The sequence below is a fragment of the Sceloporus occidentalis genome, unplaced genomic scaffold (genome assembly GCF_023333645.1).
Source record: "Sceloporus occidentalis isolate IW3139 unplaced genomic scaffold, rSceOcc1.0.p SCAF_1, whole genome shotgun sequence".
Classification (NCBI taxonomy): domain Eukaryota; kingdom Metazoa; phylum Chordata; class Lepidosauria; order Squamata; family Phrynosomatidae; genus Sceloporus; species Sceloporus occidentalis.
In genome coordinates, this window is record NW_028316981.1 from 24,507,779 (window position 1) to 24,651,957 (window position 144,179).

The 144,179-nt window shown below is 43.0% G+C and overlaps 2 protein-coding genes across 6 annotated transcripts in view; one reads left to right on the forward strand and one right to left on the reverse strand.

Annotated features, from left to right (window-relative positions):
- Positions 1-455, reverse strand: part of LHFPL4 (LHFPL tetraspan subfamily member 4) — a 100,446-nt gene extending 99,991 nt beyond the window's left edge. For both annotated transcript variants that reach the window (XM_089517585.1, XM_089517575.1), the window contains exon 1: positions 1-455. This exon is cut by the window's left edge and continues 440 nt beyond it. The gene's annotated coding sequence lies outside the window, so the exon portion shown is untranslated.
- A 17,157-nt stretch (positions 456-17,612) lies between these two features.
- On the forward strand, positions 17,613-105,256 carry MTMR14 (myotubularin related protein 14). Of its 4 annotated transcripts, none has more exons than XM_089517598.1 (19): positions 17,613-17,906; positions 21,963-22,111; positions 35,251-35,362; positions 35,952-36,027; positions 36,813-36,873; positions 38,624-38,746; positions 40,735-40,808; positions 43,796-43,866; positions 47,922-47,996; positions 56,146-56,212; positions 59,556-59,641; positions 61,002-61,078; positions 62,574-62,610; positions 63,999-64,069; positions 66,230-66,276; positions 70,506-70,644; positions 75,510-75,686; positions 93,294-93,437; positions 104,445-105,256. In XM_089517598.1, the coding sequence occupies exons 1-19, from the start codon at positions 17,613-17,615 to the stop codon at positions 104,620-104,622; spliced, it is 2,058 nt and encodes a 685-aa protein (XP_089373724.1). In that variant the 3' UTR covers positions 104,623-105,256. The 4 variants fall into 4 exon arrangements, with proteins under 4 accessions (XP_089373724.1, XP_089373733.1, XP_089373741.1 ...); XM_089517607.1 differs by having other exon boundaries at positions 35,254-35,362; XM_089517615.1 differs by lacking the exon at positions 93,294-93,437 and having other exon boundaries at positions 17,639-17,906.
- Positions 105,257-144,179: the final 38,923 nt, after the last annotated feature.

Below are 144,179 nucleotides of genomic sequence, written 5' to 3' on the forward strand. Positions count from 1 at the left end.
CAGGGAGGGAGGAAGGGGGCCGGGGAGGAGAGCAGGGCAATGGCCACCACACACCACCACCAGAGCCTCCTCCTTCTTGCCCCCCAAAGGAGCCCCAGTCAACCCAAAGGGGGCCTGGGGGGAAGGAAGGCCATGGGGCACAGAGGGGTGGGTACCAAGCTGAGTAGGGGGCTGCAATGGGCAGGGTCCCCCTTGCCTTCCCCCTGCTAGATAAGCTTGCTTGCTCCTTGCAGATCCAGCCTGGACTCCATCTTGGCTGCTGATGCTTGCTGCTTGCTGCTTGCTAATGCTGCTGCAACCTCTTTGCTTTGCTTTGCTTTGCTTTACCTCCCTTGCAAAAGCCTTGCAAGCTTGGTGCCCGGGCAGCGCGCGCCCCAGAGCCTGGGAATGAGAGACAGAGAGCGCGCGCGCCCTTTGGAACCAGGAGGGGAGGGGGCAAGGAGGAGGAGGAGGAGGAGAGGCAGAGCGCGGGAGAAAAGGAATCCAGAGCAGCAGCAGCAGCAGCAGCAGCCTTAGGAAGGTTCCAAAAAGGGAAAGTTTGGGGGGAGTGGGAGTGGGATGGGAACGCGCATGCGCCCAGGCAAGCAGGTCAAGCTAGAAGTGGACTCGCCCAAGGCTTCCAAGGCTACGCATGCGCCTGAGGACACCTGATTTTCCCTCTTGGTGACCAATGGTCCTCTTTTTTCCAGGACCTCTATTCTCCATCTCAGCCTTTTCAGTCCAGGGAGACACATTCCATATATATATATATATATATTCCATTTGGAGCATGGTGACTAAGACTGGGGACTGCAGTCAGGAAAGCAGAGGGATTTTATTTGTTTGTTTGTTTGTTTATTATTTTATGTTTTATCCCACCTTTTCCCCAAAGTGGGACCCAAGTTGGAAGAGACCACCAAAGCAACCCAGTTCAACCCCATCCTGCCCTGCAAGAAGCCACCATCAAAGCATCCCTGGTTATGGGGTTACTGGGTATGTGGCTTTTGGAGGTGGGGAATCACAGAATCTCAGCCTTTTCTGTCCAGGGAGGTATATTACCCCCCAAAAGTACTCCATTATTATTGCAGCATTATGATTATTTGGAGCATGCTGACTAAGACTGGGGTGTCTAGGTTCTCTCCATCACCATTGGACCCTATATCTGAAAATGACAGCAACAAAATAATGGGCCTGTTTAAGAAATTATTATTATTATTATTATTATTATTATTTATATCCCGCTTCTCCAATTGAAGCAGCTTACACACTAAAAATATCCATACAATACAATAATACCATAATGTTTCATTATATCCCAAACCCTCCCTAACCCAAAAATAATAGGGAGTATTCAAAGACATTTTACAAATATCCTAAATCATTAACAGAATGATGGTATGCAGTAGGTAGGTCGGTGTCCAAGGATTTGTGTTGTTACATTTTGGATGAAAAGGTTTTGGACCTCTAAACATCTGTCCTTGCCTTGCCCCCCCCAAAAAAAAAATATCAAAGGGAGGTTTAGGGTGGGTCTACACTGACCAGAGTAGCTGAGGCTGTGCTTGGAGTATTCTAGTCCTGAAACTGCCCCCAGATTCCCTCTGTTACCCCTGCACTCTGTAGCAACTCTGGGTGGCTGTCTGCACACACGCATCCGGCTATGCCATTCAGTGCCACTGCCACTGCCACTAGCACAGGCTGCTCCCTCTGAGGTCAAAAACAAGACACCGAGTGTCAATCAGTGTCAATATTTCTGGAAAATCTAGAGCAAAAAGGTCAGTCTTTTTAATAATTTAAGGCAGAGGAGGTGGTCTGGATTCACATCATGAAGACCTTCTAGAGTCAAATTGGGGCTTTGGCCCTGCATTGTGAAGACAAGCTGTAGTGAGAGAGGGGGGAAACTGGCTCATTTGGCCCATGTAGGCATGCCCTTAGTTTCAGAAATGCTACAGGGTTCATTTATAAACATTATGAAAGAACTAGAAAAGATCCTAAAATGCAAAGAGATACAACTCAGGACAGAAGTCAGAATCATACAAGCCATCGTATTCCCTGTTACCATGTATGGATGTGAGAGATGGACAGTCAAGAAAGAAGATAGGAGGAAAATCCATTCATTTGAGATGAGGTGCTGGAGAAGAGTGCTGAGGATCCCATGGACAGCTAAAAGGACAAACAAATGGGTCCTGGAACAGATCAAACCAGAAATCTCCCTAGAAGCCAAGATGACAAGACTTAGACTGTCATACTTTGGACACATCAGGAGAAGGCATGAATTGCTGGAAAAGACAGGAAGTCTTGAAGATGCCTCATCCATTGGGTTGCCATGGTTCAAGATCAATTCAAAGGTGGATAACAACAAAAAGGAAGCATGAATATATATTTATAGGAATGCTTTACACTTTTATTTGGCCATGACCATTTTTTCCTTTAAGGTTCTAAATTTTGTGGTGCCTTGTTCTCCTTTGCAGTGAAGACATCTGGTCGCCCTGGCTCTGGTACCTCACCAAACTACAGATCCTAGGGTTCTATAGGCTGGAGTCAATGGCAGTTAAAGTGGTGTCAAACTGTTTTACTTCTGCAGTATGGATACATCCCCAGTTTCCCAGCCCTGGTCTGTCAAAGAGCTCTCTGGTCAGGGTGACCAGGCATCCTCCTTTTCCAAGACCTGCCCTCCATTTCAACCTTCTGTCCAGGGAAGCATTCCAAAATTTCCTCCATTTTAAGCATGACTAAGAAGCAGGAATTTACATTCATATTAGTGTTTTTGAGCTTTTATTTTTGTAATATCCTTGTTTTTTCCCTTGAATGTCCTAAATTTGGTGGTGCCTTGTCCTCCTTTGGCGATAGGACATCTGGTCACGCTGGGGTTGATGGCACTAGGTTGACCAGATGTCATAAAGTCCTTCCAGGAGGAACAGGCACCTCAAATGTAGGATAGTCAAGGAAAAAATGTAAGACAGGACCAAATAAAAGCTGCAAACACTCATGTAACTATAAATTCATTTCATAGGGTTTATTTATAGCTCTATTTGTTGATGTTGTTGTGTGCCTTCAAGTCCTTTCTGACTTATGGTGACCCCATGGCAAACCTATCATAGGGATTTCTTGGCAAGATTTGTTCAGAGGAGGCTTGCCATGGTCTTCTCCTGAGGCTGAGATCCTCTGCCAGTGCCACTCTCCACTACTGCTGCTGTTTGGCCCATTTAGTCTGGCTCCTGAGCAAAAGCCTGTCTTAGAGACCCTACCAGCAGCACTGGTCATCATAGCCTCCTGCCTCATAGAAGCATGCAATCTCAGTGCCATGATGAGTCCCAATACAAATGAATAAATCATCATCATCAATGGCTTTCTCCATTGTCTTTCTTATGAGCTTCTTAAAGGCAATTGTCTGGTCACTGCTGATTAGTGATTGTTGGTAGATTCCAAGCAAGTGAGGTGGTGAATTGGCTCCAGGGTTTAGTCTCCAGGTTTGAATGAACTATCCAAGAAGCTTAATCTGCTTGAATATAGAGTTCAGTACCCTGTACAGCTCCTTTAGGTGAGAGGGCAAATTGGCTTCCAGGTGTAAACTGAGGTTTAAATGAGCTATGTGCTGAACATATTGTGCAGGCTGGGGTTTAGCATCTTAGCTAGCTCCTTTAAAGTTTGCATTACAAGCTGAAGGGGATTCACTGTCCCATTGCATTTGGGGAGTGGGAAATCATAGAGCCACCAGGTACCAGGGGTGCTGGGGTGGGGTAGGGGGACTTGGCCTGAGACTGAAGTTGTATGTACTCACATATGCCTGAAAGCAAGCCATAACAAGCTGCTTCCTATCAGGTCAGACCACTGGTCCACCTAGGCTAGTGGTACTCAAATTGTTTATCCTTGGGACCCCCCTTTGCATCCACACATGGATGTTATACACACGCCCTACTCAATGTAGTATATGAATGCAAATATTTTGTTTGTTTAGTGTGCATATTTTCATTCCCACATTCATGCATGTTCATATGTTAACTTTTTATAAGGAAAGACTATCATTTCAATTAGAACAGTTTTATTCAAGTAAATTCAATAAATTTTATGCATTAAAAAGTTTGGGGAGAAGAAGAAGGGGAGGAGGAGAGATCAGAGCCTCCAAGACTTGTGCCCCCTTTGAGCAACTCTCACATCTCCCTGGGGAGTCCCACCCCACCATTTTGAGAACCACTGATCTAGTCAATATCATCTACTCTGACTGGGAATCTTTCACATTAATGCTAAGGTCTGTGACCTCCTAAATACAAAGCAGGTGTCTATCCATGAGTTACAGCTCCTATTCCATGTCCCATAAGGGCTGGCCCTGGCTTGAGGTGGAGGGAGGTGTCAAATCTGGGGTACCATGAAAGAACACCCAAATTGCTAGTTAATAATTTATTACAGTGGGTCTTTCTTATCTGTGGGCTTGCCATCCACAGATTTAAGCATCCACAGAATATGGCCACATAGCCCAAAAAACCCACAAAAACCCATCCACAGATGGCAAGCCCCCTTTGCCCCCAATGGTGGCGCATGCATGCAGCTGCACTAGCAACCATGCACACATTGCACTGCCATTAGGGAGAATGGAACTTGAGGTCCCACGTTTTTTGGTATCTGTGAAGTGGTCCAGAACAGATCCCTCAGGGATACCAAGGTTTGACTGGATTATCATTTTGCCATGGAAATGGAGAGATATGGGACATTTATCACATGAAGCCTGTTTTCACCACGATCATGCTAGTAATAGGAACCAGGTACATACTGGTTTGGAAGCATTCCCTCTCACACATCTTTGCAATAGCACAACTGCGATCTCATGCTCTCCTCCACATTCTCCTTAACTGCTCCTTCCTGACCTATGCCCTACCCAGCATATCTTTGGGTTTTTTATTTTTGTTTTTTAATGCAATTCTAGAGGTATGCTAAAACAAATTTTTAAGAAGAAAAGAAAAGAAAAAGAAAGGATTTTTTTTAAAAAAAAGAAAAGGAAAAAGCTTGCTTGGGAAAAGTGAGGGGGAGAGAAGGAGACACTGACAACATGTGACTACCAATATTATAACTGCCGCAGGAAGAACTTCACACTCGAGGACTAATGGAACAGCAGGGCATTTGGGAGCTTATTGACAGGTTTTCCTATCAATTACAAGGAGCACTCTAATAATGCTTAGAGAGTAAGGCAGCAACGGAGACGGTGTTGTGTAATAAGTATCATCAAAGGTGCCATTTTCAAACTTTAATGGCAGTTTAAACACTGCATGTGATAAAACCCTTGCTCTGCCTCAAATGCTAAAATAAATAGTTCAGACTTTGGATTTCAGGGAATGGACAACCATTTGCTCTCCTGCCTCAGGCAGCGAAATGATTTCAGCCACCCTGGAATCACTTTAAATTCTGTAGTACTTCACACAGTTCTGAGTAAGGAGACATACGACTGCGCTTGCATTGGACTTTCAGCCAGACCCCATAATGCAATCTTTATTATAATAAAGTCTCAGAATAATTCTTTTTTAAAAGAAAAGAACAAAGAGACAAATGTAATTTTTGCATTAGCTATTTCCATCTCCTGTTCTGAAAGGGAAAGATAAGATGGTTCAGGATTAACATATGTACACAAGAAAGGGGGGGGAGAGTATTTAATTTATTAATCAATTATAATTTTTATCCCACTTTCTAGAGGAAAAAAATGCCTCCCAAAGAGGCTCACAACAATTAGAATTCAATACACAAAGCAAGCAGCAGACGCTATACATAACTGGGTGGAGGGGAGACACAAGCCTTGCCCTCAGCCTTACAAAATGAATGACAAGATACGTAAGGGTAGGCAAAAGAGCAAAGCAAAAGGAGGAGGAAGATCAGTCTGACAAACCCAAACTAAAGAGATTAGTTGTCAAATGACATCACATTTGCATCCTACTCTTCCCTTGAGGAGTTCAAAATGGTTTTATTTCGTTTACACCCATGACCCCATCTGTATTTTATTTTCACAATAAATGCACAGTGCACTGTTTTTGCTGGTTTTAGGGGGAAAGTTCCTCCAAGCACTAACTCTCTGTAGGACTATACAGGATGAAGATTTTAAAACTGGACAATTAACCAGTTACTCCAAATGATGTAAATGAACAAGCTGCTTTTGCAGCAAAAATAATTTCTTTATTATAAAGACAGACAAAAGAGAGCAGTAGAACTCAACAGCTGCATGCCATTGGACAGCATGAGGCAGTTGCTCTGGTGGCTGATCCTGGCAGTGTGTTGGAGAAGATTGCTGTATGACTGCCCAGCGCTTTTAGGTGTGGGAGTGCAGGACAGCGTTCAGGTGTGCTTTTTCAGAATGATTCAACTGCCAGCCCAGTTGGCTTCTGCGCATGAAAGATTGGGGGATGCCATCTTGTTCTTTCCCCCAGACAGCAACATGTTTTAGGTTGGCCACAGGCAGTTGTAGCAGTGTTATTTCTGGTGGGGAGCAGGGAAGGCAGCTCATTTCCTACTCTCTTGCCAATGGTTTTACTGAACCATTTCCTGTATTGCTATGTATTTTATATGTATCATCCTATTATTTCTTAGATTGTATGCCATAGGCAGGTTTGCTCTTATCTATTTATTGTTTGTATGTACAGCCCTGTGCAAGTCTACAGTGCTATATCAATAATAATAATAATTATTATTATTATTATTATTATTATTATTATTCAATGGAAGTTACTTCTGAGCCAATATGCACTGTTAAACATCCTTCAACTAGTGTGATTCCTGCAGTTGTAGCCCAAAAAGTTTAGCTTTTGTATACTGCACTCTTCAACCCAGTGATGTGCAGAAGTGCCCCTCCCAATTACCCTAAAGGAAGACATTTCACCTCCCACTGCCAAACACCCTAATCAAGATAAAGCATGTTCAGTGGCCTTGTAGAACAACAGGATATTGGGAAAGGGGAACCTAAGTTCACAATTATGCAATACCTTTATGTTATTGTTGTTTTTAGCTGCCCTCAAGTCAATCTTGACTCATGGCAACCCTATGTATGAGACGTCTCCAAGCCCCTCTGTCTTCCACTGCTCTGCTCAGGTCTTGTAGATTCAGGCCCATGGCCTCCCTGATTGAGTCTAGCCATCTGGTATGTGGTCTTCCTTTCTTTCCGCTGCCTTCTACCTTCCCTAGTATTATTGTCTTTTCTAATGAGTCACATCCTCTCATGATGTGACCAAAGTATGGCAGCATCAGTTTAATAATCTTGACTTTCTCAGAAAGTTCTGGCTTTGATCTGTTCAAGGTCCCATTTGTTTGTCTTTTTGTCTGTCCACTGTATCCTCAGCACTCTTCTCCAGCCTTTATGAGGACCTTTATGAGGACCAGTCAAAAGAAAAGAAAAGAAAAGTGCACTAGCTTTCAAGATCTCCAGAATTCTTTTATGGGCTACATGGCACACACAAAAAGAGCAGAGATTGAAGGAAAGAAACAGAAAAAAAACCCCAAATTTGGCCAGATGTTTTGGCCATGAGTTCATTACTTTTAGATTCAGTCCCAATAATGGGATTGCAGACTGAATAGTGACCCACTGGTGGATCTGAGCAGACTTAGCAACTCTCTATGGGATAGGAAAACAGTTGCTGAGATCCATTTCTCAAAACTTTAAACTTGGGACTGTAACTCAATAGTAGCAGCAGTACAATATAAATTTTGAACATCACCTCTAGTTGCAGCTGCTGCTCAGATCTGTCTCTTGCTTTGGGTAAAAGGCAGAGGTTTCTGACTCAGCCAAGAGCAAAAATACCCTAAAACATAACTATGTGTTCATTAGCAAACTGGAAAAGGAAAGCAGAAAATCAGGGAAGGAGAGAATGAATTAACCTATTAGAATTCTGTCTTATTTATAATATTCTGGCTGCCCCTTTCCATATATAGTGTGGCTTCAAGAGGAATACACCTGGTAGGAAACAGGGATACACTGCAACGTTTTGTTGCAATTCCCACTTATGAGCCATAACAATCCATTTCATTACTAAAATGAACAAATAATCAAAACTAACAAAATCACAAGAAAAACAATGTTAACAATCAACATTTGAGTCCCAATAATTCATTATGCCAAACAGAACAACAACAATTAACCATTAGTCATCATTCATTTACCCAGTCTAGCATTCTAAATAGTTTAGACCAATATACTCAAACTCCCTAAGCATTCAGCGCTTAATGCCACCACTCAGCAATAAACGTTCGGAAACGATTACAAATTTGGCCCCAGCAAACATTCACATCTGATTAATTCATATTTGCTTGAAGTACAAACACAGGTAGTTATTAGGATGCACAAAGATGAGTGCAAATAGTTGCTTGGCGTTTGTTAGGTTGAGGGCAAACAGCTATATGATTCAGTGCTCAACAATACACTCAGGTTCTTAAAAAAACAGCTGGTGGCATAAGTTAGGAAGAATTTACAGTTCTCTCCTGCTTCCTTCAGTGTACTTTAGAAGAGACATCTTTCACCTTGAGACATGTAATAGAAGAACACAATGAGGCTAATACATTCAGTGTTGGCTCCAGCTTTTAGGACCCTTGAGCAAGGATGCATCTACACTGTAGAAATAATGCAATTTGCTATCCCACAAAACTACAAATTCCAGGATTCTGTAGGATGGAGCCATGGCAGTAAAGTGGTGAGCCAGCATCATGTAATAGTTTGAGCACATGGAAATATGACTCTGGAAACCTTAGTCTGAATCCCGGCTCAGCCACGTAAACCCCCTGAGTGACCTTGGGCAAGTCACACTCTCTCAGCCTCAAACGTTGGCAATGGCAAACCAACTCTGAAGAAACTTGCCAAGAAAAGCCCATTTTAATAACCTTTAGGTTTGTCATAAGTTGGAAATGTCTTGAAAACACACAGCAACAACAACAACAACAGACTGCATTATTTTAAACAGTGCACATGTGTCTCCAAACTGCTGACGCAAATTTTGACAAGATCTAGAAATATAATGCTATAAACTGGCATGGTCTAAAATTAGGGTTGCCATTAGTCCGGACCTCCAAACCGGGACAAATGTAGGACAAAATTTTCAAATGTAGGACTTTTTTTTTTTTTTTTTTTTTTTTGGTCCTACATTTGAAAAAGAGCCTTGCTGAGGGGAGGATTCCTTCTCTGCCTGGGCTCCATTGGAAGCAGCCCAGGCGGAGAAGGAATCCGCCCCCAGGGAGGCTTTCTTTCCCCCCTGGGCTCCGTTTTTGCCAACGGAGCCCAGGGGGAAAAGAATCCTCGCTGAGGGGAGGATTCCTTCTCTGCTTGGGCTCCATTCTCACCAAGGACGGAGCCCAGGCAAAGAAGGAATCCTCCCCTCAGGGAGGCTTTTTTCCCCCCGCCTGGGCTCCGTTTTTGCCGGCGGAGCTCAGGCAGGGAAAGAAGTCTGGCCTCGGCAGGCGAGGCTTCTTTCCCTCCCTCAGCTCCAGTGGAGCCAAAGAGGGGAGGGAAGCCCCCCGCCAAAGGAGAGAGGCCTACAGAGGCCTCTCTCTCTTTCCCCCGCCACCGCTGTTGCACACTTTGCAACAAAGCCCGGGGGCGGGGGAAATCCCGGGGGCAGGGCCAACCCGGGGCGGGACCGTGCAGACCCTCCCAAAACCGGGAAAGTCCCACCTACAGGCAGGATATGGCAAGCCTATCTAAAATCCATCACCAATATACCCAGGTGAAGGTATGACTCAGTCAGTGTGGTACAGTGGTTTGGAGGTCACAGTTCAAGTCCCCACTTTGCCTGGAGACCCTTGAGACCACACTCTCTCAGCCTCAGAAGAAAGCAATGGCAAACCTGAACAAATCTGGCCAAGAAAAGCTTGTGGTAAGTTTTCTTCACCATAAAGTGAACCTTATCAATGCCATAAGTCAGAAATGACTTGAAAGCACAACAACAAGCCATGACTAAGAGATTGAATTGTACTAATCCTGCAAAGTAGTGTAGGTTTTCCCCCAATACTAATTACAATACTCTGTGGTACATGTTAGTTAAGACGTTGGTGGTAATTATATAGAGTGAAGGTGATTTGGGGTGGGAATGAGGTATCAGCTGCCAGTGGCAATACGTATTTTGAACAACAGGCCAAGGCACTGGGAAAGAATAAGGAAGCAATTCTAAGCATTCTGGGGGTGTTAAAGTGTATGGTTTTTAAGGGCTTTTCTCTTTTTTAATTGTATTCTGTTTTTATACAAATTGTATGTTTTAATATTGTAATAGCTTAATTCCATTTTAATTGTCACTTTTCTAAGTTTTTAATTGTACTGTGTTTTTAGACTCTAAGCCACTTTGAGTCTCAAATTTGAGGGGAAAGTGGGGTAATAATAATAATAATAATAATAATAATAATAATAATATAGAGTTCTCACAGACCAGGTCTTCTTATTTTGGTGGCCAACTACCAGGATCTACCAGAAATGATAGCCTTATATTCTCTAAAACTATTAGGGCTTCTTTTCATATGCAAAATGTGCACAGAGAACATCTCTATACAGTTTAAAAATCAGGCAAAGAAATACTACTACTACTACTACTGCTAATAATAATAATAATAATAATAATAATAATAATATGATAGCTGATATTAAAAATGGCTGATAACAGTATGAAAAGTAAAACAAGCATCCCGGGGGCCTTTAGAAGCCCTAACTATGATCAAGTATAGTCATTTCTCTCTCTGCACTATCAAATATAATCTCTGCAGAACCCCTGCTATTCTGTAGTAGTCTGTTTACCAGTGTTTCCGAGATGAAAGAAATAATGCTAAATAATTGGATTCTTTTCCCTTACAATCCTTGTGAAATTGTCAGTGTTCAATAAAAGCAACAACACTCCCATATCCTCCAACATTTAATAGATGAAAAAGCAGAGCAAAATCAGAGTATGGTCAAGAAGGCAAGAGTTATTACAGAGGAAGAACAGACAAAGTAGGATAGGCTGCAGCAGCTGGCTTTGGCCTAAACCTACAGGGAAGGGCAAGACTCTGCCTACTCCTTTCCTCTCCCTGCAAACTACTTTATCTCTTTGAACTCACTTTGCAACAACTGAAGTAAGCTGCGGACAAATGGAGAAAGGGGAAGGAGTAGAGACAAACTGGGACATTTTAAATGCAACTGAAAAAGTGGGACAAGAGGAGTAATCGGGATTGCCTCTATCAAATCAGGATAGTTGGAGAGTATGCACTCCTCAGTACAGTCTGAGTATCTCTTATCTGAAATGCTTGTTTTGGATTTTTTCCCAGATTTTTGAATATTTGCATATTCATAATGAGATATCTTGGAGATGGGACCCAATTCAAACATCAACTTAATTTATGTTTCACTTTATACACATAACCTGAAGGTAATTTTATACAATGTTTTAAATAATTTTGTGCATCAAATAGACCGCCGCTTTGAGGCGGTCTGCTGCCGCTGCCGTTTGCTCCGTAAGGGAGCCGTCGCAGCTACACTGCGCGGCTCCCTTGCGGAGCAAAAAAGAAGCTCCAAAATGGAGCTTCTTTCTGCGGCGCCTCTGTGACGTCATGAGGTGCCAGGGGCGCATTCGTGACGTCACAGGCGCCGCGACACGTTCGGACGCACAGCGTCCGATACGTAAAGATGGCGCCGGCCATGTGGAACAGCCGGCGCCATATTGTACGGACAGAGTCCGTATTAGACCCAGGGGCGTCTAGAAGAGACGCCCCTTTTTTAAAATGGGACGTCCTGTGGACGTCCCAAGTGCCGGTTTGTAACCGGCCAAAGTTTGTGTACATCGTATGACCTGAAACCAAGGAACTATCTCAGCCACCACGAAAAAAAGTTTAGGTTTTTGGAGTATTTTGGATTTTAGAATTCCACATAAGGGAGACTCAACCAGCACTGTGTTTGTTCATTAGGTTACTCCTTCTCTTTTAACTTCTTTGTTGCTACTCACAGAGCCTGAGGCTGCTAAAAAATCACAGTGGCCCTATCACATCCAGATGTCTAGAAATGAGGGAGGTTCCTTCCTCAGAGCCAGTATTCTGGGATAGATGACCTAGGAGATTGCTTATGTCGCAAAGTAAGGCAGAAGGTAGGTGGCTTCTGGCTTACTCTGGGGAGATTCTCAGAGCTGTTACTCCAGGATCCAGCCCTTGTCACCCCTCATTGATTTAAGTCAAATTAATATCAAAAAGGGATGTTTTAGGCAGATATCACAAAAGGGGGCACCCCAGCACAGTAAACCAGCCATATCATATTAGGAATATGAATGGTTCAGCATGGGAGAAGGCAGGCACTTGACTGTGATGAGATTGCCCAAGATCAGAATCCACATAATGCCTTCACCAAGGAGTGTGATGGTGGGTACTGGACCTGGAAATGGTTTGCATCCTATAGATAAAGGGAGTTTCCTTATGGGAATTAAACTCTTTTTGTTCGAGGACATGCATACCAATTGTCTGGTGGTTCTTGCATATCTCATTCCATTCTTCCCTCCTGGAAAAGTCATTTAACACCTGAAACACTGCTCCAGGACCCATTTCTTGCTATAAATACATGTGCCTAGATATTCGCAATTTAGTCTAGTTTGAAGCTGAACAAAATCTTTCTTCAATTTCAGCTTGACATCTCAGTAGCCAACCAGCTCATGAACTGCAGGCAGTTACTGAGCCATCTTCACTCCAGTAACCTTGGGACTGGAGCTACTCAGGATTGGTACAGTATTGCCTCTTTGCAGCCTTGCAACTCGCTATTTTCTACTGCCTTTGCATCGTTAACTCTTGTGTATATGTGAAAGAGTGTATATACAGTTGGCCCTCCACATTTGCAGCTTTGACTTCTACAGATGTGATTATTTGCAGTTTTGATTCATATGTTCTATCTAGGAATCTCTAGGTCCTCCAGCACAACTTTGCCAGAAGTTGACCATAGAGTTGTGCTGGAGAATCTAGAAATGCCTAGATAAAACATTTCCCTAGGCATTTGTAGGTCCTCCAACATGACTCTATGATCAATCTCAGGTGGATGTTGACCATAGAATTGCACTGGAGGACCTGGAGTTGCCTAGATAGCATGCATATATAATGCACATTTTCCCACATTCAGGGGGTCCTTCACCCCTAATCCCAGCAAATATGGAATGACCATTGTAGTGTGTGTGTGTTGATTCCCCTATTTATAAATAAACTAAAACTAATTTAGAACCTGCTTCTTGAATTCTTTGGGTTCGGAAATGGTACACAAAGGCCTAAGATTCCAGCAAAATTGGGGAGAAGTGGCTATTCCAAGAAGCAGCTTCCAGCCACTCTTCTGTGGAGACAGTAAACAAGCAGTCAGTGGTTTCTACTGCTCCTCTTTTTCACCATTAACCAGTGTCAAGGGCATGGTCCGGATGTAGTCCTGCCAGGCTTAATCGCCATACCTGAGTATATGTTAATGCAGAATGCTGGGGTATGCTATCTTATTGGTGATGCTGAGAAAAGATTGTGTATCTATCCTGATCTGGGATAATGAAGAGATGTGTGGGGTTGGAAGTATGAGCTGCAAACTACCAATGTCATTCTTGTGGGAAGCTGTAGCTTGGGGAGGAGGGAGAAGGAGGAGGGATAGATCTGAGAAGGCAGCATATTTTGAGTTGCGGACAAATGGGATGAAGACTTCTGTAATGGTTGAATTGTTTGTAAACTGCCCAACTGGAAAAATTCTTCAGTCCTGACAACAACCATGTAAAGTGGTCTACTCTGCTTACTCAATAAAGCTTTTCTGAATCTGCTGATGTCAGTAAGATGTCTGCATTTTGTTGTTTCTGCCCTTAGTTAAGATGATATGGGGAGGATACTTTAGCAGGCTGGCCTCTCTTCCTCTGGCCATGTGGCAACTGGGCAAAGTCCAGGAAATTTAAAGTCCACTTGCATCTCAATAAGGACTCCCCTTTTGCAATCCAGTATGTCTCCATTCCTGGGGTAAATAGCTGTGAGACTCTCCCCAGAGAAATGGAGGACAGGAAAAGGAGGAGGACACCTGGTCAGCCTGTCCTAACCACAAATGAGGACAAGGTACAGTCAAATGTAGGACATTCCAGGAAAACGGAGGACATAACCCAATAAAAGCTAACAACACCCCTAGAAATGCTTCTTAGCCATGCTTAAAATAAAGGACCTTTTGGAATTTCTCCTGTACAGAAAACAAAAGCTGAAAACAGTTAATATAAATATAAATTCGTGCTTCTTAGTGATGCTCCAAATGGAGGACCTTTTGGAATTCCTCCTGGACAGAAGGCTGGAATGGAGGACGTGCCCTGGAAAAGGAGGATGCCTGGTGACCCTGCCTGGAGCGTGCACAAGAGGATGCTTTTCGAGTGTGCCAATGAATAGTAGTTTCCAACAGCCTTGCAAAGGAAGAGGGACAGCTAAAGAAGCTCACTGGATGTGCGCCAGGCGATGCCTTTTTCCCTGACCCAGGGAACTGCCTCTGGCTCAGCCTGCCTTGCTGCATCAGCCCTTCCTTCTGCAGCTAAACGCTCCAAGGAAACTATTGACAGAGCTGCGTCTTACAACCAGTAGTAAACCAAGCTTTCTGTTCCTGCCACTTTCTTAATTCTGCTGGGGCCAAGAGGCAAAGCAGGAAGAAAGCGGAGCTCCAGCGCCACCTGGTGGCTGCACAGCCCACAAACTTAGGCTGCAGCCACACTGCAGAAATAAACCAGGTTGACACCATATAGTAAAATCCAATCACATCCAAACAATGATACCTTTATCGGCCCAACCAAAATGCACAATTACCTGTTGCAAGCTTTCAAAGGCACTCTGGCTTCGAAAGCTTGCAACATGCAATTGTGCATTTTGGTCGGTCCAAGAAGGATATTGTTTGGATGTTACAGGTTGACACCTCTTTAACTCGGTGCTATGGGGATGCTGGGATTTGTAGTTTTGTGAGACATTTCACCTTCTCGATCAGAGTGCTCTGGGGCCACAAACAAACTACAAACCCCAGGATCCCATAGCATTGGGCTATGGCAGCTAAAGTGGAATAACACTGGATTATTTCTACAGTGTAGATGCAGACTTGGGTGATTTGCAAAGGGACCTTTGAGACTTGGAGGTCAAAACACACTGCAGAAATAATCCAGTTTGAGACTGCTTTAAGTGCCCTGGCTCAATGCTAGGGAATTCTGGGGACTGTAATTTTGTGAGACATTCAGCCTTCTCTTGTCAGAAAGCTCTGGTGCAACGAACTACAGTTCCCAGGATTCTCTAGCACTGAGCCATGGCAGTTAAAACAGTCTCAAAATAGCTTGTTTTTGCAGTGTGTTTTGGACCTTAGCTCTTGATTTGCCTTGCACTAAGGGCCCCTGGCTAGAACATAAAGTTGGCCAGGCATGAAAAAGGTTGACAAAATGGCTCCTGGTACTCTGCCTCCCTATGGGACCCTCTGGGAAGTTTTCTTGCTGCTAGATAGCCCTTCTGCACGTAGTGAAAAGGAAAAAACAGCTGGAACTGTCAAGTCACTGAGAATGGCTCAAGAGCACAATGTGTCAAAAGCTAGCTGCAGCTACTTGGGGAAGCATTGAGAGCAGCCTGGCACTACAACCACCACCGTGCCAGGCTCAGGCGGTCAGGATAGCAAGGTGTCCCCTGGCTGCTGAGCCCCTTAGCTTGTAAACTGCTCCTTACAAGATGCCCTTTGGTATCAGCCACCAGTGGAGTAAAAGATGAGAAGGCTCTGTGCCAGGGATGGAGACCAGCATCCTTCCAGATATTGCTGAAATCTGGCCCTTGTTGGTCATTCCCTTTGCAAAGACAATGATTGAAGATGTTGGGAGCTGCAGAGCAATATGTCCTCATGTTGCTGAGTCATCTCTTTCCATGCATTCCCAGACCTTCCCTTTGCAGGGACAACTTTTTCAGGAGGAATGAGAGAACGTAAGGAAGAGCAGACAAGGTTAAGCGTGCCTGTTTGGTGGTTATTTGTCTTTCAGCATCAGTCTTGAAAAAGCTGCTTATTTTTTTGGAATGCAACTCCCAGAATCCCCAGTTAGCACAGGCACTGGCCAGGCTGACTGGCAACTGAGTGGTTCTGGGAGTTAGAGCAAACTCTGTTTTTGCCCAGCATGTGATTCAGAGGCACAGGGTGCATTAGCACTGTAGAAATAATGCACTTTGACAGCGCTGACATTACATCCTATGGAATTCTGGGATCTGTAGTTTTACAAACTTCTGACAAAGAGTACTGTTGCCCCACAAAACTACAAATCCCAGGACTCAGTAGGATGGAATCACGGCAGGTCAAGTAGTATCAAACTACATTATTTCTACAGTGTAGATATATCCATAGTGCCTGTGCATCCGTTTTAATGTGTGCCTACCTTGCAGCTCTTCATTAGTTGGTTGTTTATATCTCAAATGTCTGGTTCATTTGCAGCAGGATGGGAAATGTATGGTCTCCAGCTCTCATTAGACTGCAGTTCCCCTCAGCCTGGTCAGTAGAATCTCTGCTGGGGGTGATGGGAACTGCAATATAACCACACATAGAAGCACATCCACGAAAAGCCTCAGGTTTTACAACTTGTTCTGAAACCCATTAGGCTGAGCTAAGCATATCAAGAGCCAATGTGGAATAGTGGTTTGAGCATTGGATGACGATTGTGTCCAGGGTTCAATTTCCATTCAGCCATGAAACCCAGTGGGTGACCCTGGGCAAATCACACACTCCTACACTCAAGGGAAGGCAATTGTAAACCTCCTCTGAACAATTCTTGCAAAGAAAACCTCATGAGTTGGAAACGACTTGAATGTGTGTAACACACAAGCCTATAAAGGGAGTCAGTGAATCCTGCTGTTGCTGGACTGCAAAAACTATGGGATTGTCAGGCACCTGGAAGGTTATCATGCACTGAGCTTGACAAGATGTTACAAATTTTGCAGACCTGCCTACTTGTATCTGGGTTGAGTTGCCTCTTTGGAAGTTGTCAGTGCAGCTGTGCTTTATCAGCAGCATAATGCTGCTCATATGTCATTAGCTCTCTCTCCATGATGTTAACAGTCTCACCTGCTGGTTACTATACTTCAATGTGCTTTTAAAGGCACACCGATGTGGTCAGATGGAAACCCTCTCACTTGGCCATCATCATGGATTTTTGCATGCACTGGGCCCCACTGATTAAACTTTCCCCCTTGTATACCTGTGTCTAGATGTTCATATGTACACACATGCACAGTTCATCTCATGGCGCTGGCAGAATCTTATAATTAAAAAACAAACTTTAAAGTCGTGACAATATTTATTATTATTATTATTATCATCATCATTATCATTATATTTATTATTATCAATTATAACTATGTTTTATGCTTCTTGATAAGCTCATTTTGTCATGGCCTTTGGCTAATACAATAAACGTTAACTTGAACTATTATCAATTACAATTATAGTTTATTATTAATATTACTATTATTTATTGCTCAACAATCCCCTCAGCTTTGCTCAGAGGCTCCTGGCCCCGCCCACACCAGTAGCCCCGCCCACCATCTCTCTCTCTCTCACACAGGCGCCCCCGCCCTCTCCTTTGGCGCATGCGCACTTCCCCATCCTCTTCCCTGCAAAGCCGGGAGGGGTCCCCTCCGGTGGGCGCTGCCTTGGGGAAGGGGTGGAGAAGCCGCGTCGCGCCCTGATGACGACATCGCCCGCCGCCTTTCCCGGAAGCGGAAGGCGCTGGGGATGGCGCTGCTGGGGAAAGCAGTGGAGGGCTCGGGCTTGCCCTGATTCGCGGCGGGCGGGAATGGCGGGCGCCCGGGGCCTCCAAGCAGCCGGCGCTGGGGAGCGGGCTTTGGCGGAGCTGCTGCTGGAGTTCTCCAGGGCCCAGTACCGCGCCAGGGATGGAGGAGGAGGAGGCAGCGGTGCAGGAGGAGGAGGAGGCGGAGGCGGCGTCCCAGGAGGAGGAGGGGGGCCTGGCAGCAACACCAAGGTGAGCCTCAGCCTCTCCCTCTGGGGTTGTTGTTGCTTCCGGCCCTAACAACATTAGAAACCCTGTCATTGGGTTTCCTTGGCCAAGTTTCTTCTTCAGAGGCATTTTGAGGCTGAGAGAGTGTGACTTGCCCAAGGCCACTTAGTGGGTTTACATGGCTGAGCCGGGATTCGAAACCTGGTCCCAAGTCCAATTGAGGCTGTTGTGCTTTGGCCACATCATGAGAAAACAGGACTCATTAGAGAAGTCAGTAATGCTGGGAAAGGTAGAAGGTGGTGGAAAGAGAGGAAGACCACGCGCCAGATGCCTGGACTCCATCAGGGAGGTCATGGGCCCGGATCTACAAGACCTGAGCAGATGGGTGGAAACAGGGAATCCTGGAGATGCCCCACGAATCAGGGATGACTCCAGGGCAGTTAACAGCAGCTCCAGAGTCACAGTGAGAGGGGAATGGCCTTCATCCTGCCTTGGTCATCCCAGCTTTGCTGCACCAGGGAGCTGCCTCTGAGCCCCTATCGCTATCCTTTTGCGCTGCTGCTCTTTTCTTGGTGGGGCCCCTACTGAATAACAGGCACAAGCCAACAAGGGAGGAATGTTTCCCTTGTGGTGTTGTTGTTGTTGTTGTTGTTAGCTGCCTTCAAGTCAACCTCACTTCATGGTGACCCTGTGGATGAGAGATTTCCAAGCCCCCTTATCTTTCGTTGCTCTGCCCAGGTCCTGTAGATTCAGGTCCATGACCTCCCTGATAAGTCTGTCTATCCAGCATGTCCTCTTCCTCTTTTTCTACTGCCTTCCACCTTCCATCACTGTCTTTTCTAATGATTCATTGTAAATTATTTCTGCATGATGTGGCCAAAGCCTCAGTTTACTCATCCTGGATTCCAGGGAGAGTCCAATGGATTCCAAGGACCCACTTGTTTCTTTTTGGCTGTTGATGGTATCCTCAGCCCTCCTCCCCAGCACCACATATCAAATGAGTTTATTTTCTTCTTATCAGCTAATTATTATGTTCCTTTTGTTGACTTTCTTCACTGTTTCACATCTGTACATGGTGATGGGGAATACAGCGGCTTGGATGATTCTAACTTCAGTGTTCTGTTATACATCTTTACTTTTTATGATCTTGTCTATTTCTTTCATACTTACTTTCCCAATTCTAGTCTTTGTATGCCATGCTTTATCATGACAATATGGTTATCCAAGTTAAGTCTTCCTTCTCTGAAATGCTTGGAACCAGGCGTGTTTTTTGGAATACCTGTATTTGCCTGGAACAGAAATCCCTGTAATGAGATATTTTGGAGATGGAACCCAAGCCTATACATGAAATTCATTTCTACACATATTATTTATTACATAGTCCGAAGGTACTTTTATACACAAGATTTAATTTTGTGCATCTGTTTATTTACATTGAACCATCAGAAAGCAAAGGTGTAACTATCTCAGTCACCCATGAAAAAAGTGTTGTGTTCTGAAATATTTCAGGGTTGTGGATGTGGGAAACTCAACCTGTAGTTAAAGGCTGAGACCATCAGAGGGAATGGAGGGGATTGCAGCCAAGTACATCCACCTTGTGCTTAGAAACCCTTATTAGAGTTGTTGGCATGAAAATTGGAGAGGGTTCCTGTAGCTATCATGGTTGTTTAGAAGAAGGTTTCAGCAGGTGCTGCTTTGTTATCTGATGGCCTGACAAGCATCACCTGTTGAAACTCCTTTTTACGCAGCCATTAAAAGTACAAGAGCCCTCTCCAATTATCACTCTAGCAACCCTAACCCAGACTTCCAGCTGAGAATCTAAGCAGGGTTTTGTGTTTCATTAATTGACTTACAGAGGGGAGAGCATGCTGTTAGTCTGTTGTCCTGACACACATGTATACACCCAACAAAAAGAGGCCTGTGGCATCAATGATACATCGCATACACTTTTGCAGACCAGAGTTTGCATTATCAAATGAGCAAAATCTTTTCCTTCGTTGGTGTATAGATTTTGATTGTTGCGAGCGACTTCATCAGTCAGCTTTTGCACAGATAAAGGAATAAAGAATAAGACTGACATCCCTGTTTTCAGTGCTACCGATTATTGCTACTTCTGCAAAACTCCTGTCTTACTCTGGGGCAGTTTTTAAAAAGCTTGTTCTTGTTTTGTACTTGACTGCAAGAGTAGGAACACCAGGGAAGAATAGGGAAGTGGGTTTCAGAAGAGAGGAAGATACATTATTCTGTGAAGAAATAGATATTTTTCTCTAATGTGATCAGAAATACCCAATGAAGACATCCTAGTTCATGGGAAAATTCCAGATGTATCATCTGAGCATCTGCACTGCATAATTAATACAGTTTGACACTGCTTTAATTGCTATGGCCCAATGCTATGGAATTCTAGCATATGGAGTTTTGTGTGATATTTAGCTTTCTCAGTTGGAGGGCACAACAAACTACATTGATTCCATAACATTGAGCCATGACATTTAGAGCGGTGTCACACTGCATTATTTCTGCAGTGCAGACTGGACCTTATGGAGACTGTATAGGATAACGTAATGCTAATGGTAAACACTTCTGGTTATATATCTTTCTTGTACAAAGATTACCAAACAATCAGTATTCAAGAGACGTAGAGCAGAAAATTTTCCAATGCTATATTTTTCCATGGATTTTATTTTCACAGCATGTCTGTCAGTGTGAGTTTGTATTTAGTTCCTAGTTATCTGGGTTGTTGTACTGTAACCAATCCATGTTAGAAAGACTAAATAAGTGACCAGAAGTTCTAATTATTTCTGTAAGGATACAGGCACTGGCAAACCTGCAAAACCCTGAACACACTGCAAAGCTTGTTTCATTTTCACAGTTTGACACTGCTTTAATTGCCATGGCTCAGTGCTATGGAATTCTGGGAACTGTAGTTCATTGTGGCACCAGAGCGCTCTGACAGAGAAAGCTAAATATAACACAAAACTCCTCAGATTTCCATAGCTTTGAGCCATGGCAGTTAAACTGGTGTCAACCTGGATTATTTCTGCAGTACGGATGCAACCTGAGTGAAGCTGAAGGTACTCTCGGCAAAAGAAAGTTAAACAGCTGATATAAGATATATCAAAAGCAATACTCCTTATGTTTGTGAGCTTTTAAAAAGTGTTCTTTCAGGTTTAGTCATTTTTCTTAAATATAAAGGAGGTATATACTATTTACTTCACACTTCTACAAATACCACAATAAACTAATTTCCACATAAAAGTTTTGAATGTGTTTGAATATATTTCCACCAAACATGCTAGATCAGATGACATTTAAAGCCCTGGAAAATGTTCCACTTCTGCTTTTCCTGGAAAACCCATATGACTGCAGTATTCTGACTGATAGCATTTCAAATGTGTGCTAGTCTATCAAATTGTATTAATAGATAGCTATAAGTAGATGCTACTTGCATGGAGTGTTTTGAATTTTTGGCTGGCAAAATTTTCCTTTATTTCAAAAATTTCCATTATTCTCTATAGCTACAACATTAGGAGGAACTTCCTGACAGTAAGGGCTATTCGACAGTGGAACACACTCCCTCGGAGTGTAGTGGAGTCTCCCTCCTTGGAGGTCTTTAAGCAGAGGCTGGATGGGCATCTGTTGGGGATGCTTTGACTGAGAGTTCCTGCATGGCACGGGGTTGGACTGGATGGCCCTTCCAACTCTATGATTCTAAGTTTTTTGTAATGGGAAAATGTATTTTCTGTTTAATGCAAAGAGAGTCTTACTTCTCTGATATTTCTTGGGATTATGTAGTACAGTCTGCCCTCCCCAAATGTGGACTTGCTATTGGCGGATTTGAGCATCAGCGGAAAACAAGCACCAATGCTCTTAATGGCCATGTATGCATGCGGATGCAGCAAAGTGGTCATACATGCATGCCACATTTGAAAACTGCAGGACTTGAGGGTCTGTGGGTTTTTTTCATCTGGGTGGGGGTGGGGGTCCAGAACGGAAACCGTGCAGATAATAAGGGCCGATCGTACTTATGCAAAAGTTCTGTAATAACTGCTGTAGTAACTTTTTTCCTTACACATATAGGTAGAATGCATTGAGAAATGCTGCCTTGAGCTGTTCAGCAGGGACTATTGCTACAGCCTAATCCACAACATGAATGGTGAAATCTGCAGCCACTACCCCCGACTGATTGTCTTCTTAGAATATGAGAGCACTGATCAAGAAAGACACACGTGAGTTGTGATTGTCTTTGAGAGAATCATGTCTGTTTTCTGTTAAACCAGAGGTGTGTGCGTATATGTTCCTTTGAGGGATGCTATTCGCAAGTCATCAGTTAGTTATCTTTTTCTCTTACCTGTATGTGTGTATGTGCCTTCATGGCCTTTGTTGACTTATTGTGACCCCGTGAATTTCATCGAGTTTACTTAGGCACGAAATGTTGACAGTTTCTTCCTCTGAAATATAGCTTACAGTGCCTAAGATCTGTTGGCGATTTCCCATCATAGTACTAACAAGAGCTGACCCTGCTGAGCTTCCAAGATCAGACAGGATCTGGTGCCTTTAGGGTCTACTAACTCTAAAATGTGAATAGTGAATAATAATAGTGAATACTGTTATGTGTGGCCATGATGTTTTCTCAAGACCAAGGCCCCATTCTCACTGGCACTTTTTTACTGGAAGAAACTGGGAAGATTCAGCCCCCCTCCCCCCCGAATGCCTCCGGAAGCAAGTGCCCACTATAAAATACCTCAATCGGGGTATTTGGCCCCGGAAGCCATTGCAGCTCATTAAACCAGTTTAAAAGGAAGATTCCTCTTCTGTCAATCAAATTAATTCTGCTTTCATAAAAGGTGACATTTCTTGCAGCCATTGGCTAAGTGGATGGGGGCTTCCCTCCTCCTTTAAAAAAAAAATCTGGCGTGCAAGGTGCGCAAATGCTGTCAAATTTAAAAACCTCTGGTGTGTGTCTTGTGTGTAGCAAAAGCATTCAGTTATCAAGTATCAATTTCCCAAATTGAAAGGGAAACATTTGTACCATTGGCATTGTAGCATTCGCATTTTAAACAAATAATTCCAGGAGCAAGAAGAAATGAAAGGGAAATGTCTCAGGCGTTGCAGCATCCGCATATAACACTAATAATAATGGTCTTAAATTCCAGGAACAAGAGGAAATGAAAGGGAAATGTAGCACAGCCATTCTAATTGTAGCATCCGCATATAACACTAATAATAATAATAATAATAATAATAATAATGGCTCTTATAAGGTGCTGTTCCAGGAGCAAGGGGTTAATGAAAGTAGCACAAGCACACACACATTCTATGTCACCCAAAAAGTCATGCGCATAGACTGTCAAAAATAAAAAGAGAAACAGGCTCCTTCCTCCTGGCTCCACAGTCCGATTTCCCTTGGCAATCCTCCTCCTCCTCCTTCCTTCTGACCCTCCCTGATGCAAAAACCACTGTCACTCTGATTCCTCTTTTTTGCCTCCTGTCACCCTGATTACCCTTTTTTCAATCCTGAGGCTCCATCCTCCTCCGATGAGGGGAGGGAATGCTCTGCCCTCCCTCTGACCTAAATCCCTCCCCTGAACTTGACCTGATCATGATCAGGGGCAAGTTCATATTTCGCGGAACCTGGGTTTTTTCAAAAGAGACAGCTTTTAACCTGATTCTGAATGCCCCGGGCTAAGGGGCATTTGCCACGAAACCCTTGTGCATGCCTCGAAATGGATTATGACAGATTCGGGGCGAATATGAACTTCATGTGCAAGAATCGATTCCTGATCCGGAGTAAAGTGTAGTCTGAATGGCCCCCAAGAGTGTTCTCTACTATGTATGTGAGCTTTTTCTCCACCTCATTTTCACACGGGGCTAGGTTTGATGAAGCCACATGGAAACATATGAGGTCCATTTCCTGTACAGCATTCAAGAAGAGTAATAGTTTTTCCATTGGTCAACAGAAACACCATAATTAAGTTTTTGAGCAGTTTGATGTTGGACACATGGGCTTGCCCTGTCATACAGTAGTGTGACGTGACCTGCTTCAGATCATGTGGGGGCAAGGTGGATAGCTGAAGACATGGTTTAGTGTCTGAATGATTCAGCAGGACTTCCATAAAAAATAGGGTGTGGTGAGGTGTTATAATTTGGATTTCGCTTCAGGTAGAACAATGTCTTGACCAGCATTGTGAACACTAAAGGGCCACCTCTCATGTCAATAACTTACCACATAATAGTGGATTATTTGTAGGCCACCATGTATACCTTATATATACACATTCACATGAGATAAGCAAATGTGCTTCTTACTGTGTATGCATGTGTCATGAAATCACCAGTGTACACTAAATTACTATTGCATAATTATGTAAAGAATTAGATCTGTTCCTTAAATAAGCCCCCGACATTAACTAGCTAAAATGATTGGCTTCCTGCTACTTATGTCACACTCAGAGCTGAAAGTAAGAGGCTATGCAGACTGCCCCTAAGAGGCAATCTACAGCCGCTTCCAGCTGCGCCAGATAGGAGCTGTGGCAACTGCATGCTGTGGCCCTGATTTGCCCTTTCCAGGACACATAAGGGAGGCACAGTAGCTTTAAGACGCTCCTTTGGCATTGTGTTGTGTAAACTCAGTGCCAGAGGAGCACCATGATGCTGCGCGCCATATGGAGTGGTGCGTGATGTCACACCACCATGGGGGTGGAGTCGGGGTGTGCATCATATGGACACCATGCCTCAACTCCACCCCCAGGCTGGCCTTAATGGCTCCTAAGTGTTTTTCTTATGAATGATAGCTTTTATTTGTTCCTGCCTAGGATAAATTCTTACAATGCAATCCTATGTGAGAGTAATCGTAAGTAACTACCACTGAATTAAACAAAGCTTACTGCTAGGTAAATGGATTGCAGTTTTACTTGTGATCAGGCAAGTAACTCTTCAGTAATTTCAGGCAGACTTAGCACGCATTACATTATCATGTCAATATCAGTATCTATATGCTCCCATTTATGAGAGTGATAGCTTTGTAGAAAATTAGTCAGGTGGTGTTTAACACAGGGTGCTCTGCTGCAGAGATCATTAGATCAAATTTCCTGCCCCTCCACCATTTTTTATGAAACACCTGTGCTTTGAATCTTTTTAGGGATGCTTCATACAGCTTAGTTCTTGTACAGAAGTACCTTCTATATAGAAACTGCACCATATTTGGAATTATTCCTTGATGGCATACATTTACAACCCTTGTTCCATATACTCACTTATGAAATTACAGTTGGCCCTTCTTATACACGGATTTTTTATACACTGATTCAAGCATACATGGTTTGAAAATGTTAAAAAAAGTATAAATTTAAAATATCAAACCTTGATATTCCATTTTTTGTAAGGGACACCATTTGCTATGCCATTATATTTAATAATTGCTATGCCACGGATTTTGTTATACACGGGGGATCTTGGAACCAAACCCCAGCGTATAACAAGGCTCCACTATATGTATGGAATGAGGGCCAATTACACCTATACATCCTAATCTTACAGTGTGCTCACTGATAGCACTAAAGTTCAGCTTCCATGGAAAATCACAGTGATTCAGGTTGTTGACATTAGTGTTTCCCTGTTGAGATGTTGATAGAACACAAATCTGTCCAAGTCAGGATTTGGACCCAAGTTCCTGCTCCATTACTCAGTCCACCTAACTACCAGTACATTTTTCCAGGATTCAATCTGTGTGGGCCTTCTATTTTATCTGACTTCATGCTTCAAATAGTTCTCCTTGTTTTTCATATGTGTCTGGGTGAATGTCAGCTGTATGCCTTTCCCTTCCTTTTTTGCCTTCTGTGAATAAAGCGTTTGTGGATATTCCTGTACAGCAGTGCACAGCTGTGCTTCCTTTTAGTGTGTCTACAAATTGGAAGGTGCTGTTTGTATGCTTTCTGTGCTTGAGCAGTTTTTGTTGATTCTTCTGCTAGATGGAGGAAGAGGAATAAAGCTGGCATTTTCAGCCAGCATTTACAGGTGCCTCCTCTTTGCTTCAGCTTGGAACACAATAATGTTGCGTGGCAGGGGTGTGATGTATGCACTTTATATCAGGTACACAAACACACTCCTGGTGTCACTTGGCTTATGTGTGAAAGGAAGATACACACACTTACAGTTCTCTATCCCTGCTTCTGGGAAATTAGCCAGCTTCAAATAATTTTGTCCTGGCTTCTTTCCCTAAACCTCAGAGCATCCACACAACATATGCAGCACTTCCAATTTATTCCTTGAAAGTAACTAGGGACAGGATAGAGTGCATCATATCTGAACTGAGCTTATGACTTATTCCAGGGTTGGACACAATACAGTATGAAGTTAAAGGCTTTCATGGCTGGCGTCCATATTTTTTTGTGGGGTTTTCGGGCTATGTGGCCATGTTCTAGAAGAGTTTATTCCTGATGTTTGGCAGCATCTGTGGCTGACATCTTCAGAGAAATCTCTGAAGATGCCAGCCACAGATGCTGGTGAAACGGCAGGAATAAACTCTTCTATAACATGGCCACATAACCCAAAAACCCCACAAAAAACTACAGTACAGTATGTTGGCTGCATGTGGTCCTTATACCCCATGTTTGTGGGTCTTGAAGGCCTCCACTAGCTCCCAAAGCCCTCAAATCACCAGATGGATTTTTTAAAATGCCAGAAAATTATACAAAAAAACCCCTCAAACACACTCACAATATTCAGCCAGCATCCTGCACATTTCCAAATACCTTTATTTCCCCCTATATTCCCTCTCTGAATGGAGATAGGAGGTGACAGGATTACACTTCTGATCAGCACTTTGAGAAGGACTACAGAAGAAAATTTAGGTATTTACATTTGTGGCCTGTGGGCATTTTGAAAGGGCGATTGGTCCTTGACTCCTGACAGTTTCCCACCCTGTCTTATTCCAAGTCTGCCTTCTTGTAACCTAAAAAAGTTTGGTTAGCCTGTGTTGTCACAAGGCACAAGAGCTCACTTTATGTCTTCCAGGATTCTGTTGAACATTTTGAAAACTGTTATGGTTTATCTGTAGTGAAAGAAGATGGTAACATTTTAGAAAGGGAATGCTTTGGAAAGTTTTTTTTACACATTCCCCTTTAATGCTTTGCCATCACTTTTCAGCCTTTCCCAGTTTGTGTAGAACTTAATATTGTTCTCCTTGTGGTCCCTTCCAACTCTAAGATTCTATTATGAGTCTATTACACTATTTTTTATTCTGAATTATGTTTCTCTAGTTCATAATGCGGCACGCTTATTACACCTTATGAATATGATCTTCAGATAGTGGTATTTTAATCCATAGCAGTGGAGCTGTAGTTGTATTCGTGTGTTGCAGAAAAAAATGAAGCATCTTGTGGCACGTTAAAGACTAACAAAGTTTATATAGGGGCCCGTACAGACAGGTCAAAATAAAGCTGCTTCAGGTCACTTTGGAGGTATGTTGTTTAAATGACACACACATCTTAAGAGGCCAGAAGCCATGCCAAAGCTGTGTTCCAGTAGACACACTAAACAGCATACCTCCAAAGTGACCCGATGCAGCTTTATTTTGGCCTATCTGTACGGGCCCATAGTACAATATTTTGCAAATTCCAGTCCACTTCATCAGATGCTGCCAAATAAAACCTTCTCATTTTTAAGTTGCACTGAGTTTCTGGCATGTCTAGTGCTTAAGTTAATATAAATTGCAATCCATTAGCTGATGTGCTACAGACTGCTCATTTATCTGCCAAAGCCATTCTTGCACTTGATGTTCACTTGTGTTGTATATAATACAACATCTGTCTTTACTAACTTCAAGGTTATGTTCCCCCCCCCCCTCCAAGTCTTCCTAGCTTTATAGTAGTTAAAGGTTGAAGGTGTTTATATGTGAGTAGCCTGGTGGTGAAAAGGGATGGCTTCCAGTGCTTGCTGCTTTCATCTACAGTGCCTTGTAAAATCAATATTCTCTTCTTGCCAACTGTTATGGGTCCCACTCTCTTTTCCATAACACGGAATTTCTCAAGGAGAAGCGGATGAAAGAATTGCTAGGATGATAATTGTTCCAGACCGACCAAGAAGGATTTCTCTGTGTCTCACTAGGGTTACTGCAGAGATGTTGGGTGAAGGTCACTTTAGTTTGGAGTGGGAGAGAGGACTGAAGTAGGTAGGGCTCTAAGCATAAGGCATTTTACTGATTCGGGTGTGTCAAATTCAGTTTGGCTTCTTTGTTCTCCAAATCTAGATTAAGTGAACTTAAATATTGTCATTGGGCATTGGCAGTCTGACAGCAGACACTTGAAACCATGATCAAACTCCTGACAGGCCTGTGATGGTAGCTTTGTCATTACTGTTCAAGAATTGCAGGCATGGCTGTTTTGAATTCAGAATTGTCCAGGTTGCATAAAAATTAGCTAGTGGATTTCTGCCTTCAAAGCGTCAAATTCTCCTTCAAAGCTGACCAGTTCACTGTCTCATCTAAAATTCCTTTCTGTTATAATAAGCACAGAAGAGTGTATTGAATCCAGAGAGGATGTGGTGAATATGGGATAAGATGGACCTTTGTCTATGCTGGTTAGGGCTTATGGAACTTGCAGTGTGGTAACATTAGTAAGTCTTCATTATTCCCACCTCTAGTGTTTAGGTTTCTGTGAACAAGGCTTTATAATATCACAGTGAAGAGAAAAGCCCTACATTTCTGTATTTACAGATACATTAAATGAATCAGCATAGCCCTCTTCCAAGGCTGACCCCACCATTAGACAGCTGCCTCAGGCAGCAGATGCTGGTGGAGTGGGGGACAGCGTAATGTTAGGGGTTTAGGGCTGCTTCTGCTTTACAACCTGTTCTACATCCCCCAAATTAGCTTGCTGTCCTCAGGTGATGCCATCTTGTTGGCAGCATTGCAATAAAATTCAACTGCCAGTCTGGCTGTATTCTCTGTGTGGAATGAAAATGGTTGACACCATGTTTTGGGCCAGCTGTAAACCCTGTTCTCATGTTCAGTTTGTATGTGTGTGAATTGATATAGGTATGGGGATGCATTAAGTTCTCACTATACTGTTAAAATTGGCCCTGAAGATAGGGATTGCTCCTGTTAGCTCACCGGGTAAAATAACTTCTCACTAGACTGTGTTGCCATGCTGGTTATAAAAAATGCACAGAGACCTAGAATATTCTATGGCAATGGACCTAGCTAACATTACTTGCTCATGTCTCAGATTTTAAAAATGGGAAGTGCTATAACTTGATGTATTTTTCATAAGCAGGGTCTCAGGTTGCCATGACAACCTCTGGGCTTACAAAACCTTTTAAAAGTGCCTAGGAAGTTTAATGGAATTGGTGCAAAATCATTGCACTTCAGGCACGCTTCAGGTTGATAGAATAATGGCAGGCCCCTCTGTGTCTGAGGAAGCCACAGTTGTAAGCTCAAAGTATTAGATTCTCTAGTACCAGTTAGTGCGTGTATCCCTGGGACCCCTTAGCTCTGGTTTGTGGAGACAAGGTTACAAACTGCAGATGCTTTCTGTGAAGTGCTGTGTGCTTGATATTTTTATTTATACTGTATTGACAGCCACATCAATAGAAGGGCACTTGCTTGGCCCAGAACTGCAGTCCTACCATTCTGGGAACAAATTTAACTTGATATCCTGTGCCTTCAACTAATTTCCAACTTAGGAAAAGGGAAAAGTATTCCCCTTCGACAAGGTTGTCAAGTCGTGTCTGTGCTCATCTCCGTTATGAAGCCAAAAAGCCAGTGTTGTCAGAGATACTCTGTGATCATGTGGCCAGTATGATTGCACAGAATGCTGTTTACCTTCCCATCAAAGTCTTACCTATTTATCTACTAGCATTTTTATGCTTTCAAACTGCTAGGTTGGCAGAAGCTGGGACTAGTGATGGGCGCTCACCCCATCATGCATCACCTGGGCCTCGAACTGCCAACTTTCCGATCTTGCAATCAATAGACTCAGTGTCTTAACCACTTCAGCCACAGCATCCCTTTCCAGCTTAGGTGAACCTATAATGGGGTTTTCTTAGCAAGATTTGTTCAGAGAGGGTTTACCATTGCCTTCCTCTGAGAGAGTGTGATTTGCCCAAGATCACCCAATGGGTTTCCATGCCCGAGCAAGGAGTCGGACCCTGTTCGCCAAGTCCAACACTCAAACCACAACAGCACACTTGCTCTCACTCTATACACCTTACATTCTGCCAAATCTGCAGGTGGTTTCTGTGCAGCAACCTATCTGTCCTTTTAGCTGTTAATTCTTTGTTTTCTCACAAAAGAATTAACAGTGAAGAGGATAGTTTGCTTCTGAGATACCGCCTGTGAATTTAGCAGACCATAGGGATGATATGTATAAACCAGCACATATCCTCAGGATATAGAGTGAGAGACAGTGTGGTGTAGTGGATTGAGTGCTGTAAGCTAGGGTTCAAATCCCTGCTTGGCCATGGAAACCCACTGGGTAATATTGGACAAATTACACTCTTTCAACCTCAGAGGATGGAACAAACTTTGCCAAGAAAACCCCATGATAAGTTTGCCACAAGCTGGAAATGACTTGAAGACACCCAACGGATATAGAATTTTGCCAAAGGTTGTATGTGTAAATAGATGGTTTTAAGGATACTCTGAGAGACTGTAGCAGTGTAGCTTATCTGCCAAAAAGCTTTATTTTAGCATGTCAAGGCAGTGTCTGTGCTATTGGAAGGTGATCTGTTTTGAGAAAGGTTGGTTGACATGGAAGTTTTGAGCCAGAAGTGGTGTCTTGGAGATGGATATCTCAACTGAGCTTGGTAGGGATGTTTCTAAGTTCATTTGGGGTTGCAGAAGATAGTGCTTCATATTCCAGTTACTTTTTCAGTTCAGAAGTGCAGCCTATTTAAGTAGAACTAGTGTCAACTTCAGCCTCATTAAGGAAATGAGGATAAGGAGAGCACAGGTGGGGGCAAAACTTCTGATCTGACTTACAGAATAGGTTTGAAACTAGCAAGTACTAATTGGTATCCCTTGGGAATTTGCTATGCCCATCTGTCCTTGCCTCCTATCTCTGAGGCTTCAGATAGCTTCTCTCCTCCAAGCCACCCTATCTTGTTTCTCTTTCCACTTTTCTCTTCCAATTTTGCTTGTCCATTTAAGAAACCTAAGTATTTCCTGAGAGGAGATTTCAAGACTCTCTTGTGTTCTGTCATACAAGCCATGTTCAGGCAGTGATATTTCAGTTAATTAAGCAGAGGGAAGAAAGAACCTTGGGCCCATGCCTCACATATATGCAACCCCATCTCTTCTTCCTTCTCAGCATTCAATTAAACTTAGAAGTCTTCAATTAAGCTGTCAATTGCTTTTTTCCCATCCAAACCAGGCAACTGCCAAGTTTAAAGTCTGCCAGAGTGTTTAACCAACTTCAAGACCCTGTTTAGAATCATAGAGTTGGAAGAGACCAAAAGGGCCATCCAGCCTCTCCTTAAAGATCTCCAAGGAAGGAGACTCCACCACACTCTGAGGGAGTGTGTTCCATTGTCAAACAGATCTTACTGTCAGGAAGTTATTCTTAATGTTGAGATGGAATCTCTTTTCCTATAGCTTGCATCCATTGTTCCGTGTTCTAGTCTCTGGAGCAACAGAAAACAAGCTTGCTCCATCCTCAAATACTTAAACAGGGCTATCATATCACCTCTTAACCGTCTCTTTTCCAGGCTAAGCATCCCCAGCTCCCTAAGTCCTCATAAGGCATGGTTTCCAGGCCCTTCACCGTTTTGGTGGCCCTCGTTTGGATATGCTCCATTTTTTCAAGATCCTTTTTGAATTGTGGGGCCCAGAACTGGACATGGTATTCCAAGTGAGGTCTGACCAAGGCAGAATAGAGTGGCACTATTACTTCCCTTGATCTAGATACAGTATTATACTCTAGTGATGCAGCCTAAAATAGCATTGGCCTTTAAACATTGGTCTTGCTCTGAACTTGGAGACCGCCATTTCCAATGTTTTTGGCTTATGAAGAACCAGAGAAGGATTTGGGGCTTATGGGTGGAGTCTCTGGGGAGAAAAGACTCATTGGTGCGATACAGACCGCCCCCAAAGGGGCAGCCTGCACCCGTCCCGTTTTCCACTGGATTGGGGCCAGGGCAGCCTCACTGGTAGCCTTGTGGCCCCAATCCGGCTTTTTTCAAGGCCAAAGAGAAGCAGCAAAATTTCTCCTCAGGATTATTCCTGCAGCCATGTGGTTGCCGCAGGAACGATCTGCTCCCAGAAAGGAGCTCTGTTTCGGAGCCCCTTTACGCACCATAGCCAAGACACTGTAAAACGTCACGCCCACACTGCGCCATTTGGATGCAGTGCATGCGTTACGCGTCATCATGGCGCCACTGTGTGGACGGGACGCTGCCATGATGCTGCTGCCAGCACGTTTTAGGGTTAGGGACCATGCGGTCCCTAATCCTAAAATTGCTGTCACCACGCCCCTTTTTGCCCATCTGTCTTGGGCCATTATTAAAGTACAATATGGTTGTCTTAATGCATCTTAATTACACTAATTCATATAGTTTCAAATCCACTGCTGCTATCCTATCTGTTTGTTTTCTCTCCACTCTGATTAAATACCTTTTCTGGAATGAAAAGATGTATACATATGGAGCCCTGGTGATGCAGTGGTTAAATGCTGGTACTGCAGCCACAGGGTTGTGAGTTCAATCCCAGGCAAGGATCCAAGGTTAACTTAGTCTCAGTGCCAGGTGTTCTAGGATGTGATAGATTATCCAGATTCATTTCATTCTAGCTTCAGGCATGTTGTGAATTAGAGGCAGCTTTTGTCACATTGGTGGATGATCTACTCTGTGATCTGAAGAGGGGAAGTACACCATTGTTGGTTATGCTTGTCCTGTCTGTAGTCCATTTTATCCTACTTTTAGGGGGAGATTCAGGAGCTATTGGTGGAGACTTCTCATGCCTTGACTGCTAGCCTATGGTGTCTGTCGAGAGTTCCAACTGCTGATAGTTGTCCACTCCTTCTCTAATGCAACCTGGGTTATGAAGGAGAGTCATTCCTGCATCTGCTCTTATTCTCAGAAACAAGGTTGGCCATTCATATGTACTCAAAAAAAGAACATAGGTTTGCATATTTTTATATACAAATTTAAATGTATAAATGCAAACAGAATTTCTGTTATCTAATTCAAACCACTCCACATCTCATACTAGTGGGAAAGACTATAGTCAAATGATATGCCCAGTCTGTTGCCCATGTTCTAATTAATGGCAACCTTACAGTCCCTATTCTCTTTTTCTTATGGGTTTTTCTTTTTTAAATGACTTGGACTGGGCAGTAGAAGACACCTTAAAATAGAGCAGGGGTGGAGAACCTTCATCTCTCCAGTTGTTTTGGGCCAACTCCTAGAAACCCCAGCCAGCATGGCTGAGAAGTAAGGAGTTATTGGAGTTGCACTCTGAAATATATGAAGGACCAGATACTCTTCACCTTTGAAACAGTAGACTGTCCTCTGTAAATTAGGATGCCTATCCACATAGCCTGTTCATCAGAAATATCAACTCAATTTCAAACCTATTTCTGCTCCCTCCCTACTAGAATGCCAAGCTAACTGCTCATCCTGGTTTTTGATCTCATGCTTTTCATAGAGCTAATTGTAATTTGCTTTGCTTTTTCAAATGGGATGGAGCAACATTTAAATATGCTGCTGGTGTCAACATTGCTATCTTAGGCTCTGTTTGCCAGGCACATATGTCAGAATGTATTGAGAAGATGGGGCTGAGACGGTGGTTTCTTTAGCTGGTAAGATCTGTAGGGTTTTTTTCCCCCTTTCATTTAAGGCTTCCAAATGGCCCACCAGATTCTGCAGGAGAAACAAAAGTGTTTTATGCTGTAATGAATGGACATAAAAGCCCTGGACTGAGGTCATGCAAACATTTAGGCCAGACTTCTAGATTCCCATGTTTCAACCATAATCAAAATGTTTGGAATACTTTCTTCATGTGAAACAAAAAAAAATCTTTGTAAGAGAATTGGCTGTATTGTTGTCTATTACAGTAAAAAGTCAATTATCCACAGGGCTTCTAGAAATATGCAAGTTCAGAAGCGAGCAGTGGGTTATAGACAATCACTTCTAGCCCCGAATTTGGAATCTGGTGCAAGAGTCAGAAAATATCTGCTATCTACCACCAGTATTCTTTTACTTAAAAGAAAGATTTCTACACCTTGTGGCAAAATCAGAAAATAGAGCTTATGATAGATACTTAGAACTACTGTAGATGGAAGCTTGGCTGGGAGTGCCATAAGGGGTGAGCATTGCAGTGGTTTATGAATGCTATCAACATACACATCTCGGGGTGGGGGGGAGGGGGCAAGGGGGATCTGTTTATAATCTTACCCACCTATATTGTTTAAGAAAAATAAAATCAGTGCCTATAGACTTGCACATAACTTGTTCTGGGGCTTTTATTACACAGTTTTAAATCCCAAGAGTGTCTGATCTCATTGAACTCATGGGATGATTAGAATTCCCTCTGTGTGTCAGCTCATTACCCTCTGTAAATAACTTGCCTGCTTATACAGCCACCTGCTTAGTTGCTTTGAGGCTATTGATAAATGGGCAAGGTTTTTAAAACCATATGGTACAGGGCTCTTTTGAACAGTTAGATTTTACTTCTGTTTAGATGTATCATTCAAATGGCTTTTTATATTTTTTTTCTTGGGAATTTTTTTTGGGAAAAAATTAATTAATTTTAGGCAATCTGCATAGGTAGAGTAGGCAACCTGATACCCTCCAAATGTCTTAGACAATCAATTACTATCAGACTGGCAGTGTCACACTGGCTGGGGCATCTGGGAGTTGTAATCCAAAATATTTAGGGTATACTGGGTTTTAAGCTGCAATTTTGCCCTTGACATGAACAGTAATCTCCGGAATTGACCACATTCAAGGTCAGAATTGACCATATTCAAGGTCATTCAAGGTCCAAGCTACTGACCCAGCACTGTAAAACATTACATATATTTTGGCAATCTTTGTGGCCTCTAGAGGTCCCAGAAAGAGAAAATTGCCCCCTCCTGAGCAGCTGCAGTTGTCCTCCTCCACCATATGGTCTCCACTTCAGATAAAACCTTGTCAGCAAGAGGTGAGGGACAGCTTTCACAGACCCTAAGTTCACAGAATCAGTCTTTTCTCTCCTTTCCCTCTGCATAGGCTGCTAGCCTCAAAACAAACAGGAGCTTTCTGGCTGCTGTGGGCAGACTGTGCTTTGGCTGTATGCCCAGATGAGAATTTGCAGTCACTTGTAATATCTGGCCAATACCTCCCCGCCATCCTGTTGGTACACATTCAAAATAAGAAATTATTTTGTATCCAGTAGATTTGAGAGTACTGTCCAAGTTGGCAAGCTGCAAGACCTCATCCACCGAAGCAAAATGGCCAGGTGCAGGGGACGGTTTGTCTGCCCTGTTATCCTCTACAAGGGAAAGGTAAGGCTCTTTGTGTGTGCCTTGTGTCTTTCATGGCTTTCATCCTTCCTTGCTTACGGTTCTGTTGGATTTACTACTAGGTGGCTCCAGTCCATGGAAGTGGGAGGAAGGTCATTGGCCATCCTTTCTTGACATTCCAGTAGCATCTGAAGCCATCCTGTAACAGGCGCACACCTCTATAGCTGGTGGCTGGGCCAGGAGATTAGCTGTCCTATGCATACAGACTTATTTTAGCATTACTGCAGAAGTTCTGTTCCTAAGAGTGAAATGCATGAATCAGGAAGCATCCTGCAGGGAGCAGTCTAATCCTCTTCATTAAGTGTTTGGGCATCAAAGAGCATGTTAATGAAACACACAGTTGATATTAGTTTAAAAAGAATTGCAAATAGTGATGTGAAGTGAAAGGGGTTGGGGGAAATGTAGCTGAGTGCTTAGTGTAGCAGCTGGGTAGTAATAAAACCTGACCTGTGCGCCATGCAAATATCCATCTGCAAGTCACAGTGCAAAGCTACTCATTGATTAGGGCTAGGAAAAGACCATGCTGCACTGCTTCCCTGTGTTATTATGACCATTCTTTGTATCTTTTCAGCATATATGCCGATCAGCCACCCTGGCCGGGTGGGGGGAACTTTATGGGCGCACAGGATACAATTACATTTTCTCAGGTAAGTGGGGACAAGAGAGTTTTATTCTGGTTGATAATACTAGTGGAAGGGGAAGACTCATCATTGAGAGCTGGTGTCCACAGCACACTTGAACTTGGATGTTACTTTCAAGATGGCAACCAAGCTTTTGTGCCCAATAGCAATAGCAAGTACATTTCTGTACTGCTTATCAGTGCACTTAAGCGCTCCCTAAGCGGTTTACAACATGTAAACTAATTGCCCCCAACAAACTGTATAACATTTTAGTGACCTCAGAAGGATGCAAGCCTGAGTCAAGCTTGAGCCCTTGGTTGGTATTGAACTCGCAACCTTGCAATTTGTGAGTGAGTGGCTGCAGTACAGGCATTTAACCACTGCAGCACCAGGGCTTGGCCCACAAAAGCTAATCCTGGTGAATTCTGCTGGGAGGAGAATATATTGGGAAAACTACTTTGGGCATACATTGAAAGAATTTTCTGTATGGAAAGCAGGCGCTTCTTGCTTATCCACTGGATAAATTGAAATATCCAAGTGAATGGGGTTCAAGCATAGGCAGAATTCGCCTTACATTGGGGGGGGGGGGGGGTGTTCCGGAACGGATCCTCCACATAAGGCAAGGGTCCACTGTATTACTAAACACATGGTGAGTCTGGAGCCATCGTGTGTAGGAAAGCAAGCCAGGTGCTGACCAGTAGTTGTGGAACTTATCTGTTGTCATTCTGGTCGAGGAAATCAATTGCCACAAAGACCATTCCTGCTAACATGCTCTCCCCACCCCTATATCCATTTTTATCACTTTTCTGCAGGGGGCTCAGATGATGCCTGGGCAGATACAGAGGACCTGTCAGAAGAGGACTCTGCCTTCAGGTCTGTTGTCTTCTGTGTAGGTGCCTGGACAAAAAGTGCTAACAGCTTTCCTTAGAGCAGCGTTTGTAATTGTGTGAACCCCCTCCACAAGGCCATTTTTGTGGCTCCTAAAGTCCCCCCTACCCTCTTTTCCCTCCCCCCCCCTTTTTTTTTTTTTTGGTTGAAAAGAGAAACTACTGTTCCTAAAACCTCCAGGAGCAGCTTCTTTAATCTAGAACAGAATACGGCCCTGTTTTAATCAATTTGTGTATTTTTGCCCCCCCCCCCCCAAAAAAAAAAAAAAAAAAAAACCTCCTGAAAGTGAACTTCAAGTATTTGGGGAGAAAGTGAAAGAATTGGAAGTTGGGAGGGCATGCAACATGTTGGATGCCTAGGACGTAAAACGGACTTCTAGGCCTTCTGAAATCGTCCACTTTTTGGCATGGTAGGGAGAACAGTCAGCACTCCATATCCATGGGCTCTGCATCCACAGATTCAACCAACCACAGCTTGAAAATATATATTTTTTAAATCTAAAAAGCAAATCTTGATTTTGCAATTTTATATAAGTGACCCCATTTTACATACAATGGGACTTGGGCATCCATGAATTTTGATATCCACGGGGGGTCCTGGAACCAAACTCCAACAAATATCAAGGGTCCACTGTAATTTAAGAAGTGTCTTTTCTGCCAGCATTGAGTTCTGCTTCCAGCTTCACTTTTGATTATTTTCTGTTGTGGCAATGTTAATGATACAGGAGTCTGGGGTGAGGAAATAGTTTAATTGTCATGTGGATGAAGTGAGAGACAGAACAGTTCAACCATGTTTATTATATTGCTACTGAGGAAAGAAGATTTGGTGGCTGTGTGGTAACTAAAAGGAAGGCTCCTGTTGAAGATGTATTGAATATGAGGGGAACATGCTTTACCTCTACTAATTTCTCTGTTTATATGCGTTTTTTATTTGAGGAATCTATAACCTTTTGATCTATAAGAAGCAAATCAAAGTGCTTCAGGCCAAAACCTGAAAACCAATAACTGTCCTGAAATAGCACTAAAATTTCAACATTAAAAATTGTCTGTTGAAATAATGCTTTAGGGTGATTGCTGGCAATTTATAATACTGAAATCCATTTTCAGGGGCTTCTTTATTTCTCGCTTATAGAATAATATGGAATATGTCTGCATTGCAAACATTGCAGATTAAATTATTTGTCTTGTCTTATCTTTCAAGTTAATTATAAAGCAGGATTATTATAATTATAAATGCTGATGAACTACTGTTCCCAGCATCTCAATATTGGCCAGGCTAATACGGATTGAGGTCCAACAACATCTGGAGGGCTACAGGTTTCCCATTCCTGCTCTAAGCACTGTAACTTTGGGGAAGTGTTGGAGAACCTGTTAAGCTTCTCAACAGCATCTGCAAAACTTTTCCAGGAAAATAAGTGAATTGTGAAACAACAACATCTGAAACAATTTAAGTGTTCAGAATATGTATGCTTACCAATTCATCTGGAGCTTAATACAACTAACTTCCTGGACAACATTTTCAGATGTTTTTGTTCTTTCTGTTTTTAGGCAAATTTCAGTGAAATGACACTTCTACCATGTGTTTGTGCATGGCTGCTGTAGAGCATTTGGGCTGTTGCATTAGGGTGGGGTTTTGCTTTGGCATATAAAACTTGCTTGTACATTTGAGTCTCTTTGTCAGAACTCTACACTTTTCTTTCTTGGGCAAAGCCTTATAATTGTTTTCCACTTTTCAGAAATGCAGACTCTCAGCTGTTTGACAAGGTCCGTGGTCATGACATCAAATTACTGCGCTATCTGTCGGTTGCATACATCTGTGACTTGATGGTAGAAAACAAGAAAGTGAAGTTTGGCTTGAAGTAAGTACAGATAGATTTGTGGGTTTTATGTAATCTGCTTACTTGAAGCCAAGTTTCAAGTCATGTTCCGACTGTACTATTCTTCTGAGAGTCAGTATGGTGTAGCGGTTACATCAGTCTTCACCAGCCTGATGTTCTCCAGATATGTTGTGGCTACAGTCCCCACTACAATTATGGGAGCTGTACTCCAACTCAACTGGTGGATATCTGATTGGTGGAACACCTGGTTAAAATGTTGGATTTAGAACAGGGATTGCATCCACATCAAATTCCCTTTCCCATAAAGCTCACTAAGGCCTGTTCTGCACAGGCATATAGTATGTGCTCCGCATGTACTAGGGTTAGAAAGGGGCATCACTTCCTGATGCTCCTAACCCTAATACGTGTGGAGTGCGCAAAAAATGGTGGCGCCCATTCCACACGGGCACCACTATCTTGACGTAGCGGGCGCGTTGCATCTGCACGTCATGCAGCGCAAATGACGGCGCGAGTGCGCCATTGGCACCTTGCGACGTCATAAGCGTGCCGCAACAAGAAGCACCATTTGGGGGCTTTTTTTGCAGCGTGGAGGAGCTGCACGTTCTGGGCACTGGGGCTCCTCCGCGCTGCAAATGACAGCAGCGGCAGACCGCCCATTTTGGGTGGTCTGTAACGCGCCCAGGTAACCTAGGGAAAGTCACAGTTAGCCTAACCTACCTTCTGAAGTGCTGTGAGGACAAAGACATGAGAGAACCACACACACTTCCCTGAGCTTTGTGACGGAAAGGAGGGATACAAATGCAATGAAAAAAATGGTGGTTTTTTTTTTTAAGATAACCAGTTTTAACCACTCTCTTGGATGTAGAAACTGGATTCCTTTTAGCTACATTTGATAAATCTTGTGGGGTAGCACATGTCTAGGATTGATTCTTACCTTCCCACTTCTTTTTTCTGGCATGCTACAGCTCCTTTTGAAAAGTCATCTAGAAAGAGAAGAGTAAGTTGTGCCTCCCCTTGTTTTTCACCTAGGTCTGGTTTATCATAGCATAGAGCACGCTGAACCATAGCTGCAGAGAACTTAGCCCTATCCTGTACATGGTACCAAACAAGGAGATAGAATTCTGAATTGTATCCCTTCAGACCACAGGCTACCTTGGAAGTTGACTTTTGTATGGTTTAATTGTATCATTTCAGTTTGTATGCTGCTTGAGTCCCAATCTTGGGGAAACGGTGGGATATAAATTAAGTTGTACGTCATCACCATCATCATCATTTTTTTTGCCTCCTGTAATTGTTTTCTGCATCCAGAGTGTGACTGATGTGAATTGAAACAGCACAGAAATACAACATTTCCCACCTCCTGCAATATTATGGCTTGATTGGTTTTAATACTATGGCATAAGAACATTGCTTAGTTAAGAAGAGTATTTTGTAGAGCACTTTCAGCTTTTGGCAGGAGTTATCCAACCTAGTAACTGTTTCATTTTCAACTTGGCTGACTTCATCAGTGAAATGTGGGTTCTTGGATTATGGCATTCTGTATCCAGTAGGGCACCATTTCTATTCTTCCTATCTTATATACAGTCTTTATTTAAAAGGCACTGCTCAGCTTGGCTAGACCATAAGAGCAATTGGGTAATTTAGCAGGATGCTACTTATAATCTTTAAAAAGAACAGATGCTTGGGATAGCAGGTTTTTTTGGTCAAGATGAGCAGAGAACATTTCACCCTTCAGGCGTTTTGGCCTACCAATCTCACAGTTCCATACAGGGAGCCAAGCTGTGTAGGATTGGCAGGGCTTTTATGCTAAAATTTCTGGGGGGCCAAAGGTTCCCTGCCCTTGGGTTAAAAGATCCTCAGTGTGGAATCATGCTTTAAATTTTAAGCACATTGATGGTGTGGACTATTGTGAGTCAAATTAGAGAGAAAGGTGGACCATGTGAGATTGGCATCTCTTGCCATCTGGTGCCAAAGGGCTCTGTGTGATGTGTTTCTCTTCTTTCCCTCAGTGTAACATCTTCCGAGAAGGTGGATAAAGCACAGCGCTATGCCGACTTCACTCTTCTCTCCATCCCATACCCAGGTATGGAAGGAATGTTATGGGAAGAAATGAAGCAGACCTTGTACTGGGAAAAGTTTAGTAGGGGTGGGCAGAACAGCTTTGGTTGGCTGCTGCTATGACAGGGCTGGGCAGCTGGTATATAATTCATCACACCCTTAGCCAAAGTTAAACCTTGTTTTGAAGGGAAAACCAATCTTGATGCTGCCACAAATTCAGTTGTATTTGTTGATGAGTGGCCACAGTTCTGAGGGTTTGCTAATGAAAGTAGCTTAACTAGTCTTAAAACAAAACAAAATGCAATCCCCAAAAACAAAGGAAGTGAAACTCAAAATGGTATTCTTTGGCCCAGTACAGATGGGCCTTTAAGTACATAATGAATACGTGCTAGGGTTGTTCGGGACGTCGCTTATAGACGCCCCGCAACCCTTGTACGTATTCTGTATGTCAAAATGGCAGCGCCCTGTACGCATGGGTGCTGCCATTTTGATGCGATGGACGCTCAGCGTCCACACGTCGTGGTGCATTTGTGATGTCACGAGTATGCCGTTGGAGCACTCGGGCGTCGCAAGTGCTCCAGAAAAAGAACCCACTTTTTGTGGGTTCTTTTTTTGCTGGCGTGAAACCGCTGTTATTGGCCAGCATGTTCTAGCATTTACTCCCACCTAGTTATGTTTTGAGCATAACATATTATTTATCAGAGACAGAAGTCCCCCCCCCCCCAAAAAAAAAAATATCTTAAAGATTTACCATCAACTGGAAAAGGAGCACTAGCAGGGAGCTTGCTTCCCACTCTATGCCCAAGAAAATCCACTGTTCCAACAGCCGTAGGGACTGGAGAGCAGAATGGAACACTCTCTGGCTTCTGCTATCCTCTCACAGAGCTATGCCCTTTGGGACATTGTTCCCGTTCCTCCAAGGCTGTGGAAGGGTGGGATACAAATGCATACCAAGGGAGAGACCAGCCTGGCCCATCAATCAGCCTAAGAGGAGCAGCTTGCAGGCAGCTCACTTCTTTCTCTATAGTAGGAAGAAAACACAGAAATACAGCAGAAAAAAACCCCACTGGCTCTCATCTATTGACCAAAGGAGTAAGTAAACCATGCTTATTAGGGAGTTGTGGAAGCTATATTCCAAAAAAAGTTAAGCCCTGAGCAAAATGGAAAGAATAGTGTTACTAGAATTGTGTTTCAGTGCCTGCTTACAGGACAACACCTTGTTTAAAGAACCAGTCTCCTTCCTTTACCCCTTTATTCTACTCTGTTTTATATGTTTTCTCTTTTTTGGTTTATCAGCCTGATAGCGCTATTCATTTCTGGTTTTTCAGTTTATGTGAACCAATTTGGGAGGTAGTTTAGTCTAAAAAGAAGAATAAAACAGGACAAATACATAAACACTTAACTTGGGAGTATTGTTCTAAAGATATCCACAAATATTTTTTGGTCTGAGACTTGTGCCACTATCTTTCATCCTTCATTTGTGGGAGCAGAGGCAATACTGTATCATAAGTGGATGATGCTGAAAAAATTGATGTTGCACGCTGGGATAATATGACTGCCGCTACATCATGCTTCTTTGGACTTAACTTGGCTGCTTCCCTGCCATGCTGGGGTTCCTCCTCCTTTCTGTATCTAAACTTTACCTAGCTAAGGTAAAGCACTGCTGAAGGAGCCAAGTGCTGTGAGGAAAACTTTGGCTAGCAGGTGTTGACCTGGAAAGTCCATAAAGTCTTGAAACATTATGGGATGTTCCTTGAGAGGCGTTAAATGGGGATGAAATGAGCACATAAGTACTCAACATCTTCTAATGGATGGGAACCCACAGTGGGAATGTTCTAATTAAAGTTGCATCAAGCTACGGATGAATGTTCACTTCCAGAACATTACTTTGAAATAGTCAAGTGGTCGGCGGGTAGAGGTGGGAGGGTTTTTTTTTTGCACAAGACATCTCCCCACTCTGATACAGTTGAAGCAGATGAGAATTCATTTTAAATTGAATTTGCACCGGGCTATAAATGTGTGCTCAAACCAGCGGGTCCTTCTCTTCCACATTGGGCTTTTCTGTTGCTGTTGGATCTGTGGTGTAGTTCTTCGCGTTCTACCCCATGTGAAAGATAGGACTCTCTCCCCACCAGTCATCCAGAGTGTCCATTTTAAAAATAGGTTAATCTGTTGTATCCAAAAGTATTTATGGTTTCCTGTACAGAGGCATTTTCTTATAGTTACATATGACTCATATGAACTTGTATTCATAAATAAATACTTCAGTTGAATACAACAGTCTGAAAGTATTGGTTTAATTTAATACAAGGTTGTTGTCCTAGTGTCCTCCAAGTGCATTAGCCTGCAAGTCCTACAGCTCCAGCAGTCAGGGAATTATGGGAGTTAAAATTCAGAATGTCTTGAAGTCATGAATGTCTATGCCTGTCTTAAAATATGGGTGAGGCCAATAATATGGCCTGGGTCTTTTATTCTGCTATATGTTCTCTCTTCTGCTACTTGTTTACATCAACAGCATATAGACTGTGGACCTCCACTCATATGCTGTACTCCTGCCAAGAAATCTTGCTTCAGAATATCTTCCTTTTTTGTGCTAGCTTGGGGAGAAATACTGGTGGCTTGGAGAGCATGTGCTGAGCTATGAATGTACTCTTGGGTAGAGTTGAGGACACAGACCCTTAAGCTCTCTGCTGGTTTGGGCTTCTGGTGACAAGCCTTGTCTGTTGGCAAACAAGAATTGCTCATCCTTGCTTGCTTGCTATCAAGCTCTTTTGATGCCTTGCTGCCAGAGGGTGCTGTTGCTGCAGACCAGGCTGATTGCTGCTCTGACACCTAATGACAGCCCAGCTCTGGCCATAACATGCTTTTTCCTTATGGAGGAGGATTTTATTTCTGTGGAGAAAGTATGAGCTGTCTCTGTCTCAAAATGGATGGTTGAGTGGGATTTTGGTTCTGGGTAATCTCTTTCTAGGTTCCCTTATTCCCCACTTCCCTTTCTTCCTCTTTACACAGGCTGTGAATTCTTCAAGGAGTACAAGGAGAGAGATTACACCGCAGAAGGGCTTGTTTTTAACTGGAAGCAGGTACGGAAGACAGTGACACAGAGCATCTGCAATTTGTATTATTTCAAATGTTTCTGTACTAGTAGTTCATAAAAAGCATCATTCTTTTTGTTGAAGGCCTAAGGCTCTTGTGAATTAATCATAGGAACGGATATTCAGTGATGCATCTTGCCAGCCAAATCTTTTTATGGGCTTCTTTTGTGCTACCCTCAGTACTTCTATTTATTTATTTGTTTATTTTCTATGCCACCTTTCTCCCAGGAAGGGAATTTAAAAGACAATTAAAATCAGCTAGCTAAAAACAGTATAAAATTACATACATACAAAAATTAAAAACGCATCTAAAGCACACACCTTGTATAAAAGCCTTCCTGATGCAATTATACATTCTAAGCCTGCTTGAATAAAAAAGCCCGTTGACAAAAGGAAAGCAGGGAAGGGACCAGCCTAGTCTCTGTGGAAGGGACTTCCAGAGGGTGGGAGCAGGCACAGAGAAGGCTCTCTCTTGTGTTTTCACCAAGTGAGCTTGTGATGGTGGTGGGACCAAGAGAAAGCCCCCACCTGAAGATCTGAGGGTGCTGGCAAGTTCTGATGCCTTGTATGGGGAAATAGGATCTTTCAGATAGTTTGGACCGTAACTGTGCAGGGCTTTATAGGTCATGAATTGTGCCTGGAAATGAACTGGTAGCCAATAGAGCTATTTCAACAAGGAAGTTATATGCTCCCTATAGCTGACCCCGAACAGTATTATGGGTGTCACATTTTGAACCCGCTGAAGTTTCTGAACGGTTTCCAAAGGAAGGCCCACATAGAGTGTATTGTAGTAGTTCAAATGGGATGTAATTAAGGCATGTGTCACTGTAGCCAGTTCCAATGTCTCAAGGAATGGGTACAGCTGGTGCACTAGTTTTAACTATGCAAATGCACTCCTGCCCACTGCCGAAACCTGGAAGTTCTCCAGAAGAATACCTACACTGTAAACAGGGACGTAGCCAAGGGGGGGGGGGTTCTTGGGGTCCGGACTCCCCCTTCCATTAGATAATATGAATAGTGCGTGCTGCCGTGCCGCCGCACCCAGGCCCCATTATAATGGTGGCACTTGGTCTGGACCCCCCCTTCCCAAAATCCTGGCTATGTCCCTGCTGATTATGTAGATTTCAGGGAAAGTGTAACAGCATCCAATACAGGCAAAGTCCCCATTCCCTGATCCACCTTATGATTGACCAGGAACACCTCTGTTCTGTTTGGATTAAGTTTCAGTTTGTTTGCTTTCATCTAGTCCATTACTGACAGCAGACATTGGTTCAGCACAGAAGCAGCTTCCATGGAGTCAGATAGAATGGAGAGGTTGAGTTGTGTATCATCCACATAATGGTGGCACCGCAGCCCAAATCTCTGGATGACCTCTCCCAGAAGTTTCATGTAGATGTTAAATAACATGGGGAGACAGAACAGAACCCTAAGGGACACCACAGACCAATGTCCAGGGGGTCAAACAAGAGTCCTCAGCACCTCCAAGAAAGAGTGGATCCACTGCATAACAATGCCCCTAAGTCCCGTCTCAGAGAGGTGGCCATGGTCGATGGTATCAGAAGCTGCCAAAAAATCCAGCAGCACCAACAGGGACACACATCCCCTGTCCAGTTGCCTATGCAGGTCATCCACTGAGGCAACCAAAGCTATCTCCATCCCATAGGCAGCCCTAAAGCCAGATTGAAATGGATCTAAATAATCTGTTTCATCCAAAAACCCTTGGAGCTTGGAGGCCACCACTCATTCCAGAATCTTGCTCAAGAATGGAATATTAAAGACTAGCTGATAGTTATTCAAAATGGTGAGAGGCTTTTTCAGTAACAGCCTCACCACAGCCTCCTTTAGACAGAGTGGAAATCTGCCTTGCTGCAATGATGCATTCACTACTCCCTTTACCACGCTAGCCATTCCCCCTCTAGCTGCTTTCTGGAGCCAGAAGGGCAAGGATCCAGTATGTATGTTGTGTCCCTCATTTCTCCAAGGATCCTGTCTACATCCCCAAGCTGCACAAACTGAAACTTATCCAATAATACAGGACAAGCAGGTGGTGAAATTACATCCACTGGGCATATGTCAACTATAGCATCCAAATCAGAACAGATCTGAGCAATTTTGTCTGCAAAGTACAGTGGAACCTCGGGATACGAAATACCCGGGTTACGAATTTTTCGGGACCCGAAAAAAACCCATAGGAAATTATTGATCCGGGTTACGAAAGTTTTTTCGGGTCCCGAAAAAACTTTTGGTGCTTTTCGGCGCGATTTTACACCAAATCGCGGCTTTTCCCCATTAGCGGCTATGGGGATTCGGCTTGCGAAAGCCGTTCGGGTTACGAAAGCGGCCGCGGAACGAATTAATTTCGTAACCCGAGGCTCTACTGTATCTTGCAGATTCTTCACAGCAAGCTGTCGAGTGATCTTTATTTTCTTCTTGTGGATCAGAGTGTAAAAGGCCCCTGACCACTCAAGACAGCTTTGCTGGATGACACTGTGTAAATGCAACGGCAGCACAGAAGTATAATTTTTTTGCTGCTGCCAAGCTGACCTACCAATGAGGTCTAGCCCATGTTTGGTCAGATCCACTCTGAGTCTTCCACCATTGTTGCTGTAGTCTCCATCCCACTCGTTTCATCACCACCAGCTCCCTGTTAAACTAGCGTGCTTGCTTGGCTCCCCTTCATGGGAGGGGAAGCTTAGAGCCAATAGTGTCCACTGCTCCTGGAATTTTCCTATTCCAGGAATTAGCCAAAGCTTTGACAGGATTACCTACCAAAGCAACTGGAAGCTCTCCAGGAGCCATCGGAAATCCATCTGGATCCATAAATCTGGAGTGGACTGTCTTAATTGGCTCCACACCCCTGCAGATGCTTTCAGTCCCAGTGATTTTAATCTTCAGGTAAGGATCAGTCCATGACAATGGAACTACAGAGAGTTCCTCCATACCCAGATCACTGTCATCCTGCCCAGAACAGAAAACCAGGTCCAGAGTATGTCCTGTAGTATGCGTGGCACCAGATATTACTTGGGACAGCTACATGATTATCATAGCAGACATGAAATCCTGAACTGTTGCCTTGGATTTTGATGTCCCCCGGTACAACAAGTGGAGGGGGCTCCAACACCACTCTGGAGACCAGCTCAGACCAGCTAGTAAGCAAGCACCATGTTCCACAGTATCTTCCTCTGAAGCGAAAGCTCAGGACCAGGGAGAATCTTTTAAAAGCCTCTTCTGGATAAAAAGTTTTGATTTCTGTAGTAGTGGCTAAACTACATTCCCTGGAACCACTTTTAAATATGATTTGGAAACTCCAAATAGGGTAATATTGCATGCCATTCTCATGAGTAGCCAGACTCCATAATAAAGCTGGTGCCATCTAGCCAAAAGGACTTCTCAGTTGTGAAATACATGTACTTGGGCTTATAATTGTATTCTTGCTTCTTGTATGCTGTGTACAGAAACAAGGGGGAGGAGTGTAGCAATGTGTAGAATACTTCATGAGTAAGTGAAAGTGAGCTAACCATTTGGCATGGCTTGATAAGGTCACCAGGGGTTCAGCAAAATTGATCTAGTGTTTTGGCTTCAATAGCCATGTCAGATCAGAAAATTCAGTTCCAGTATTTCTGTTTGAGGTGTACCAATATCACTGCAGAAAAGAAGGTGGCATCATTATTAAGTGGAATGTGTGTTCTGCATGTTCTTTGGTTCAGGACAATAATTGGCATGTTGACAGGACAGAAATAAGGCTGCAAGTAATCTTGGAAGGAAATCCAATTGGCAAGTAAATATGCTAAGGATTTTTAGTTGGAAGACTTGGATTCTCTTTGAAGAAGTGGGTTGAAATGCTCAACAAAAGCTCATGCTGAAATAAATAAGCTTTAGAGATGCTGCTAGATTTCTTCTTTCCCCTCCCAACATCCTTTTTTCCTCTGAAGCTGATATGAACTTTTAGATGCAGGAGCAAAACACTGTCTAATAATTTCTAGGAAATTTGAAGTTTTCCTTTTACACCATCCAGTGAATGATTTTGTGTTATCTGCTTTCAGGATTATGTAGATGCTCCTCTAAGCATCCCAGCCTCTCTCACACGGCCATTAAACATTGACTGGAGCGAGTATCAGGTAAGATGATCAGTTGATATCAACATTAAGTTTCTTCTTTTGCTAGTGGACATGCAGGCTAGGAAGATTCTGGGAACTTTAATAAAGACAAACTTTTCCACATGAGAGACATGAATGGAATAACTCTCCTCATGTTATAACAACAGCTGGTATTCAGAGATATCTAAGTGCACTATTTCAGATGGTTGAGAGACAGAATCATGAAGGCTTATTGCATCAATTTATAACTCATTTTGCAACAAACATTGTCCAGGATGAGTCTGTCTTAGCTGAAATGCTTGGGACCAAAAGTGTTTGGAATTTCAGGTTTTTGGGATTTCGGGATACCTGTATTTGCATATATTTACATAATGAGATATCTTGGAAATGGGACCCAAGTCTAAACACAAAATCCATGTATGTTTCATATACAGACAATAATGCTAGGAAAAGTAATAAAAGGTAGTACAAAGAGAGGAGGCCACATGCCAGATGGATAGACTTGAAGTCATGGGTATGAGTCTGCAAAACGTAAGCAGAGCAGTGGAAGACGGGGGGTCTTGGAGATGTCTCATCCATAGGATTGCTATGTGTTGAGGTTGACTTGACAGTTAACAAACACCTTATACACATAGCCTGAAAGTAATTTCATACAGTATTTTAAATAATTTTGTTCATGAAACAAAGTTTGCGTACACTGAACCATCAGAATGTGATAATCTCACTATCTCTAGTGGCACCACTAGTGGCATCACCCCAAAAGGGGGATGACACCTGGTTAGGCCCACCTCCTGCTGCAGGGCGAGTGAGGCAAGTGTGCTCCTCCTGGCTTCACGGCAACAGCCTTCACACCCCTTCCAAACTTGCTGCCATGACACCGTTCCACTCATGAGGAGAATGAACCCTGGTAACATAGGAGAGGCCTAAGCGCAGCCCTCCCAATCTCTCATGAGTACAGCAATGGCACGGCAGCAGCTAAGAAGGGGCAAACGTACCCCTTTAGCCACCGCCCTCCCCAGAAGTGCTGCCACCACTGGGCCCTCAGAGGCCCCACCCTCCAGCCTGGGTGATACCAGAGGAGGGGACTGTACTAACTATCCCAGCCCTCTATGAAAAAAGTTTTGGCAAATATTTTTTTTTTAATATTTTTGATTTTGGAATTCTGGATAAGGGAGACTCAATCTGTATATCCAAAACACCTTACGGTTTTAAAAATATCCAACATTCACCTTCTCTGAGGTAGAAGAAAAATTTTAGGAAGCAGCCAAGCCATAACAAACCCTTTTAAATATGTAGGATTTCTACCTTTTTTTCTGAATTGAGTTTAGGATACTATGCACTTGGAACCAAAGTGTAAAGTCAGAGAGAGGTGCTTAGGAAGGAGAAGGTAGTTCAGTAGTAGAACCCCTGTTTTGCATGTAGAAAGTCACTCATTCAGTCCCTGACATCACTAAGCACGGTTCCGGGGTTCCTACCTGAAATCCTGGTGAGCTGCTCCCATTCACTGTCTACAGTATTGAGCAACATGGGCTGATAGTCTTGTAGCATCCTGAAGCCTGGGATGCAAGTCCTGCTTTCTGTCTTTTTTAATTATTTTGCCACAGCATCTTTCAGAGCTTGGAAAAGTAATTTTTGGACTACAGTGCCCAGAATCCCTCAGCCCACATGCCCATTGGCTGTAGTGGCTGGGGATTCTGGGAGTTGTAGCTTAATTAGTTTTTTGTGAGTTTTTCAGGCCATGTGGCCATGTTCTAGAAGAGTTTATTCCTGACATTTCACCAGCATCTGTGGCTGGCATTTGTTTCTGAAGATTCCAGCCACAGATGCTGGCAAAACGTCAGGAATAAACTCTTCTAGAACATGGCCACGTAGCCCAAAAAACCCACAAAAAACTATGGATGCCAGCCATGAAAGCCTGCGACTTCACATTGTAGCTTAATTGTCAAGTCTGTGGGATGAAAGAGGAATTCATCTCCACAGAGTATTGTGACTTCTTCCTACATTCTTGAGCAGGAAGACCTTAAAAATTCTCAGCAGGTTTTGCTAATCATTCACTTTCTTTCTGTTTTTTTCTTAAAAGGATTAAAATACCATGTTATCTCATGCTCCTATATGACCATTTACCTTTCACTTAAAACCTCTCCCTACACTTTCTTATTTCTGTGCAGTTTTATTGGGTTGTTTTTTGTTTTGTTTTGTTTTTTGTTTTGTTTTTTGTCACTCAGTTGGAAGTACCACACTTTTTCCAGGCTTCTCCACTTGCCTCCTGTACCTGGACATCCTTTCCAGCTGCCTTTTCTTCTGCCCTAGTCCTTGTCTTTAAAAACCTCTTTCCTTTACTTTGCCAACTCTAGAGTTCCCAAGCTTTACAACAGAAAATTTTAATAGTTCCTCCTTATTTGCTAAGATAGGGGATTGAGCTCCTTTTTGATAATGCCCATTTATCAAAACTACAACCTCTTCTTGAAGGGAATGGGGCCCAGACAGAGGAAAATGCTAGACAGCCTCAGTGCTTGGTGGATGGCGTCCCTGACCATGGATAACCTTTTTTAAAAAGTGTACTATAACATGCAACAATCACAGAATGGTGTTTCCCTATGAAGTACTGGAAATCTATGCTGCTGGTGACAAACGAACGGCCTGTAGCGTTTTGCTGGTGCCCTGCAATTTCACCCCAATTCTGCCAAGCGTAGCATGCTGTTAATTGCATTTTTGAGCACGTCCTTGCCACCAAGAGCTTTGCAGTGGACTGTCAGTCATTTCTTCCGATTCTTCAGCAACGAAGTGATGCTAATACTTGGTGGGGGAGGGAAGATAACCCATTTCTGCCTATGGCACGTCTTACCCTTAAAATGTTCAGATGCTGTAGATGGGATTGAATTAGCATAAACTATCATTGGTTTGAATATATGGCTTGTCATATGAGGCAGGGACTATGCAGAACATGCTAGGAAAAGGAGATGTGATGTGTGGGAAATTGCTCATTTTCTTCTTCATCACTCTGCCCCCCCCCCAAACACACCTGCCCATGTTCTCTTTTATTGTTTTAAAATCAGGTAATATTATTGGTCTGGATTATATTATTTTTTATTCAATTATAATTCACCTCTTCTCCAAAATTGGGAATCAAGGCAGCTCACAAAAGTTGAAATAAATACCGATATGAACAAACAAAATAGATAAAAGTATTCCAAATTATTTTTAAAATGTTTTTTAACCATATATAGAATTAAAACAAAATATATAAATCAATTAAAATGATACACTATTAATAGCTCTTGCAGTCAGTTCCTAAAGGTTTATAGAACCATAGAATCATAGAGTTGGAAGAGACTACAAGGGCCATCCAGTCCAACCCCCTGCCATGAAGGAACTCTCAATCAAAGCATACCTGACAGATGGCCATCCAGCCTCTGCTTAAAGACCTCCAAGGAAGGAGACTCCACTCCAAGGGAGTGTGTTCCACTGTCAAACAGCCCTTACTGTGAGGAAGGTCCTCCTAATGTTGAGGTGGAATCTCTATTCCTGTAGCTTTCATCCATTGTTCTGTGTTCCAGTCTCTGGAGCAGCAGAAAACAAGATTGCTCCCTTAAACAGGGCTATCATATCACCCCTTAACCTTCTCTTTTCCAGGCTAAACATCCCCTGCTCCCTAAATCGTTCCTCATAGGGCATGGTTCCCAGACCCTTCACCATTTTAGTTACCCTCCTTTGGATACTCTCCAGTTTCTCAACATCCTTTCCAAATTGTGGTGCCCAGAACTGGACACAGTATTCCAGGTGAGGCCTGACCAAAGCAGAATAGAGTAGCACTGTTATTTTCCTTGAGACACTATACTTTTATTGATGCAGCCCAAAATCGCATTGGCCTTTTTAGCTGCCGCATTACACTGTTGACTCACGTTCAACTTGTGATCTACTTGGACTCCTAGATCCCTTTCATGTGTAGTCTTGTTCAGCCAGGTATCCCCCATCCTATATATAGTAATAGACATTTTCACCATTTGATGGAAGGAGAGCAAGGAGGGAGCCATCCTAGGCCTTCTAGGAGGGAGTTCCAATGCTTGAGAACAGCCACCAAGAATGCCTCTCTCGAGATCACATCAAATGGGCCTTTGAAAGTGGGGGGATTAAAAGTAGGGTCTTCCTCAGAAATCTTACAGTTTTGGGAGGCTCATATGGAAAGACATAATCCTTCAGATCATATGTTTTATACTGGATAGTTAAATCAACACTTGAAATGCATGAACACATTTTTGAGGGGTGGGGTGGGATGGATAACTTGTACCAAACCCAGTCAGTACACAACCCCCTAAGAAGCTAGAGGCCCTAGTTCTCCACCTGGGCCTATCATTGACCCCATACAGACAGGCCAAAATAAAGCTGCTTTGGGTCACTTTGGAGGTATGCTGTTTAAATGATGCATGCATACTAAAAGTCAGGAAGTTGCACCAAAGCTGCGCTCCAGTCCTTAGGACTGGATCTTGGCTTTGGCACGGATTCCGGACTCTTAGTATGCATGCATCATTTAAACAGCATACCTCCAAAGTGACCCGAAGCAGCTTTATTTTGGCCTGTCTGTATGGGGCCATTGTCACCTTTCCAGAGGCCCCTTTTTATGGTGCTCTGATAAATGGCAGGGAGTGCTTGAATTTAGATACCCCACAGTGGCCCCAAATACTATTGTTTTGGACTGCTCTGAGAAATATAAATAGTGGAAGCTACCTGATGCAAAACAGAGCATGGTAGCCGATGAATTCAGGAGATTGTCATCCAGAAACATTACTTTTCTGTGCTGCAATGCCACAGTAATCAGAGTGCTGCTGTTATTGATTTGCTGGTACCTCCAGGTAGGCCTGAGGCATCAGAAAGTGCTTTGCAGAGGGCCCTGTCAGTCCAAGGCAATAGCTTACATGCTAGGACAAGAAAACATGCAGCAAACAGCCTTCAGCCCTCAAGCACCATGTTGAAAAAATTGCCATCCTAACTCAGCAGTAAGCTTCAGAATGGCTTTTGAAAACAGTTAAATTAGTGGTGGTAATGCCTAGTTCTTCAGATGCCCCAGATAGCCTGGCCAATGATAAGGAATTATGGAGTTTATAATCTATAGTTTCTGGAAGGCCAAAGATTCTAGGGTCCTGAATTAAATGGAAGGAGAAAATGGTGCACAAGATGACAGTCTGTAGGACTGAGAGATGAACCATCCCCTGTGCTTTCTACATCTTCATTCATAAACCTTTTTGTTTCTGGCAGAATTTTACATATGTATGTGTGTGTGTGAGAGAGAGAGAGAGAACTCTCTGCAGTTCTTTGTTTTCTTAGCGTCTCTTTCATCAGAAACATCTCTCCATCTATAAAGCAAATTATGAAATAAACATGAGAGGGAAGGAGGAAAAGGACCTTCTTTGCTCTCTCTGGCTAAAAGAAGTCCCTAGTTCCATGTCTGAGTGTTCCCCACTGTCTCTCTTCCAGTTTTCCTGAGTCACCTTTGAGTAATACAGTTGGGCCTCCATATCCGCTGGTGTTTTATCCATGGATTGAAGCATCTACAGATTGAAATGATTTTTAAAATAAAAATTCCAATAAGCAGACCTTGCCTTTGCCATTATATATAAGGGATACCATTTTACTATCCCATTGTACAGTCAGCCTTCCGTTTTCATGGGGGATCCATTCCGGGACATTTCCACCCCCACAAAAATGTAATTTCTCACATATTCAAGCACCATAGGCTTGAATGGGGATGAATGCCAATTTTTATCCCCTCCGTTTGCTCCTCGCGAGTAAGCAAGGGTCGTCGATATGAAGTCCATGTAAACGGAGGGGCAACTGGATTTAATGGCACTTGAGCATCCATGGATTTTGGCATCCAAAGGGGTTCCGGGAACCAAACCCCAGTGGATACCAAGGACCCACTGTACATGAAAATTTTAGGGGTTAGTTGACAAGTTAACACAAGAAAAGTGTATCATCACTTTGTTCGAATGCACCTCTACCTCCAGTCTTGCCACTGCTGGAAACTGCAGGGCTGCAAAAACAGTCCCATCCCATGTCTGTTGCTGGAAGTGGGTTAAGACTTGGCAGGTAGCTTGGTGAGATCATGACAAAGTAAGTTTATTGTGCAACTTTTGTCCTTGCCAGTTCACTTAGTGTTTTCCCTGGGGAAGGGATTGGGCGAGTCTTCCTTTTGCCTACTATTATTTCCCAACCCCACCCTGTCATCTCTTGTACATGCACTGTGTGTTGTTTCTGCAGTAACTGAGCATCCCTGTTTGGGGGGCCTTGTAGAAATGGGTCGGAACCCAGCGGGATATTCATAGGCTTTAATCAGCCTTTCGGAATGTGCTCTGCTATTGGACTGCAGAATGATTTTTCTCTACTTCAGGGGTCCTGAACACACCCTGTGATTCCATGGAACCAAATTCTCTTGAACAATTCAGTAATGAATCAGAAATGGAAGTTGTGTCTCCTTCTCCTCTGCCGCAATTTCTTTTGAGATACTGTTTTATTAGAACAACTTACTGATCATTTCTACTTAAAATCCCTCCTGAATGAACTAGGAAACTTCAAATCTTGTGATGGGAATAAAAGATTGTAGCAAGGGTTGGAATGTGTCCTACAGATGTTTCTGAATTTCACTTCTCATAATTCTTGATAAAACTTGTGGGCGTTCAAGTCCAGCATCACTTGGAGGGCCACGAAGTTATAGTGTAATAAGGAGGATGTTGCACTAGGAGTGGGGAAAACTTTAATTCAGGTCCTGCTTCAATGTGAAAGGTTTGCTGGCTGTCCTTGGGCACATTGCTGTAGTTCACCCTAACCTACTGCAGTCTACAAGGTGGCTGTAAAGTAAAATAAAATAATACCCACCACTACTCCCACCTGAAATCTGAAAAACATGGGGCTGCCGCACAAGTGATAGATGCAGTTGAAGTACTAAACTTGGACTCTGTTTTTGGAAAGGAAATAGAGTGGTGCATGGAGTTCTGGTTGGGTACATGTAAGAAATAATAATAATAATAATAATAATAATAATAATAATAATAATAATTATTATTATTATTATTATTATTATTTCTATCCCACCTCTTCCCATAGGATTGAGGTGGTTTACAAACACAATAAAAATACTATACAATAGTACAATAATAAAAACCAGTACACACATAAAATACAATACAACTCTGATACAATACAATACAATATAAATAATTCCCCCTCCCCTATATAAAAATGATATAAAATAAATATAAAATAAATCATTAAAACCATTAGTTAAAACAACAGAGACAGGAAGAAGTGGAAATGTTAGATAAGCAGTAGGGAGTGATCCAAATGGTGGTCAAATATTATTATTCAGGGAAGGCCTGTCGGAAGAGATCTGTCTCAATGGCCTTTTTAAAGGCATCAAGTGTAGTAATGTGTCGGATCTCCTCCGACAGGCCATTCCATAGTTTGGGAGCGACAGATTAAAAGGCCCTCTGGGTAACTGCAGCCAGCCTAGTCGTCTTTAATACTTTGAACACTAGGAAAGTATGAAGAATATATCTAGCCACTAGTAGTCCTACTTGAACTAGTTCTTGAGAGGTTTGCAAGCCTTTGTCAATGGGATCTAGAAAAGTATTCATGGGGGGGACCCTAATGCCTTTTTGGAGCACCAGTCATTCCCATATATAACACACACACGTGTGTGTGTGTTCATTTCCATAGCTGTTTTTAAGACACCTTTGGTTCACCTCTGCCCTGTCCAAAAGTAGCCTTTTTGTTCTTAACTTGTATGGTTATCTAAAGAGCCTTGTCCTCTCCTTCATGACCTCATAGATGAAGGTGGTTGTTGCTGAACTCTTGCAAGTAGAGGGAGAGTTGGAGGCTACCTCTGAAAGGAAAGCAGCAAAAACAAGAGGGCAGGAGCCTCTAAGGAAAAAGAAGGAATCTGTGCAAAATGCTGTGCAGAGACTGGTTTTTGTGAGAGCTCAGATTTATTTCTATACTATTAGTCCTCTCTGCTTTTTCATAGGAGCACTAAATGTGGAACTCAAGGCAGGTAGTAGGTAGTAGGTAGTGAATTGCTTTTGGGACTACATTTAGAACATGTTTATAGTAGGGCTTCAATCAGTTTTGCTTTATTTCTTTTGTTCTCTTCTCCACACACCCCTTTCCTTCCACTCAGAGCTGGGACCTTGTTCAGCAGACACAGAACTACCTGAAGCTTCTGATCTCCATTATCATTGGTGACGGTGAGTTTCTCTTTTTGCTAAGGAGAGAGAGAGAGAGAGAGAACAAAAATAGTGGGGTGGCAGGAATTGCTCTATGGGATGGCCTCCTTAGCAACTGTTCCTGAGAAAAGAAAGGATAAAACTCAGCTAAAATGTTGGGCATGGCAAATATAGATTGCATTATGGTTGGAGTTGTTAGGAACTGTAGTCCAACACATCAAAGAGTGCAGCAGGTTGAAGCAAGCCGGCATAAATAGTGAGTGGATGCCATTTTCTGGATGCTGTAGAGGAGCAATATGCAGCTCCTTCCCAGATCCACCCTGCACACCCAAATGTTAAAGATGGGAAGTCAACCACATTGAACATGCTACACAGTTTTCTCTGTGTGGTGAAAGGACTGTACACATAGATTTTTAACTGCAGAACTGTGCAGTTTCTCAAACAGATGCAGAATTTTTGAAAACGGCACAGCTTATGGTGTGTTAGGAACAAAAAAAGTTCCTGCAAAGTTGCAGAAACTTTTGATGTGCCATTTTTCTTTGCATGCAAGTTTCCAAGGGGTAGGGAGCTCTAAACTTACCTCCAGTAGGGAAACTGACAAATTCCATGCCATCCCTGGTACAAGCACGTTGTTTTCAAATGTTTATTTTAAAAGCAGTTTGTACTAGAACAGCTTTCTTCCTTGGGGGAAAAACACTTGGGTTCATACTGTGAGTGGTAGAAGGGTGTTCCATGGTTGTTTCTCCATCAGCAAGTGTTTGTTTAAGGTACTTTTATCCTGCTTTTCAATCAACTATTGTCTCAAAACAGCATATATTATTTTTTAAATAAATCTACCATCATGCCTAGAAACCAAAATACCCAAAGCCACAAAAGAAGGGGGAGAGAAGGAAAAACTAAAAGGAGGGAGGCAAAACAGTGGAATATAAGTAGCCATTTATATCCAGTTCAGGCCAGACTGATTTTCCCTTGCTGGTGGTCTTACACTGAATAACAGTGGATGGCTCTTGATCCTTTGGCCTGTTTGTGGGTCCAGAGTTGTTCTTCCCCCATGCTTCTGTGGTCTCAGGCCAATGGGCAGAATCCAGAATCTACAGATAAGCCGGAGTTTGTTGGGACCTGAAGCCACTCCATGCTAGTATGTAGGCTTTAAAGACCTACAGAACTCTCGGGGGCAAAAAAAGGTGGGAAAGAACCATGGTATTTCAAAAACCTTTGCTAGTTTTCTTTTTAAAAGCCATGAGATCTGCTACTGATTCTCAAGAGGGAGAGTGCAAACCTCATGACTCCCTGGTATGTGTGCAGGTGTCCCACAACAACTAGCAGTATATGCTGCAATGAAGACAGAACACTTGGTCTTCAGTGCTGCAAACACAAGGCTGGCAGTAGGCCAAGATATTTACTTCTGGGGAACTGTAGTTGGTCCTGATGAATACATTGCCTTCCTGTGAATTTTGGATTTTGTTTTGTTCTTATGGATCATCAACATGGCTATCTTTATTTTTGTAATGGGAGGATCTGAGGTTTTTCTTTCCCCTTCAGTGGGTGAAAGGAGGGCAAACTTCCTGCAACTGCTTTCCCCTGGCCAGTGGATGGACCAGGTCAATCTGCCCTTGCCTTGATGTTATGCTTTGGAAGTAGGGAGTACAGCCTCCCAGAGGCATTCTGAGCCCTGTTGGCGCAGTGGTTAAATACCTGTACTGCAGCCACTTATAGAATCATAGAGACCGCAAGGGCCATCCAGTCCAATCAAAGCATACCCGACAGATGGCCATCCAGCCTCTGTTTAAAGACCTCCAAGGAGGGAGACTCCACTACACCCCGAGGGAGTGTGTTCCACTGTTGAACAGCTCTTACTGTCAGGAAGTTCCTCCTAATATTGAGGTGGAATCTCTTTTCCTGGAGCTTGCATCCATTGCTCCGGGTCCTAGTCTCTGGAGTAGCAGAAAACAAGCTAGCTTCCTCCACTCACTCAAAACCATAAGGTTGTGAGTTCAATCCTATCCAAGGGGGCTCAAGCTAGACTCAGGCTTGCATCCTTCCGAGGTCGCTAAAATGAGTACCCAGCTTGTTGGGGCCAATTAGCTTACAGTTGTAAACTGCATAGACACTGCTTTGTCAGTATGAAGCGGTATATAAATGAAGCTGGGTTTTTTTGTTGTTGTTTGATGTGCTTCTTTCTTACACCCAGGGCACATCATGGCATTAATGACCCCCCCAGTGCATCTGAGGGTCTGGGGAAAGTATTGCTGGGGCTTGTCTTGTTTTGCTTTGTTTGTTAATTTCCCCCTCTGAGACCACAGTGGTCTGGCTTATATCCTAGGGCAGATGGGTATGCGATAAGCTCTGCTCAGGAGAAGGATGGCTGAGTAATTAATTATAGTTCCAAGGCCTGAAAATGTAATTTAAGACTGCTCCCATTAGTGAGGAGGAAGTAAGTCTTCAAACAGCATTAATTAACTGGTTAAATTCCTTGCCACAAGATATAGTTGTGGCTGCCATGTTGGATGACTGTAAAAGAGGATTGGTTGACTTCATGCAGATGAGGCCATCCGTGGTTACTAGTCAGGGTGGGTGTGTATCACCTCCAATATCAGAAGTAGAGTGTTAAAGCAGTCACTGGGAAGTGTGAAATGGAGAGTTCTGCTGGGAGACATCTCATGGGCAACTACATGAACAGGATTTTATTCACCAATATTGGTGAACAGAATATTGGTCTTTGGTCCAATGCAACATGGCTCTTATTATTATTGTTATTTATTATTAAGAAAATGTTTTTCTGCTCACCAGGGCCACTCAAGTGACATATAATAAAACATGTAAAAGTGTTCTTTAAGAAAATACTGAAATCTATTTTTATTGTTACATCTATGATTTTCTAAAAAACAAACCTTTAATTTCCAGGTTCTAAGAATCATTTAAAATAGTGACCTAGTATAACAGTATGCTGCAAGAGGAGTTAAAGTTATCTCTCATTAAGTTAGATTTGTAAAGTAGTGTAGCTGCATCTTAGAAAGGAAGTAACTAATTATTTGTAACTACTTCCACATTCTTAGGAGTGGATGCTAACTTCTCAGGTAGCTGAAATGTGTAACTGATTCTTTGTCTAGATTAGGACTCTTCCCCTGGTCCCTTTTCCCTGGGCCTAGGCTTGGCATAGTCTCTTATCTCAACTGCTTTGCAGAAACTCTCCCTGGAGAATGCTCAGCCTTGTGCAGCTGGCTTAGCAGATGCCATGGTATCCCCTGGAGACTAACGGAGGCCTCAGTCCCATGGGGGTCTTTTCATCCTGAATGCCATACAAGTAACACAGCTCTTTTCCCCCCTTCGGCTTCTGCTTTCTCTTCCTGCTGGCTCAGCACAGATGACAGTGGACTCCTGGTACACTGTATATCCGGCTGGGACAGGACACCGCTCTTCATCTCCCTCCTGCGCCTCTCCCTGTGGGCTGTGAGTACCAATAATGCCTTGACTATGGCAGATGTGTGTGGTGCTGCTGGGGCTGAGGAGGATGGGTCCCGGGTGTGGGATGTGTCTGCCTTCCAACTAAATTGGCATGAATAGGAACCCTCCCTCTCCCCACAGCATTGTGCATATGTGTATTTTTAGAAGATGCAAGGTTCTGCTAGCAGAAAATGCAAATCCCATATGTAAAATTAATGGGACACTGTCTATTTGCTTACAAAGTTTGGGGAAGGCAGCAGCTTTCATAATTGAAGAATTTTTCTATTTCATACTGGAATAAGGAGGGGTAGAGCATTAAATCTAGTTCTGGAAGTGGCAGCAGGAGTAAAGAAGAATCAAGGACAACTCTAGTTGCATTGAACTGAAACTTACAATTAGTTTTTTTGACCTCCCTATAGATGCAGTTTAGAGCGACAGGGAACATTTGCTTGGATCTCCAAGGTGGCAAAAAATCCCTCCTAAACACCAAAGCCCACTTTCTCAAAATACTACCACTTCTTATTTATGCAGAGTGTTCTCCAAAAGCCAATAGGCCAGACAGACTTAGGTGTCTGTTCCTGATTAAAGAGTTTTGTGAATCCTGATACTGAACTTTTTTTACTTTCTAGCTTCTGATTTCTATACTATGTCTATCATTCATTGCCTGATTTTCACTATCTCCTTCCCAAAGACCTTAGAGATTTTGTGTTTGACTGGTTGGCTCTGCCCATACTGTATTTCTACATCTTAGATTGCCCTTGTGGCACTTTCTATTAGTTGGATTCTGGTAGATCTATAACAGTGGCCTCCTGTCATTTGTGTTGTCTTCTTTTCTCTGCAGTTGGAATTCCATTTTGGTTCAGTCAGATTTCAGCACTACCTAGCCAAATAGAATTGCATTGATTTTATTCTGTTTGTGTAAGTTAAATTAGTGCGCTAGAGAAGGTGATAAGGACTGGTGATGTCAGAGAACGAAGGAAGAGGTTCTGAGATGAGAAAGAGTACAGCTTGGGCCGAGGAGCTGTAAAAAATGCAGACAGATTGCTTGTTGAGAACCTGTTGGTCTCAAATATATCTCATGCTGTTAGCAGACTTAGGTATTTCATCTTCAGTATGGGAACTAGAAACATCCTTTGTGAAATGAGTATTAAATGTGGATAATCACATTGGCCTGTGGCCAGCAATAAGCAAAGCTTTGGACAGAAAATAATGTACACGTTGTGGGTAGATTTTGCACTGATTTATAGAACCAGCCCTGAATGCTCTGGGTTGTAACCTTTTTTGGGGTGTGGGGGTCTGATCGACAGGTAAGAAAGTGCTAGGCAAAGAATGATTGTAATGCACGATGTCATCTTTCCTTTCTTAGGATGGGCTGATCCACACATCCCTGGAACCTTCTGAGATTCTTTACCTGACAGTGGCTTATGATTGGTTCCTGTTCGGGTAAGTTCACTGAAGACTGGGTTTACTTTAATTGAGAATATAGGAAGCTGCCCTATACTGGGCCAAACTATGAGTCTGCCTTGCCAAGTGTTACCAGTTTCCAAGTCCTACCTGGACATCTCTTGATTTTCTCTGATGGTTACCCATCCAGGTAGAAATCAGCCTAGACCTACTTAGCTTCCAAAATTAGGAGACAACAGGTATGTTTTGTCTAGTATGGTGATATAGAGAGGGTGTGGTCAGACTGTTTCTAGGTCTGCTGAAAGAAGTGTTTCTTAATAGGAACTTGAAGCCTCCTCCTACACATACTTAACCTACTGTTGGTCATCTCTTCTCTAGACAGAAAAGCAAATAGTGGTGCATAGAAAAGTGGAGCAGAGTGCTGCTCCAAGCAATGATTTGTGTATCAGGCCACTGATCAAACACTGCGGTAGGGAAAGAGAGATATCTCTGTCTTTCTCCTAAAGTTGCATACAGAGAAATTGTATTTAAAGTCGCCATTGAGAGAATTGGCCTTCCCAAACCAATTGGTTTCCAGAGCCTTCTTACAGGTATTTGCATGTAGCGTATATGTATATCACACACACATACTGTACAAGGTGAGTATTCCTTATCTGAAATGCTTGGGACCAGAAGAGTTTAGGAGGGCAGATTTTGGGGGGGGGGGGGGGGGCGATTTTTGAATATTCTAGGTTTTGGGATGCAAGTAGTATAATAAGTACTATATTTGTGAGGTGGGAGATGGTTTGAGGTGGTGGCTGTGGTACTTGTGCTTCTTTGTTCACAAGGTGGAAGCAGCCAACTGGCATGTTCCCTGAAAATTTGTACTTTATTCTTTATTTTTCATTTTTAGTGAGGCTGGAGAGAGACCTGAGGATCTCTAAAACAGCAGAAATCCAAGCATAGCACTTGGCATGAATCCATGCCTCCCCCCCTTTCACAGATCCTCATGTGTCTCTGTAGCCTCACATCTCTTGCATTTCTCTCCAGCTTCACTGAAAAAAACAACAGTAGTACAGTTCTCCAGGGAGCCCACCAGCCACCCATTTCCACCTTGTGAATGAATGAGCAGGAGTACTGCAGCTTTCTCCTCAAAGCGTCATGTTGACTGTCAGAAGGTTTCAGATTTTGAAGCATTTTGAATTGTGGATTTTCTGATAAGTGATACTCAACCTGTATTAAGAGAGGATGATAGTGGTCAGAGCAGCAGCCCCTTTATAAATCCCTTGTTGATTAGTTTGAATCTTTTGACTAAGGGATTAGTAGGAAAGAGAAGCTCAGGGCTAGCCTTGTCTCTTGGCCTCTCTCCTCAAGGGCTTTCTGCACCTCCATTTGTCTTGCATTTTTCTGTGGGGTGGGCCACAAATTGAAAACCAAAGAGTTGATCTATCTCTGTGCCTGAAGCAGAGTCATATTATATAAAGTCTGCAGAAATGTTGTGGAGCAGTGTTAGAAACTGCTTAACTGATACTGAGTGTTCCTCTTTGCCTTGCAGTCACATGTTAGTGGATCGGCTCAGCAAAGGAGAGGAGGTGAGTGTACCTGGGGCAACCTGGAAGCAGTTCAAGTAGTTGTGGGGCCTGAAGCCCACTGTCGATACTGTGGTAGTCTTTGGGGAGGCAGGGAGTTAGCCAGTGATGTGTAGGTATTGTGTGCACCTGAGATATGAGCCAGATATGTACAAAAATATCCAGATCTTCTGCCAAGGAAAATTGAACATAAGAGTCCTGCTGGATCAAATAAAAAATCCATTTAATCCAGCATCTTGTTACCTACAGTGGCCATGCAGATGCCTTCAGGAAATACACAGGCAAGAACCTTCTCTGTGTTGTTGCCTTATATCTATAGGTATACCTTGGTGAATGAAGCAGATGTGTAGAAAATTTGGTAACTGAGCCAGAAATAACATGCAAAGAATAGAGATAGGCCCCTATACCATACAAAAAAATGGAGCAGTTCAACATGCTGCAGCAAGATTTTTATTCAAAACTAACAGTATGCACATGTGAAAGGAAACCACTAAATCAGGTAAACTTTGAAGAAGTAAATAGAACATTTTGAACCTTCTAGAGACCACTTGAAGGCTTCTTTCAAAATGCATCCAGAAGTCACTTTCAATTTCTCCAGCTTCTGCTTTTCTTATAATTTCCATTTTGGTGGCTAAAAACATCTGTTTTTTAAAACCTGCTGGGGAACCTGGTGAGGCAGCAACAGGACAGTTGACTCAGCTTGTCCACCTCTGCCTTATCACAACTATCTCTTCTCCTGTCTCATTGTTTTAATGGGAGGCTACTCCAAATTTGGCATGTTACCTACCATATTCTTGCAGCTGGACAGGTTTGTACATTTAATCTATGCAGGACAATGTAAGAATTAAACTTAAAAGAAACGTGCACGTTCTAAATACAGAATTAGGTCACATTGGCCACTGAATGTAAAACTGGCTGCCTACTGGCCCACTCAATACAGATTATGATAAAATAAAACCTTTGCTCCATAATCTGCCTCTAAATTCTAAAATGCCAATTTAAATTGAAGCCATAGGATTTTCTACATCCTTCAGTGAAGGATTCTATTATTGGTTATGTGTGACCCCTTGTCATGGCCATATCTAATCTTTGTGAAAATTTACTGATGGGTTGAAAACGGGTGGGAGATGGTTATCAGTCATTTGCCTCCTGGTATGCAGTATCTAGACCTGGCCATCAGAAGGCTGAGACCCCAAAGGCTTCAGAAATATTAGATAATGAGGGGTTCTTGGGAAGACTGTGTAATAGTGACAGTCCCATCCCCTGGGCCTGCACCCTGCAGTGATGAAAGAAAGATGTATAGTATAGCAGCTCTCATTTACTGGTGCAGCCCCAGCCCCTTTTGTCCTGCTCTCTTTTAAGCTTCCTCCCTTTATTTCCTTTGGCTCTAGATTTTCTTTTTCTGCTTCGATTTTCTGAAGCACATCACCTCTGAGGAGTTCTCTGCCGCCAAGCAGCTGAGGTAAGAGCCTGCGCTAGCAGGCTGCCAGCAAGAGCTGAGGAGAATCTCGTTAGTGCACGCTCTTTCTTCTGGGAACTGGGGGCCCTGGTGTCCTGGCCCAATTCGCTTTAATTTATTCTGTGCTCAGAAAGGAGCAGGAATGGGGCCATGAACAGCTTTCTCCAAAGCTGTTTGGCTTTGAAGTCCTACATAAGAAGAGAAGTGACTGCCAGTTCGGTCAGCCTGGGGGGTGGGTTAACAATAGGGACAGAACATATCCAGTCTCACTGTCTATGACTGGAATAGCTCTGGTGAGTAAGAATTGTCTAATGAATCAAATCCAGTTGCCAGAGCTTAGAAATTTTACTTTTTTGGACTACAGAGCCCAGCATCCTCCACCCACTGGTAGACCACAAGCAAGGCAATCCTTCTTGTTTGTCTTCCAACTACCACTTTTCTGGGAGTTTCCACCTATAGCTATCATAACTGGCATCCATCTGTGTAATGCTGACAAAATGGTTTTCCTTGAAGGAGGAGGATGGGTTTCTAAGTTGGGGTGAGATTCTTGTGGTTATTCAGATGCAATTGGATTGCAACTCCTACCACACTAGCTAGCATAGCTAGAATGCTGGGAGTTGCGTTCTGACAACATCTGCATGGCCACAAAAAATCCCAACCTGGATTGGGAGGCTTGCTTGAATGTAGTTTCAGTAAAAGGGCACTGGCTTGTTGTTCACTTATGAGGAGGCTTGTAGTTGTTGGGATGTGCCCTTGTTGCTCCTAACTTCTTCCTAGACATCAGGAGATGTGGAAAGCATATGATCTCATCCTGGGGTTTTGGTGGAAGAGCAATTACTAGCAGTACAAAACAAGTTTGGAACTGGTTGTCCAAGCATGGAATAGCAGGAGGAGGAGATCTATGAGGATGCTGGAGATAAAAACTTTTAAGACCTGTTAGGAGGAGATGGCTCAAACGATTCTGTCAAGAGGCAGCCAGTTTACTGTACCTCAGTTGTCATATAACTATAGTTAACTTTGCTTTCAAAACCTTTCTTTTTGTTTATTTCATTTCCATGCTGCCTTTTCCCAGAAGGGAATCCAAGGTGTTTTTAAAAAACTATTTAAAAACGTTACAATAAAAAAATTTAAATTACAAAAAAAAATTAAAAACATAACTAAAACACACGCCCCGTATATAAAGCCTCCCTGACACGATTCTACATTAAAAGCCTGCTTGGGAAAAAAGTCTCTGTCTGCTGGTGAAAGGAAGGAAGGGAAGTGACCAGCCTAGCCTCCTGTGGGCGAGCTTTCCATGGGGTAGGATCAGCTACCGAGAAGGCTGTCTCTCATGTCCTCACCAAGCGAGCCTATGATAGTGGCAGGACTGAGAGAAACCTTTCTCCATAGATCTTAGAACCCTTACCTTAGAAAGAGGGCAAAAGATAAATAATTTGGATTGACAGAGGCCTAATGTTCTCTCTTCCTCTCCAGTCCTTCCACAAAACCCACCATTTCTCTGAAGCCTTTGGCATATTATTACAGGACCGTTGTACAAATAGGCAATCTGGTGCCATCTAGACATTTTGGACTACATCTCTCATTAGCTACAGTCAGCACAGCCAGTAGTCAAAACATTGTGAGAATTGCAATCTGAAATTTCTGAAGGGCACCAGGTTGCCAAACTCCACCTACTGTAACTCAGCCAAAGGAAATGTTACTGAGGAAATTTCATGTTGCTTCCCTGTTTGTTTCTGTGTTTATTTCTCTGTTTCTGTTCTCTGTTCACTGTGTGGAATTTTGATAGCAAGTTGTTCAGTTGCCTTCACTGCTGGTCTCTAAGATGTCATGAACACTGATGCCTCTAGTGATAGAGAGTGATGCAGGTGGCCATGGTAATAATGATGATGGTAATAATTATATGATGAATATCCCACTTCTATAAATAGAACATAAAATAAAGTCTTTAACTGGTGTTGAGAAACTTAAATTCCAATTACCTTTCCTTCACATTTTCATTAATGCTCAGAGTAGTTCAAAAACAGGTTCTTTATTCCGGTCAGTAATTCTAATCAATCAGATGTGAAAGAATACTTCTTCCATTCTAATTTCCCCAGCAGCAGTGCAATGGTGTGTGATAATGGTTATGTCTATATTTCTTTTTCTTTCCCTTTCCAACTCCAGGAAAAGTCTGCCAGCCGGATTCACTCTGGAAGAGATCTGTATGCTGAGTGAGTGCCATTTGCTATCTTCCACCCAGTCTCCTAATCTAACTTGGTTGTGTTTTGTAGGAAGTGGGGGTGATAGTATTTTACTCACCAGACGAATTTAGGAAAATCCAGAAATCAATAGTGCATAAAGTCACTTACAGATAGGCAAGACAGTAAAAGCTGGCAGGTTCAAATTCTACAAATGATCAGTGTCCCATTATAACTGGATGGAGCAGAAGGAGTAGAAGGTAGACTGCAGCAGAGCAATTCAAAATAAGATTGACAAGTGGAACCTGCAACACAAGGTTGCAGCAGAGAGTACTGCTGTTTAACATTCTAGTCAGCCATGCCATCTTCCACAATATTCCATTTCCTTGCCACCTAATTTCCGATCTCTACTTTCATCTCAATAGTTAGCATTCTGGGGTCACACAGTACATTTAGTACAGCGGGCTTTGTTTTGGTTCACTTTTTTATTCTAAAACATATTTGTTGTTCTTGTTGTGTGCCCTGAAGTTGCTTGTGACTTATGGTCACCCTGAACTGACTCTTATCACTGGATTTTCTTATCAAGAGTTGTTTAGGTGGACTTTTGCCTTCTTCTGAGGCTGAGAAATTATGATTTACCCAAGGTGTTTTTTGGTTCTTGTTTTTCTTCTGCAAACCAGAGAGTTTCCCTGAGTCCTTTGATAACCCTCTCTTGCCCATGGACCTGAGCAACACTTTTGAACATTGGCAACCAAGGTGATTGGCCAGTACCATTCCAGGGCCTACAGGATAAACCCTTGGAATCTGTAAGGGGCAGCTTTCAGAGGAGTAACCATGATAGTCTGCTGCAGAAAAAACAACAAATAATTTTATGGCACTCAGAAACTAACACATTTTAAATGGTGCAAAAGCTAACAATTCACTTCAAATACTCTTTGTTTGGAAGTGAGAGTGGGCACATGAACATGCCTGTTACTGGGGCAGGGGGAGTTTGCTTTGCAAGGGAACACAACAGCTGTTAAATTTGATTTCCCAAGGACCAAGGTCAACTTCATGTTTCTGTCCCTCTTAGATGTGAAAGGATGCCTGTGTGAAGATTTGTAGTGGTAATAGCAGAGTTTCAGTGTCTTCTATGGTCCTTGTCTTTTCCCAGAACATACTGGAACAGTATTAAGCAAAATAAAAAAACCTCATGCAAATCTACATAATACGCGCAATTCATATGGATTGCAGTTTTTGGGTCAGAAATCAATACTGAATACTCTTTATTGTGCAGAGTATATAAAACATGTTTAATGTGAAGTGTGCTCTTTGTTTCTGGGACAGATGGAGAAGAATAGAACATCTTCCTCTTACAGATGGAAACTGAGACAAAGAGTTGGTGGTAACTTGCCCATGGGCTGGGTTGAGATTTAAATGCAGGCCTAGGTCCACTATTGGTTTGCTGAAACTTCATTTTCCATGGGCAGATGTCATCTTGAAAGCTTTTTTGTTGTTTATGAAAAATGGAAGCTGATTCTTTTCTCCAAGATACCAGGGAGCCAGCAGCTGTGATTCTAGCCTCATTGTGATCTTTGCAGACTGCAACTCTGGTTTTGCTCCACAATGAATGGTATCACAAGATAGAGGGGAGAGGAGATAGTGCTATAGTAGCAACCTCTTCGTCCTTCTGAGAAAATGGATGCTATTTCTGGGTAAAACGTGGCAACTCTTACGTTCACTACTATAGATATCCTTGATGTAGTTTATTAACAAAACACTTCACTTGTCATCTTAACTATCACCCACTTTAAAATAGTTTTAAATGATGCAAAGTAAGCATATTTATTTATTTTAGCGTGTACATATATAGTAGACCTTCTTAGTATGAATGTATATGCTGATTATTCTGGGAGATGAAGCAAAAGCTATGAAGTTCCATGGCTGACAATTTGAAATCTGGTATTACAGTGTCGCTTGTCCCCTGTGTCTGCCAAACAAAAAAGCACTACTGGTTTCTGAGATTTTAGCAGCCACTGCTCACACTCTTTCAAGCTTCTCTCTGGAGACTAAAACTTGCTTTAGAAAACAAAAACAAACCACAAAACACCAAGACACACCTTTTGGAGCCTAGTGGCCATTTTTGTGCTGATGGAGTGTCATTTCACATCATTTGCAACTCTCTGCTGAATTTGTTTGTACTGAGTGGGTAGAACAAGTTACCATTCCAAAAACTACAATTAGACTTGCCTGTGCTTTGTGTAAGACATAAATTCCAAAATCTACACCTAAATTCCTTCCGTGCATCACAGTCTTCCCTTATCTGGTGTCCTCGAGATGTTTTGTACTACAGCTTCTGCCCACCTGTAGCAAAGACATGACTGTTGGCAAGGCAAAATGAGAGTAGTAGTCCACCCCACTTAGAGAGCACTTGTTTGTGGAAGGCTGCTGTAACATAAACTGTGCGGTACAAATAAACATACATGCATGTTTCTCTTTCCAGTTCCAGCAGTGCTTTTAAGGAAGAAAAAGATGGTAGTTGGCAAAAATCTTCTCATGTCTCAGTTTCAAAGACTTTGCCAGCTGTTGTTCAATAACTTTTGGATGTAGTTATTGGATAGTAGCTGGGAAAGGCTTTGGTAAGAGTCAGGGGTTTCCCAGCAGACAATGAGCACTAATCAAGCAGACAGTAATCCTCCTTTACAGACCCTTCCACCCGGAGGCCTACCACATGCAAATCACTCCTGCCTTCCCAGAGTCACACAGTATATACATACCCAACTCCTTCCCAGGCAAGCATTCTCTTAAGATGCCAGCCACAGATGTTGGTGAAACATCAGGAAGAAACCCTTCTAGAACATCTATTCAACATCTTTATCAATGACCTGGATGACAGAATTGGGAGCATACTTATCAAATTTGCAGATGATACCAAATTAGGAGGAATAGCTAATACCCCAGAGGACAGAATCAAAATGACCTGAATAGACTAGAAAGCTGGGCCAAAGCTAACAAAATGAAATTCAACATGGAGAAATGTAAGGTGCTGCACTTAGGGCAGAAAAATAAAATGCACAGATATAGAATGGGGGACACCTGGCTGAATGAAACTACATTGAAAGGGATCTGGGAGTCCAAGTAGACCACAAGTTGAACATGAGTCAACAGTGTGATGCGGCAGCTAAAAAGTCCAATGCAATTTTAGGCTGCATCAATAAAAGTATAGCGTCTAGATCAAGAGAAGTAATAATGCCACTGTATTCTGTTCTGGTCAGGCCCCACCTGGAATATTGTGTCCAGTTCTGGGCACCACAATTTAAAAAGGATGTTGAGAAACTGGAGCATGTCCAAAGGAGGGCGACTAAAATGATGAAAGGTCTGGAAACCGTGCCCTATGAGGAACGACTCAGGGAGCTGGGGATGTTTAGCCTGGAGAAGAGAAGGTTAAGAGGTGATATGATAGCCCTGTTTAAATATTTGAAAGGATGTCATATTGAGGAGGGAGCAAGCCTGTTTTCTGCTGCTCCAGAGAACAGGACCTGGAACAATGGATGCAAGCTACAGGAAAAGAGATTCCACCAAAACATTAGGAGGAACTTCCTGACAGTAAGGGCTGTTCGACAGTGGAACACACTCTTTCCTTGGAGTGTAGTGGAGTCTTCTTCCTTGAAGGTCTTTAAGCAGAGGCTAGATGGCCATCTGTCGGGGATGCTTTGATTTGGATTTCCTGCCTGGCAGGGGGTTGGACTGGATGGCCCTTGCGGTCTCTTCCAACTCTATGATTCTGTGATTCTAGAACATGGCCACATAGCCTGAAAACCCCACAAAAATATAAAAGCTTTGTAAGAGGTTTTTCCCACCAACTCTCAACCTATTTATAACAAGTTATAACATCCCTGCTTATAAAGGTACCAAGCAATTTCTCAAGGGGTAGCAATGCCAGTCTTTCAACAGAACCAACTGTTCTGTCAGACTTTGTTGCTCTGTGGCATGTGACTCTCCAGAACTGCTGGTGAAAATGAATGTTGTATATGGGCCATGGTAGACAGTCTTGAGCCATGGCTGTTACTGTAGTAGTAGCACCAATTTCCCCAACTGCAACATTCCACCCTAGCCCACTGATGGGATTGTGGTCCATTCCACTCACTGCATCTGTGGTTTGGTGCTTTGTTTGTTGTGTTTCTCCATGTGGATTTGTTCATGAAGACATTGGGATTGTTACTTTGGAAGTGGAGTGGAATGGGTGGGAAGAGAGCTGATCCAATCTTATTTTTGTGTTACAGAACAGAGAGACCGAGGCAGCACCACCAGCTTGAGCAGTGACTTCTCGCTTGTGATGGAAAACTCTCCTGGAGCTGCAGGGAGTTTCACCTATGAAGCTGTGGAGCTGATGCCAGCAGGATCTCAAACACAGGCTGCTTGGTAAGTTATTACATATATCCATCTCTGCTTATAGCCTTGGGTCATCTGTATAGGAACTGGATACAAGACTTGATGTTGTAGCTTAAAAAAGTAACAACAACAACAAAAAATCCTACACAATTGCCTTCAGGTTGGTATCCAGGTCTTGCACCTTCCTTAGTTGGGAACTTTCACTGGTGGTAGATAGGCATTGAGAAGTTTCAGTCATGCTGTGCTTCTGAGATTGCATCCTAGTGTAAAATTAGATGTTAGCAATGTCCCAAAAGTGGCCTCTGGAGTATTTTGCATAGATTACCTATCATAGTAGAAATGACCCAGTACACATTCTCTCTCCTCCAAAGTGAGAGGATCCAAAAACATGAGTGAAGGAATCCCTTTTCTCAATTGGTTCTCCTTCCATTGTTCCAATTAGAGTTGAGAGTTGTAGAGTTGAGGCTCCTCTCAAACCCTTGACCCTTCCAGTCTTGAAGTGCAGGGGTTGTCAGGAGAAAGCAGGCAGAAATATTGCCTTATCTCCCATTCCTGTCAACCAGAGGCCCCAGCCTTTCTCCCAGCATCTTGGCAGTAAGTAGCTCAGCTCCTTAGACTGAAGCTGTCTAACATACAATTTCCAGTGCCATTCTACCATCTTCTAATCCAGGACATGCAAACATTGGAGGGAAGCCCCTCCCCCCACAGGAGATTCTTTATGTAGGAGGGACTCCTAAAACTGCAGACCATTGTCAAAAACCTAGCATTGAACTCAATAGGAGAATGATCTGTAGGATTGTTAGCAGTGAAAGCAAAAAGTAACCAGTGTCACCTGAGGGCTGATTTCCTCCCCAGCCCTTCTTTCTCCTGGCCTTGCAGACTGTGCTAGAGCGGTCCTAGTCACTTTTTTGCCTCTAGCAGCATTCCCACATGACATGAGGGGCGGGAGCTTAGGGCTGGGGATTTCACAGCCTTGTTGCGGGCTTGCCCTGCTCAGTTTAATTTTTCTGTCTTCTCCCCAAGCATGTGTGCTAATGATATTTTACAGTGCAATTATTCTGAGCTAAATCGGGTTTGTGCTGAGAGGCAGCTGGAAATCCTGTGGGTAACAGTGAATCCTCTGCTTGCAGTTGTCAGGCTGCTTCTTAAAGTACTGTGTGTGTGTGCATGTGTGTAGCTCTGTGCATAGTATGGGAAGGATGGAAACAGGGTCCCTGCTAAGTTTGTTCAGCACCCCTCATGAAACTCTTGTGTGCACAATAGTGAATACTCAGAAACTGACCATGAGTACCATATAGGCAGCAGTGCTATCAAACTCCTCATTAGTAGCTGAAGAATGTTCTGGGTCACCTTAGTTGGCTGTAGGAGTATCTAGAATTTTGAACTAAGAGATAGTGATTCTGTAGCCAGAAGACCCAGATTCTGTTACTAAGACAAATTGTTGGAATTGGGTAGCAAACTTTATTGATGGCCCTACTTCTGGTGATGCTCTTGAATGGGCAAAAATAGAGCACTCATAATTTAGCAGCTTATTTTGCACTATAAGTTGATTTTTAAATTCTTATATTCAAAAGAGAATCTCTGTGATACTTTATAGGTCCTTTCTTCTTTTTCTGTAAATGCCATCTTTCCATTTCTCCGTCTCTTATTATATACATAGATGGTCCAGATCCAGTGGAGGCCTTGTGTGCTCTTTGTGGGTAGCTTAAATTAGGAAGTGATCGCTCGACGAATAGTAATAAAACCAATGTGCATTGGGACAATGGCTAGGGATTATCAACAAAGGTTTCAGAGTTAAACCCAGGGTTGCAGGGAAAGACAATATATTGCCTATGAGCCATATACAACACACCTGTTCTAATGGTCCTTAAAGGCCCCTCCTATCAGTACTGTTGTGATGCCAATAAAAAGCCCTTATTTTTATTTTTTTTAACAAAGGCAAAATTAGGTGCAGGGAAATGTGCACCTTATTTGGGAGCCAATTAGATCCCCTGGAATCCTCCAGATGTGCCAGTTACTTCCCAAACAAGGTGACCCCACACAACTCATTTTAAGAGAGAGGTGTTTTTTTAAAAAGTGAAAACGTTTCCCCCCCCATAGCATCAATGAAATTGAACAGCTTTGGAGTGAGTAGCTCCTGGTGGGTGGGGGTGGCACTGTTCCCTTGTAACACTGGCAATTACTTACCCCTAATATAAACTGAATGAAAACCCAGTGGAAGACCTGTATCTCACACCTACATGCTTAAAGAGCAATTGTTTAAAGACATTTATTTGCCTCTTCAGATTTCCATACTGGAAATATGAGGGCTAGAGCTTTGCTCTTAAAATGAAACCAGAGATTGCTAAACTCTGCAGTGGGACTTGTATCCTCAATTTCACATCATAATGGTAGTCTGTGGTTTTTAAAGCCCTCAGTTTGACATGGATGTGGTGGCCAAAGTGTTGTAAGGCTGGCAGAGGCAGTGACTACCTCAGGCAACTTGGCACAGGCAGGATCAGGGGGAAGGTGGCACGTCCTCCAAGCAAGGAGACCATTTTTAGCTGCCAGTTCTGTTTGTGTTCTCTTTTTCTCACCTCCCCCTCCTGCTCAAGCTGGGACAGTTGCAGAAGCTGCGGGAAGCCCTGTTCTGTTTTTAAAAGCCTCCTTTTTTTTAATTGCCTCTCTTCCCTGCCTGCCTGCTTGAGTGCCTGTGGCTGTGTTATTAGGCACTTCATTAAGTCCCGCGCACAATGCAGCAATCACAAGGCAACGAGAGCAGAAAGGTTCTTGAAAGCTTGTCCCACTGTCTTACGCTTTCTGAGAGCAAGTTGTTGAGGGTCTTCCGAGGAAATCCTGGGGTTTGCAGAGAGCCCTTATTATTGTGCACAGCCAGGGGTAATAAGCCAGCCTTCTGATAATCGCTCAGCATGCAGCTGGAGAATCGGGGGTGGCTGAAAGATTGGAGTAGGGCATGTATGGCTGCAGAGAGCAAGAGAGGCAGGTTCAAATCTCCTGGTTGTCAAGGGCTGGCTCATACAAAATGTACCCCCAGCCAAACTCAAGAGAAATCACAGCCTCTCCTTAGTCCCATGCGTGTCTGCAACTGAACAGGGCTTCTGTTTGGGTGAACCTGGCTATATCTTGAGCCAGCCTAGAGATATTTCTGTGTTTGCAGCACCTGAAGCAAAGGGATCACTGTGCAGTCTGCTTCTAGACAATAGTCTCATTGACTCAGTCATCTCACTTTGTCTACATAACATGTACAGGTATAGGAGAACCTTTTCAGACAGCATTCGAAGGCTGTCTGATGGAATGATGTGGAAGGAAAGGAAGTCATTTTATGTGGCCTGTGTCACCATACTGTTTCTGCTCCTTCGCTTCCACCTTCTATGTGCCGGGAAACTAAATTTCTACCAGCAGAATTGATTATGCAAATTTTCACACTTTTACATTTTTATCTACTTTCAAAATGTAATCTGCCTTTAACCTGTCATTTTTTTAAAAAAGAAAATGCTTGGACTATAGAGGAGGAGAAAAAGAGATGGGGTAGGGATTTGTGGGTATGAGAAATGTGGAAATGGGGGTTATGAGGGGAATTAGAGGTCACTGAAATGTGCAGGGCATGGAGATGTCACTTCTGAGTGAGCCAGTGGAAGTTCAACCCAGTGTTGGATTGTCTTATCCACTCAAAAAACACTTTAAAGGTTTGCCTCACCACATCATTGCTGGGAGATCAAAACAGTGAATCCCAGTAGCAGCAACAAAGGCCCTGCTGTCTTGGGAACATGAATGAAGGACCACAGAATATGCAGAGTTTGTCTTGTCTGGTCTCTAAGGAGCTGGGATAGCATACTTTAATGTCTAAGAACAAGAACTCTAAGCTCAGGCTAACAAGGTACCTCTGGGCTCCCTCAGGCTCAGTCTTCTAATCTGCAAAATGGAGACAATAATACTGATCTTCCTTTGCAGACTGCTATCCGCCTAATGTATTAGACTGTATACTAAAAATACTGCACAGTATGTTCTAGGGATTTTTTAAAGCACTGTATAAATACCCCCTTTGGTCATCTTAAAGCTGTGTGGCTAAAATCTTATATTTAGGAGGGCTTCTGTGATACAAATAGCTTTCAGCTCCTGTGTTGAATAGTGATTTGTGTGTTTAATGTGCAGCACTGAATTGTTATGTTACTGGAGGATGTTTTAATTGTTTTAGTGGCTGCCTGTCCTTCAGTATTCTGCTAATGTTTTTTTAAATAATTTAGCAACTTTGGTTTAATTGTGTTTAACATATTTGTTCCCTTGAGCCTTTTTCATGGAAAGTGCTGTTAGCTCTGGCTCTTAGAGAGACAATCCTCAGCTCTAGTTGAATGCCTAAGCTTTTTGAAAATTCTGGGTGTGCCCTTTTGGTAAAGGGTCAAGGGATTTATTTGCCAGTTGAAATAGTATCCTGCCCAGCTCAGATCTTGGAAAATTACTTCTAAAAAAATTACTGCTGCAGTTAAATGGGGGGGGGGGGGGGGAAACTTCCCCAGTCCTTAAAACTAAAGTTGTTACTTTTGAAAAATCATCTGATTGCTACAAACCATTAACCAGTAGTTCAAAATGAACCGTCCTGTCAGCCACTTCACTGTCATCTCAGTATCAATGGTAGAGCCCAAGGTACCGCACAAGCCAGCATGAGAACCATGATATTTCTCCTCTGCCATTGAGTGTGGCCATCCCCTGTAAACATAACTACTGTTCACCACAAAAGGAGTAAGAGTATCTCTCAGTAAGATACAGTCGTAACTTGTATACAAATTATAATGTTGTATTCTTGGATAAAGGGGGTTAATTACAAGTAATGAGTTGTTTGTAACTTTGTTACTTCCAGGCCCATCCCAACTCCCTGTGTGTATGTGTTGTCCTTACAGGAGGAAGAATTGTGCATCCTCCCCTCAAACAGTTCTGTGGAGCCGGGCACAACAGCCTGAAGACAAGCTGCCTCTCCAGGGAGTGCTTGAAGCAAGGTCCTCTAGTTCCTCCTCTTCCAACCATTCGGATAATTTCTCAAGACTGGGCAGCAGTCCACTGGAAGTACCCAAGGCCAGGTGAGGTGCAAGTAAGGCTTGTATTTTGTAACAGTAAGTGGTAAGGGGAAGCAAGAGGGTGGAGGAACTGGGAGGCCTGTGAAACAGCACAATCAGTATGAGCACAGCAGGTAAGTGGGACTACAGTGGAAGTGGCCATGTCGATATTTGAGAAGACTTCTGTATATTCCTGTCAGCAGATGAAATCCTGATTTTTTCATCTGAAAAAAAATTATGTACACTCAGAAGAAATCCATCCTTTAGATACAAATGTCCATGTATTTAAGGGAATGGGGGAGGGTGTCTTAGAAACTTATCACCAAGTGCTCATGTTAGAAAACATGCTGGAAAAAGTGAATGGTGTGCACCTCCTTGTCTCTTGCATTACAAATACAGTTAAAGTGACAATTTGCTGCTCTACTAATGGCCGGATTTTGCTGCCTGGGGAGCTGTTTTCACTGCCTGATGGTACAGCTGGCTCCTGACTGATGAAAATTGGAATTAGAGTAAAGGTGCTAAGATTGGTGATTAGTGACTTTTATTGGCTGTGGGTCTGGAAACCATAACCATATGAGAGTATACTGAATTGAACCAGCCGCCCTAGTTAGTTTTACTCAACTCACTTTTTGTGCTTTGGAACTTCATATAATTCACAATTTTCAGAACTCCTTCTTTGACCATGAGGTCTAAAAGCCTATTTTTTAAAAAAAATAGATTTTTTTTGTGATGCCAAGTTCAGTTTCTAGATGTATGTGTCTGAAATAAATCTATGGATACAGGGAAATGAATATCTAACATAGTTCCCAGCTTTTTACAAATCTTCCCATTACATGCCTGACTCTTACTTCTTACACAGAAAGGGATGTTAAAGGACTATGTAGGTTATCTTGGACATAGTTAGGAAAGGACTGGGTGAAAGCATAAATATGTGACTCTGCGTGATGTAACTGTGATATTTGGGCAGTTGGCAGAGTTGGTGGAGGAAAGGATCTCACACAAACTTGAGCAGGGTTGAGGAAGGTTTTTTTCTGTATGGCACAGGTAGAAGTCAGTGCAGAATTGCTGGGGACCCTTGCAATGTTGGGCAGGCATGTTTCTCTTCTTCCCTATCCCATGGTGTTCAGTTCATAAAAAAATCCTTCAAATGCTTAAATGTGGTTAAAAAGGATGGAAAAGCCTGGAGCGGAAGCCAAAAATTACATAGTGTTTGCATCTAAAATGAGCTAAATTATGGGAGAGTTGCATAGGACATGATCATATAAACCAGTACTGTCTAGTTGTTTTCCTGTTGGAGCTTGGAAAAAGCTGGGTTCAAGGCCCTGCAGACATTGTATACCCTCAGAAGAAAGCAGACAAAACTCAGTATAGAAGTCATACAATTCAGAAGTTAGATGGGCAGTAACTACCTAAAATTGATGGATAAGATATGGTGTGGAGGGCTAGCTCTGAGACTAATGGGAAATGGAGGGGTTTTTATAAGTGGCAGTAGAGAAGCAGATGCTGAAAGGGCCCTAATGCTGTGTAAGGTCTGACTTGTAGCTGTGAATGTGAGGTGAATGTCTCAGCTGCTCAGAATCCTCTGGAGGTATAAAGCATACATGATTGAATGCATTACTAAAAGTGCAAGGCTCTTGATTACAATAGGAACCAAAAACCACCTTGCATCAAATACCATTCTTTTGGAGGGAAGATGAATTTGGAAAGACAAAGCTATGACAAATAAAAGCAGAAGAATAATAACCAAGTTTGAACTAAAAAGAATCTCCAATCAGTAAGAAGAAAAACCATGATTATAAAAAAATGAACCACATAGCAAAGGACAAATTAAACTGAAATCTCCTTAAAATACCAGTGGGAAAAATACAGCTTAGTGTGCAGTAATACTGTTTCAAGTTTAGGCTGTCTGTTCAAGACTGTTCTCTCCTACCTGCTCATTGGTTTACTCTTCTAGGGGCAGATGTTGTCTTTTGGGCCGCCTTTTAATATTGGAATTTGGGTTGGGGAGGCAGAGTAGAAGGAAACAGTCCTCATGTCCCTTCCATTTGAAAAAGAAGGTAGTTTAGGATCCTATGCAGAAATTTTATTTTATTTTTTGTGGTAGTTCTGAATTTGGGGATTATCTGAACTACAGAAATCTTTCAAATTGGTTTTAGCTGCATTGTAAAAATTTTAAAATCAGGTTTGCATTTGACTGATCTGCACACATGTATGTGTATGTGTATATGTGCATGCATCTTGGCGCTTATGAAGTCATGGTTTTTAGGGATTTTGTCTTGTGCAGGGGATTTTTGTATGCTGTTCAGAACTGTGCTTGGATTAGGTGTAGTGCATTTTAAAATAAAGTTATGCAACTAAGCTCTTGCTTCCTAAATCCATACTGGAAAGTGCATAAAAGGAATATCTCTTGTGGCTTTTCTCCAAGCATAGTAAGATACTATACTACAACTCTTCTCAGCAGATCTGTAGTGAACTCACCTGGATGTTGCATTGTCTTTGATTATTTTAAAATTAGGGATCATTAACTTTTAAGTTTTCTAGTTCCATTGTTTCTTAGCTCAGGAACAGGCAAACGTTGTTTAACAAAGTTTGCTACTTAATAAAAGATTATAAAGTCATAGTTAACTTCTAGGCAAGCCTCCCCTGTTGTTACCTATGGAAGGAAGGAAGGAAAGAAAGAAAGAAAGAAAGAAAGAAAGAAAGAAAGAAAGAAAGAGGTAGTTGCATTGTTTGTTTGCTATTAGGTGGTGCTAATTCTTATCTGAGAGCTAGCATGGTGTAGTGATTTGAGTGCTGGATTAAGACTCTGGAGAACAGGGTTTTAATCCCTGCTCAGTCATGGAAACCCACTGGGTGATCTTAGGCAAGTTACACTCTCTCAACCTCAGAAGAAGGCAAAAACAAACTCCTCCTGAACAAATGTTTCCCAGAAAATCACATGGTAGGGTTGCATAAGTCGGAAACAACTTGAAAGTATACACCAACAGATTCTTGGCCATTCATTCAGCTGTATTTTTAAAAAATCTATTGTTTTGTTTGTGTGTGTGTTTTGTGCTTGGTGATATCTAAAAGTGGTGAATGGGGAGAGATTTGTATGAGAGGAAGGCTCAAGTAAAGCCTTTCTCATAGAGTCTTGAGAGATCAATGAACTCCCAAAGCACAAGCTGGAAAATACGGTATGAGACACATCAGTGATTACCAGGCTGCACCTTGTCTCTTTCAACATGTAATCACAAAGGCTCAAAATCCACTCCTTTTATAGGGAGGAAGCCAGGTATCCTCAGAGTATTTTAACAAGATCCCATACTTGCACACCAATACCACACAAAATTGCTATTCACAAATAGTTTGGAGTCACAAACATCTGACATAGATCAGAAATGACCACTTGGAAGCTCTGAGTTGATGGGGAGAGAGCCCTGGTGGCGCAGTGATTAAATGCCTGTACTACTGCCACACACTCACAAACCATAAGGTTGCGAGTTTAATCCCAGCCGAGGAAACCTTAAAGTGAACAAGGTTTGGCTACCAATCCTGAAGAGTGGCAAGATCAAGACTCAACAAATTGAAATGAGAAATCTCCCAGCAGACAATGAGCGCTATCAAGCAGATACTAATCCTCTTTTGCAGACCCTCCCACCTTGAGGCCTGCCATTAGCAACTAAACAATACACATGCAAATCACTCCTGCCTTTCCAGGTCACACAAAATATATACCCAAGACCTTTCTAGGCAAACATTCTCTGAAGATGCCAGCCACAGATGCTGGTGAAACGTCAGGAAGAAACTCTTCTAGAACATGGCCACATAGCCTGAAAAACCCACGAAAAACTAAGTTAGCTTACACTTTGTAAACTGCTTAGGGAGTGCTTATGTGTACTGATAAGCAGTATAGAAATGTACTTGCTATTGCTATTGATACCTGCCTGGCTTCCACTGTTCTAAGTGGTAATAGAGCTGGGGACATTTCCTCAGCAGTGCTGATTCATCCAGTAGCCCTTCAGTGGTGGGAAGACACTCTAAAGACTATGGCACCTTTGGCATATCAGGTTTCAAAATGTGCTCCTCCTGCTCAAGAATTGTGCCTTGTACGCAGCTTGAGTGTGGCCCATGGAGTACCATTTCTTGAGCAAGTCAATAGGAAGTGGTTTTGTCCCCAGTTCCAGTTAGTATTCAGTGTGCCCCTTCTGAGCCAGCTAGCCTCTATGGAAGTGGGGTGATATCCCTAAAAGGGCAGCTTCTGTGACAGAAACCTAGTTGATGCCTTGTTATATCAGTCAAGGCATCATTTCTTCTCAATCTGCTTTTCTTTTCTTGTTGTTGTTTTAAATTGGAGCTGCTAGTGCCGAGAGGGAGATATCCAGCCTGTACAAAGCCTGCCATGGAGGTCTGTGGACCCCACCATGAGAACTGTTCTGAAAAGCATTCAAACTATCTTAGTTCACTGACTGGAGAGGGTGGGGGGTTTCTTTCCTGGTTTGGGACCACCTCTCTCTTGCCCATGAGGAGGAGGAGGAAGAGGAAGGAAGGAAGTCGTTTACTTTGTCAACCAAGCACTGACTGAGAATGCTTTCTTGTTCCTTCTCTTTACTCAGTCCCTAGTTTTGAAGAGTTCCACTTTGGTCAGAGACCATCAGAGTAGGCAAGCACACAACCTGATATCATCTGGGGTCCACAGAACTAGCAGTGTGAGATCTGTCCTGCTGTCTGTGATAGACATGATTACATCTGGGGGTTTTACTTCATGAGTAGCATGTGCTCTTCCAGTGACCTGTGGACCATCCTTCTCTTGTGTTGGGAAAGATGCTTTATAACATCTTCAGTGTCTGTGTGAGGAGCGCTGGATACTGCACCCTGAAATGATAGTCGTTTTTTGATGCTTTGTGAGGGGATTTTAAGCAGCTTGGCCGAAGATGGTTTTCCAGATTCAACAGTTTGACCACTGCTGATTTATTATGGAAAGCAAAGGAGCTACCCAGCTGGCATTCCCTCTTGGAGGAGCAGCCTGGTATGAGGGCAGGTCCTGGTCCCTACCATGTCAACCAATGTTGTGCCATGGTGCTAAAGTTTCCACTCAGAGCAAACAAAGCATGTCACCTTTGGAAGGGAGGAGATGGCTGTGTGTGGCTTTCCAATCTCCTGGACCCGTGGCCATGGCAACAAAACACTTAGCATCTGCTGCACTGCACTGGAGAAGCAGGCATTCCAGTAGGCCAGCAGCTACTACAATAGGTAACTTAATTGGATACCTGCCATTTTCTGTGCGTATTGACAGGCAGGAGGCAGGCAGGCAAGTCACGAAGGGTTGTTGGAAAAGGAAGCGTGTGGGAGACGGCTGTGTATCTTGGGAGAAGGAGAAGAAGCAGTTCCTTATTGGTTTTCCTCCCAAATCCCAGGTCCCCAAGAGAAGGGTCTCCAATTTTACAGACAAACTAGCAGTCTCTGAGGATGGAAACCCCATGGTTATCTGTTTCTGCAAGCCAGAGCAGAGAACTTTAATTGAAGCCAATAAGCATAGTTAAGCTGGCAAGCGCCTGCATCCCAGCATCCATGCTGCCTAAACTGTGAGTGAGTGCAAGGAAATGGCATTGCTCAATCTTGCCCTGTGGGAGTTTGTCTGCTTTCTGAACAGCAGGGATGAGGAAACCTTGAGTGCCCAGTAGATTAAACTCAGCCTCTTTCTTCTTCCCCACCTGGCCCTAAAGAACCCATTTAATGATCAGCCTTCCCACACACCCCTAACCTCATTATCTCCATTTAGTCGGCATGTCCCCTGATAGAAATGAACTGTTACACAAGAGCTTACTTACCTGTAAGTACATGGCTGCCTAACTGCTATATCTGTGGCATGGAAAATCTTGTCCCCCGCTTCCTGGTGGAAGCTTCATGTGTGTGCAGGATTTTTCCCTTCATAAAGAGACATCTCCATTGTGGATAAAAAAATACCTCACACAAAAAAGTAATCCTAATAAGGAGCTAATCTGAAAATGCTCTGTAACACACACACACACGACTGGTAATCACCCCGGGGCAAACAATCTTTTCTTAACTATGGATCATACTAAGCCAGTGTGGCACTGTTTGCATGTCATTATTGGCCAGACTATGAAAAATGGGCTTTCTGGGCGAGCTTGTGTTCCACAGTGGTAATTTGCTTAAGGAGCAAAAGGAGAAGAAGTGTTTGCGTCTAGGCAGTGGGATTAACACCATGGAAGATGCGCACAGGACACTAATGCGGCTTTAACAAACTGGTTAAGCCACATCTGAATGCACTTTTGCTAAACCTATTAAACAAAGCTGGTGCAATGTACTTGGATTTGCAGAGGAACTCTGGTTTCAGAAACAGCATTGCCAGAAGGTAAAGTGCAGTGCTGCCTGGCAGAGCTTGGGAAAATTACTTTTTGCATTACAACTTACAGAATCCCTCAAATAGCCATACTACATAGGGGTTTTGTGGACTGTAGTCCAAACACTATAACTCTGGAGTTCAGTTCCTTGCTAGGCCATGAAACCCACTGGGTGATCTTGGGCAAGTGACGTTCTGACAACAACAACAATAAAACTGTTCACGATAAGAACCACATTGCAAACATATGATGGCAAAGGAACCATGCAAAAGAATTCCAGAAAAAAATAATCACCATGTGCTTCATAGACTACAGCAAAGCATTTGACTGCACAGTTCACCAAAAGCTATGGATGGCTCTTAAGGTCATAGGAGTGCCACCACATCTGATAGGAGAAATCTGTACTTTGTTACGACCGAATTTGAAGAAACAGAATGGTTCCCAGTTAGAAAGGGGGTCAGGCAAGGCTGCATTCTATCTCCCTATTTGTTCAAATTGTATGCAGAAAATATCATATGAAGAACAGGTTTAGACTCAGAAGAAGGAGAAGTGAAGATAGCAGGAAGGAATATCAACAATCTAAGATATGTGGACAATATCATACCACTAATAGAAAACATCACAGGCTTGGAACAATTACTAAGGAAGGTCAGAGATGAAAGTGCAAAGGCAGGCTTGTTAGTGAACGTAAAGAAAACAAAAATAATGACCACAGAATAAATACATAAATTCTACCTAGCTGATGAAGAAACTGAATAGTAAAAGAGTACCCTTACCTAGGATCAAGCATTGATTAGAAAGGAGACTGCAATCAATAATAATGGGAAGGGCAGCTATGAAAGAACTAGATAGGACCCTAAAGAGTAAATTAACACTAAAATTAGAATTGTCCAAGTCATTGTATTCCCAATCACCCTGTATACATGTAAGAGCTGGACAGTGAAAAAAGTGAATAAGAAGAAAATCAACTCATTTGAGATGTGGTGCTGGAGAAAAGTGCTGAGGATACTGTGGACCAAAAAGACAAGTGGATCCTTGAACAGATCAAGTCTTAATTCTCCCTGGAAACCAAAATTGAGGCTGTCATACTTTGGCCACAACCTGAGAAAGCAGGACTCATTAGAAAAGACTTTAATGCTAGAAAAGGTAGAAGGAGGTAGAAAGAGAGGAAGACTGCACACCAGATGGATCGACTCAAATCAAAGAGGTTACGGGCATGGATTTGCAAGAACTAATCAGGACAGTGGAGAATAGCGGGTCTTGTAGATGTCTCAATCCATAGTGTCGCCTCAATTTGGGGCTGACTCAAGGACAGTTAACAACAAACTGGCCACCATCTTTGTCTATATAGTCTTTTTAAAAACCAGAACCTGAACTAAGTGGGGCCCTAGGAGGTGTGGGGCCTGCCAGGCTTACTCCAAAGTTCCCACTTGTGCAATTTTCTAATTTGTTGCATACAGTTTCCTACATCCTCCATGATGGATGGGGAACCTCAGGCCCTTGGATTGAATTAACCTTTCTGGGAGTTTGCACAAATGGCATGGACTGGATGAGGGAAAACAGACTCAAATTGAATCCAGGTAAGACGGAGGTACTTGCTGTAGGGACCCCAATCCGAGAATGGAGATATGTTCTGGACGGGGTCACACCTCCCCTGAAGGACTCTGTTCGCAGCTTGGGGGTGCTCCTTGACTCGTCGCTTCACTTGACAGCTCAGGTGGATGTGACAGTCAGGAGCACTTGTCATCAGCTTCGGCCGATATGCCAGCTGCGCCCCTTCCTCGAGCCAGGAGAACCAGAAAGAGTAGTACATGCGTTGGTAATCTCTCGACTTGACTTCTGTAACACGCTCTACATGGGGCTACCCTTATGCCAAGTTTGGAAACTTCAGTTGGTACAAAATACGGCAGCCAGATTGGTCGCAGATCCATTGAGATGTGACCATATAGCACCTGTATTGAAATCCCTTCACTGGCTCCCAATCAGTTTCTGGGCACGGTACAAGGGGTTGGTTATTACCTTTAAAGCCCTACATAGCTTGGGTCCAGACCACTTGCGGGAATGCCTTCTTCCATACAGTCCACCCCGCACCCTTCAGTCCTCTGGGAAGAATTTATTACAGCTTAAAAAATCAAGATTATCTGCTATGACCCACAGGGCCTTTCCCACTACTGCTTCTAGACTATGGAATGACCTGCCGGAGATCTGCCATCTTACCACCTTGATGGTCTTTAAGAAGGCCGTAAAGATGGATCTCTTCCGGCAGGCCTTTCCTAATTAGTCAACCCCCTCCCCCCAAGCAAGTCTCCTGTCTGCCCTGCAAATATAGACTATCCCGCCTCTCTTTGTCTTTTATTATATTTGTTCTAGAAGATGGCATTTATATACGCTACTGTACTGATGGTAGCTTGTTTAACTTAAGCTGTCTGAGGGCTCGCACCAAGACTCTAAACTATCTAGTCCGTGAGCTGCTTTTTGCTGACGATGCTGCCCTCATTGCTCATACGGAAGCAGCTCTGCAGTGCCTAACATCTTGCTTTGCTACAGCTGCAGAGCTCTTTGGGCTGGAAGTCAGCCTGAAGAAAATGGAAGTTCTCTACCAGCCTGCACTACAGGAAGAACACTACCATCCTCATGTCACTGTAGGCAAATCTGTGCTTAAGTCTGTCCAGCAGTTCACCTAACTGGGAAGCATCATCTCCTCAGACGCTAAGATTGATAAAGAGATCGATCACAGATTAGCAAAGGCATATAGTGCATTCAGAAGGCTTCATAAAAGAGTCTGGAGTAACAAACACCTGAGGCGTAGCACAAAAATCAGTGTGTATAGAGCCATTGTACTTGTCTAGTCTCCTTTATGGGTCTGAAACATGGATCACCTATCGCCAACACCTACGACTCCTCGAACGCTTTCATCAGCACTGTTTACACACAATTCTAAATATACACTGGACTGACTATGTGACAAATGTTGCTGTCCTTGAGCAAGCAGGGATCACCAGCATTGAGGCCATGCTATTGAGAACGCAGCTGCACTGGGCAGGACATGTTTCTAGGATGAAGGATCATCACCCCAAAATAATACTCTACGGTGAACTTGCCACAGGTCAGTGTAAGAGGGGCGGCCCAAGGACTCCCTGAAACAACATCTCAGGCTTGGCCAAATCGATCAATGGTCCGCCCTGGCCTCGCATCGGGAGGCATGGAGACGCACTATCCACGATGCTGCAGCCTTTTTTGAAAACTCACGCCGAACGAGTCTCAAACAGAAACGACAATGCAGAAAGAATCACAACCCAGAAACATCACCCAAGGAGAAATTCTGCTGTGCTTTCTGCAACTGGACTTGTTTATCTCAAATCGGCCTTTTTAGTCATCAAGGCGCTTGTAGAAAGCGTGGGATGAGTCCTTCCTGAATCTTCATTCGCGAAGAAAAGCCAGAGAGAGAGGGAGAGTCATATTTACTCTTATTATTATTACTCTGGTTCCTTGATAGTAATTTTTTTTAATTGGGTTGGAGGGGACTTGTTTTAATAGTAACTGATATTTTACTCTATTGCATTGTATGGTTTGTAAAATGTTGTAACCCGCCTTGATTCCTTGAGAAAAGGCGGGCTATAAATAATAATAATAATTATTATTATTATTTTATACGCTCCTTTTTGAAGGTTTTTAAACAGAGGCTGGATGGCCATCTGTCGGGGGTGTTTTGACTGCATATTCCTGTACAGCAGAGGGTTGGACTGGATGGCCCTTGGGGTCTCTTCCAACTCTGATTCTATATACCGCCATTGCTTGGTAGTTTGCCAGCTTTTATACAGGTTTTTCCCCAATTGAGACATTTGAAATGCTTCTCTTGAAGGCTTAATTCCTGACAGCAAGAACTTTGAACTCAAATGTGTTATCTGGGGTCCTGTCTTGTTGTCTTTGAGTCCTCCACAAGATGGATATGTAGCCCCTAAGCCTTTCTCTGAAAGAGAATTTGGCCCTCAGGCTAAACATCAAGCTTAAGGAGGTCCACCATCCTTGCTCAAAGTCTTTAAGAGTTTATGCTTTGTGTACCTTTATGTCTCCCAGTCCCCCTTTGGGCTAGTTGTAAACATAGTCCAGATTCCGAGCCAGTAAATCCAGATTCTTTTTCTTTGTTTGTATATGCTTGTTTTGAAAAATGCCTATTGTTTTCTAGAATAGGTCTCTGGAACCCCTCTATGGCCAAGGAAGCCTGTATTCCCTGCGAACCATTGGTACTTATATTTTGCAGAGATGGCAGCAGCTGCAACCAAGAGCCAAAATCCTCTCCTGTGACTTCTGCAGCAAGTGGTTTGGCTCAGGGCCTTAATGGCTTTCTAATTATTACCTTAGGTCAGGCCGGTAAATGCTCTAATGTGACAGCAAATAGGCATGGTGGGAAAGCACTGCTGCTGCCAAGTGGTATTCACTTGCCAGCTGTGCTTTTGGAGTTGCCACAAAGACCTTCTGCCACCCAGCTGCTGTTAATAGAGTAATTGTTAGGTTTCTGGTCTTTATGGTTAAATATTTCTGTACTCTGCTTATTGCTGTGTCTGTTTACTGCAGTCAGCTGCTTACACAAGACCACCGCTGGTCATATATCAAAGTAGCTGGTACAACACTCCTTAAAAACCAAAATCCAGGCTGTAATCAAGATCTTATGGATCAGGAAGGGAAAAAAGACATATTTTTCAAACTTTACAATTTATAGATATTGTAGGATTATTGTAAATAGAAATTATGCAAATGTATTCAACTTGTTAAAAATTGTGTTTACATGATATGATTCTAGCTTTGGTAGTTGTGAGGAGGGAATAGTCCTTAGGCAGCCAGCATGGTATAGTGATTTGAGCATCGGACTGCAACTCTGGAGACCAGGGTTCGAGTCCCAGTTCAGCTATGAAACCTACTGGGTGACCTTGGGCTTTAACAAAAGGCAGTGGCCAACCTCCTCTGAACAAATCTTGCCAAGAAAACCCCATGATAGGTTGCATTACGGTTGCCATAAGTCAGAAATGAAGGCACACAACAACAAACAACAAAAGCCCCATACACACACACACACACACACACACACACACACACACACACACTTTCCAAAGTGACATTCATTCAGCTTTATCTTGAACTAAACCCTGGCTCAAAACTTGAATACCATCCCTGGGCCCCAAGACTTTGGTTGCATCCACGCTGCAAATTAATGCAGTTTGACACCGTTTTAACTGCCATGGCTCACAGCTATGAAATTCTGAGACTTGTTTTGTGAGATAGTTAGCCTTCTGTGTGGCTGTAGTTTGTCAAAACAAACTACAAATCCCAGGATTCCATTGGATGCAGCCAGGACAGCTAAAATAGTGTCAAAGTGCATTAATTCTGAAGTGTGGGATCAGCCTAAGACGTTTGAGTGATTGAGACAGAGCATGAATGTGTGCTGGTGTGATTGAGAGAGTTTCTTCTCCCTCCTCCTTCCAGTTAACTTGGAATGACCTAATTAAAGGATGCCTTTTTCCCCAAAGCTTCAGCTTAGAGGCTATGGACTGCTTGAAGACCTAGCAGATCATAATGGTCTTCCTCCTAAGGGAAAGGGCAGCATTGTCATGGCCCACCTTGCCCTCATTAGCTTGCTTTCTCTTCAAAGGGTCCTGTTTACTGCTGTATAATCATACGGAGACATGGAGTGGAGTGTTATCAGTACGCTGATTACACCCAGATTTGCTTCTCTGTGTCTCAGACTGCTGCAGTGACTAAGGAAGGCATCTCTCCTCTGAATGAATGTCTTAAGGCGGTAATGGACTGGATGGGGAAAAACAGACTTAAATTGAATCCTAATAAGATGGAGGTACTTGCTATAGGGACTCCTAATCTGGGTATGGAGATATGTCAACCAGTTCTGGACGGAGTCACACGTTCCCTAAAGAACTGTGTTTGGAGCTTGGGGGTGCTCCTGGACTCGTCACTCCAATTGTCATCACAGCTGCGACCCTACCTGGAGCCAGGGGGCCTAGAAATTGTTGTTTATGCGCTGGTAACCTCTCATCTTGATTTCTGCAATGCGCTCTACATGGGGCTACCCTTGTGCCAAGTTCAGAAGCTTCAACTGGTCCAAAATACGGCAGCCAGACTGGTCACTGGTAAATCCAGGTTTGACCATATAACACCTATTTTAAAATCCCTCCACTGCCAATCAGCTTCCGGGCACAGTACAAGGTGTTGGTTATTACCATTAAAGCCCTAAATGGCTTGGGTCCGGTTTACTTGCGGGAACGCCTCCTTCCATATAATCCATTCCGCACACTCAGGTCCTCTGGGAAGAATTTATTGCAGCCAAAGAGGACCAGGTTGACTGTGGAGGAGATCCATCGTATCACTTCTCTTGACGCCTTTAAAAAGGCGGTCAAGACAGATCTCTTCCAGCAGGCCTTCTCAGACTGACCTCCCATTAAAAGTATACCCCTTCTGCCCCAAGTTGTCTCTCTATTTGTTGTTTCATAAATTGTTTTTAAATTGTTTTTATCCATGTTATTATTTAACTTGTTTTGACTGCATTGTTGAGGGTAGAGGGTTGGGGGATTGAGTAATGTTGATGATGGATGTATTATGTATTTTATTTTTTTCACTGTAACCTGCCTCAATCCATAGGGAGTGGTGGGATATAAATAAATATTATTATTATTATTATTATTATTATTATTAAGAAGTATCCTGCTCCCTTCCATTTGGGGAGCAGGGTGGCACTCATTGACAGCCAGCATCTGAATGACTGTGACCAAATCCGTAAAAGCACAGACAGCAGTCTTCAGCTTGGCTTACAATTGAGCTGCATCGCATGTGTTCATAACTAACATATCACATTGTTGATTTTCATTGACCTGGTGTTTAGACTTTGACGTCTTAGGCTTTTAGGGTGTGGGTGTATAATTCTTGCTCTTAATTTTAAGAACAGTAACAACTCAGTTCCTGTGGCCATCAAAATGATGCTTTATTGCTTTATTTTATACTTTAATATTTATATTCTGCCCTATATCGTAGGACTTCAGGGTGGTGTACAAGTAGAATCAATTAAATAGTTTAAAACTGTTTTTAATTGCTTGGATTTTGTTGTGTGTGCTTGCTTCTGTTTTGCTGCAGGAACTTTGAGGGTGTGGGAAGCAGCATTGGGATAAAGACGCCAAAGAAAGCCTCTTGAAATTAATGGACACAATCCAGTTAGGTTGTGTATTGGACAGTGCAGGAGATGGGACCGCAAACCCAGTTCTTCAGCCTTTTCCCCATAGAGCAATATACCATTGTCTTTTGATTAACAACAAAAGTGGCAGCCACAAGCATGCTGTGGACCACATTTTACATGTCTTTCTCAGCTTTATTATTCCAAAACCTCTCCCACTTTTTCTGGAGTTTCAGTCCAGAAGGAACACTTAAGTGGAAGACTGAGAGCTTCTGTAAGTAAGCCTCTCCCACCCAGCTCTGCTTTCCTACTCACAGAAACTCTCAGTTTTCCACTCAAGTGTTCTTTCTGGGCTGAAACTCCAGAAAAAGTTAAGCACAGAGAGAAAAACATAAAAGTAAAAAGTCTGTGTTGCCTGGGTTGAGGGATAAGAGCCAAGGGGTTTCTGAATATTACCCAGCAAAAGGGATGTGATTTCTTTGGAATATATTGTGCTATTCTTTGTATATTCAGACTGTTGATATTGCCTTCTATGATGAGGAGTTGCTGTCTAGGACCGTGGGCTAATGAGGTTTTGATATATGCAAATTACTGAGCTGTGAGCCCTTTACAAAAGGATTAAGGGTGGGGAGTTTCTGGAACATTTTCCAGCTACTCAAGTTGAGCAGTTTTTAACAAAACTTAGTTCTAGGATCTACTAGAACTCAGTTTGAAAGGTAAAAAGAAATGAAAACAATATTTGACACTTTGTTTTGTCCTCCATTTCTTGGCAACTGGGCTTAAATTCCTGATCTCTGTACATCTTGGTAAACTGTCATAGCAAAATATCTCTCCTGCCTTTTTGGCTGTTTGAGAGGTGGAGGTATTTGGCATTTGAAGCATAATCCAGTTTCACTGATGAGATTACTGCAATGCTGTGATAATAGAAATTGTGTCATTTTTACCCTTACAAGAATGGCTTGGTTTGCATAACTGAGATTGGATTTTTATGGAATTCAGATGCCTTTAAGGGAAAAAGTGAGAGAACAAGGCAAGAGGATGTACAGTAATTTGAAGAGTGAAGCCAGAAACCCTGGGAGGATGGACTGAGCACACAAACCCTGTATTCTGGGTAGCCTGCTCAAATTACCTTGTTGGCAACATTATTTCCCCCCTGCCCCGCACACACACACACACACACTTTTCTCTGCAACAGTGAGGACTAGAATTTTCTGTTTCTTATGAAAACAAAAGATTCTGCTGCACTAAACTGAGCAACAATCAACATTTACCAGCACAGATGGGTAAAAAAACTGCTATCAATTAAGCAGTTGATACTGGATCTTTGTCTGATTCTGTAAATTTTTGTATCCAACTTTGTGTTTCTGTAGACATGTCAGAATGGACACTTACTCTCTTTGGTTTCTTTTTCATACTTCTGCTTTGTTGACCAAGAAATCAATATTTTCTCCATTGGGTCTCCTTCCTGCACTCCTCTCTGAGCAGCTGGTATTCAGCAGATTCCAGTTCTCAGTTCGACTATTTTACTGGCAGACTGAGCTCTGTGAATTTTGCCTGAGTGTTTAAGAATTCCAGGCCCTCAAATATCTGAAAAGCATGAAAATATTCAAAACAATATACAGAAGGAAAGATTACATCTTTGGAATTTGAATTCCTAGATCAATTTCCCCTTCATGGAACAATTCTACTGTTTTCCCCATCAAGTTTATTTGTGTGTTTAAGATGGAAAATCTTCTGTGATCCATAAAAATCATGGATCACATTTATCATTCACTTCTTTGCGGGCAGTTCCTCTCTTTGCACAATCTTTCCTATCAATTAGCATGGCAGAAGGCGGCTTCTTCATTACCTGAACCCTACTGTGGCACTCTGTCTCCCCTACCCCCACCTGCTGCCTTTATCTCTACACTAACGTTGGTGAGTCATTATCAAGGATATTCTCACTTTTCCTTGGCAAGCCATTTGCCGTATCCTTTCTTGTATTTACATAGAGGCTTTATTCAACCATGTTCCCCACCAGATATCCACTGCAAACGGTGAGAGAATGATTGCTGTGATGGCAGTAGGGAAATGATCTATGCTGGTTGCTTCAGGAGTCACTTAATGCATAATCCCAATAGATATATCTGTCGCTCCCTCCATTTTACTTGTGCATATAACACACATTGTTCTTCCTTTTTTCTGCATCCTTATAAGCCTGTCTTGCTGGCTTCCTTATAACAAGAGATTTGAAGCGCTTTCTATAAACACCTTCAAGATAGAGTCAAGTGGGCTTCTGGATATTCCTTTTGTTCCCTTCCCCCATCTTTGCTTCATTATGCTGTACTCGGAAAAGCAGCAAGTCCATAGCCAAATCCCTCCCCAGCTGAGGATTGCAGTGAAGATGTATCCTGGTGTTTATCACGTAATTGCCTGCATCTTTTTCTGTAGTTCAAATTCAGTTCTCTTTACCACTACCTGAAAGTTGTCAGTAGAAAGGAAAGAGAAAAGAGCAGTCAAAACATCCCTATATTCGGCATACAGAAAGTTAGATTGATAGTTGCCTGTATATTGATACCCACCATCACCAACTAGTAGTTGGTGATTATGTGACAGGTCTTATTGCTAGTGAACAAATGCAGGGAAGACTTATTGCCAACCAAACCTGCTGGTGTGTTTTGTGAAGGCATCTGATTGGTCACTGGTGGTATGCAGTTTGTCATTGTGGGTTACTGGTGGTATGCATTTGGCCATTGTGCCAAGCAAGATGCCTGAATTTTATCCTGAGAAAGGAGGGCTGTTCTTATGTTGGCTAAGTATCCCATCTTCTATGCTGTTGGGTTAGTTATTAAAACAGAGAGTTCTGTATGCTGGATTATAATGTTCTGTGGAAAGTTTATGAAGAATAAATGTGTTTTAAGATGTAGAGCCTCTGGAGGAACCAATGGCCTGCTTGCCCTGTTGATGGTCTGGTTCTGGTATAAGGAACTGGAAATCTAGCCTCTTTTCTTCATCTTTTCTGTTCTCAAAGGTGGCAACCACCCACCTATGATGACTTTGGGGAGGTAGAGAGAGGAAAGGTGGTATTTGCCAAGAGTTGAAAGTAGCCTTTTCAAGCTAAAAATCTGGATTTTCCCCTGAACATCCAAATGACCTTTCAGGTAAGGAGGGCTGTTGCTACTGCAAAAATGTCAACAGCTGTTGGGGTGCCAATTGAAAGCAATAGCCTAAAAGGTCTTTTCTTTTTTAAAAAAAATCCTTTCCTCATGAGCTTGCTGCTGCAGAACTGATGCTGCTTTGCTCCTGGCAGCTTTGTTACTTCCAAATCACCCAGCTTGTACCACTGCTTAATGCTTAGCATTATGTGTCAGCCTTGAGCCACCAACTGCACATTATCAGATGAAAGAAAAGACATGAATATGGTGTGGAGCTTGAAAAGTGGCTTATTTTTGGAGGAAGATGAGATTGGTACTAACACTCTTTGAGGTGAGATTTTCTCTCTCTTCTGCTCTTCTGGGATCACTCCTTGTATTAAATGCCTGGTTTCACAAGCTTCCTTCCTGTGTGGTCTACTGTGTCTCTTTTGGGGGCACCACCTCCATCATCTGGGAAAACTACATTAGGGACATTGCTTCAGGACACAAGCTTTCATCAGGCTGGGATGGACAGGGAAAAGAAGATCCTGAACTTCCTCCAGAAGCACCAGCCACACCAAGCTCTTGTTTGTTTCCATGCTCCTTTGCACACTTGTGTTGGATCAGCTTGCTAGCTTGCATGGCATGGCAGAAGGGCTTCTGTTTGGGAATAGCATCAGCTCTCCTGGGTTCTTCAGGCAGGATTGCTCTTGGCTTTTGTGGCCCCTGCATGACTGACTTCCAGTTTGGTCCAGTTCAGCCTGCCTTGCAAATTCAGATCTCTTCTCCTGTCATCAAGCTCATCATCTCTTCACTATAGAGGGAATCAGCGTGAGCTCTGCAACCTGACACAGCTTTGCATCCTTAATGCTGACAATGGAGATACACTATCAGTGCAACTCTGAGGTGCCAGAGATCAGTGGGGGCTGTAGCAGAAGGGCCGGAAGTTGCTGAATAAAGCCACTGACTTGCACCGTCTCCTCTCTTCCTGCCCCAGATCAGCCGACCACTCTCTGCCTGGATCTTCCATCTCTACCGACTTTGGCAGCTGGCAGCTGGTAACGGGGAGTGGCAGTATACAGGAGCAGACAGATTCATCCCTTCCTTGCAGCTTCCCGGATGAGCTCCCTAACAGTGCCTTGTAAGTGTGGGCAGGACTTCATGGGTATGGGGCCATGCTTTGCTCAACTGAGGCTTCTGATTCAGTCCCTAGCATTAAAAAAAAAATCAGACTAGCTTGTGTGGAAAATGCCTCTGCCCAAGACCCTCAAGGGTCATTACTGGTTGAGCTTGATTTGATCATATGAGGCTAGCTGATCTATTGGTCTAACTCGGTGTGACATTCCTTTATGAGGTCTCTGCCTAGGCAGGACATGTTTTCTTCATGCACTTGCTACTACAGAACTGATGGCAGGCCATGGAAATGACTTTCTTCCAAGCCTGAGGGGTGCAGCCCTATCTAGTATAGAGCTGGATGTCTTAGGAATTTACGTTTGATTTACTAGAAATAGTTCTTTTTCATGAACATATGTCCTATCTTGAAGTGCATATATCTTTCTTATTGATAAGTTCACTTGTTCTGTAGATGGCGAGTTGGTCCCCCTAGAAAAGTGTGTGCTTATTTCTAAATCTTATGTATCCCTTTATTAGCTTGTGTTACCTGCCCATTTTTGGTCTTCTCAACTGAATACATGAAGCTGTCAAATACAGCCATTGATTTGCAGGTTGATTCTCCCTTATCTGAAATGCTTGGGGCCAGCAGTTTTTTGCATTTTTGATATTTTTTATTATTATCATTTTGGAATACCTATATTTGCATATACGTAACTACATAATGAGATATCATGTAGACTGGCCTGAATCTAGGTAAACGTAAAATTCATTTATTTTTATTTTTAATTTTTTGGATAAATTTTCTGCCCAAAACGGGATTCATGTTTTATATACACCTTATACACATAGCCTCAAGGTAATTTTATACAATATTTTTAATAATTTTGTGCATGAAACATAGTCTGTGTAGATTGAAATGTCAGAAAGCAAAGGTGTAACTAATTTAGCCATCCATGAAAAAAGTTTTGGTTATTGGAATATTTCGGATTTTAGAATTGTGGATAAAAGAGACTTGACCTGTAATTTGTGCTGAGTTCCTTGAGACAACCTGTATATTGTGCGTGTGTGTTCCTTAGCTAAACCTTTTTTCCTTGGCCTCTGCTTCCAAAGTCTATATTTTTCTTCCAACCCCATTTACTTCCCAGCCCAGGATACAAACAAACTCTGATTGTTGATTCATCCAAGCTTTCTATTCATACACCTAAATCTCATGCATTCTGCCAAGGTCTAACATTGCACCCACTGAGCTGTAAAAAGATCAGAGTGACGAATGGCCTTAATTTATTCTCCTTGTTTTGAATGGCAGGGTCACAATGATGAAAGAGAGAGATGCACTTCCTGTATGCTGCTATGGGGCAAGCCCTATTTCAGGGATGGTTGGAGGACCTTGGACCTTCCTGATGTGGTGAAATACTAGTTCAGGCATGGCTCTCTAGTAGCTAGGCAGATAGAAATAGGAAATCAATGCCAATACACCTGTGAGGCCACAGGTTTTCTTCCGTCCTACTTCATATCCCTCAAATGAGTGGCCAGAAATGGTAGTGCCTTGCTGGGAATAGTGTCACTCCAGCTGCATTAGTTAGACTCCTTTAGGCCTCATACTGTACCTGGCTGGCTCAAGTGACTGTTTTGGACTATGGACCAGAGTTTTTTTAGTTGACCATATTGATTGGTTGGTTGATTTTTAATTGTTTATTCTATTTCCCACATTTCTCCCAGCATGGGATTGCTATTCTAGTAATAGCAATCTGTGAGTCCCAGCTGAATCCTTGGCACACATACACACCATAACATTGTGATTGTATTGTCACTTTGGTCCCTGTTGCACATCCTAATCACTCTTCTCTGCCCCAGGAAGAATCAGTCACACAGATTTGAAATTGCCATATTGATGGCAACAACCTTGAAATGATGGTCCCCTGGAACAACACTAATAGTCTCTATCCTAACATTGGTACAAGGGCCATCCTGAACAGTGAGTGATCAGTTGGATGGTTTGGATAAATGAGAAGCTTTGAGTTGGTATTCTTTTCACTTTGAGAGGTTTGTCCTCACCAGATACTTGAGACTAAAGCTAAATGAGGAAATTGATTATTTAATTATTTCAAGGATTTATATCCTGCCTTTCTCCCACAATGGCTAGGCCAGGAATGGGGATTCTAATGTTATCCAGATATTTTGAACCAGTGATGGTTTACCTTATCCACTCCAGGGCACTGCACTGCAGAAACAATCCAGGTTGACATGACTTTAATACCATGCCCCAGTGCTATGGAATTCTGGGAATTTTGTGAGACATTTAGCCTTCTCTGTCAAAGAGCTCTAATACCACAACAAACTACAAACCCCAGGATTTGATAGGATTGAGCCATGGCAGTTAAAGTGGTATCAGCCTAGATTATTTCTGCAGTGTGGATGCAGCCCCAGTGGGACTGATGGGAGTTGGCCCAAAATATTTGCAGAACCAGAGGTTACCCACCTCTGAGCTAAACTCACAATGTAGGGCAGAAAATACTGGTTCAGAAGGGTGTCCCAAAACAAAGCTAAGTCATCTGGCATATAGCACTGAAGCCTCACTGAAGTAGCCTCCTTTCACATGTGTCCATCTGTCTGCTTAAATCAGCATTAAGATAGATTTGAGAACTGGGGAGCTGGCATTGCAGTGATTTACCAGAATTCTGTCTTCCTCTCCTAGCTTTCTGTCACATCTGGGTTCCAGTTCTGTGTGTTTGCATTTTGTGTTGGGCACTTGGACTAGATTCTGCTGATGTGCTGCCCTGCATGTATTGGTAGAGGATATGTTGGTGATTCCTAGTTTGCCAGTCTGATGTGAAACTTCAATGTAGCTGCCTTCCCAAGGAGACAGTCATTTGCTTAACCTTGAGTGGATTCTCATATCTGGACAGGAAGATGGTAGTCTGGGAGCACAGGGATTGAATCCCTTGCCATGGGCAGGCCACATCATGTTGAAATTTAGCCTCATAGTAGCTAAACATGTGCTCTGTAGGGTTGGGGTATCAGTTGCAATGGCCTCTCCCAAGTAGGCTTATGTAATCCATAGGATTTCAACAGATCTTATGGGGAGTTTCCAGGTAGGATGGTTGCACACTCTATAAAATGTGGAGATAATTTAGGTAGCTCCAAAGTGCCCCCCCCTTTTTTTTTTTTTTTTTTTTTTTTACTGTGGAGAGCCCAGGTGATCCTCTAGTTGGTATTCTGGGCAAGCTGTGGAAGACTTGCTATGAATCTTATTTAGCAATAGTCTTGAGTTTTTTGCTGAACCTAGTTGGAGGCTGAGCGGTAGGCAGACAAACAGGTTTCTTCTTGAGTCCTAAGTTGTACTCTGTATAGCTTTTGTGGCTAGTTCAGAGCCTTCTAGCTTAACCTAGGGGCCATTCAGACTACCTTTTACCCTGGATCAGGAACCAAATTATGCACGTGAAGTTCATATTCACTTCAAATCTCCCACAAGCAAATCTGAGGCTTTCACACCAGTTCAGGGGCAAATGCCCCTTAGCACAGGTCTTTTCAAAGCGGAGTAAAAGCTGTGCCTTTTTTTTAAAAAAAAGGATTCAGCTGGGACTCACAGACTGGATGGCCCTTGTGGTCTCTTCCAACTCTATGATTCTATGGAGTAGCGGGGGGGGGGGGGGGGCTCTGCAAGCTTAGAGCATATCCAGGGAATAGTCTGTCCTGGGATAACTGGAAGGGGGAATTGTGCAGTTCCAAATGCTTTTGGGAGTGCTTTTTAAACAGCCAGCAGGAGAGTAATATTTAACTTCTTCACTCCTGCCTGCCAAACTGCTCCTAAAACAGGCTATGCTGGGTTTTTTTCTCTTCCCTTATTCCCAAACCAAAAATAAACTGCTGCGGTGGGGAATTTGCAAAGAAGAAATGGCACACATGCAGGAGAATAAGCACCCCTCTTCCTTCCCCCTGCCCCTATGTCTGCTCTTATCTCCTGATTTGGGAGAAAAATCCTACTAAGGACATAGAACTTCTATACCTCTATACAGTGAGGGGAAAGTCAGGCCCAGAGGCTGTTTGGGGTCCCTAGGGTCCCACGGGTCCAACAAAGATTGACATATTGTTAGCTGTTAGACATATCATTAACAGTTTCCTATATTAGAGGGTTTTATCCAAGCTTGTCCATTAAGAATTCAGAGTAATGGCCTTTTCAGTTTAGAGTTTTCTGATGTATGTTTTTTGTTGGTTATAGTAAGTCTATGTAAGTTCTAGTGGTGAGAACAATAATGGATGATAGATACAGAATTTGTTTTTAGGTTTTTATTATGTCAAATAACAACAATAATATAACCTTTTATATATTTCATTAAGGTTCAAATATAGCTACACCAGATATTCAGTACCTCCAAGTTTTGTTGTTGTTGTTCTGCAGTATTTTTGAGGTGGGTTCTGGAGTTTATGCCTTTCTTCTAATAGGGAAAAGTAAGGCCTAGGGACTGTTTTGTGGCCCCAGGGGTCCAAAAAGAGGACATATGAGTAACTTTCTAGAATCATAGAATCATAGAGTTGGAAGAGACCACAAGGGCCATCCAGTCCGACCCCCTGTCTTGCAGGAAATCTAAATCAAAGCATCCCCGACAGATGGCCACCCAGCCTGTTTGAAGGCCTCTAAGGAAGGAGACTCCACCACACTCTGAGGAAGTTTGTTCCACTGTAGAACAGCCCTTACTGTCAGGCGATTCCTCCAAATGTTTTGGTGGAATCTCTTTTCCTGTAGTTTGCATCCATTGCTCCGGGTCCTAGTCTCTGGAGCAGCAGAAAACAAGCTTGCTCCCTCCTCAATATGGCATCCTTTCAAATATTTAAACAGGGCTATCATATCACCGCTTAACCTTCTCTTCTCCAGGCTAAACATACCTAGCTTCTAGTGTAACAAAAAGGCATCCAATGGAACCAAAATGGCTGCAGAGAGACAAAGGCATTGTGAAATTGCCCCCAACAGATCCCTAGAGCACATTTTGGGCATTTGTTTTGTTTTGTTTTATCCCAGATGCTCCCTTCCAAGGTCTCCTGGGGGGGGGGCACTGTGGTCCCCGACCCTTGAACTGCCCACCCTTGCTCTGTATAGAATTGCATTCTGGGATCTCACATTTCTGGTTCATAAAACCAGCCAACTCCTTCCCCACCACACATATCTAGGGGCAGCATACTACCTTATCTCTTTCTTCCCTCGCTTTACATCACCCCTCCCCTAAAAAAAAATCTCTTCTGTAGCTTTTCAGGCTGCCAGTGTTCCAGTTCTCCTACAGCTGGGCAAATGGCCACAGCCTGGGTCTTGCAATGAGGGAAACAGCTGCTGTGTTCTGAACAGCAAGGATTTTTAAAGGAGCCAGCGAGTTCAGGGAGCAGCATCTTCTTCTTTTTGAAATGGCAGAATATAAAGCCTTACACTATTTAATACTAGATCTGGGAGGGAGGTGCTCTGTTTATTTCTGTCAGACTGTAATGGGAAGGCTGTATGTAGGCCAAGTCAGGAATGTGGCTGGTGTGTTTTAATGCATTGGAAATCCTGTCCCTGGAAGAAAGAGTAGGACTGATGGCTGGGGATGATGTGAATTGCAATTTGACAGTTGTTCCAAGGACATCAGGTTGAGGAAGCTGCAGGTAGGTTGTCCTGTCCTTAGAAATGAGGTGTAATATCAGAACAAGAAGTATGATGGACTCTGAACTGAGGCAAAAGGCCAAAAGGGTGGGACCAGAAATGCCAGCAAATTTTAGCTTAAGGATCTTACTGCAAGTAACTAAACCTTAGGAGAGTTATTTCTGCTTTTTAAAATGTGGAGAGGAGAAACCATACAAAAGATGGCATTGTGGGGAAGAGAGCTATACGGAAACATTTAGGAGGGATAAAGTTAATTCCCGAGGCTGAGATTTCCCACCGCTGGTGTATAAGCATTCTGCTTATAAGTGAACATATTTGGTTCACATCTGCCCCCCCCCTCCCGCGCCTTCTTGTTTGATGGGAAGTCAAAGGCTTTCACAGCTGGCATCCATAGTTTTTTGTGCGTTTTTTGGGCTATGAGGCCTTGTTCTAGAAGAGTTTTTTTCATGATTTTTCTCCAGCAGCCATTGCTGGCATCTTCAGAGAAGCCTTGGTGGCTTACTTACCACCAGCTTTTGAATGGCACCCCTTTCCCAGTGACCACCATCCACTGTTCAGAAATATACTTTCTCTAGAGGTGGGGATTCTATTTGGCTCTTATGGCTAAATGACTGTTAACATGACATGAATGGGTATAAATCCTTTAAGAAACCATCTGAGCTGCCATCACTTTAAATGCTGAATTTTGTGAAGTGAGGAGACACACACCTGCGTCTTAGTAAAATCAAAAACAGTGTCATTTGGTTTCTTTGAAGATCAGCAGATAGACTATGGCACAAGGTTCTGTGGGGCTGGACTGTCAGTCAGATGTATGAAATGGCCTTATTAGGAGGGATGTGGTTATGTATATGTACATATAGCCAGTTACAAGGTAGAGAAGGTAGGACTTTTATAGATGCCATCCAAGGAGAGGGGGGGAAAGAGAAAGCAAGTGAAAGCAAATGTTATGATGTTAAAGTTTTCTTTTCAGCCGTAAACCCTGCTGCAGATTAATTTCATTGGTTATCCTGAGTTCCAGTATCATGCCTGAGACATATTTGGGGCAGTGCTTTTAAAAAAACAAACTCTAGGAGCGGTGCTTGTTATGATCTCTAATTGCTATGAATGAAAAACTCTTTTTTTCTATGAAACAAGAATGAAAAAGGCAGAAGAAGGGGATTCTATGAATATTTTGCCAAATTCAAAAACCCCACCACTAGCAGCAGCAAAGAAACCTATTATCCCAAGATAACATGGATGCAAGGTCTTTGGGTTTCTTCCAAACACCATACAAGGACTTCTGCTACTGTGTTGTGACCCCCCTCGACTCCTACCAGAGACAAGCCATCTAGTTTGGATAGCTGCAGTGTCAGTTATTTGGTAATTTCACTGAGGAAACAGCATGTGGCTGCAGCTGAGGCTTACGCCAAAATCTTGTGTAATCTCCTGAGAGCACTGTTTGCGTCTTGGGAGTTTCTAAGGAAGAGCCGCTGGCTCATCTGTAGTAACATAAGTAAGCAGGGATCACTCCTTCCCCACCAGGAGATTTTGAGTGTATGAGTGTGTGTGTGCACATGTGTGTAGCTGGAATTAAATGGTATATAGTGAAGGAGGAACATTAGCCCTTTCCCTTTTTTGTTTGTGTATACACACATGCCTGAGTGCATTCACCTTATATTCAGTGGAGAGCCCTGCCTCAACATGCAGGGTAAGCTTTGATTCTTCCAATGACAGCCTCTGAAGTTTTATATACTGGGAAGAAGGGATGAAGTGAATATAACGTAAAACCATAGGTAGGCCATGGCCCTGGGCAAGCACTTATAACTACAGGGCAAGTCAGAGTAAACTCTGCAGTTACTTGGAAAGGTTCTCCAGACAGATTCTCAGGAGTGCAGATTTAGCATTAGAGCTGAAGAAGTCCAGCCCCTCACCCTGGTTCTCTCTGGTATTTATCCATTCTATGCCCACTGATCATGCTCAGTCATCATTGGGCTACTATATCCCCCACCCCCCCACCCCCTATTTGTGAGATTTGAGAGGTGTCCCATTCCAGCTACATTAAAACATTTGGGGGAAGCTCTCACTTCTGCCTATGTAGCATTTAGAAATACCTTCTCAGTATGAACCATGACTTACCCAGACAGTAAGCTGATTGTTTGAACCCTTACACACCTCAACCTCTCTCCTCCTGTTCCTTCCTCTCAACCAAATTATCTCTGACTCCCCGTCCCAATCAGTATTCTGTGCCTCTGAATCCTTATCAGGCTGTTTTGTGTAGAAAGATTACCCCTTGGGGTTCTCTTTTAAACCCTCTGTCTGCAAACCTCATGCCTGCAGGTGCCTGTGGTGAGTCGTATGGTTTCAGCTGTAACTGTACCAGCACAAGAAGACTTAAATCAGTATTAGTGTACATGGTGATGATGATAGCCTTGCTGATCAAGCCAAGTTTCATCTATTCCAGGATTCAGTTTCTCTGCATGCTACCAGGTAGAATCACAGGAGAGTCACAGCTCTGTTTACTGGGCAGCTAGGATGAAGGGTGGTAACTGGATGCCATAGACAAAGTGATGGGCATCTCAAACCTAAACACACACACACACACACACACACACACACACACACACGGTCCCACTGTGTTCAGTAGAGCTTAATCTGAAGTAAGTAGGATAAGACTGCAATCCTAGTTTCATTTGTTAGCCTTTAGTCCAGCACTCTCTTGGTTCATTTGGAATTAGTGTGGAGTTTCTTTTTATAAATACAAATGGCTTTTATAGAATCAGCGTTGGAAGAGACCCCAAGGGCTAACCACAATCAAAGCACCTCCAAGAGATGGCCATGCATCCTCTAGCTTTTGGTGGGTTTTTTGGGCTATGTGGCCAGTTCTAGAAGAGTTTGTTTCTGACATTTTGCCAGCATCTGTGAAAAGTCAGAAACAAGCTCTTCTAGAACATGGTCACATAGCCCGAAAAACCCACAAAAAGCTATGGGTGCCAGCCATGAAAGCCTTCGACTTCACATCCAGTCTCTGTTTAACAACCCCCAAAGGAGGAGACCCCACCACCCTCCAAGGCAGCATGTTCCACTGTGAAGCAGCTCCTACTGTCAGGAAGTTCTTCCTAACCTTTCCTTAGGTGGAATCTTATCCCCTGTTGTTTGATTCCATTTTGGTCTTAGAACATTATGATGTTTTGGAGGAAGACTCAGATAGAATGCTTGAAGTTTCATTGTGTGGCTTGTGAATCCGCTGTAGTGTCACAACATGGCTGCCATTTCTGGCTTTGCGAAGTTTCACATTCAAACATGGAGGCCCCATCCTTTTTTTTTTTAATGTCAGAGATTCAGTCATGTGACAATGAGTTCTATCTGCCTATGGTGTGGCAGAGGGAGAGGTTGGAAAGTCCATTTTTCCTCCTTGTTGGCCCTCCTGACGCTCACCAGTCCCAAGGCGGGCAAGGTACCTCTGCAGCCCAGTTGGTCGACTGGCTGTCTTTCTGTTGGGGCGTATGTTTTTGTTTTTCATCCCATGCCTTTCTGCCACATCCCCTTGCTGCTCTTTCCGGACTCGAAGCTGATGGCAGTGGGTGGCTTTCTCCCACTTCCATTCAAATTAACAGTGCCAATTTCCAGTCTGTGAAACACTGGGGAGATGAAAGGGAATTCTTGATGGGCAGGTTTGTGCCGTGCCCTTGGGATGACCTTTTTGAAGGAATGTCTTATTCTCTTTGAAAGAAATGGCAGAGAGAGAAGGAGGGTGAGAGAAAGAGAGCGATGCGTGCATGCACGAGAAAGATTGTTTTTCTTAAGACGCTCAGAACAGATGCCTTTGAACTGTAATCTCCCTCCGTGCTGCTCTCATCTGGAATGTCTTGTTTGCTTCTTTGCCTCTCCCCCTCCCCTGCAAATACATAGATCAGATGGAAAAGAGGCAGATCACAGGGGATACCGTGGCCTACTCTACATGAAGCATCTCCCTTGTACCTCCCCATCTTCACAGAATAGAGATGGAAATGGAGATGGTTGTGTGTGAAATGGCTTTATGCTAAGAGGCACAGTTGGAGGGTTCTCTTCTTCTGCCCCCACTCCATCACTCTGGAAATTATGCTCTCAGCTTGGGTCCTGTGGCTGGATGGGAGGTGGGAGCTGGAGGAAGAGAAAATGGACAAGGAGGCGGGAAGTTGGCTTGGGTAATGGAGCCAGAGGAGCATCACTAATATGGACATTCCTGGCCAGAAGGCTTTATCCCAAAAGCACTTATTGAGAGCTCAGCCAGCAGAACACAGCAGCCTGCAAAGCACCCTGAAGTGGGATGTAGGGTGGAGAGGAAGGCTTCTCGGCTTCAGCTACACAGGGGTGGAGAGGGGGAATTGGAATCATTCCCTCTTTTTGTTACAGTGCTGACTTTTGAGTTTCTTTCTTGACACAGGAACAAGCCAGGTATGGGATGCAATCTTAAGTGCTGCGAGGAAGAGAAAATAGTGGCAGGATGGAGTCCCTTGTCCTCCTTGGACCGTAGTGTGTAAGGCTGTAGCCCTTGGACCATAGGGCTGTTCAGCTGCTGACTCCATAAGGGACACAGCTTCTTGAAGGCCTTTCATGGCTGTGATTCTGCTATGATGCCATTGCCACATTTCCCAAAAGAATTAATTGTATAGCTAAAGACTTTATTTGGTTCTCCCCCACCTTTGTTGCGATTCCCTTTGCCCTCTGGCCACACCCTTAATCTGAGCCATAAAAACTCAGTGGGGCTTGAGGTGGGGCCAGAAGCCATGCAACTGGTGTGGCGTTTAAAACAGTCCCAGAAGCATCTACAATGAGCAGCTCCACTTGTCATCTGAGGCCTTGTGGATGGCTGGAGGAGTGCTACAGCCAGCCGGCTTCAAGGCCTAATTTATGAGCACAAAGTACTATGTCAAGGGGTAGAGGATGATAAAAATTGGGGAGGTATGCTGCATCTGAGGCAAAGTGGTGACATGTTTTTCCTCCCCCCTCTGTGCCCCAAGAGGAAAGGGAAGCCAGCTGGCAATGAAGTGTTAATTGACCTTGGTGTGACATAAATCCTATCCTTTACCTGTCACTTAAAACTTCGTGGCTAAAGAGTCAAGCTGCAGGCCACAAAGTCCTTAGCATCAAATCTGACATCTCCTAGGCAAGTATTTCTTACCACAGCGGGTAGAAACCTTTGCCCATCCAAGTGTTTTGAACTCTCACATTCCTATGCTGGCTGAGGCTTTTGGGAGTTGAGGTCCAACAACATCTAGTGAGACAAAGGACCCTTCCTGTTCCTGTCTACAATATGATATTGTCACAGTGGTGTTTTTTTTAAAGGTTAATACTCAGAATTTTATATAAAGCTCTTTGAACATCTTAAAATTTTATCGGTGATTATGATGATGGTATGAATCACCATTATTCTTTATGCCCTTACAGGCTGGTGACACTGACAGAGAGGGAATCCCGGCTGGAAGAAGTGCGTTCAAATTTTTTGGCTGCCTACAACAGCACCGTGGCCCTGAAGACTGTCTCACCTAGCCCATCAGGAGCCATTGGTGGCCTTCTGGAGCAGTTTGCCCGGGGTGTTGGACTCAGAGGAAGCAGTGTCCTTTGACACCTCCTTGTCGTCGTCACCACCACCACCTCAACTAGGTTGCTTTCTAGTCCGAAAGATGAAGGAACCTAAAAGCCATGAGAGCCCTAGGGCCAGCTTCCGTTCTGGGCCAAAATCTCTGGCCCTTTTCTCCTCTGAGGCTGCTGGCTGCACTGCCTGACTGCCAAGTCTTTTGGGTCCACCTGACTGTGATCATAGCCTCAGCTGCCTTGGGCTGAGCTGGTTTCCACTGAAAACTGGGAAGGGGGTTCTCCCCCATTCATGCAGGTCTTGGTGAGCTCTGACAAATCACCACAGTAAAATGTGTCAAAATACCTAGTCCTGTTTCTGTCTTTGTGTATGTGTGTGTATATGTGTTTTCTTCACTTTGGGTTACAAAATGTCTCCCCCCTCTACTTGGTGAATAAGGAAAGGCTTTGGCTAGGAATCCTGTACATAGTGTCCTGGTTCTTAAAGTGGGAGCCCTTAAGGGGGACCGTGTACTTGCCAAGGGAAGTCTGAGCTCTCATTCCAACTCTTCCACAGATCTAAAGCAAAAACTCTCTCCGCCTTAATCAGTCTGTGTGCTCAAAAGTAAAGTTCTGGCCCCAGGCAATCCAAATCCTGTACCAAAAATATCTGAATTTGGTGACCTCTATAAATACATGCAAATTGATCAAGCTTGTGCACTTTTCTGTAATTTGACATCTCTTGTCACTTTGCTTAATTTATTTTGGGGATCCTAAGTGATAGGGTCAAAAGAGTCCCTAACTCAACCATAGAACAACTTTCCTAGCTGCTACTCTGCTTTCTGCTTACAATGTCTCTGTACTTTAAAATAATTTTCTTTTCTTTGAAGTGAAAACTAAGGCAAATTCTCTGCCCCATCTCATTTTCACTTGGTGGTGGGATTTTGACTGTAGGAATGGCTTGCTGCATGTGTAGTGGTATGAGTGTAGGACTACAACTCTAGAAAACAGACTTCGAATCTTGGGTCAGCTATGTAAACTCATTGGGTGACCTTGGGCAAGTTACACTCTCTCAGCCTCAGAGGATGGCAATGGCAAACCGGCTCTAAGGAAACATGCAGAGTAAACACTGATAGGATTGCCATAGGGTCACCATAAGTCAGAAATGGTTTGAAGGCACACAACAAGAACAACAGCTTGCTATAGAGGTTCAAACCAGCCAGAATATAAGGCATTATCTCTTCTTGTGCTTTGGTGGCTCCTATATGTGGCCCCCAAAGATGTGGATAGGGCAATATACAAGCCTCTTCTGCATGATAATGGGTGGTTGTAATGGTGGCTCATATTCTTCATGACCCATGAGTCTTTTCTGCCAATTTTAAATCTGCTTTCTTTTGTATCAAACTAGTTTCTAGATTGTTTGTGTGTGGCTGTATACTGACAGTAGTTTTCCATGGTATAACTTCACAAAAACTAGGATGAGGTGGGTCAGCAAAAGCAGCAGTTTTCAGGGTGCCTGTGTATGACAGGACAGAGAGAGGGAAAACAAACTATTTACAGCTGGAGACTATATTCTACTTTATAACAGCAGACTTGATTTCTTTCTGTCTTAAGAGCAAAAACTTGATAATTTTAAGTCAACTGGTTCATGGAAGTTAAAGTAGATGGAGTGGTGCAGGAGGTGGGAAAAGCAAGGACTAGCTTGCCAGAAATGTCCACAGAAAGGGCCGTGAGGGAATAAAATATTGACTGGGTAAATGGGAGTGTTATATTGGCTTTCCATGCACTAGTGGCACTTTGCCTTGGAAGCCAGTAATAAAATTTTATTTTATTGAGTTTCATACATATTCCCCCTCCCTCCAGTCAGTACAAAGTGACACAGGTAGCTCCTCTTCTCACCTTTTACTATCACAGCAACCCATTGATGAAATAATAATAATATGATGATGATGATGATGATGATGTCAGGCAGCCTTGAGGTAGTCAAAAGTGAAGGATTCCGTTCCTCCTCTCCCCTTTTTGGGACTCTTGGAGAAACAAAACAGGAACCAATGTGAAGTTGAAGGCTTTCAAGGCTGACATCTATAGTTTTTGTGGGTTTTTTGGGCTATGAGGCCATGTTCTAGAAGAGTTTATTCCTGACATTTTGCCAGCATCTGGCTGCCATCTTCAGCTGCTGGCAAAACGTCAGGAATAAAATCTTCTAGAACATGGCCCCATTGCCCAAAAAACCCACAAAAACTATAAAACAGGAACCCCTTTTGGAGTCCTTTGTGCATCACGATGCTGAGTTGTAGACTTACACTCCTGGGCAGCTTGCTTAAAAGTGCAGTTTATGAAGTCCAATGGCTGGATGGACCATCCTCTCCTTGACCACAGTAGCTAACTGAGGAAGAGCAATTTGGCAACTGGAGCTTGGGGGGGGGGGGGGTCCTTAAAGCAGGCAGGTCTTGACTACCAGAGTGAAGCCTTTGTGCCTTTGTGGGACTGGAAATGCCCCTCAGAAGGAGCCCCTGCTATCCTGCCCTTCCTACCCACTCCTTCCATGGTTCTTGTACAGAGGAGAGTGGAAGGTCTGGAAACCATGCCCTACGAGGAGAAACCTGGGGAGCTGGGTATGTTTAGCCTGGAGGAGAGAAGGTTGAAAGATTACATGATAGCCATGTTTCAACATTTCGAAGGGTGTCCTATGAGAGCCAGCCTGGCATGATTTGAGTGCTGAACTACGACTCTGGAGACCAAGGTTTGATTCCTCACTTGACCAGGAACCCCACTGGCTGAACTTCGACAAGCCCCACTCTCAGCCTCAGGGGAAGGCAATGGCAAACCTGTGTGAAGTCGAAGGCTTTCAAGGCTGGCATCCATAGTTTTTTGTGGGGTTTTTGGGCTATGTGGCCATGTTCTAGAAGAGTTTATTCCTGACGTTTCACCAGCATCTGAGGCTGGCATCTTCAGAGAATGCTGGCATATTGTGTGACCCTGGGTAGGCAGGAGTGGTTTCTGTGTTAATCTGTGTAGTATTGTTCTGTTGTGGCAAACCTCCTCTGAACAAATCTTGCCAAGAAAACCCCGTGATAGGATTGCGGTAAATTGGAAAGGACTTGAAGGCACACAGATAGGGCAAGCTTTTTTTCTGCTTCTCCAGAGTCTAGGACATGGAGTGAATGGATGCAAAGTACAGGAAAAGAGATTCCAGCTCAACATTAGGAGGAACTTCCTGACAGTAAGACTGGTTCATGAAATGAATCCTAGAGTTGGAAGAGACCCAAGAAGGGCCATCCAGTCCAAGCCCATTCTGCCATGCAGGAACTCTCAATCAAAGCATCCCTGAGAGATGGCCATCCAGCCTCTGCTTAAAGACCTCCAGGGAAGGAGCCACCACTACACTCCCAGGAAAGAGTGTGTTCCACTGTCGAACAGCCCTTACTCTCAGGAAGTTCCTCCTAATGTCAAGGTGGAATCTCTTTTCCTGCAGCTTGCATCCATTGCTCTGGGTCCTGTTCTCTGGAGCAGCAGAAAACAAGTTTGCTCCCTGTCCTCAGTATGACATCCCTTCACGTATTTAAACAGGGCTATCATATCACCTCTTAACCTTCTCTTCTTCCACATCCTTAGTTTCTCCGCTTCTCAATGACGGAGGGGGGTGTCCTTGTTTGGGGGTCTTTATAGCTGGGCATCTGCCCCGGGGGCCAGGGGGGGCATGGCAGAAGGGGGCTGGACTGGATGGCCCTTGGGGGTCTCTTCTTCCCTCGGAGTGTGGGAATGGCTGCCCCGTGAGGGTCCCTTGGGGCTCCTTCCGCCTGGCTCTGAGGAGGAAGAGGAGGAGGAGGAGGAGGAGGCGGGGAGGGTCCTGGCTGCTCTGCTCTCCCTCCTCCTTCTCTCTCTCTCTCTCTCTCTCTCTCTCTCTCTGGGGCTATAAATAGGGCGCCCACGCCTCGGAAGAGCGAGCGGCGGAGCTTTCAAACTCACCCGCTTGGCAGACGGAGAAGGCGAGAGCGGAGGCCCCGACGGGGCTGCGAGAAGGAAGGAAGGAAGGAAAGAAGAGAGGAAAGAAGGAACGAGAGAGAGAGAAAGAAGACCCCCCCCGCCCCGCCCTGCCCTGCCCTGCCCTGCCTTCTCCGGGGGCTGCGAAGCAAGGGGCGTCGGGGGAAAGGCTGGAGAGTGGGGAGAGCCCCAGCTGAGCCCCCTCCCTCTCCCCGATGGAGGCTGTGCCCCCGCGGCGCCCTTAGAGGAGGAGGAGGAGGAGGATGGCCTCCTGGCAAGAGCAGGGCGAGCTGGAGCCCGAGCCCGAGAGCAGGGTGGCCGGCACCAAAGTGGAGCTCACCGTCTCCTGCAGGTGGGTGCCTCAAGGGAGGGAAGGAAGGAAGGAAAGAAGAAAGGGAGTCAAGAAAAAGGAAGGGAAAGACGATAGAGAGAAGGAAAAGAAAAAGAAAGAAAGAAAGAACGGAAGAAAGAAGGAGGGAGGGAAAGAAGGAAGGAAGAAAGAAAGGAAAGAACGGAAGAAAGAAGGAGGGAGGGAAGGAAGAAAGGAAAGAACGGAAGAAAGAAGGAGGGAGGGAAAGAAGGAAGGAAGGAAGGAAGAAAGAAAGGAAAGAACGGAAGAAAGAAGGAGGGAGGGAAAGAAGGAAGGAAGGGAGCAAAAAGAAGGAGAGAAGGAAGAAAGGAATGAAAGAAAGATCGAAAGAAAGGAGGGAGTGAACCAAGGAGGAAAGCAAAAGGAAAGAGAGACGGAAGGGAGGAAAGAACGTAGGGGAAGGAAGGAGAGAGAGAGGGAAGGAAGGAAGGAAAAGGAAAGATGGGGAGAAAGGAGGGCGGAAGGAGAGGGCGAGGACGCCGGGGGGAGGGAAGAGGGGAAGGGGGTGGGTTGTTGTCTCGTTGTGCCCTCCAGCCCCTTCCGACTCCTGGCGACCCTCTCCCGGGCTCTTCTTGGCCAGGGGAGTCTTCAGAGGGGGGTTGCCTTTGCCATCACTTTGAGGCTGAGAGAGTGTGACTCGTCCCCCAAGGGCTAAAATGGCCCGCAGCTAGGCTTAAACGGACCTACACAGCTCGGAGGAGGAATCTCGGTCTCTGTTGTTGTTGTTCTTGTTGTTGTTGTTGTTGTTGTGTGTCTTCACTGTGTCCCTACAGTGTCCCTCAGCTAGGTTTAAACCTGGGATGCATCCACACTGAAGAGATAACCCGGTTTGGCAGCGTTTTAACACTTTGTCTGGCTCTTTGCTATGGAATTCTGGGAGTTGGAGTTTGTTGTGGGGCCCAGAGCGGAGCTCTGCTCCGCTCTGGGCCCCACAACAAACTCCAACTCCCAGAATTCCATAGCAAAGCCAGACAATCTCAGCCAGTGAGTTCCATGTTTGAACCAGCATTCGAACCCTTGTCCCCAGAGTCCTAGTCCAGCAACGCCCAAATGGCAACTTTAAGGGCACTTCTTGGTTCCCATGGTCATCCCTCTGAGGCCAAGAGAGTGTGGCTCGCCCAAGGTCACCCAATGGGTTTCCATGGCCAAGCTGGGGTTCAAACGCTGGTCTCCAGAGTCAACAGTCCAAGGCTCAAACCACTAGGTCACAACGGAGCCTTGAAACCCTGCGGTTTTGATATTTGTGGGTTTGATTATTCACGGCTTTGATTAATATGTTCTCTCTAGGAATATCCAGGTCCTCCAGTGAAACTCTATGGTCAACTTTGACTAAAAGTTGCACTGAAAGACCTAGAGATCCCTAGAGAGGAGTCCTCTCAGGTAAAAACACACCGGTTTTGTTATTTGTGTTCTTTCCATATTCACAGGGGTCTTGTGCCCCTAACCCTAACAAATACAGAGGGACAAGTGTATTTATTTGTATCCCGCTGTTTTCCCAGAACTGGCTCACCATATTAAAAGAACGGTACAATTAAAAACACAGGAACAACAGTAAATCATTAAAACAGAATTGTTACAGTTGTTGAATGGCTGGAAGCAGCACCAGGCCGAGCGAGAAGAAGACCTGGCCAGAGAAGCCCCCTCCCCTGTCCGCTTGGTCCTGCAGGGAAGTGCTTACAGAGAAACAACAGGCATGTTTCATGAGATGCTCCATAACACAGCAGCTTTCATAAAAAAGTACACCAAGCATGTTCCAATGGACGAGGGATCCCATTAAATTCTGTAGCTATAGCTGTGGAAACGACTGTAGGGTCAGAGGAACTGAACTGAATGCTTTGGGGTTCGCAAATGGCACCAAAGGTTTGATAGAGAGGAGACACTGCTTCCCAAACATCTCCCTTTGGGCCGAAATGGGCTGTGGCCTTCGCCTTTCTTGTCGTTGTTGTGTGCCTTCATTTCTGACATACGGCGACCCTATTCTGGGGTTTTCTTGGCAAGTTTCTTCGGAAGGGGTTTGCCATCGACATCCTCTGAGGCTGAGAGAGAGTGACTTGCACAAGGTCACCCAGTGGGTTTTCATGGCAGAGCAGGGAATCAAACCCAGGTCTCCAGAGTCCTAGTCCAACGCTCAAACCACTCGGCCACATCCCCTTTAAAATGCGATGGTGTGAGTTGGGCAAGGCACAGGAAACGGAGAAAGGAGAGACCCCAGGGTTTGTTTTTTAAGTAATTAAAAATTAAATTACAAGTTTAAAAAAATTAAAATGAATATACTGTGTGTGTGTATGTATATGTGTGTGTGTGTAAACACACACACACACACACGCATACTTATTACATTTTATTTAGCAACGTGTTACCAAATTTTCACTTTACCCACAGGAATATATTCTGTAAAATTAGTATGTTAAGAGGGTCCAGAACACACTAAAGAAATAAGCTAGTTTCAGACCACTTTAAGTGCTCTGGATCAGTGCTAGGGAATCATGGGAATTGTAGTTTATTGTGGCACCAGAGCTCTCTGACAAAGAAGGCTAAATGTCTCAGAAAACTACACTTTCCAGGTTTCCTTAGTATTGATCCAGGGCAGTTAAAGCGCTCTCAACCTGGATTATTTCTGCAGTGTGTTTTGGCCCAAAGAAATCTCAGTGCATCAGTATGTAAAGAGGAAGCCAAATGCATCTGAGGAAGTAGACTTAAGTCTACAAAAGCTCATGCTGTCAAGTTCGATCTTTCAGTTAGTCTCAAAGGTGCTACATTCAGGCTGTGCGTATGATATTGTAATTAAAAGGTATACATTTAACTTTGCTAATTGTCTGTGTCACAACTGTCAGAACAGTTCAGGGATGTATGGGAATTATGATTTATGAATAACATTAGTACAAAAAACATTTCTAAGGATTCTGTATGGTGTAGTATGGGAGTTGGTCAATGAAAGGGGTGACACCATGAATTATCACACTGGGTGATGCCAACCCCAGTGGCACCACTAGGCAGGTTGCAAACAATATTGCTCATACCCCTTGGAAGTAGCAGTAAGGATGCTACCTTTATTTATGGTTGTGTGTGTGTGTGTGTGTGTGTGTGTACAGTTCTCCCCTGCTTTTGCGTGTCAGTTTATTTTATTCAATTTCTATGCCACCTTCCTCCCAGAGAAGGATCCAAGGCGGCTCACAGATAAATTTGTTTCAAAACTTTAGAATAAAAATTGAACAATGATGAAAATCAACTAGCTAAAAATGGCATAAAATTACATAAAATCTACAAAAGTTAAAAATATAAACACAGCACACACCCCAATAAGAAGCCTCCCTGGGAGTGATTAAATATTAAAAGCCTGCTTAAATAGAAACATCTTTGCCCACCAGTGAAAGGGAAGCAGGAAAGGGGTCAGCTTAGCCTCCCAGAGAAGGGAGTTCCAGAGGTTGCGAGCAGCTACTCAGAAGGCTTTCTCTCCAATCCTCACCAAGGGAGCCTTTGGTTTTGGGACCAAGAGAAAGCTTTCCCCTGTAGATGCTAGAACCCTTGCAGATTCATATGGGGAGATATGGTCTTTCAGATAGACTGGACCTAAACCATATAGGGCTTTATAGGTCATGACCAGCACTTTGAATCAGCTACATTTGCATGTGTACATGTAGCTTTAGCATGGGTCACTCTCTGCCTTTCCACAGTGTATGTACACCTGCAGCATTCATACATTTTCTCTGCCATTTTAGGACTGCACTTGTCTTCATTTATGCAGCGAACATGTGGGTGCCTTTGCTTGCTTGTTTTTCATCTTCATGTTGATACAGAAACAACCATCAGCCCATAGGCATGTTGTATCATCCTTTAGGAATGCATTGTAAACATTATTTGCGTACAACCTTCAGAGGATTGTTCACATTTTCTGACTGACTGTATGCACCCATTTCCATATCTGTTTAAATTGCCTTCCTGGTGCATGTTGCACTCACTCTGTACAGGTGTTGTTGTGTAAATGCAATGTACTTCTGCCACAGGATCGGAAGAAACCAGAAGAAATTACTGACTCTTGCTCTTTGCCCTAACAAGCTACACACAGAGAGAATATTCTTTATTGGAGAAGAATTACAAACACCCCTGAAGCTAGTTAATATTATAATGTGGTTTTGTGCCAACTTTTATCCTTGTTTGAATTGATATTACTCTGTACAGCTTTCTTAGAGCATGGCATAAAGTGATTTTATGGCAAAGTTCTGAATTTTGCTCATAAATTCAGTACATTTTGTAGAATCCTAAGATTCCCATAGCCAAAAGCAAAACAAAAAAATCCTTATCAAGTTTCTAGCCCTCATGATCACAGAGTAGCTCTTCAGTTTTGCTACAGGTCTAAGAAACTATGACTATTGAGCCAGGTTTCTGATACACATTCCCTCTTTATTGCAATCCCCAACAATTCCTTCTTATGTACTTCATCTTTTCCTCCTTGTCCCCATTTTTAATGTCTCAGTTCTCTTTCCCTACTCACTGTTTTACCTGAACACAATATTGCACATTGATGCCGAAAACATGTGTGACAGATTAAGGTGTGTGTTGCTGTTGTTGTTTTTAATTTAGTAAAGTTGTCCGATTAGCATATTTTATTCTAATGACAAAAGATAAGTTTTGTTTCCGCTTGGCAGAATGTTATACAGAAAGGAAGGGCGAGAAAGAGAGATTGAAAGAGAAGATAAATATGCACAGACATTAATTTGGGTGGAAGGTAGCCTTTTCCTCCTGTCCCTCTTCTTAGTCCTGCATGATGGGAGCCTGGTTCGAAGTGAAGGATGGAGGATTAGAGAGAAAAGGCGAACCTGGGCTGCAGGGAGAAGGCCTGTACCGCAGCAGTGCCTGTAAGCCAATCAATCCTGGCCCCTGGAGGCTGTGTTTAAAAATAGACCTGAATGGACAGAGAAAAAGAAGCCTTCCTCCAGTCACAGAGAGAAGAGTGGTTACCACCGGAGATAAGCATCACCCACTTTGCTAGGAGAAGCACAAGGTGGAGGGGGGGGGGGATCCATGCCCCATGATGAACAGAAGGGATGTGCATCTCTCTTTGCAACAAGCCTGGGCTGTGTCATTGTTAAGAGTGCCAAGTGTGTTGCAGGGGGAGGTGAGTAGCGGGCAGACATAAAGCCAGGGATGCTGTACCAAGGAGGATACGTAGGTGTAGGGAAACCGTCTAGGTTCATGAGCCAGAAGGACTAAATGGAGACTTCTCTGTTCAGGGCACAGCTGGGCATAATTAGGATAGAATCTTCATGGCCAAAGACCATACTAGTTAGGGGATTCTGGAAGCTATAATTCACAACAGAAACTTTCCCCAGCTCTGGTTCAGGGACAGTGTGGTGGAGACACCAGATGCCATTAACTTCCCAGAGAGGCAGCTGGTTGATCACAGAATAGGACTATGGGCTTTTGGACCAGTATAACAGTCCTCTTAAATGCCTTCAAAAAACCGAAAAAGCTCATTTGTACTTACTATATATACTCACATACAAGTATAGAAATTTTAGTCCAAAAACCGACCCCAAAAACCTGAGTCAATTTATCCATGGGTCGGTGTACGTACTGTACTTACATTATTTAAAAACAAGAGTGTAATCTCCCCTGGAATAACTGACACACACACACCCTTTGCTTTCTCATCCAGCCAGCCTTTAGTTATGTATGCTGGAATTTTGACAATTCCTTGACATTGTTTTCCTTTATTTCATAATTTACATCATTTGTTACATGCCCCTAAATTTTACCCTTGACTTATCCACGGGTCATATCAAAATCCATAATTAAAACCTGTCCTCGTATATACGGTAACTTTTCTTTAAATTGTGTGTCCCAAAACCCTTGTTATTTATTTAGCTAAATCTCGCTCCCCATCTACTTGTCTTAGGCAGATTTTACTAATCTGCTCCTTGCCAACTCATGCTGGCGGAGGATGAAGGGAGCCACAGTCTTGGTCAAGGGTGAATTCTAAAGGGCAATTTGCTCCAAAAGGATGTTTTCCCACTTCAGTTGTGACTCTGTGGGGTTTCTGTACATTTTAATTTGGAAAAAAAATTAAATTTGATATTTAAATTTCATTTTAATTTTTGTAAAGCTAGTTCCTTACCAACATGCAGGGGAGGGGTTGTACTTTTTGCTTGGATGTCTTTAATAAAAAATGCTCACAAACTCCATCTTCCTTTTGTCCTGAGCTGAAGTGTCCATGTTAGTTAAATCATCTGTCTCCAAAGAGGAAATTCTTTGCCCAGTCCTGACCAAGTTACCTCCATATAGGACTTTCCTTCCCAGTGAAGAATTGTCTGTTCTGCTTGATTTTGTCATTTTATATAAGGGTCACCATATTACTATCCATTGTATTTAATGGAACTTGAACATCAATGGATTTTGATAGCCACAGGGGATCCTAGAACCAAACCCCAGCAAATAGCGTATGGGAATTATGACACGGAGGCACATACCTGAGTGAAACATTACTGAACTGATGCAGAAGCACGAAAGTGGGATTGTCCATTGCACTTCTAAAACGTAATTGAGGCTTCACGCTTTCCTTCCATCAATTAAGCGTTTGCGGAGAAGCCATTTTTTGAATAATGGGATATCCCGTTATTCAAAAAATGGCTTCTCCTGGCTTCTCCATGAACACTTCATCAACAGAAGGAAAACAGGAAGCCTCAATTACGTTTTAGCAGTGCAACAGGAGATCCCACCTTTGTGCTTCTGCAACAGTTCAGCAACGTTTTGCCCACATAAGTGCCTCCGTGTGATGAGGTTTTATGAAATGTTTCTAGACTGGGGTGCATGTACACTGTGGAAATAATGTAGTTAACACCACTTTAAGTGATGTAACTCCATCCTATGAAATCCTGGGGTTTGTAGTTGTACAAGGTCTTTAGCCTTCTCTGCCAAAGAGTGCTGGTGCCTCACAAAACTACAAACCACAGGATTAAGATTTCATCCTGGAGAGAAGTGACCAGTGGGGTCCCACAGGGGTCTGTCCTGGGCCCAGTGCTACTCAACATCTTTATCAATGACTTGGATGACAGAATTGGGGGCATACTCATCATATTTGCAGATGACACCAAATTAGGAGGAATAGCTAATACCCCAGAGGACAGGATCAAAATTCAAAATGACCTGAATAGACTAGAAAGCTGGGCCAAAGCTAACAAAATGAAATTCAACACAGAGAAATATAAGGTACTGCACTTAGGGCAGAAAAATGAAATGCACAGATATAGGATGGGGGACACCTGACTGAATGAAACTACATGTGAAAGGGATCTAGGAGTCCAAGTGGACCACAAGTTGAACATGAGTGAACAGTGTGATGCGGCAGCTTAAAAGGCCAATGCAATTTTAGGCTGCATCAACAGAAGTATAGTGTCTAGATCAAGGGAAGTAATAATGCCACTATATTCTGTTCTGGTAAGGTCCCACCTGGAATATTGTGTCCAGTTCTGACAGGATGTTGAGAAACTGGAGCGTGTCCAAAGGAGGGCAACTGAAATGGTGAAGGGTCTGGAAACCATGTCCTATGAGGAACAACTAAGGGAGCTGGGGATGTTTAGCCTGGAGAAGAGAAGGTTAAGCGGTGATATGATAGCCCTGTTTAATTATTTGAAGGGATGTCATATTGAGGAGGGAACAAGCTTGTTTTCTGCTGCTCCAGAGAACAGAACCCGGAACAATGGATGCAAGCTCCAGGAAAAGAGATTCCACCAAAACATTAGGAGGAACTTCCTGACAGTAAGGGCTGTTTGACAGTGGAACATACTCCCTCGTAGTGTAGTGGAGCCTACTCCCTTGGAGGTCTTTAAGCAAAGGCTAGATGGCCATCTGTCGGGGATGCTTTGATTGAGATTTCCTGCATGGCAGGGGGTTGGACTGGATGGCCCTTGTGGTCTCTTCCAACTCTACGATTCTATGATTCTATGACACTTCTCTCTGGCTTTACTTTGCGAACGAAGATTCAGGAAGGACTCATCCCGCGCTTTCTACAAGCGTGTTGATGACTAAAAAGGCCAATCCGAGATAAACAAGTCTGGTTGCAGAAAGCACAGCAGAATGTCTACTTGGGTGATGTTTCTGGGTTGTGTTTCTTTCTGCGTTGTCGTTTCTCTTCGAGACTCGTTCGGCGTGAGCTTTCAAAGAAGGCTGCAGCATCATGGATAGTGCGTTTCCATGCCTCTCGATGCGAGGCCAGGGCAGACCAAAGTGCTATCAAACTGCATTATTTCTACAATGCAGAGGAAGGTTGCATGCATCTCCTTCAATGACCCATTGCCGTGTTGTAGTGAAAGATGGGGTAGGCAGATCAGAATCTATTGTTTAGACCACTGAGTGATCTCCAAGAGTTTCTGACACCCAATACTTTAATTAAAGGAAGAAAAATTGGAACGAAAAGAAAACTGGCGTAGCTGGCCTTGTGTTGATTGCTCTAAAACAGGCATACCAGATGACTGCTCTTGACCAAGTCTTTCTTCAGTTCTGTTGACCAGTAGTTCTGAGTGAAATGAATGACAATCTTTTGTCTCTGGAATACACAGTTACATTTATATAAGTCGGTGTGTAGTTCATAGATAATTGAATCCACCCTTGAGCCATCTCTTTGTGTCTGTTTCTGGCTGGCAGACCTCAGCAGCCTAGTTTTAAAAAAAAGAACTTGTAGAAGCCTGCAGTCAGCCTAGAATTGGATTGGAGTGTCACTGGGTTGAAAAGACCCATGTTCAAAAATATATCCTGCCAGGGAGCTCAGAAGATGATTTTAGGCCTAGCCCCTATTGAACCTACTCATAAGGTTGTTGCCAAGATAAAAATGAGTGAGGGCTGTTCTTTTCAGGACAAAGGGGAAAGCTGGATCTAACTGCGCTGAAATAAATGAGTTGAGTTCTAAGTCTTCTTGCTGGTTCTAATGAAAGGAAGGCAAAGGACTCAGAAGTAGCTGATTTTGGAAGGAAAGCAGGCATGTCCCGTTTCACCTATTTCTTCTCTCCCAAGTGGAACTAAAAGAGGAAGGAGTGTGCAGGTTTCCACTCAAAGCCATTGTGGGATGAGATGTTTATCTTCTAGAACACCTGTGTCTAGAACAGGTTTAAACTCTGGTCTGGATCTAGATTCTCCAGTTGCCTATCTGTGCTCTATAGTTTGGAGAAGTTACTTTTTTGTACCATAGCTCGCAAAATCCCTAGCCAAGATGGCCAGTATGTGGTGCAACACCCCATGTTTTTCCCCCATTTTATATTTTAAATTAATACTTTTTATTACATTTTTAACAAAAGTAATACAATCTACAGGGAAAGTATCAAATGCAGTGGGCCCCAGGTATCCACTGGGATTTGATTCCAGGAACCCCCTGCCTATGGGTACTTAAATCTATGGATGTTCATGGCACATTATATACAATGGCACAGTAAATGGTGTCCCTTTATGAAAGGGCAAGACCCTCAAAGATGAGGATGCATGGGAAAAGCATGTTACAGCAGAGAATGCAAAACCCTTCCTCATCCAATGGCCAAATGGACTCCAGCCAAACAGGTCAAGTGAGGATGGGGGAAACCACATTCCAGCCATGGATGGGGCCTCATTCAAAGCATTTGGGGTATCCCACTGCTGCCATCAATATTTGGTTTTATTATTTAATTATTTATTTCATTTCTATGCCGTCTTTCTCCCAGAAAGGGACCCAAGATGGTTCACAAGATTAAAAAAAAAAAAATCAGTCCTCCCATCATGAATGCCTAGGCTCCATTTAAATATATGTGCACACTTTCCCATTGATCTGTACCTGCTAACTCACCCTCAAAACATTTTCACACAGTACCAGTGCTTAGTAAAATCATCTTTTGGACTACAGCTCCCAAAATCCCCAGGAGTCTGGGAGCTGTAGTCCAAAAAGCGACTTTGCTACTCTTTGCACACATACATAGAAGAGACACAGACAGGATGTGCAACACACATTCCTTGCTCTCTTCCCTTGGTGCTCTATTTTGATTTTAAACAGCTTCCAGCTTCAACTGACCGCAGGGCATGCTTTTTAAAAGCCCAGTTACAACACTGGGGCTGTTCTAGCATTCAAGAAGGGAAAGCTTTCCTTTCCTTTTCTTTTCCCCTTTCCCTTTCCCTTTTTTTTTTCAGTAGCAGCTTCTTCCCAGAAATGTCCTCCTTGTAGCCAATAAGCTTTTAAAAAGTTTTGCACTGTCACCTGCAGAAACCTTTCAAAAGGCTCAGTGCGGCAGATCAAATCTCTTATCTCCAATTAGATGATTATTGAAGGTAAGATATTTTCACTGTGGGAGAGTGGAGCTATTATTTCCAATTAGCTTCTGGTCTCCTCTGCCGAGGGAGAGCAGCCTAGGGAAGGAGCTGATAGGTGGCTGGGGAATTCTTGCAGGTTGCATGTGTTTCCTGCAAAACGCGCATCACCATTCGGGTTAAAACATAAGTGGGAATGACCCCATAGAGTTTCTAAGAATTCTTGACACTGGTGTGTCAGTGCCTAATCCCATCTGGGAATGCTTAGATTGTGCTACAGTTCAGTTTAGAACCAGTGTGGTGTAATGGTTTTTGAGTATTGGACTAGGACCCCACAAGATGAAGGTTTCGATCCCAACTCTGCCACTGAAATCCACTGGATGACCTTGGGCAAATCACATTTTCTCAGTTTGAGAGAATGGTAAAGCAAACCCCCTCTGAACAAATTTTGCCAAGAAAACCTCATAATGGGGTTACTTTGGGGTCTCCATAACTTGAAGACACACAACCACCACCACCAAGTGATCTGTTTGTTGGCCTTGAAGAGGGTATTTAGGTGATGAACGAGTTAAAAGTAGATGTTGAATCAATTAAACTTTCATACATTTATGTATTACCAAAACCTGGGCAGAGGTACTTTTTGGAGTTCCAAAGCAGCATTTTTCATAACTTGCAGTTTAACAACTGAGTTCTATCACTTCTGAAAGAAGGAAAAGTGCTGTTCAGTATTTTCTTTTTTATTTGATATTGCAGTTAAATACTAGTATTAAAACATCCTGGGAAAAATACCATGCATGTCCACACCTCTGCCTCACTGAATAAAATTTGTGCCATGGCTAAAAATGTGAAGAGTATCCCAGAGTTATTGAAATGTACTTTTTTTTTAAAAAAACTACATCTCCCAGAATCTCCAATCAGCAGCCATGCTAGCTAGGGATTATGGGATCAGTAGTCCAAAATTGACTTTCCCAAGCTCTGCAATCCTAGAAATATATGCTTAGACATAAATCTCTCATCCTTATGCCCACAGGCTCCATTCCAGATTTTGATGATACCAGAAGCTATCAATATTGGCTCAACAAGCTAGATTAAAAGGCTGTAATTAATGTACAGTACATATTAAGAGTGCTTTCTAAAACAATGATTGCATAATGATGATTTAATTTTAAACTTTGCCAGAGCCACCAAGTGGTCCTGTAGAGCAGCCTTGGAGAATGTGTGGTCTTTCAGTCACTGTTGGATTGCATCTCCCATGATGTTCACCATTAGTAATATTGGTTATGTGTGATGCAACATCTAGAGCACTACACATACCCCACCCCTGGTATCTAAATATTTGGATAACTTGTAGATCAGCAAGGAACTTTTTTATTTCCAAATGTTTAATAACAGGAACAAAATGACATCCCTCTGCTAAATTTTATTACTAGAATGAATACAGTTTAAGACAGCCAGAAGAAGTGTTTTGTTTTGTTTTCCGATGTACAGAGATAGGTAACTCCATTCAAATTCCTCAGCTCAAAATCCTTAAACTGAAAGTTTATGTCTTTTGCATCAGGCTACATTTGGTGAACCTTAGGGTTCCACTAAAAACAAAGTAGACCCCACAAACCTGGTGCACTCAGTTCCTACTGTAGAGAACACAGCAGGAAGGGAGGAAGGCTAGTCTCTGCAAACAAATGGGTGCAGCAACAGGAAGCATTCTTTGTCTGTGCCTGGGACTTCTGGAACCATGTCTTTCCATCCAGAATAATCATCCCTGGGATCTCCCTGTTTGCTTCTACGATAAATATAAACATTTTTAAAAGAGCTCATTTTATGTCCTAGCATATGCTGTATCCTAGAAAACATTATGTCTGCATCGACTTTCCCCTATTAAACATGTTGGATTGTAAGTCCCATTGGTTATGGTGTCTGGGGATGATGGACGTGTTAATTCAATATATCTGGAGGGCAGAGGGTTTGGGGAAGGCTGAGTAGTCTACAGCTCAGAATGAGAGCATTATTGCGGAACCTGGATTTTCAGCTTCATTTAGCAGCGGTAAAGAAAACGCCTCTGACAGTCCCAGATCTGCAGAGAGAAGCTGTTTGGTGTAAGTGCTGCAGATTAATTTGATCTGAGCTGCTGTTAAAGAGCAGAGAGTTAGTAAGGGGGGGGATGTTAGATTGGCCACAGAGAGGACTTGGTAGGCTTAGTTGCTTTCAATCAGGTTGGAAGTCGGGCATGACAATCTCCAGGTTTTCTGCCTTGCCCTGCTGCATGCTTTTACCATGCTTTGTGTGCGTTGGGCCTAAGGGACAGAGCCCCAATTAATCAAAAACACAACCAGATTAAATGGGGGAGGACAACAGAATTGCAAGTGTGCAAAAGAGAATAAGAACAGGTGACTGAAAGCACAGAATGAGAACAGCAAACAAGCAAATAAAAATGTCTTCATTTAAATTTGTATAGCACTTTTCTTAAGCAAGAACCAAGATGGGATTCTGTTATGCAGACTTCCCCAAGTCTCATGGGATTTTAAAGTATTTTACCATGTCTCAGAGATTTCACCAAAGTCTCTCAATCTCACAAGTCTCTTCACCAAGACTTTGACTGAAAGTGCACTGCATAAATAATACAGTTTGATAGTGCTTTAACTGTTATGGCTCAGTACTGTGGAATCCTGGGATTTGTAGTTTATTGCGGCACCAGATCCCTCTGCCAGAGAAGGCTAAATATCTCACAAAACAACAAATCCCAGAATTCCACAGCATAGAGCCATGGCAGTTAAAGCAGTGTCAAACTGCTTTAATTCAACAGTACAGATTCAGCCTGAGTGAAATACTTGGTGGTTTCCATAAGTAGTCTCATGGCCCAGTTTCAGTGGGTAGGTAGTCTCTGCAAGGCTTGGTGCTTGAGTCAAGGAGAGGGGCACAATACCCCATGCAACATCTCTTACCTTGTACCACCCCTTTGTGTCTCTGGAAAGGCAAAGCTTCTGCCTGAAAGAGTCATAATAGCATGCCTCATTTAGTACATATGGAGAGGCAGGATAGGTGGTGAAAAGAAGGCAGCACTGAAAGAAACATAGTCCAGGCTGAGCTGGGAATATTCTGCCTTGAAAACTGTCCATGCCTTTTTCTAAGGGAATCCCAGATCCGTGCACAGAATGAATTATGCAACTTGAGTACATCTGGATATAGATGATCTGTGTGTAATTTATTTGGTTTCTAAGATTAAAGTTTTCAAAGAACCGGGATGTTTTGGGCAGGGTCAGGGGTGGCAGAGGGCAAGGGGATGAGAAAACATGGCAGATGGCAAAGGGCATAGACAGTATTGCTGACAGGTTGTTGATAACTGAGAAAAGTATCTGTGAAAGCCATTAACCGTCACTGTCCTGTGATCACTAGGGGCTTTATTATGCTCCCTCTGGTTTGTCAAACTACACTGCACATAGTTGAAAGTTCTAAGATTTTAAAGGTAGCCACAAGGGCTAGTAGCATGGAGTTTTTAAATGAAAATTATGCCCAGTGTTGTGCTTGATATCTGGTTTTCTGTAGGGAGGGAAATGTGGTACTTACTGTATATACCCAACTATGGCAAGAGGGACTCTGATGCTTTTTGCTTCGGCGTTTCAGGTTTCAGCGGCAGAGTGGGTGGGAGAGGGACTGTTCAAAAGCAATCAGTCACCCAGGACTCTTTCTGTTTGGCTCAAGAGAGAAATAAACTACTCTTCCCACCACAAGGGGAAATCTGAAAGAGCTGCTATCACATTACTGTGAAATAAGTCGACCTGGGATTTTGGAGTCAATTTTTGGGTATAAAATTCTTGACTTATAGACGAGTATATAGGGTAGTTATCACAGAGAGTATGATCTGTCCTGCTGACCCACAGATACGAAAAGCAGAAAATATATGAAACTATTTGCCTCAAAAATTCCTATTTGCAGTTTGGAAATACTACCTGTTTTTGGAGATCATTACCCCCAGAATCTTCCAGCTAGCATGGCCATACTAACTGCAGGATCTTAAGAGCTTGTAGAGCCCTCCTCAGTGTTTTCATGTTCTGAAGGTATTCCAGTAATTTGGCTTGCAGCTGAAATAGGCTGTCATCATGTGCACGCTTACTGAGAAATAAATCCCATTGAAATACCCTTGGGACTTACCTTTGAGTAAAGACTGTGCTGAGTGAGACTGGGAGCCACTTGCAAGCGAAGGCAGGGACAGAGCAGGAACCAGATAGGGAAGGCTGTGAGCTCAGCTTGGTGTGATGTGATCCGCAGTGTGGAGACATGGAGGAATTCCTTGCTTAGATGATGATTCAACATGACAGGAAGCCCATTTAAGGGATGAAAATTTTACCAGCCACATGCTTGGTAATGGCAGGGCAGCAGTTATACCCATGTAGATAGATCCATCCTTAACAGAGGAGCTTGAGGGAGCGGGTGACAGCTGGGTGGCATATCAGAAAGAAGAAGGGTAAAACAGGAATCATTTAGCAGAGCCTGGAGGGATAGGAGGAGGGGAAGGTGACAGCAAGTGGACAGTTGTAAAGCTTAGAAAAGTTACACTCTGGGTCCATAACTTTCCTAATGTCTTACCTAACATGTCACAGCTATGTCTTCAGCAGTTGGGAGACAAAGGACCTGTCTGCATGGGCCAGAATACTCTGGGGGCAGCCCAAAGTATCTGGCCACAGAGCTGCCCTGACTTCCCCAGTTACTATTCCAATTCCAGGTGATTATTTGAGCACTCATCCTGTTCTGCTGCTGCCATCTGAGGTCAAAAGGAGATACCCAGTGCCAGCTATATTTCAGAGGAAGGCAAAGAAAACTACCTTTGAGTATTCCTTACTTAAGAATATTCTATGAAATTCATAGTCAGCAGGTGGCTTCAAGGCTTGGTGTACCTGCTTGACAATGTAGCTGTTAAAGATGAGGAGTCTTATGTGAAGTCGAAGGCTTTCATGGCATGCATCTGTGGCTGGCATCTTCAGAAGATGCCAGCCACAGATGCAGGTGAAACATCAGGAATAAATTATTTTAGAAAATGACCACATAGCCTGAAAAAACCACAAAAAGCGATGAGGAGTGTGTCAGGAAAGAAAGGCGGAAAGAGAAACTGAGCATTACAAACATGGTGAAATGCACCAGAATTTGAAGCTACATTCTTAAACTAAGCATTCAAAACTCTCTCCGTAATGGGCAAATCTGTCTTGCTTTTTCTACATTTTCAATTGCCCCCTTTAAATACTAAAAAAAAAGTTTCCCATCAAATTGGTGACTTGTGTTTTAAAAAAAAAATGAAAAAAGTTTCCAATGGTTTTATTAAAAAGGTACCACAAGAAATTTTCACTCATCCCTACCTCTGCAGAGACATCCTTCCCCAAGGACTCTGTGGTGAGAATGGAGCAGTGATGAATTTGCCCTTTCCTCTTATCTGCAGTATGAAGCTGTGGATTTGATTGCTTCCTTTAATGGACTTAATTCGGATGCATTAATAAACCACACAACAGAAGGCCTTTTAGTTGAAGAACTGAAGCAACTCAGAAGGGTCGGAGTGACTTTGCCGTAGGGCAACGCCGAGTTTGGAAACGTTACATTTTTGTTCTACAACTCCCAGAATTCTCCACTGACTATTCTGGCTGGGGGAAACTCTGAGGATTGTAGTTTAAAAAGAATTTTTTCCTAAACTGGAGCACAGAATGGAAGCAAACAAATCCTAGGCGTATCGTTTTTATATATACACATAAACAACTCCCCTGTCTTTCTCGATTTTCGAACTTACACTCTGTATCTTTCTTTCTACCCCTCTGCTTATCACTCTTCCTAGGAACCTTTTGGACCTGGACACTTTCTCCAAGTCTGATCCAAGTAAGTGTGCCAATCTGGCGAACATGAGTGGGGGGGGGGGGCTGGGGAGAAGAGGGCACTGTGTATGTCAGGAGTCAAGGAATATACCTGTAAAAGGCAAGAGGAGAAGGATAAATTAGGTTGGCATCATTTTGTCTGCTATCATACCATCTGTTTTACCACCTGGCCAGCATTAAGGGACATTCAACTCTTGTGGTCCAGTGCCAGGGGTTGGAGAAGTTACTCTTTTGAAATTCATCTCTGTCCAGTACAATCCACTGCCAGAAGGCATTCACTCAAAGTTATTTAATTCATACAGCCTCCTTCAACTAGGTTACACAGGACAGGGAAGAGAATCCTGTTTTCAATGCTATGCTGTTTTTCTGCAGCAGTACACCAACACAAGGCCTTGTAGTACATTAAGGACAAAACAATTCACTCACAGCATGAGAATTTGGAAATACACACCAATTCATCAGATGCAGGAACTATTAGACAAAATTTATTGTGTATATTAACGATATACATTGTTTGCAGTGGGATTGTAGGTAGCAAGGTTAGAAGGAAATTATATTTAGGAGGTTCCACCAGTGACAACTGCATTATTAATACTGTGTTGCTCATAACACAAACATCTTGACACTGGGGGTAAATAAACACTGTAGAAATAATGCATTTTGAAACCACTTTAAGTGCTGTAGCTCCATTCTATAGAATATTCAGATTTGTAGTTTTACAGGGTCTTTAGGCTTCTGTGCCAAAGAATGCTGGTTCCTCACAAAACTACGAATCCCAGGAATGTCAGGATGAAGTAGGAACACTGTATGATCAATGGTGAACCTGTAAGAAAATCAAAAAAATATTGGAATGCCAAACATAAAGTGATTGAGGAAATTTTGAATTTGGAAAAAAAATGCCAACCCATAATTATATCTATTGGGAATGACAGATGAAAGAAATAAAATTAGAATTTTGCATTATATAGCGCAGGGGTCGGCAACCTCCGGCCCGCGGGCCGGATGCGGCTCGTGGAGGCCTGGCAACCAGCCCCTGGCTGCTGTTGCTGCCGCCGCCGCTGCCGCCGCCGCCACAGTCGCCCGTCACGGCTTTTCGCCGCTCTGGGTGCCACCATTTTGCCACCCAAAATGGCGGCGCCCAGAGCGGCGAAAAGCCGCGATGGGTAGCCGCGGCGGCAGCGGCGGCGGGCCTCTAGGAGGCCCGTTGCCATCTCCGGGGCCCTCCAGGAGGGCTCCGAGGGTGGCAGGGGGCCTCTGGGGGGCCCGGTGCCGTCTCTGGGGTCCTCCAGGAGGGCTCCGAGGGTGGCAGGGGGCCTCTGGGGGGCCCGGTGCCATCTCTGGGGCCCTCCAGGAGGGCTCCGAGGGCGGCAGGGGGCCTCTGGGGGGCCCGGTGCTGTCTCCAGGGCCCTCCAGGAGGGCTCCGAGGGCGGCAGGGAGCCATCTGGGGGGCCCGATGCCGTCTCCGGGGCCCTCCAGGAGGGCTCCGAGGGCGGCAGGGGGCCTCTGGGAGGCCTGGTGCTGTCGCTGGGGCCCTCCAGGGGGCCCTCCAGCGCTGGCGGCCCCCCCAGCTTTTTTGCCGGTCTCTGGAAGCTCCGCCCCTGCATGTGGCCCCGCCCCTGGAGGGTGGAAGCTCCACCCCCCGGCACACGGCCCCGCCCCGGAGGGTGGAAGCTCCACCCCTGGCACGCGTCCCCCTCCCCGGAGGGTTGAAGCTCCACCCCTGGCTTCAGCCCCCCAGTTGCCTGAGGGACAGCAACGCGGCCCCTGGCTCAAAAAGGTTGCCTACCCCTGATATAGCGGCAGCAAGAATTGTTACCGCTCAGAAATGGAGAGAGAGTTGAATCGCTTTGTTACAAGATTGGTTATTAAAAATGCCTGAGATGGCAGAATTAGATAAATTGACATGTTTAATGAAGTACAAAAGTCTAGGAAGATTTGTAGAAAATTAGAATCCGGACATGACATATCTAAGTAACATATGGGGAGAAATGTCAGTTATTGGTTTCAAAGACTAATGAAAAATAATTATTATATGTATATTTATTATATATATTTATTATATAAAGCCATCTGGGAACCTTTAGGGCTGAAGGGTGGGGTATAAATACTGTAAATAATAATAATAATAAGCCCTCACTGAAACCTGGCTTCCGGCCCACGATACCGCTACCTCTGCCACCCTTTCTCTTGGCGGTCTCTCTTTTACCCACACTGGCCGCCCTGAGGGTCGCTGAGGGGGGGTCGGCATCTTATTATCAAAGTCCTGCCAGTTTCAGGTTCTCTCTCCTCCTCCCAGCTATTCCTTCTCTTCATTTGAATTACACTCCATTAGACTCTTTTTTCCTTTGCAACTTCGGGTTGCCATCATCTATCGTCCTCCTGGTTCAGCATCTCAGTTTTTCACCGATTTCGAGTCTTGGTTGACATTTTTTCTTTCAGATACAGTCCCCTCCCTGATCTTAGGTGACTTTAACATCCACCTCGATGATCCCAAGAACTCCTCAACCTCTCGCTTCAGCTCTCTCTTAGCTTCCTTCGGTCTCCAACCCCATTCCAACTCTCCAACCCATTCCCTTGGTCACTGTCTTGACTTAGTTCTCCCCTCCAAGTGTGTCGTGTCCGACTACTCGGCTTCTGATTTTCCACTATCTGACCATCACCTACTTTCCTTTACTCTTACCTACATCCCACCTCCCCGTCATACCATCCTCCGCCAGTTCCACGATCTTCATTCTCTTAACCTTAACCATCTCACTCAGTCTATGGACTCATCCTTAGCTTCTCTCAATCTTGGGGACTCTGCTGACTCAGCTATGTCTTTACTGAATTCTACTCTCTCTTCAACTCTTGACAGCTTTGCCCCAGTATCTACGCGCGTGTCCTCCTCTTCCTCTACGACTAGGCCTCAGTCCTGGATCACTCCCATTGTTAGATTTCTCTGGTCCTGCTCCCGAACAGCCGAACGTCTTTGGAGAAAGTCCAGGGAGTGGGCCGACTTTATCCATTTTAAGTTCATTCTTTTATCCTTTTCACATGCCCTGTCAATGGCAAAACAAGACTACTTCAAATCATTGATCTGCGCCAACGAGAGGCGCCCGCAGCGCTTGTTCTCCTGTTTCAACACACTGTTAAAACCCTCTCCTCCCTCCGTCTCTCCATTATTTTCTCCCTCTGACTTCGCCAATTACTTCATTACAAAGATCACTACCATTCGTTCTGAGTTAACTCCTCATGATTTGGCTCCCACCATTAATCTCCTCACCCCTCCTACTAATAAACTTTCTGTGTTTCCTCCTGTTTCTTTGGAAGAACTCTCTTCGCTGCTGAACTCATCAAAACCCACCACCTGCTCTCTTGATCCAATTCCTTCTCGTCTTCTAATCTCTATAGCCCCCTCTTTGTTACCCTCCCTCCTCTATATCTTTAATCTCTCTCTCTCTCTTCGGGTTCCTTCCCCTCAGTCTTCAAACATGCCTTAGTTTCCCCTATCCTGAAAAAACCCTCTCTCAACCCCTCTTCCTTTGCTAGCTATCGTCCAATCTCTCTTCTTCTTTTTCTTTCTAAGGTGTTGGAACGAGTTGTCTATTTACGCTGTCTTGAGTTTCTTGAAACCAACTCCATTCTGGATTCCTTCCAGTCTGGTTTTCGCCCACGGCACTCCACAGAGACCGCCCTTACTAAGATCTCGAATGATCTTTTGCGGGCCAAGGCGAATGGCCTTTATTCTATCCTTGTCCTACTCGATCTGTCTGCAGCCTTCGACACCGTGGACCACTGTCTCCTAATAGATGTACTCTCTGACCTTGGTTTCTCGGGCCTTGTTCTCAATTGGTTCACATCTTACTTGTCAGATCGATCTTTTTCAGTGGTCTCGGGTGGTCAGACCTCGTCTTCTGTCCCCTTATCTGTTGGAGTTCCTCAGGGGTCTGTTTTGGGTCCCCTTCTGTTCTCTTTATACACACTCTCCCTTGGCAAACTTATCAATTCTTTTGGTTTCTCCTACCATCTGTACGCCGATGATACCCAGCTGTACCTTTCCACCCCTAATCTTTCGCCAGAGCTAGAGCAGCAAGTGTCATCCTGTTTAACAGCTGTCTCCCACTGGATACACCATCGGCGTCTGAAGCTCAGTATGTCCAAGACCGAGCTTCTTGTTTTCCCTCCTAAGCCCACCCTTCACTATTCCTTTTCTATTTCTGTCAATAACATCTCTATCCAGCCGGTCCAGGAAGCCCGCAGTCTCGGTTTCATCTTTGACTCCTCTTTGTCATTTATCCCTCAGATCCAGACTACAGCCAAAGTCTGCAGATTTTTTCTCTACAATATCACCAAAATCCGTCCATATCTCTCAGCTTCTACCGCAAAGACACTGGTCCATGCCCTAGTGGTCTCACGACTAGACTACTGTAACCTCCTCTTGGCAGGGCTTCCCCTCTCTCATCTCCACCCATTAATTTCTGTTCAGCATTCAGCTGCACGCATTATTTCACTCGCTCGCCGTTATGATCATGTCTCCCCCCTGTTGTCCTCCCTTCACTGGCTCCCTTTTCCTTTCCGCATCAGGTACAAACTTTTGCTACTCACCTTTAAAGCCCTGCATGGGCTGGCCCCTCTTTATTTAACCAATCTTCTCTCTCCCTACATCCCTACTCGCACTCTCCGCTCTGGTAGCCAAAGTCTCCTCTTTCAACCCAGGATCTCCTCTGCCCCATCCTGGATCCGTCCCTTCTCTCTTGCTGCCCTTCATTCCTGGAATCTTCTTCCTCTGCATGCACGGCTCATCACTTCCCTAACCAGCTTTAAGGCTGAGCTGAAAACCATATTGTTTAGGGAAGCGTTCTCAGGGAATTTGTGATTGTCATCTGGCTGTCTGACAATATTTGATGTGATGTGATTTGTTTTATATTTGATGTTTTTAATTTGTTTTTTCTTTTCTATATGGTAATTTTATCTATTCCTCTTTTAATTGTTATTATTTTAGAATGTATGCCTTGGGCAGGCTTTTATATTCTCTTTAATTTTACCGACTTTGTACAGCGCCGTGTATAATTACAACGCTTTAGAAATAAAGTTTAATAATAAAATAAATAATAAAACAGATTGGTTGAATTATTGAAGATAGAATCAAGAAGGTGTAATAATAGGAACAAAGGACGGTATGAGTAATATATACAAACACCAAGTATAGATAGAATTGGAAGATGTAGTGCCAAACTACATTATTTCTGCAGTGTAGACACACCCTAGTAAGCCACTTAACACATGTAGTATGGTTTCAAAAATCTATCCTAATCTGGAGCCATTCTATGCTACACAATTATAACACTAATTCACTATAACTGCCATGGTTACATCCTATGAAATCCTCATGCTTGTAGTTTTGTGATGCATTACAGCTCTCTGACTGAGAATTCTGTATGCCCCTCTCTAAACTATAAATCCCAGGATTCCATAGGATGTTGCCATGGAACTAAAAGTGGAATCTTAGCACTATAACTGTTGTGTCAAAAGGTCTTAAGCCCCATCATAATTAATGAGGCTCAAAGTGTAGTCCTATTACCACTTATTTGAGAATGTGCCCCATTGAGCTGAATTGGGCTTATGTCTAAGTATTAGACATACAAAAGCTTTCCCTGTAAAACTAGAAATGGAAAGACCCAGGAATAAACAGAAAAAATCAGGGGAATGGGGTTTCATTCCTTTCTTATCCATTTTCATCCACTTTCATTGATTTTTTTTCTCAAAAGCTTTTTTTAATGGTAAAATTGGGGGAAAGTTTGGGATATCTTCTTTTAGAATGATCAATAAAATGTTTAAGATTGCTTAAATCCTTTCTAGAAACTATGTAAGAGGATGATTTTTTTTTATGTAGGATCATGTTAGAATATTACAATTTCTGGTCTTTTCTTGGTTCTTTCTATGGGAATGAATGTCTTATGTCTTCTTGACACTATGGATGCTATTTGATACAAATGGGGACAAAATAATTTTATATGTTTTACTAATACCGATTATTTGTTTTGTTCCTATTGGGGGTGTTTTTACTTGTTCCTCAATCTGGAAAAAACAAAAAAGTTCCTTATAATTCAGATGTTCTTAAAAGCTCAGGAGCTTGTAGTTCCACTTGTAACAAAAAATAAAATTGAAAAAAATAATAAATTTGAAATTATGTTATATATATTTAAACCCAAAAAGCATTTCTCCTCTGTGGCTTTCCTCCCAAGAACACATAATAGAGTTTTAAATTGGTGTACCATAGGTTGGGGTCTATTAGTATGGTAAATCATGGTAATGTATGGTTGCCTTTTCTGCCAAGCTTTGTATTTGCAAAATGACTTCGATTCAGTGCAAAGTGAGATGAGGAAGTCACTTACCCATCTAACTTCATGATACTAAATTAACAAATTTCAAAGGGCTAGATGTGTTAATCTGTTGTAACAGAGAGAACAAAGAATCCCATGAAAAGGAAAAGAGTGCAGGGGGCTGGTTTTGTATCTGTGATTTCACAGTTGAAGTTTCTTTCTAGATGGTTTTTTTTATGTTTGATGTACAAAATGCTGAGGAAGATTCTAGGGAAACCTTTAAAAATGAACACTTTTTGAAAAAGAGAATTGAAGAAGTGATTTAAAGTATCGTAGTAGTAAAGAGGGTAAAAGGATGTTGAAGAGGGTGTGTGAAAGTAGACTAAGTACAAGGAAGATATTGTGATGTGAGAAAGGAGAAGGGAGAAAGTTTAAGTTAGGACAAATGGAAGGATTTGGGTTTAGAGAGAAAGGATGGAGAGATTGTGGGAGGATTTGGCATGGATTTGTAGAAGGAAGGGTAAAGAAAGAGGATAAGATGGAGTGAGGAAGATGGAAATGAAGTGTGACTATAGTCCTCTATTATGGAGGGCTATAGTTGAAATGCAATAATGGAAGAAACTTTTTTCATCCTGGTATTGTTTTATGTTATATTTTCTTGTTTTTTTCCTTTTCACCTGTGTTTTTTTCTCTTTGGTGACATTGTGTTACTGTATTTTGATGTAGAAAATGTATTTAAAATGTGATGGAATGGATGTAGAATTTTAAATTTTAATTTGTTTTAATATAATTTATTTTTTAAAATGAACACTTTCATTATAATATCAGCTTTCTTTCATGCCTGTTCATTTCATCAGATGCACAGACTGTTATCCAGCACATATCCTCCATTTAGTCCCAATTAATCCTTTACCCCACTTTTTCAGTCTCAGAAATGTGATAATGGTCCCATCCACCAAATAAAAAAGATCCAAGGAAAGTGGCAATAAATCTTGCTTGCAGGTTAGTGTAAGAGTGAGCAATTTGTGGCTCTCCAGACACAGACTGTAGCTCCACTGTGCCCTAATTGGTATAAGCATTGGTGAGAGATAAGGGGATTTGCAGTCCACCAGCTTCTGGAAGGGCACAAACTACCCACCCCTCCTATTGAGGCTGGAGGCTGAGACCTTGGCCCACTTCTTGTCGCTTGCCTCTGAAACTGGTGCTCCAGAAAAAGTAGCAAGCTGACCTTGATAGAATGATTTGAGGAGAAATCAGAATTTGACCCTAGTAGCAGAGATACTAGGAACTAGGTTTGCATACCTTCTAATAGTACTGATGCAAGGACAGCCCCAGTTCATCTTCTGTCATCACACTTTTTCAGTTGTATTTAAATATCCCAATTTAAATAGTCTCTCTACTCCTCTTGTTTTCCCCTTTGTCCAGAGCTTAATTCTAGTTGCTGCAAACTGAATGAAACTATGTGTGAAAGGCATCTGGGAGTCCAAGTAGACCACAAGTTGAACATGAGTCAACAGTGTGATGCGGCAGCTAAAAAGGCCAATGCGATTTTAGGCTGCATCAATAAAAGTATAATGTCTAGATCAAGAGAAGTAATAGTACCACTCTATTCTGCTCTGGGCAGGACCCACCTGGAATACTGTATCCAGTTCTGGGCACCACAATTCAAAAAGGACATTGAGAAACTGGAGTGTGTCCAAAGGAGGGTGACTAAAATAGTGAAGGGTCTGGAAACCATGCCCTATGAGGAACGACTTAGGAAGCTGGGGATGTTTAGCCTGGAGAAGAGAAGGTTAAGAGGTGGTATGATAGCCCTGTTTAAATATTTGAAGGGATGTCATATTGAAGAGGGAGCAAGATTGTTTTCTGCTGCTCCAGAGACTAGGAGCGGAGCAATGGATGCAAGCTCCAGGAAAAGAGATTCCACCTCAACATTAGGAGGAACTTCCTGACAGAAAGGGCTGTTCAAAAATGGAACACACTCCCTTGGAGTATAGTGGAGTTTCCCTCCTTGGAGGACTTTAAACAGAGGCTGGATGGTCATCTGTCAATGGGGATGCTTTGATTGTGATTTCCTGCATGGCAGGGGGTTGGACTGGATGGCCCTTGGGGTCTCTTCCAACTCTATGATTCTATGATTCTATGTGCAAAAGTAGTTTGCATTCACTTCACTCAACATTAAACAGGAGAGAGGAGAGGAAAGTATATTACTCTTCCCAGTTAGCTCAGGTGCTGCAGCTTATGTGCTCTTCCTTTTGCCATCTTGACCACACTCAGATATTGCTTGGCCAGATGTGTCCCTGTTTTCATTTGTGAAATGTTGGAGAGTATGCCAGAATTTCAGGAATAAAAAACAGTATTCACTTATTTTGTGTACAGCCCCCTCTTCCCCATTGTATATACTGTATTTATAGCTGATATTCTGCATAAGACTTCCTGCCTCTGATGAAGTGGGCTGTAGTCCAAAAAGGCTGATGTGATCATCATTTTCTTGGTCTTCAGGGTGTCCAAGGATTCCTCATTAATTTTTCAATCAGTTTTTAAAAAATTAAATGGCATCCTTACAGGGTGAGCAGAGAGATACATGCTGGCTGGCAGGGTTCACAGGATGTGAGGGGAGATATAGTAGCACATATGTGAGTGTGTATGTATCTTTGCATGTGCATGATAGAGATACAGAGAAAACATGAATGGAAGAGAGAATTCCTGGATGAAGGGGAGGGAGGAAGAGGGACAGAGAGTTGGGGTACATCTACACTGTAGAAATAATGCAGTTTGACACCATTTTAAGTGCTGTAGCTCCATCCTATGGAATCCTGGGATTTGTAGTTTGGCAAGGTCTTTAGCTTTCTCTACCAAAGTGTGCTGGTGCCTCACAAAACAACAAATCCTAGGATTCTGTAGTCATGCCAGTTAAAGTGATGTCAAACTGCATTATTTGTACAGTGTAGATGTATCCTATGACTGAGGGTGTTCTTCACCCACTTTTTTCAACCATGCTTCATGCACCCAGTAGAAACCTAAAGAGGACTGACTTCCAGCCAGTCTTAATAAGCACTTGAGAGATATATTTCCCTTAGAAATGGAGGACCTGTCTGGCCAGTTTAGGTCTTTAGTAGACACCAGCACCATTCTTTGTACCTACAGGCCAACAAGGAACCATTCCTAACTGTTTTAGTATAAAAGAGCGGAGAAGTGAAGGGAAAGCGTTGAAAAGTTTGATTGAAATGTTCTGTGGCACCTTTAAGAGTAACCAATTTATTTCAGCATAAGCTTTCAGGGCTCCAGGGGCTTCACATGCATCATAAGTGAGCTATAGTCCACTACAGCATGTACTGAAATAAATTGGTTAGTCTTAAATGCACCATAGACTTCTCTCCCCCCCCCCCCCCCCCACACACACACTTTTCCTCATCTGTTTAAACTGTTGCATGAATTCTGGAATACTAGAACTCTACAAAGTCCTGCTTTGGAACATGTTATAGTGGGTGGACTCTGAATCAGCCAAGAAAGGGCAAGCTTACAACCAAATATTAATCAAGGGGGACCCACCCAAGAGTAGTATGGACCCTCCAAAGCTTGTCATTAACAAGAGGGACCACTTCATTGATTACAGCAAAGGTTTTATACATTCCAATCAGTTTGAGCTCATGGGAATCAGCCACACATGAGCAAAAACAAGTTGACTGGCAATTAACGTGGTTACAAGCAGCATTCTGGTCAGCAAAAAGAATACAGGCCTATGTGTGAGACAATGAGAGGTGCAGCTATACGATCAGAAGAGGAAAATAACACATGGCCCTGATGAAATTAAAAGAAATTAAAAGAAAAGATGGAAACAACACATAGAAGAGCTATATAAAAATGTGAAAGGATGAATGACACATGCGATGAAGAAACTTATGAAGATCAACTCCAAATTTTGGAAAGTGAAATTAAATCCACACTCAAAGCAATTGGAAAGAACAAATCCCCAGGAACAGATGACATATCAATAGAACTGCTACAAAGAGAAAGAGTCAAGTTTAGTCAACTCAAATCTGCCAACAAATATGGAAAATAAAGCAGTGGCCCATGCACTGGAATTGATCAATGTATATTCCCATCCACAACAAAGGAGATACAAAGGACTGCAGCAATTATAGAACTATTGCACTAATTTCCTATGCAAGCAAAGTCATGCTCAAAATTCTGCCACAAAGATTCCTACCATATACGGAGTGTGAAATCCTTGAGGTAGAAGCTCGATTCAGGAAAGTAAGAGGCATGAGGGATCATATTGCAAACATATGCTGAATAATGGAACACACCAGGGAATTTGAGAAGAAAATCTCATGTGCTTGGTTGAGTACAGGAGAGCCTTTGACTGCATAGATCACAAAAAGCTATGGCTTAGAGCAGGGCTGCACAAGATGTGGCCTGGTAGCTGGATGCTGCCCGCCAAAGGATTTCTGGAGTCCCGGGGAACTCCCTCAGAGTGTAGTGGAGTCTCCTTCCTTAGAGGCTGGATGGCCATCTGTCGGGGATGCTTTGATTGAGAGTTCCTGCATGGCAGAATGGGGTTGGACTGGATGGCCCTTGTGGTTTCTTCCAACTCTTATGATTCTATGATTCTAAGGCGCATTTGCAACATTCAGGTACAGTAGATTCTTTCCCACAGCTATTTTCTGCTTAACACTTGTATTGTCTTGAAAGCTTTGCAGGATAAGAACTAGGGAAGGAGGGCAAGTTTAAAAGCTGCTTTCATTATGGTATTACATTTGCTCTCTTTATATTTGTTCTGTGAGTCTATAAATCGAAGTTGAACCAGCCTACTCAAGCTAGAGCTCAATTCAGTTTCCAGGTTACCTGTCCATGGTCCTGATTCTCTGCCACAGACTAGCATGGAGAAGGATCTCTTTAAATTCGGTACTTCTTCTCACCCTTCACTACTTCATAGGTGAGAAACTGTAGAAGGGATTTAAATCCAGGAAAAATCCCACAAAAGCCGGATCGTTTTCACACTCATGAGGGGCACTGAGCATTAACATGAAAATAAACTGCACAGAAAGTGGACAATATCGACCATTTTTTACTTTCGGGAGAATTCCAAAAGTAAAAAGCAGTCAATTTTGTCCACTTTATGTGCAGCTTATTTTCACATTAATGCTCATTACCCACAACATCATGTGAAAATGACCCCACTTTTGCAGGATTTTTTCACTTTCTGTATGCATTAATACACGAGGTCATGTAACAATAATAATAATAATAATAACAATAATAATAATAATAAAAGTTTATTTATATCCCGCCCCTTGAGGTCAATTGGGGCGGCTAACAACGATAAAATACAATACATAGTAGATCAAAATTCCCTCCCCCCTTAAAAATTATTAAATCAATTATAATTAAAACCAACTAATTAAACAACATTAACACATACACATTATGTGAAAATGATCCCTCTTTTGTGGGATTTCCCTGTTTTAAATCCCACTTCTGCATGGGGAAAATGCCATGTAATAAACTCCTAGGACATTTTAAAAGCAGCTGGGAAAGCAGGATGACAGAGGAGAAATCAGGACTCTCCCTGCCAAATTGTACCCTTCTGGAGAGTATGGTTATTTTTATATATCAGTTAAAAAATTAACTTACTAAGTATTTAGCCATACATTCTTTGTTCAGTTTCTGTAAACTGGGAATGGGCAATTTACGACCTGGAAGTTGTGTGATTCCACTCATCCTAGCTAGTCTAGTCAATGCTGAGAGATTATGGGAGCTGCAGTCCAACAACATTTGTAGTGCTATATGTTACCATCCTAATATAACAGCATTGTTGATTTTATACATGTAATAATTCCATAAAACATACCTGGGTGATTGCAGCAACATATTCAGACATGCTGGATTTAAAAAGTGGCTACTGGATAAGTAACTGTGTCCCTACCTGGTGCCCTCCAGATCTGTTACACTATAACTACCATTATCCATAGTCAACGTGGCCCGTTATGAGAGTAGTACCACAACATATCTAAAAAGTACTAGGTTGGTTAAGGCTGGGACTGATTTAGAGCTTGGAAATGTTTTGCCTTTCAACCTCAATTCCCATATTCCCCTCACCATTGCAGCCAAGGAGGAGCCTGGGAGCTGTAGCCGAAACAAGGGGTGTTTCTAAGATCTGCAGCTTTTGCCACCTCATGTAATTCATAACTGAAAGACATTTTTTAAAAGCATACTTTAAAAAAAATCACACCAATATATCTTATCTTTTTTTGGACACGTGTCAGTGCTGTTAACTAAGCCGCGTTTGCAGCATCCCATAGTTCCAGGAGTCATTTCCCCCTTGGGCCTCTAGCATTTTATAACATCTTCTGATGTCTTCATAAAAAGTCTCTGCACAGCTAGACAGGTTGTTTGTAGAGATTGTGAAGCTGAAACCACATCAAAGAGACGTTTGGAGCCTTCTGTGGTTCATCCATCAGCACAGAGACTGCCTGTAATTGGATACACCTCTTGCTTGTTCACCTCTTGGTCATTCACCTGAGGGCTCCTTTGAGAGATCGCCTTTGTACTAGAATCCACTCTCTAGGGCTTCAGATCTACTCACAGCAAAAGGCTGCCGCTGCACAAGCAAGTACACACTAACTACCGAAGCTGAATAATTCTGCAAAATATTTCTTTCAAAGAAAATCAAAATGATCTCTACTATATTTTTTTCTCTCCCATCTCATTGCTGGGTTCACCAATGCTTACTTTTCTTTTCACCTTCTATTGTTTCATTTCCAGTTTGGAATAACAGATTGTAAGCTCCTTGGGGACAAGTGCTTTTCCTTCTCTGCTTTGTAAAAGCTTTCCACAGAATGTGTGTGTACGTGTATATGTATGTGCCTTCAACTCACCTGTCAACTTACAGTGACCCCAAAAAGTTTGCTTTGTTGTTGTTGTTATGAAAGTGTCAGCACTGCTAGAACAGTGGGCCCTTCCCATCAATGGGGGTTTGGTTCCACTCTGGATCCCCTTCTTCATGGAGGGGAAAAGCAATGGGAGCTCAAGCCCATATTAGTCAATGAGTGGTGATGTGCATGTACCTGCGAGTGTTTGCTGCCATTTGCTAATATGGTTCAGGGCGATTTGCTAGAGCTCCAACATGTGGATAGCTAGTTCACTAATACAGCAGGTCAACTATATTTAAAGATCAGGAAAGAACAGATAATTTGTTGTCTTCTGAGGAAGTGGCATCTTATGTGGACCCCAGTGGAAATCAGCTGTGAGAAAGGACTGCTTCAATAAGTTAACAGTTGTGAGCTAACTTTGCCTTCAGTTTTATTGCTGCATCCTGCTTAATATGTTCATGTAATCAATAAACTATCATTTTGGTGACCTGTGACTAACTTTCATTTTGACTGGACCTCAAGCCTAAATTGGCCTGGGAATTGGCCTGGATCAGAGTCCTGGACTCATTACACCGCATAAGGACAAATATCTTTCACACTCTTTTTCATATCAGTTAAATTATTTAGAGAGGAAACAGATAAGACAATTGTTGGTTCCGGTATTTGTAGCAGTTGTGTTGGGAGGTGTTTTTAAACATCCAAATGGCATTTTGGTTACCCTGGACTATTTGCTGGCATTTTCTGACAGCAGTTGCAACTTGTTATTCCTACCTTCAAATTGCTGAGACATATCAGATCAAAACAGTCACAAATCAATCGGCAAGACCCAGCAAAAATGAAAGAGCTTTACTGCAAGAGCTCACGCTCATACCCTCCAACAGTGCTGTTCTGGTAGGGACAGTCCCAATTAATCCCGTTTTCCTGCTTTTTAGGTGCTTTAAAAATTTCCAGTTTCTTTCTCCTGCTCCCCTTTTATCCTTAGCTTGCTTCAATTGATGCAAACTGAATTCAGAGTGGAAAAATAGTTTACACTCAATTAACTCAGCAGCAGGGAGAAGAGGAGAGGGGTGGACTCTTGCCCTTCCCAGTAGATCCAGGCAAAAACAAACTTTTGCAGCCTCTCCTATCTTATATGTGCACCTTCATTAATAGTGTTTGCCATCTTGATCACATTCTGATGTTGTTTGGCCACATAGTGTCCTAGTTTTGATCCATCAAATGTTAGAAGGTATGCATGCTTTTTGAGACCAGTCTTTAATAAAAATTATTTACATATAAACAAATACACCAGCCCTGTAGCTGCCTTCATGATGCACCACCTCTGCTGCAGAATCCCTTCCCTATGCAAGGTTAAGTGCAAAGGTGGGAAACATATCTCAATTCTCAGAGGCCAAATTCCAGGGGCGAGTGGAATTATAGGCAACAAGGTGGAAACCAATATTTTGGTATATTTAAAGCTTGCAGTGCCTGTAACAATACTAAGTCCCTCAGCATTTACTGGAAAACCAACTAATGATAGTGTCATAGGAGAGGAAGGATGGCCCTCTAGAGAACCCCAGAAGGCCAGCCTGGGAGATGACATACCCTTCAACTTGCCCAGTTTGGCATGGACAGCCCCAGTTAATCCTCTACTATCCTACTTTTTCAGCTGCTTTTGAAATGTCCTGGGGGGGGGGGTTCTTACTTTTTCCTTTCATACTGGCTTATTTCAACTAAAGCAGTTTGCACTCAGTTAACTCAGCAGGAGAAAGAGGAATTGAACTAGATGTCCCTAGTGGTCTCTTCAAACTCTGTGATTCTATGATTCTGTGAATGGAAGGGGGATATGCCCTCTCCTAGCTTTGGATGTTGTGTGACCCCAAATTGTTTTTTGGGGTAAGCAAAATGAATAAACACATCTTGTAAAAAAAACAGGGAAAGTACTTAAACTCTTAAGATCCCTGACTATTGACCATGTTGTCTGGAGGTGCATCTATACCGTAGAAATAAGGCAGTTTGACACCACTTTAAGCGGTGTAGCTCCATTCTGTGGAATCATGGGATTTGTAGTTTGATAAGGGTTTTAGTCGTCCCTGCCAAAGAGTGCTGGTGCCTCACAAAACTACAAATCCCAGGATTCTGTAGGATGGAACCATGGCAGTTAAATTGAGGTCAAACGGCATTATTTCTACAATGTAGATGCACCTTGGGACTTCTGGGAATTAAAGTGGACTAAACATACTTCTTGGCTATGTGTGACAGGAGTAAGACTAGGAGTACAAACATCTGAACTGGCCACTGTAACTAAACCCCCTCAAGGGCTGTTCGATATGGCATTGGGGTTGGGAAGAAGCTTGTGGCATGCTTTGTATTATCCACAATCTCTAGTGTGACAAGATGTCTTTGGCTGCTAATAGAAGAACGACAGGAAATGGTCCAGCCGAGCTTCATTTGGCAGGAGGATTTGTTTATGTACTTTTAAAAAGCCATATTGGGTATTAAATGGATTTTTAATGGTTTAACTGGGATGTCATTGCATCTGTGCTACTCAGAGACTTTGAATCAGGGTAGGCACTGACATTTTACATTATAAGCAAAGCAGTCCTCCCCCACCCCACTGTGGACCACTACAAATTCACAGCTGCAACCTTACTTACATGCACTTAGAGCTAAGTCCCATTGAAACCAGTGGAAATTATTTCCAGGTCAATACATCTGGGACTCTACTGCATGTCAGGGAAGAGCTGTAACAGTTCTGGTCTGCAAGAGAAAACTACTTTCAGAGCTTCGCCACCATAGGATTGTGACCTGAAAGCTTGAGCATCTTCTGCCTGCTGGCATGTCAAAACAGTCTGAGTACAGAGGTTGGAAAGTAACTTTTTGACTACAGCTCCAAAAATCTCCCATCCATCATGACTACTGGTCATGCTAGGTGGGGGATTCTGGAAGTTTTGGTCCAAAAACCAAAATTATATATTGAAAACATCATGGAAACTGATTTATTTTCCCAGGTACTGATTAAAAATACTGCAAGAGGTGCTAGACCCCATGACACTGGTTAAAGATATCACTGGAGTGACTAGATTCTACAGTGTTTTAATCTATTTTTAAAAGCTGGTTTCAGAGCAAGACATTGAGTGCATTTGCTGTCTACTGATGACAAGGATCCTAATAATCCAACACTGGGGCAGGGGACTGAGATGTCTTAAATCCTGCATTTCAATGTAATACGTTAGTGAATAATTTTTAGAGAATACAAAATTAAGGGTTTGCAGGAAATGGATCCAGGAGAAAAGTTTTCCCCCCAGTATTTAAATAGAATTAACAAGAACAATGACAGCTAGTCAGGATAGCTGTGTATTGCCATCAGTAACAGAGGCAGTATGCATCTATATATTAGTTGCTGGGGACTGTGGGGTATAGTTTCCCTCATGTCCTGTTTGTGGGCTTCTCATTGGCATCTGGGTGGCCACTGGGTGAACAGAAGGCTGAACTAGAGGAGATCTCAGTTTAATCCAGCAGGGCTCTTCTTAACAGTGGGACTGATAGTAGAGATAATGATGCTGCAGAATTTAGCTAGGTTGGTTATTGTCGTCGTCGTCATCATCATCATCATCATCATCATCATCATCATCATCTATTTATTTAGTGCAATTGATGTATATGGCGCTTTATTATTATTATTATTTATTTATTTGTTACTCAAAGCAGCTTTGCAAGTAAAGCAACCAAAAAAACAAATCGAAAATATATGAGTCTATATTGAGTCTCCCTTATCCAAAATGCTTGGGGCCAGAAGTGTTTTGGATTTCAGATTTATTTTGGATTTTGGAAGGTCTGCATATATATAATGAGATCTTGGAGATGGGACCCAAGTCTAAACATGACATTCATTTATGTTTCATATACACCTTATATGCATAGCCTGAAGATAATTTTATACGTAACATTTTTAATAATTTGGTGCATGAAATAAGGTTTTGAACCATCAGAAAACAAAGGTGTCATTATCTGAAGCCACCCATGAAAAAAGTTTTGGTGTTTGGAATATTTTGGATTTCACAATTCCAGATAAGGTAGATTCTATCTATATTGAGTCTCCTGTATCCAAAATGCTTGTGCTTGGGATTCTGGATTTGCTTCAGATTTTGGACAGTTTTGGATGTTGGAATATTTTGGATTTTGGGATTCTGGATAGGGAATTCAACCTGTATATAAACCTGTACAGAGAGAGAGAGAGAAAGAGAGAGAAGGAAGGATTAAAAAAATTATAAAACTATGCAATACAATTGTAAAACAAAATATCCAGATAAAATACAAAAAATACAATAAAATATAAAGAAAACTGAAAAATACATATAATCAAAATATGTTGTTGTGTGCCTTCAGGTTGTTTCCAACTTATGGTAACCCTAAGGCAATCCTATCATGGGGTTTCTGGGGCTGAGAGTATGTGACTTGCCAAAGGTCACCCAACGGGTTTACATGGTGAAGTGGGTATTTGAACCCTGGTCTCCAGGGAGTAGTACAGTGCTCAGACCATACCATCACACTGGCTCTCAAAATATACAAGATTATAAAGCAGTATCAAACTAAAATTCCAAAAGCTTTGGAAAGCAATAAAGTCTTTAATTGAGATTTAAATCTGCTGAAAAATGAACCAAGTTGTGACAATGAACAGCCCAACATAGATAAGAAGTTATTGGACAGAATATATCTTGAATTGTAATTGATAGTACAGATTTTATATAGCTAAAAATCTTCTTAAAATCTGCTTAATAAAATTGTAGGTTGGAGACTTTTGCTGTCATATATTTTTTGACATATTCTTGGATTATGTGGATTTATAATGCATTGCTAATAAAATACTTTTTAAACTGTAATGGATGGGGGAAGTGTTATGAAATGACACTACCATACATTTGAGTACCTAGTACATGATTTTGCAGACTCCTTTACCCCCGCCCCAAAAAAAAAAAAAACCAACTTAGGGAAAGAATATACCCATCTATATTTTTGATTGGCAATTGCATTGTTTGGGAAACCTTCATCATGAAGATGAAAGCTAGGGCTGTCAGCCGATTCTGTAGTTGATTAATGATCAATAGCACATAAACAGTTCCAGTAGTCTCTGCTCTCACAGTGTGAGCCTGGCTTCCTCCCAACTTCACCATTTAAACAAGTGATGTACGATATATCAGCAGGGGCTCCAAGGCTGGTAGAGCCATCTGTCTTGTGCTGCTCCCCATGTTTCAGGCAAGCTGTCTCCCCTTTTTATGTTTTGAGAGCAACTGGTGTATCGTGGTCAAAATGTTATACCAGAACATTCTGGACCCACTGAGCCACAAAGCTCCCAGTGCATCCTTTAGACCAGTGATGCTCCTTCTCAGTCTGACCTGCCTCACAGGTTAGGATAAAATGGGAGTGGTATGGCTTATTTGACTTATTAGCAGAAAGATGTATACATGTAATTAAAGAATACAGTTGGCCCTCCTTGTCCACAGATCCTTTATCCACAGATTCAGCCATTCATAGCTTGAAAATATTTAAGCAAATTTATAAATTCCAAAAAGCAAACCTTGATTTTGCCATTTTACATAAGGGGCACCATTTTACTATGCCATTGTATGTAATGGGACTTGACATCCACGGATTTTGTTACCCATGGGTTGGGGTCCTGGAACCAAAACCCAGCAGATATCAAGGATCCACTATACATGGGTTTTGAAGTGCTGTGTGCACCTTTAATAGTTCATCTTTTGCCTTATTTTTAAAGTGAGAACACTTTGAAAATGTTTCCCAAAAAGGGGAATTTGTGAAATCACAGGTGCCAGGCAATTAGTGCTGTGTACTTAGAAAACATAGAATGAGCTATGTATCAAAACTGACCACTGAACTAAAACATACTGTATATGAAATCAGATGAATCATTGGCCAGTTGTCCTCAACACTGTTTACATTGCTGACTGGTAGCAGTTCTTCAGGGTCTG

Bases quoted from the DNA above. Each gene is read 5' to 3' on its own strand.
- MTMR14 (XM_089517598.1), top strand. From the start codon at position 17,613: ATGACGACATCGCCCGCCGCCTTTCCCGGAAGCGGAAGGCGCTGGGGA. The intron at 62,611-63,998 runs GTGAGTGTACCT...CTTTGGCTCTAG, and splicing joins GGCTCAGCAAAGGAGAGGAG to ATTTTCTTTTTCTGCTTCGA. The intron at 70,645-75,509 runs GTAAGTTATTAC...TTGTCCTTACAG, and splicing joins TCTCAAACACAGGCTGCTTG to GAGGAAGAATTGTGCATCCT.